Source organism: Ornithorhynchus anatinus, chromosome 1, assembly GCF_004115215.2.
Source record: "Ornithorhynchus anatinus isolate Pmale09 chromosome 1, mOrnAna1.pri.v4, whole genome shotgun sequence".
NCBI lineage: Eukaryota > Metazoa > Chordata > Mammalia > Monotremata > Ornithorhynchidae > Ornithorhynchus > Ornithorhynchus anatinus.
This window is the reverse complement of record NC_041728.1, coordinates 118195105-118339283: the sequence shown is the minus strand read 5'-3', so window position 1 is coordinate 118339283 and position 144179 is coordinate 118195105. Positions and strand designations below refer to the sequence as shown.

General features: G+C 43.8%; 2 protein-coding genes and 1 non-coding gene across 5 annotated transcripts; 2 read left to right on the top strand and 1 right to left on the bottom strand.

The window, feature by feature from the left end:
* Window positions 1-15548: 15548 nt before the first annotated feature.
* LOC114817001 lies at window positions 15549-15687 on the top strand. Its single transcript, XR_003764836.1, has one exon. It is a non-coding gene; the product is annotated as a small nucleolar RNA SNORA7 (small nucleolar RNA).
* Window positions 15688-79563: 63876 nt separating this feature from the next.
* On the top strand, window positions 79564-93980 carry MRPS22 (mitochondrial ribosomal protein S22). Its single transcript, XM_001505297.5, has 8 exons — window positions 79564-79635; window positions 82157-82320; window positions 83989-84153; window positions 87167-87310; window positions 88512-88595; window positions 89505-89650; window positions 92507-92615; window positions 93761-93980. Exons 1-8 carry the CDS (start codon window positions 79620-79622, stop codon window positions 93854-93856), a joined length of 924 nt encoding a protein of 307 aa, XP_001505347.2. The 5' UTR covers window positions 79564-79619; the 3' UTR covers window positions 93857-93980.
* A 632-nt stretch (window positions 93981-94612) lies between these two features.
* Window positions 94613-128423, bottom strand: COPB2 (COPI coat complex subunit beta 2). 3 transcript variants are annotated; one of them, XM_029061513.1, is made up of 23 exons: window positions 128294-128423; window positions 115859-115996; window positions 114595-114681; window positions 112288-112414; window positions 110605-110753; window positions 109420-109566; window positions 108128-108227; window positions 106685-106827; window positions 105212-105411; window positions 103987-104097; window positions 102958-103046; window positions 102761-102867; window positions 102282-102425; window positions 101292-101422; window positions 100113-100320; window positions 99190-99300; window positions 97904-98118; window positions 96441-96533; window positions 96172-96352; window positions 95914-95982; window positions 95523-95621; window positions 95031-95131; window positions 94780-94870 (listed from the first exon to the last, which is right to left on the bottom strand). In XM_029061513.1, the coding sequence occupies exons 1-22, from the start codon at window positions 128294-128296 to the stop codon at window positions 95048-95050; spliced, it is 2736 nt and encodes a 911-aa protein (XP_028917346.1). In that variant the 5' UTR covers window positions 128297-128423; the 3' UTR covers window positions 94780-94870; window positions 95031-95047. The 3 variants fall into 3 exon arrangements, with proteins under 3 accessions (XP_028917260.1, XP_028917420.1, XP_028917346.1); XM_029061427.2 differs by lacking the exon at window positions 95031-95131 and having other exon boundaries at window positions 94613-94870; XM_029061587.2 differs by lacking the exons at window positions 95031-95131; window positions 95523-95621 and having other exon boundaries at window positions 94613-94870.
* Window positions 128424-144179: the final 15756 nt, after the last annotated feature.

Below are 144179 nucleotides of genomic sequence, written 5' to 3'. Positions count from 1 at the left end.
GACCTGCCTCTTTCAGTAGCTCTTCTTCTATCTCCCACACAGTAATTTTGGATGACCTCCAAGCTCAGTTCTGGGACCACTTCTTGTCACAATCTACAGTCACTCCCTTGAGGAGCAGCTTAACTATCACCTCCACTTGGATGATTCTCTAATCTACTTACCTCCAACCTCCAACCTCTCTCTTCAGTAATCACACATTTCATCCTGGCTCTGGAACATCACCTCATGGATGTCTTGCTGGATCAACATTACCACAATGGAATTCCTCATCTTTCCTCTCAAATCCTCTTCTCCACCTAACTTCTCTCTAACAGTTTGACACCATTTTCTCTGTGAATGAAATCTGGAACTTTGGCATTATTCTTGACTCCTCACTTTCAACTCCCCATATATATCTTATAGCCAAATCCTAACAGTTTTTCCTCTCTAACATTTCCAGGGTGTTCCCTTTCCTGTCCATCCACGTGGCAACTCCAGTGGTCCAGACATTTAAAATAACTTTTAAAAAATGGCACTTAATAGCTTACTCTGTGCCAGGCACTGTTCTAAACACTGAAGTAGATATGAGATGATTAGGTTGGACGCACTCCCTGTCTCTCATGGAGCTCACAATCTAAACCGGAGGGAGAGAGATTTAATCCCCATTTTACAGATAAATTTAGTGAGAAACAGAGAAGTGCCTTGTCCAAGGTCACATGGCAGAGAAGTGACAGAACCGGGATTAGAACTCAGGTCTTGATTCCCAGGCCCATGCTCTTTCCACTAGGACATGCTGCTTCCCTGCTTGACTCCTGCATTAGCCCCTCACTGATCCCATGAATGGTTTCTTCCCTCTTTAGTCCACACTTTACTCTGCTTCCCATATCATTCTTCTAAAATATCATCCTGTAGATATCACCCAATTTATCCAAAACCTCCAGCGGTTATCCATTCCTCTCGACAAGCAGAAACTTCTGAAACTGTGGCCTAATGGAAAAAGCATGGTCTGGGAAGTCAGAGGATCTGGGTTCTAAAGTCACTTACTATCTCTCTGCCTCAGTTTCCTCATCCATAAAATGAGGAATAAATATTTGTTCAAACTCCTACTTAGACTCTGAACTCAGTAAGAGACAGGGACTATGTCCGAACTGATTTACTTGTATCTCCCCTAGTGCTTAGTAAGTAGTATTTGACACATAATAAGCACTTAAGAAATACCACCCTTATTATTATTGTCACTAATATTCTTCTTCTTATAATTATTATTGGCTTTAAAGAACTGAATCATCTCTCTCTCCCTCGTTCTCTTCCCTCACTACACCCTAACTCATACTCTTCATTCTTCTAAAGCTAACCTACTCTCTGTGACTCACTCTCATCTCTCTGACCTCTGACCACTCGCTGGCATCTTTTCCCCCCCAGTATAGAACTCTCTTCTTTTACAAATACACCAGACTACACCATTCCCCTTCTTCACAGCCCTTCTGAAATCACATTTCTTCCAGCAAGACCCTCACGATTAATTTATATTCCCTGACAACTTCCAACTTCACCACACCACACCAACTAAGCTTTTACGTAATAATGGCCCTATTCATAATTCTTCTATACATCTCTTGCATACCTTATTACTTAAACCCTAGCTGACACACATATTCCATATCCCCTTTTCCTTCTCTCTCCTAACAGTAAATTATGATAGTGTCTGTCTCCCTGCTTGATTGCAGCTCCTTGAGTGCAGGAATCATGTACACCTGCTCTATTATACTCTCAAACGTGCACAGTACAGTACTCTGCAAATGTAAGTGATCAACAAATGCCATTTATTGCTATTGACAGGTGTACTGAGAAGCCCAAGGGATAAGGACAGTATCTAATTACTACCTGTGTATTCCTTTCCAGGGCTTACTACAGTGCCCTGTGCCCAATAAGTGCATAATGAATATTATTACCACTACTTGTAGCCGCTTGAGGAGAACTGACTCATCAATCCCTGTCCATAGTAAGGGTCATATACCTGAAGGAAGGGGGTCAGTTCACTGGAAACAGGGAAGAGAAAAAGGTACAGTGTTTGTGAGTGTTTGAAGAAGGGGTCTTCAAGAAGGATGAGTGTGGCAGGATAATAACAATAATAATAATAATAATTATGGTGTATGTTAAATGCTTACTATATCCCAGGCACTGAACTATGCGCTGGGGTAGATACAAGCAAATCTGGTTGGACACAGTCCCTATCCCAAATGGGACTCACAGTCTCAATCCCCATGTTACAGATGAGGTAGCTGAGGCCCAGAGAAGTTAAGTGATTTGCCCAAGGTCACAGAGCAGACAAGGGACACAGCCAGATTATTCATTCAATCATATTTATTGAGAGCTTACTATGTGCAGAGCACTGTACTAAGCGCTTGGAATGTACAATTCGGCAACAGAGACAATCCCTGCCCAACAATGGGTTCACAGTCTAAATGGATTAGAACCCATGACCTTCCGACTCCCAGGCCAGTGCTCTATCCACCTGTCCAAGCTGCTTGCCAGTGTTACTCCTTGTTGACCCCACTAATCAATGCTAAAGTTGTACGGAAGGAATGTGGAAAATTATTTCTCTTCCCTTCTTGCCCCCTCCCCAGACCCCGATCAGTTCTCTTGTAACACCGAGGCTACTTTCTTGCAAAACTTCCTCTCCCACAAGGGGTTCACAGTCTCAACCCTCATTTTATAGACAAAAATGTAAGTGCTTACCATGTTCCAGGCACTGTATTAAGCGTTAGGGTGGATACAAGCAAATCGGTTTGGACACCGTCCTTGTCCCACAAGGTGCTCACAGTCTCATCCCCCATTTTACAGATGAAAGTGTAAATGGAGAGAGTGGTGATCTAGTGTAGATGGAAAGAAAGGAATTTCAGGAAAGAGGGAGGTGAGATAGGGATGGAGAAAGAGGGTGGCAGTGAGATAGTTGAGATCGGGGCATAGTGAGCAAGTGGCATTTATTGAGCACTAACTGGATACAGAGCACTGTACTGAGTGCCTGGGAAAGTATTCATTCAATAGTATTTATTGAGCGCTTACTATGTGCAGAGCACTGTACTGAGCGCTTGGGATGAACAAGTCGGCAACAGATAGAGACAGTCCCTGCCATTTGACGGGCTTACAGTCTAATCGGGGGAGACGGACAGACAAGAACGATGGCACTAAACAGCGTCAAGGGGAAGAACATCTCGTAAAAACAATGGCAACTAAATAGAATCAAGGCGATGTACAATTCATTAACAAAATAAATAGGGTAACGAAAATATATACAGTTGAGCGGACGAGTACAGTGCTGTGGGGATGGGAAGGGAGAGGTGGAGGAGCAGAGGGAAAAGGGAAAAATGAGGCTTTAGCTGCAGAGAGGTAAAGGGGGGATGGCAGAGGGAGTAGAGGGGGAAGAGGAGCTCAGTCTGGGAACGCCTCTTGGAGGAGGTGATTTTTAAGTAAGGTTTTGAAGAGGGAAAGAGAATCAGTTTGGCGGAGGTGAGGAGGGAGGGCGTTCCAGGACCGCGGGAGGACGTGACCCAGGGGTCGACGGCGGGATAGGTGAGACCGAGGGACGGCGAGGAGGTGGGCGGCAGAGGAGCGGAGCGTGCGGGGTGGGCGGTAGAAAGAGAGAAGGGAGGAGAGGTAGGAAGGGGCAAGGTGATGGAGAGCCTTGAAGCCTAGAGTGAGGAGTTTTTGTTTGGAGCGGAGGTCGATAGGCAACCACTGGAGTTGTTTAAGAAGGGGAGTGACATGCCCAGATCGTTTCTGCAGGAAGATGAGCCAGGCAGCGGAGTGAAGAATAGACCGGAGCGGGGCGAGAGAGGAGAAAGGGAGGTCAGAGAGAAGGCTGACACAGTAGTCTAGCCGGGATATAACGAGAGCCCGTAATAGTAAGGTAGCCGTTTGGGTGGAGAGGAAAGGGCGGATCTTGGCGATATTGTAGAGGTGAAACCGGCAGGTCTTGGTAACGGATAGGATGTGTGGGGTGAACGAGAGGGACGAGTCAAGGATGACACCGAGATTGCGGGCCTGCGGGACGGGAAGGATGGTCGTGCCATCCATGGTGATAGAGAAGTCTGGGAGCGGACCGAGTTTGGGAGGGAAGATGAGGAGCTCAGTCTTGCTCATGTTGAGTTTTAGGTGGCGGGCCGACATCCAGGTGGAGACGTCCCGGAGGCAGGAGGAGATGCGAGCCTGAAGGGAGGGGGAGAGGACAGGGGCGGAGATGTAGATCTGTGTGTCATCTGCGTAGAGATGGTAGTCAAAGCCGTGAGAGCGGATGAGTTCACCGAGGGAGTGAGTGTAAATGGAGAACAGAAGAGGGCCAAGAACTGACCCTTGAGGAACTCCAACAGTTAAAGGATGGGAGGGGGAGGAGGCTCCAGCGTAGGAGACCGAGAATGATCGGCCAGAGAGGTAAGAGGAGAACCAGGAGAGGACAGAGTCCGTGAAGCCAAGGTGAGATAAGGTATGGAGGAGGAGGGGATGGTCGACAGTGTCAAAGGCAGCAGAGAGGTCAAGGAGGATCAGAATGGAGTAGGAGCCATTGGATTTGGCAAGAAGGAGGTCATGGGTGACCTTAGAGAGAGCAGTCTCGGTAGAGTGGAGGGGACGGAAGCCAGATTGGAGGGGGTCTAGGAGAGAATGGGAGTTAAGGAAGTATATAGAGCACTGTACTGCGTGCCTTGTAAAGTACAACAGAGTTGGTCTACGAGGAGCTGATAGTCCAAAGGGAAACTAAGACATTGAAATAGACTAGGGATAATCCCTCTCTTCCCTCTCCCCCTTCTAGACTGTGAGCCCATAGTTGGGCAGGGAATGTCTTTATCTGTTGCCTTATTGTACTTTCCAAGTGCTTAGTACAGTGCCCTGCACACAGTAAGTGCTCAATAAATAACATTGAATGAATGAATGATTGTATAAAGGAAATGAAGTATGAGAATATTAACATACATAGTGTGGGGCTGAGATGAGTATCAAAGTACTTAAGGGGCACCCAGACAAATGCATTGTCAACACAGAGGGGAAGGTGGGTCGTAGGAATTTGGGAGTGAAAGAGTGTTAACCATTTGGTCTGGACCTACCTCCTTCATGTGATTATTGAAGAGCCTGGCTGATAATAATACTAAATGTGGCATTTGTTAAGCATTTACCATGTGCCAGACACTGTATTAAGCACTGGGGTGGGTACAAGCAATTCAGGTTCCACATAATCCCTGTCTCATAAGGGGCTCTCAGTCTCAATCCCCATTTTATAGATGAGGTAAAATCACCTCTTCCAAGAGGTCTTCCCAGAATAATCCCCCTCTTTTCCTCTGCTCCTCTTCCTGTCCCCATCGCCCTGACTCCCTCCCTCTGCTCTACCCCCTTCCATGCCCCACAGCACTTGTGTACATATTTATTTTTCTATTTATTTTATTTATGATGTGCACATATCTCCACAATTCTACTTATTTCTATTGATGCTACTGATGCCTGTTCACTTGTTTTGTTGTCTGTCTCCCCCATCCTAGACTGTGAACCTGTTGTTGGGTAGGGGTCGCCTCTATTTGTTGTTGAATTATACTTTCCAAGTGCTTAGTACAGTGTTCTGCACTCAGTAAGTGCTCAATAAATACAATTGAATGAATGAATGAAACCACTTGCCCAGGGTCACACAGCGGACAAGTGGCAGAGGTGGCATTAGAACCCACAACCTTCTGACTTCCAGATCCGTGCTCTATTCACCACGCAGTGCTACATCCCAAGGATTCACCACACAGTGCTACATCCCAAGGGATATGCCACGTTTAAGACCGGCATCATGCTTGGAACACTGGAATTACTGAATCATGGAAGGCTGAGGGGAGGCGCAAAGAGTGGGAAGGAGAGGCTGAAAAAGTTTTTTGGTTTTTTTTCACTTTGTCATAAATCCACAACAGGGGATGAATGTCTTTTGAGTAGTGAGACCTCTAGTGGGTTCACAGCTGGGCCTTGTTCCGATCCTTACACAAGTCTGTTAGGACAGAGGTCTGTTCTGAAGATTAGATCCGCAGAATATGGCATAGAATGTTCCTGTCAGGGGAGGTTGTGAGAGCCGTGAAGACCGTTTACAATAAGCACTTCCAGTAAGGCGGAAATATCTGGTGGCTAAAATCACAGAAGGGAAAAGAGACTTTACTTCTATGACTGCTGTTTCTTGTATGACCCTGCATGTTATTTCAATCAGAGTAATTCTTAGTTCTTTAGTTTAGTGATCAAACTGATGTGGTTCCAATAGGGAATGATGTTATTATTCAGGAATCTTCTCAGATATAATTATTGTCTTGTCATTTGTGTATCACTGAAAACCAGATTTAGTTCCAACATGTGGTTTAGGCAGTTTAAGGGTCCAGCAGTTTTACCTAATTTTTTCTAGGCTATGAAGAACACCAGCCGCTCAAAGGACATGCCCGTAGTTGAAGCTGTAAAGAAGATTCTGAATGCAACAAGATATGGACCATATTTGTCAAGCAACATTCTCCTTTGCTCTTTCAGGGCCAAATTCAGAACTGTTCAAGTGGACAGTCTGGGATTCAAAATTCCAAACTAGCTTTCCATCAAAGGTGACCTTTTGATATAGACAAAAAGCAGGGTTTCTAATGTCGGTCTTCAGTCGTGAGTCTTCAATTCTGCTCCCGAATGTTTGCTTTTAATGAATGTACTGAGCCTTATTAGAATCTCATCTACTCCAAGAGGCCTTTCTCAACCAAGACCTCATTTCCCCTAATACCTCTCCCTTTGGTATCACCTATATATTTAGATCTGCATCCTTTAAGAACTCGATGGCCTAGTGTCAAGAGCACGGGCTTGGGAGTCAGAGGTCGTGAGTTCTAATCCCGGCTCTGCCACTTGTCTGCTGTGTGACCTTAGGCAAGTTACTTAACTTCTCTGTGCCTCAATTACCTCATCTGTAAAATGGGGATTGTCACTGTGAGCCCCACATGGGACAATTTGATTACCTTGTGTTTACCCCAATGCTTAGAACAGTGCTTGTCATACAGTAAGCACTTAACACATACTATAATTATTACTATTAACCTTGCCCCCCACCACCTATCAGCACTGTAGCATGTATGTACACACCCATAATGTATTGTAATGTCTGTCTAACTCTCTAGACTCTAAAGTGGTTGGATCAGTGTAGTAGCAGTTTGGATGGAGAGGAAAGGGTCGATTCTAGAGATGTTGTGAAGTTGAACCTACAGGATTTTGTAGCAGATTGATTAGTAGGTGTAAGGAGAAACCCAAGTCAAGGATAATGCCAAGGTTACTGGCTTGTTCATTCAATTGTATTTATTGAATGCTTACTGTGTGCAGAGTGCTGTACTAAGAACTAGCTTATGAGATAGAGAAGATAGTGGTGTTGTCTACAGTGATGGGAAAGACAAGGGAAGGACAGGGTTTAGGTGGAGATGAGAAGTTTTTTAGGGAGACATATTAAATTTGATGTGTCAGCAGAACATCCAAATAGAGGTGTCCTGAAAGCAGATCGGAAATGTGAGACCAGAAAGGAGGAGGGAGTCCAGAGGAAGAAAGGTAGACTTTGGAAGAGGTCGTGACGGAGGTGTGATTTGCATAGGAGGCATTTATTGGGATTATGAATGTGTCTGGACATCCAACATGATGCCAGCTGTCCTAGAATTGACATCTGTCAGTCACATGATGCAATCTGCTGCTGGCTTGGCACCTGTCCACCCCCAACCAAGCACATTCCCAGCAGAAAGCAGCATGGCATAGTGGATAGAGCCCGGGCCTGGGAGTCAGAAGGTGATGGGTTATAATTCCGGCTCCACCACTGGCCTGCAATCCTTGTCCTACATGGGCCTCAAAGCTTAAGTAGGAGGGAGAAGATATTAAATCCCTATTTGCAGTTGAGGAAACTGAGGTCCAAACAAGTAAAGTGACTTGCCCAAGGTCACACAACAGGCAAGTGACGGAGCCAGGATTAGAACCCAGGTCCTCTGGCTCCCAGGCCTGTGCTCTATCCACTAGGCCATGCCACTTCTCTATTATTATGTTATACACACTCCTGGGTGTCAAATCAAAAAATCAGATTCCAACTGGCAGACACTTAGTTGATGTGGCTGGTTTTGTGTAACATAAAATGTTGCTCCACTATTTATTTACAGAATCCCACTGCAGACTCCTAAAATGAAAGAAAAAATGTAAACGACATGAGTTGGGAGATAGAAATGCAGCTCAAGGAAAAACAAGATGCCATTATCTGGATTTGATAACATGAAGGTCTGTCCTTAATCTTATAAAAAAAACTGCTTTTAAACTGAAATTTCTTTTAAATTCTCTCTAATTGAAAAAAAAAAGCATTGTACAGATTTTTAAAATAAACAAAGACCAAGGTGTAGGGCAACAGAAATTGTAGAAAAGACAGATGCCTGCCCAAGTAACCTTCTTTCTTGTCTATGCTTCCCTCTCTCCTAGCTAGAACTGCACTGTGTGATAGCTGCACTCTGAGTCAGTATTATAGTTCACAAGGTAAAAATGAGGAGGAATATGTCACATTAGCATCCTAGGAACATCAGAATGTGTTGACAAATCATTCCCTTCCTTTGGTTCACTATTTTAGGCTCTAATCTGCCAAGGATATTAAGGGGATATATTTGGGAAATAGCTAAAAAGGTGAAAGCCATTCCAGACAATTCTTATGAAGTTCTAAAATTAGGGCATGTAGCAGCCTTCAAGGTGTATGTGTGTGTGTGTGTTTTGACACACACAGTGTTATAATAATTTCAGAGTTCAGAATTCTAAAGCAGATAACAAATTCCAAATTCTGCATATATATGTATACAAAAACAGTCAGCTCCAGACACATGTTAATAAGGCTGCTTTCTAGAGAAGCAGCGTGTCTTAGTGGAAAGAGCCCGGGCTTGGGAGTCAGAGGATTTGGGTTCTAATCCCGACTCTGCCACTTGTCTGCACCATGACCTTGGGCAAGTTACTTAACTTCTCTGTGCTTCAGTTATCTCATCTGTAAAATGGGGATTAAAAGTGTGAATCCCACATAGGGCAACCTGATTACCTTGCATCTACCCCAGCACTTAGAAGAGTGCTTGGCACATACTATGTGCTTAATAAATACTGTAATTATTATTCTTATTTTGAAGCAACAGGTATTGGCTACTGCTTTAGAAGCCTAGCCAGCAGGATCAGTGATCTGATGTCTTTTACTTTCAAAATGTTATTTTGGCAAACTGAACAGAAGACTTTATTGTGTTCTGAGTGGTAATAGCTTGGAGAATTCTCACTCTATTTTTCTTCTCAGAGTCCTAGGTGCTAAATACTTTATTGCAATCTAATTTTCCCTAACTGTAATAAAAATAATAATAATATAAGGGATTTGTTAAGCACTTAGTATATGGCAAAAGCTTACAATGTGCCAGGCACTCTACTAAGTGCTGGGGCAGATACAAGATAATCAGGTCCTACAGTCTCAAGTTCTTTTCCTCTAATTCTCTCCTTGACCCATTCCTATCTGGCTTCTGTCCCTTTCATTCCCCAGAAACTGCCCTCTCAAAGGTCACCAATGATTTCCATCTTGCCAAATCCAACAGCCTCTGCTCCATCCTAATCCTCCTCGACCTCTCAGCTGCCTTCAACACTATCAACCAACCCCTTCACTTGGAAACATTATCTAACCTCGGCTTCACTGACACTGTCCTCTCCTGGTTCTCCTCCTATCTCTCTGGCCACTCTTTCTCAGTCTCTTTCACGGGCTCCTCCTCTGACTCCTACCCCCTAACTGCGGGGGTCCCTCAAGTTTCCGTTCTGGATCCCCTTCTGTTCTCCGTCTACACCCACTTCCTTGAAGTAATTATTTGCTCCTATGCCTTCAACTACCAACTCTATGCGGATGATAGCCAAGTCAACATATCGAGCCCTGATCTCTCTCCTTCTCTGAAGTCTCACATTTCCTCCTTCCTTCAAAACATCTCTACTTGGATGTCCTCCCCACTCCTTAAACTTAATTTGTCTAAAACAGAACTTCTTATTATTGCCACCCAAACTCTATCCCCCTGGTAACTTTCCCAGCACTGTAGATGGGAACAAGCCTCTAACCTTAGTGTTACCCTTGACGACTCATTCTCTGTCAATCAACATATACGATCCATCACTAAATCCTGTCGGTTCGATCATCACAACATCACTCAGCTCTTCCTTTTCCTCTCCATCCAAACTACCACATAAATCCAATCACTTATCCTAACCTGCCTTGATTACTATATCAGCCTACTTACATACCTCCCAGCCTCCTATCTTTTCCCATTCCAGTTCACACTTCACTCTACTGCCCAAATCATATTTATACAAAAATGTTCAAGCCATGTTTCCCCTCTTCTCAAGAAACCCCAGGGGTTGCCCATCTACCCCCACATCAAACAGAAACTCCTCATCGTTGGCTTTAAATCAATCGCCTTGCCCGCTCCTACCTTACCACGCTACTCTCCTACTGCAACCTAACCCACACACTTCACTCCTTTAATCCTAACCTAGTCTCCCTTATCTTGCCACTGAGCTTTCGCCTATGCCCTGCCTCTATTCTGGAACACCCGCCCTCCTCAAATCTGACAGATAATGACTCTCCCTCCCTTCAAAACCTTACTGAAGGCACATCTCCTCCAAGAGGTCTTCCCTAAGCCTTCCTTTCCTCTTCTCCCACTCCCTTCTGCATCTCCCTGAGCCCCACAGTGCTTTTGTACCTATCTGTAATTTCTTTATTTATATTATTGTATGCCTCCCTATCTAGACTGTAATCTCATTGTGGGCAGGGAATATGTCTGTTTATTGCATTGTACTCTCCCAAGCACTTAGTACAGTGCTGTGCACACAGTAAGTGCTCAATAAATTTGATTGACTGACTAACATGGGGCCACATATGAAGTAGGAGGGAGCATAGGTACTGAATCCTCATATGTGGATGAGGGAACTGAGGCACAGAGAAGTTAAGTGATTTTCCTAAGTTCTCATAGTGGGCAAATGGCAGATCCAAGATTAGAACCTAGGTCCTCTGACTTCCAGGTCCTTGCTCTTTCCACTAGGCCATGCTGCTTCCCATATTTATTTCTATATCTATCTCCCTCTCTTGACTATGAATTCCTTGTGGGCAGGGATCATGTCTACCAACTCAATAGTACTGGTCTCCCAACTGCTTAGTGCAGTGTTCTGCACAGAGTCAGTGTTCAGTACATATCTTGATTAAAGAAAGCCCCCAAAATAAACTTCGTTCGGTTTGTCTCATAATAAATGATTTAAATCAGCTGCATCACGCCAATTCCATTAGGCGCTCATCTTAATAGTGTGGTTCTGAGAATTTTAAAATCCATGTTCTTGCTTAGCGAGTGTCTGTGAGCAAAGGGCACATGTGAAGAGTGCACAACAACAAGATGGTCAAGCAGTTGCTCTAGTGGCAAGTGGCAGAGCCAGGATTAGAACCCAAATCCTCTGACTGCTAGGCCTGTGCTCTTTCCACTAGGCCACAGTGCTTCCCCGTGCATGCCACGCCCCTCCTCCCCTCTCCACTCTAAATCCATAGCCAGAGCCCTTGCCTCACTGGCCTCTGCCCCACATTTGCTCCCTTTAGTCTCTGCTGGACTCCTGCCACTACCGGGAAGAGGGAAGGAGGCATCCAGGAAGGTCTCCCACCTGACTGCCTTTCCTCCAAGAAGCCTTCCCCCATTAAGCCCTCTTTTCCCCAGCTCTCTCTCCCTTCTGCATCACCTATGTACTTCAATCTTTGACCTTTGGACACTTGATTTTCTTCCCGCAGCTTTTATGTACATATTTTTAAATTATATACTATAAATTACTTAATTTTTTCATACTAACATTTGTCTCCCCCTCTAGCCTATAAGCTCGTTATGGGCAAGGAATGTGGCTACTAATTTTGTTGTCTTGTGTTCTCCCAAGAGCTTAGTACAGTGCTCTGCACATAGTAAGTGCTCAATAGATACCATTGAATGAATGATTGATTGCCTCCCCCTTTCTCACCAGAGAGGCAATTTTCCTCCTCCACAGTGTAGCACAGAGCTCTTCACCCCCATCTTGGCCTGCCTCACCAGTCTGTGGAGCAGACTGAACCCAACTCCTTCCAAATTTCAGGGCCACTCAGGCCTCAAACACAACTAGGCATCTGGGGCCAGGCAACCTTCATAATCTCAGCTCTGCCACTTGTGAGCTGTGTGACTGTGGGCAAGTCACTTAACTTCTCTGTGCCTCAGTTACCTCATCTGTAAAAGGGGATTAAGACCGTGAGCCTCTCGTGGGACAACCTGATTACCCTGTATGTACCCCAGCGCTTAGAACAGTGCTCTGCACATAGTAAGCGCTTAACAAATACCAACATCATTATTATTATTTATAACCATAATAATAATAATAATTGTGGTGTTACTATGTGTCAGGACTGTATTTAACGCTAGGGTGGATACAAGCAAATTGGGTTGGACACAGTCCCTGTCCCACAATGGGGCTCCCAAACTCCATCCCCATTTTACAGAGGAGGTAACTGAGGCCCAGAGAAGGGGACTGACTTGCCCAAGGTCACATAGACAAGTGACCAAGCCAGGATTAAAACCCACATCCTTCTGCCTCCCGGGTCCGTGTTCTAAGCCACGCTGCTGTGGTCTGGCTGAACAGTGCAGGAACTGAGAGAAGTCTGGCACTCTCAAGGTGAAGGAGGATGCTTGGGCACCAGGAGTCCTATGTAGACCTGATGTTGGCCAGCTCTGCAGAGATATCACTGACCCACACTGCTTGTCCTCACTGTGTCATCGGACCTTGCTCCGACCCTGGCCATGGAGTGGGGACGGAGAGCGAACGAGTATACAAATGTAAGAATGAAGTGCATAAATATCAGGTAGTGATCCCACTGGCCAAAGTTAAGATGGCAGCACCTGCTCCCATGCTCCTCTATCCAATCTGCAGTATGCAACTGAGCAGAAACTCCTCTGGTCTCTCCATGACTTTTTCTCAACTGACATGACTAGGACCCAGGTTGGAGAGGGGAGGGAGACATCCAGGATCATCTCAAGGCACACCCAAATTAATGTGCCAGGAGCAACAGGGGCAGCAGCGACAGGGGCAGCAACATGGCCTAGTGGGTAGAGCACTGAGAGTCAGAAGACCTGAGTTCTAATCCTGGCTCCTCTACTTCTCCGCTGGGTGACCTTGGGCAAGTCACTAAACTTCTCTGTGCCTCAGATATCTCACCTGTAAAAGGTGAAGTAAGGCTATGAACTCTATGTGGGACAGAGACTGTTTCCACTCTGATTAACTTATATATATCTACCCCAGCACTTAGGACAGTGCCTGGTATATAGTAAGCGCATTACAAATACCATTAAAAAAATACGAGAGGCAGGCGACATCAGGGTAACCCAAGATTGCCAAGCAGCCCCTGAGCCCTGAACATCTGGCTTCTCTGTCTCCCCAGACACCTCTTCCTCAGCCTCTCTCTCTTTCAAGGAGTGGAAAAAGTGAAGCTGGCTGTCACATCTGTGCAATATCAGAGGAAGGGTCAACCAGTGAGAACTGAAAAGCAGGTCCCCAGAAAGCTCTGCACACAGTAAGCACTCAATAAATATGATTGAATGAAAAGATCCATTCATTCACTCATTCAATCGTATTTATTGAGTGCTAACTGTGTGCAGAGCATTGTACTAAGCACTTGGAATATACGATTTGGCAACAGATAGGTCCAGCTCCCCTCTGCCCCTTCTAATGCTGCACATGAGTGGCAAGACATATTCGATTTCCCCATCTTGGGAAGGTTGGGCTTGAGTACTATCTTAACATTTTTTGACAAGGTTAGGAGGCACGTGAATATTATCTTATAATAATAATAATAATAATAATGGTATTTGTTAAGCACTGACTATGTGCCAAGCACTGTTCTAAGCACTGGGATAGATACAAGGTTATCAGATTATCCTATGTGGGGCTCACAGTCTTAATCCCCATTTTACAGATGAGGTATTTGAACCACAGAGAAGTTAAGTGACTTGCGCACAGTCACACAACTGACAAGTGGCAGAGCCGGAATTAGACCCCATGCCTTCTGAGTCCTAAGCCCGGGCTTTTGCCATCGAGTCACGCTGCTTCTCTAAGCCACACTGCTTCTGATGCAGTGGTCAGTCAGTCAGTCAATTATATGTATTGAACGCTCACTGTGTGCAGAGCACTGTACTAACAATTGGGAGAGTAAAATATAAAAGACACAGTCCCTGCCCACAGCAAGCTTACAGTGGTAGCTCATGTTAAGCATTTCTGGGTGGTAATTAGGGTCTCCTCTCTGCCCCTCCTCCAACCCATGGATTTAGCCTGGAGCTACATCACCTAAAGTCTTTAATAATAATAATAACAGTAATCATAATAATTATGGCATTTGTTAAGCACTTACTATGTGCCAGACACTGTATTAAGCACTGAGGTGGTTGCTAACAAATTGGTTTGGACACCTGTCCCTGTCCCATATAGAGCTCCCAATCTCAATCCCCATTTTAAGGATGAGATAACTGTGGCACAGAGAAGTGAAGTGACTTTCTAAGGTCACCTAGCAGATAAGTGGTAGAGCTGGGATTAGAACCCATGACCTTCTAACATCCAGGCCCATACTCTATCCACTACACCATGCTGCTTCTCACCACAGACACACAAGACCACAATGCTTATCACATTATGGACCACCAGTGGTTGTGTCTGCAAGAGGCAAAACCTGTTCTCATTAGCCAAAAAAAGCCTGAACTTTGGTATACACAAGTAAAGGGGTGTTTTTCAACAACAGCAAGGGACTGGAAAGTAACAACATTTGTCATAATATTTTAGGATAGGAAATGATTTAAAGCCCCAATTTTAAGTCTTTACAGATGAAGATCTTTGTCCGTGACATTTCATCCCTGTTTGCTTCTCCTGCTTTGCATAGTAATCCACCCTTTTAATAGTTGGTGCTCTGCGTCTGTACTGCTCTCCTCATTGTCCTGAAATTCTAGCTGGATTCTGAGAGCTTCCAATGAAGCCTCACAGGCAATAGCAAGATCAGGAGACCAGGATACGGTGCAGGAAAAGTCCAAAATGTTACCTGTCAATTCCACAGGCATTCTCACGTCAGGGCAGCCAGGGTTCTGGGAAAGATCTAATGGAATAGACTTCCAGAAGCAATCACTTTCCCCACATGAACTCATCCCCCAGGCTCTAGAGGTAAGGATTTTCCCAGGAAGATTCTGGTGATGAGGATATTCCACTGTAAAAATCATCTCGACAATATGCTTTACCCTGCCCCGACTCACCAGTCTTGTGGCTACAGCTTGGAAATGTTCAGCTTTTAGATATTTTTTTTAGGCTGATAGAGTTCCATTAATAAATCATTGCTTCAAAACATGAAACGTTACCCTTAAGCTCTGGAAATGTAAAAGGTGTTTCAAAAGGTAACAGGAGCACCTGGGCGATTCCTCAGTCCTAACAGGAGCACCTGGGTGATTCTTCAGTCCTCGTTGAGAAAAGCATCAGGGGAACTGTCACCTCACCTCTCAGGGTCATACCTGGAAAGTTTCCAGTACTCTACCAGTCTCGACTATGGGAGGGAGAGTCAAGCAGAGTTATACCCATTCCATTCCTAGCTTGGGGCAGTGGCTAGTGAATGGAAGGCAATCTGCTACAAGTCAAAACTCACCTGTTCTGGGCAGCAGCGGCATGGGAGAGATTCAAGGATGAAGACTCAAGTTTACTGAGTGGAAGAAGGCAATGGTAAATCATTTCCAGTTTTTTTAACCAAGAAAACTCAATGGACCACTACCAGAATGATTGCAAATGGAGGTGGGGAGTTCTGTGAGAGATACTTCCATGGAGTCACTATGGGTCAGAGATGACTCGTCAGCATAAGACTACTACAACTTACCTTTCCTCCCACCTGCTAGGGTTCCTGCTCCCGGCATGCTCCGAGCCCTCTGGGTAGGGGATGAAAGATGCTCCTGCACACTCTCGGACCCTTCCGTCACTACAGAGACTTTGAGCCTATTTTGTGTATTTGTCTGTGTCGTGTTTCAGTACCACATCACTCCTGATGCGTTTGTCTCCAAACCCTTCTTCCTAATTGTGAGCCCCTGGAGAGTCAAAGATCATATCTAATTCCCAAGTATGTATTGTCTCCCAGAACTGTGTATTCTCTCAGTTCTCGGCCAATGGAAACAGGATTAATTAGAAGAATGTGACCCTGATAGTGTATGAAATGAGAAAGACGGAGTCGCACAACCTAAAAATGGGAAGGGAAAACAGAATATATTTTGAAACCCTATTCTACATGAAAGAGTCACAGTGAGTTTGGGGGTCTTGGCCTGCTATCCCTAATACAAAACATCCCAATACAAAATAAAAGATCGACTCCTTTGTACAGAGGAAACAGGGCCCAATTTTCTTTAAAAAGCTGGTTACCTTGCCCGTAATGATTTTCAAAGGTCCCAGTGATAGCTTTGAACAAAAAACCTAGCTAGCTAACTTTGAAACGCTTTGGCCTTAAGAGGTCCACCTTCCAAAATAATCTTTGTGTATAAACTAATGAAATGTTTTTCCATCATCAAAACATGTGGGCACTCCCTTTATCCCAAAACTCTTTCTTTTTCCCAGATCCTAGAGAATCTGCTCTGCTCGTAAGGAGCAGATTGGAAAACAAAAAGGTAGGTTGAAATTCCATAGCTATCATGCATTAGGTATGCCGTCAAGACTGGCTGCAGATTGCTGGTCCTGCTTCAGTTGGAATTTGTTCAAGTAATGTTATCTAAAAGAGAAACATATGAGGGCAAATTGAGCTGCACAGAATGAAAACTATTAAAGCTGAACCTAGAGGCAAAGGACCTTAAAAAGACCAGCCATGTATCGAAATATCTGAACGTCAGACTATCAAAATTCTTTATTAGCAAACCCTATTTGCCTGGTTTTGATCGAACAAAGCATAATCAGGCCACGTCTACACCAGCCAAGTAAAATGGTTAGTGGAGGCATTCATCTGGATAATTTTGAGGCGGGGAATCTGCAACTGAAGAAAATAGTTGTTTTGGCTTGAATTACTCCGACTGGCTTGTCTACCTCGATCAATTTCACAGAGGATTATTCGGTGCTACAGTTCAGTTTTTCTGAATAGCCATTGCCTAAGTGCCCATAAAATAGTATTTTCTTTATTTTTCTGTGGAAGATGAGATAACACTTCCCTTGCTTTTATATCTCAGTGTACCCCTTCTCCCCTCCTGACGCCACAGGGCGCAACATTATGGATTCTGGAACTAGGGAAAGGAGAGAATGTGCCATCTCCCCACTCTTTGATTTTCCACTCTGGTTCAAGCGGCGAATCACTGGCTAGCAGCCCCTGGTTAAGCAACTCTGTTCTCTGTCTAAAGGACAACAGAATAAATATACCCATGTAGAGATGGCCACCCCACCCCAGACCTGACCCCTAACAGTGCAAAACCCAGTCTACTATCTATGCTCATTATGTAATAATAATGATAATAATTATGGCATTTGTTAAGCACTTACTTTGTGCCAGGTGCTGTACTCAGCACTGAGGGGAATACAAATAAATTGATTTGGACACAGTCCCCGGTCCCACATGGGGCTCACAGTCTCAATCCCCATTTTACAGATGAGGTAACTGAGGCATAGAGAAGTGAAATGACTTGCCCAAGGTCATATAGCAGACAAGTAGTAGAGCTGGGAGGAGAACCAATGACCTTCTGACTCCCAGCCCCTTGCTCTATCCACTAGGTAGGAAGCAGTAGAATGTTCCCATGCACTGCTGTAAAGGAGAGGCATCATACTATCAGTGCAGAAATCCATGTCTTTATTATATGTGTCCCTGTGGCATTACTATCCTTTAATCTCCCCTTTGCTTGGTGAATAGTTAATGACTGTCATACTTGTTCAGTACTTACTATGTCTCCACTCTACAGATAAGGAAACTGAGGTACAGAAAAGTTAACGACTTGTCTAAGGTAACACAGAGCAGGGGCAGAGCTAGGATTAGAACCCAGCTCTCCTGACTCCCAGGCACATATTCTTTCCACTAAGCCTTGTTGTTCATTATTACTCAGTGGGCCAGGTCCTGTCCAAGACTAAATTACTGTTGAGTATAAGTCAATCACTGTGTGCAGAGTGTCATTCTTTTAGAACATTGGGATGACAGCAGAAAAAGTCCTGAGGCATAATTTTGTTTTTATAGTATTTGTTAAGCACTTACGATGTGCCAAGCACTGGACTAAGCTCTGGGGTAGATAGAAGCTAATCAGGTTGGACACAGTCCCTGTCCCACATGGGCCTCACCGTCTTAATCCCCATTTTACAGAGAAGATAACTGAGGAACAGAGAAGTGAAGTGACTTGCCCAAGGTTACATAGCAGACAAACGGTAGAGCCGGGATTAAAACCCCTCCAAGGCCCGTGTTTATCCATTAGGCCACACTGCTTCTTGTATTAAATGGAACCTCAGTGATCTCCAAGACTGAGACTTACCCCGGGGGAGTTTCTTACTTATAGGCATAACCTGGCCAACTGTGTTGAAAGAGGACTTTCTGAGCAGGGAATGTGTCTGCTTATTATTATTATATTTTACTCTCCCAAGAACTTAATACAGTGCTCTGTACACAGTAAGTGCTCAGTAAATAATATTAGTTATCATTATGGTATTTGTTAAGTGCTTACTATATGCCAAACACTGTTTTAAGTGCTGGGATAGATACAAGGTAATCAGGTTGTCCCACGTGGGGCTCACAGTCTCAATCCCCATTTTACAGACAAGGTAACTGAGGCACAGAAAAGTTAACTGAATTGTCCAAAGTCACACACCTGATAATTGGCCGAGCCAGGATTAGAACCCATGACCTCTGACTCCCAAGCTCGAGCTCTTTCCGCTAAGCCATGCTGCTTCTCCAAATACTATTGAAGAATACCATTCTTAAATACCACTGACTGACTGCTGGCTGAGAACATTCCTTTGATGAGAATGGCTACAAACTGTTGTACACGATATAGACCATCTTTCCTATATACTCAGGCCATGGAAGAGTTAATCTATTATTTCAGTATATCCAATAAATAAACCAATCCATACCAAACTTCTCCACATTGTGTTGTTTAGATTAGACAAACTGTGAGGGATTGGGAAATTGGCAGAGCACAAGGCGGGGAATTATCTGTGGTTCCAAACTATCCATGGTAAATTCAAAATATCTGCTTTGACTGAATACTATATTTGTTCAAAGCATGACGAGTTTGGGTATCTGATGATGCTTAGTAGCATATGTCTTGAATGATACGATAAGGAGTTTAGGATGGGAATGACGTGGACTACAGTATGCGGATCTGCCAGGAAAGAAAACATGGTAAACCCAATGTTTGTCCCCTGCTGGAGAGAGAGCAGGGTGGAATAAATGTGTGTCGGGTGGAGGAGAGCTGCCTCTTACATGCTTGAGCTGCAAAGACCAACAATAGAGTTACATAAATCTTTGTGTGCCTGGTCTGTAGTGTGGAACAGCTGGGGCTGAGATTCTCCAAGATCTATCTCTGGCTGTCTCCCCTCAATAAATGAACAAATAAGCAAAACACTACTGCTGTTCAGCCTCATGAGGATTCGTTCATTCATTCAACCTTATTTATTGAGCACTACTTGTACGCAGAGCACTGTATTAAGCACTTGGGAGAGTAAGGTATAAGTATAAACAGACACATTCTATGCCCACAATGAGCTCACCCAATCTCTAGGATGATCACAGTATTTTTCACTGACCAAGACGTCTCCCATTCGGCTCTCCTCTCCACAGAGCCGCTGGAGCTGGCTGGGCCATATTGCAGAACGGGGAAAGAGAAAATTTTCATCAAAGTAATGTTAAAGAGGGGAAAATGAGGCTCTGTTCTCTTTCCCTTTCCCAGAGCAAGCATTTCAAGGTGCCAGGGGAAGACTTGAGTCAGTCAGTCAGTAAGTGCTATTTATTGAGCACATATTGTGATGATGATAGCATTTGTTAAGCGCTCACTATGTGCAAAGCACTGTTCTAAGCGCTGGGGGGAATTCAAGGTGACCAGGTTGTCCCACGTGAGGCACAGAGAAGTTAAGTGACTTTCCCAAAGTCACACAGCTGACAAACGGCAGAGCTGGGATTAGAACCCATGACCTCTGACTCCCAAGCCCGTGTTCTTTTCACTGAGCCACACTGCTTCCCTTGTACTGTGTGCAGAGCACTGTAGTAAGCACTTGAGACAGTTCAACAATATAACAGACACATTCCCTTCACACAACGATCTTACAGCCCATTTTCTTTCTCAACCATGAAATTTCAAAAGAAACCTCAGGCCCCTTCCTATGGAGAATGACTGCAGCTTTCTAGAATTGCAAAATTGCATAAACCCCTTAAGGGTAGGGATCGTGTCTATCCACTCCGTTGTACTCTGCACAGAGTCAGCATTCAATGAATACCATTGCTTTATCATATGCTTCTTATTTTTAGGAATAATAATAATAATAATCATGGTATTTGCTAAACACTTACTATGAAGGATGCATTGTCCTAAGCATCGGGGTTGAAATTAATCTGATCGGACGTAGCCCCTTTCTGATGGTGTCTATTAAGTACTATTATGTTCCAAGGTGGGGGGGTAGATACAAGACAGTCCCTGTCCCACACTGGTCTCACAACCTAAGAGGCAGGAGATCAGTCACAATCCGCATTTTGCAGCTGTAAAAACTGAGGACTGGACAGGTTAAATAATAATGATGGTATGTGTTAAGCGCTTAATATGTGCCAAGCACTATTCTTAGCGCTGGGGTGGATGTAAAATAATCAGATTGCACCACGTGGAGCTCACAATCTTAATCCCCATTTTACAGATGAGGTAACTGAGGCCCTGAGAAGTGAAGTGACTTGCCCAAAGTCATACACCTGACAAGTGGCAGAACCAGGAATAGAACCCATGCCCTCTGACTCTCAAGCCCGGGCTCTTTCCACTAAGCCATGCTGCTCCCAAGTGTGCAGAAACACAAGTGGCAGAGCCAGGACTAGAATTGGTCTCCTCTTCTAATAATAATAATAATAATAATGTTGGTATTTGTTAAGCGCTTACTATGTGCCAAGCACTGTTCTAAGCGCTGGGGTAGACACAGGGGAATTAGGTTGTCCCACATGGGGCTCACAGTCTTAATCCCCATTTTACAGATGAGGGAACTGAGGCACAGAGAAGTTAAGTGACTTGCCCACAGTCACACAGCCGACAAGTGGCAGAGCTGGGATTCGAACTCATGAGCCCTGACTCCAAAGCCCATGCTCTTTCCACTGAGCCACGTGCTCTTCTCTTTCCACTACGCCAACCTGTCTCTTCCTGTAGAGGGTGTATAACTCGATTAACTAAAGGAACTTTAGAAAGGGTCTAGTTAAGGTATAATAGTTCCAATATGCTTCAGTAACTGCAAGTCTGCCTCACAATGGTGTTTTCCAGTCAGAGGATTGGAGTTCCCGTAGAGACTTTGGAGAGACAGATATTTGGAGCCAGATTCATCTATTCTCAAGGATTCATGTTCATACAATTCCATGGCACCTTTCACTGAAATGAATCCAGGAGAATTTTAAAGATACTACAAACCATATAGCTTGAATAAATGAATCACCGGATTTGATCTCCAACCAGAAGGGCCAAAGATTTGATTACATTTGGAAAGAATCTTGATTTTTTTTTCAGTTTTGAATTACTGTATATAAATACCTAACCTAAGTAGCGATTAAAGAGCTCAAGGTTCTGAATTGTCACCATAGAATAATGTCTGCTAATTCCAGGGTGCTACCGGGACTAGGTATGCTCAGACCTGGTTTGGTCTTGACAAAATAGGAATGAATTCCATCCAATTTTTCTTATTTCAGATTCTTATTTTTCTTTCTTTGATAAACTATCACCATGCACTATGCATCCACTGACTGCTAACAAGTAAAGTGCAAAGGAATTGGTTTGTAGTGAATCCCTAAGGCTCCCAGGAAGCATAATCTGCCTTCTTTAGACTCTAAACTCAATGTGGTCAGGAAATGTGTCTACCAACTTTGGTTTAGTGTTTTCTCCCAAGCACTTAGTACAGTGCTCTGCACACAGTAAGTGCTCAATAAATACAGATGTGGGTTCCAATCCTGACTCAGCCGCTTGTCTGCTGTGTGAACCTGGACAAGTAATTTAATAATAATCATAATAATAATAATGATGGTGTGTGCTAAGCACTACTATGTGGCAAGCACTGTTCTAAGTGCTGAACTTAACTTCTCTGTGCCTCAGTTACCTCATATGTAAAATGGAGATGAAGACTGTGAGCCTCAAATGGGGCAACCTGATTACCTTATCTCTACCCCAGTGCTTAAAACAGCGCTTGGCAAAGCGTAAGCATTTAACAAATACCATCATCATTATTATTATAATTATTAAATACAATTGATTGACTTGTGGATTGATTCTCACATACTTGATTTACTCATTCATTCATTCAATTCAATCATATTTATTGAGTGCTTACTGTGTGCAGAGCACTGTACTAAGCGCTTGGAATGTACAATTCAGCAACAGATAGAGATAATCCCTGCCCAACAACGGGTCACAGTCTAAACGGGGAAGACAGACAGCAAAGCAAAACAAGTAGTCAGGAATCAATACCATCAAAATAGATAAACAGAATCATAGATATGTACGCATTGATAAAATACAGTAATAAATAGTATATACAAATATATACAAGTACTGTGGGGAGGGGAAGGGGGTAGATCAGAGGGAGGGAGGAGGGAGAATGGGGAAAGGAGGAGGAGCAGAGGAAAAAGGAGGGCTCAGTCTGGGAAGGCCTCCTGGAGGTGGTGAGTTCTCAGTAGGGATTTGAAGAGGGAAAGAGAATCAACTTGGTGGATTTGAGGAAGGAGGGCATTCCAGGACAGGGGTAGGACATTAGCTAGGGGTCGACGGCGGTACAGGCATGAACGAGGGACGGTGAGAAGGTGAGCAGCAGAGGAGCAGAGTGTGTGGGGTGGGCAGTAGAAAGAGAGAAGTGAGGTGAGGTGGGAGGGGGCAAGGTGATGGAGACCTTTGAAGCTAAGAGTGAGGAGCTTTTGTTTCATGTGAAGGTTGATAGGCAACCACAGGAGGTTTTTGCAGAGGGGAGTGACATGCCCAGAGAGTTTCTGCAGAAAGATAATCAGGCAGTAGAGTGAAGTATAGACTGAAGCGGGGAGAGACAGGAGGATGGGAGATCAGAGAGGAGACTGATGCAATAATCCAGTTAGGATATGAAAAGAGATTGTACCAGCAAGGTAGCAGTTTGGGTGGAGAGGAAAGAGCAGAACTTGGCGATATTGTGAAGGTGAGACTGGCAGGTTTTGGTGATGTTGTGCAGGGTGAATGAGAGAGCAGAGTCAAGGATGACAACAAGGATGCGGGACTATGGGACTGGAATTATGATAGTGCTGTCCACAGTGATGGGAAAGTCAACGAGAGGACAGGGTTTGGGAGCGTTTACCACAAAGATTCCCTGGGTATTCTCAGTGCCACAGTTAGCACTGTTCAGATTTTCGAGAACTGATGGATGACAGTTGTTGATTTGGGAACAGGAAACCAAGATTATATTGCTGAAAGGGGAACAGGAAATAAAAAGTCCTTCCGGAATAAATTGACTAATAGAAATCATTTTTAGGACTAAATTAACACCAGAGCCCAAATTAAAAAAAAAAAAGAATATAGGCAGTGGCATTACTGGATCAGATCAATGGTCTAATTGAGGAGCACTGATAATAATGGCATTTGAAATGTCCAATAGATGCAGTGTTATGTACTAGGCACTTAGGTAGCAGCATGGTATAGTGGATAGAGCATGGGCCTGGAGTTACAAGGTCATGGGTTCTAATCTCAGCTCTGCCACTTGCCTGCTGTGTGGCCTTTAGTAAGTCATTTAACTTCTCTGTGCCTCAGTTCCCTCAGCTGTAAAATCTGGAATGAGACTGTGATCCCCACGTGAGACAGGGACTGCGTCCAACATGATTTGCTTGTTTCCCTGCAAGAGCTTAGCACAGTGCCTGGCACACACTAAGCACTTAACAAATACCACAATGACACAGGAAGCATGAGACATGGTGCCTGCCCAGAAAGAGCAGTCATACTAAGCAAGAAAATTTTCAACAGTGACAACAGGATACTTGAAAGAATTGTAAAATGATTGTCCACCTTATCATTCATCATAGTGTTTAAGGATTAACTATTGAATTTACCTGATGTTTCCCACTATTATCACAAAGAAATTCCAAAATTAGAAGGGGGTGTCATCCATTCCTAATCCAACCTAAAACTGGAGAGTCAACAATTCAAAGGATATACGATTCTGAAATTTGAGAGTGTAGGTTTTTTTTATGGTATCTGTTAAGTGCTGTACAAGGTGCTGAGGTAGATAAAAGCTAATCAGATTGGACACAGTCTATGTCCCATTTGGGGCTCACAGTCTTAATCCCCATTTTACAGAGGAAGTAACTGAGGCACAGAAAAGGGAAGTGATTTGCCCAGGGTCACACAGCAGATAAGAGGTAGAGCAGGAATTAGAACCCAGGTCCTTCTGACTCCCAGACCTGAACTCTAGCCACTAGGCCACAATGCTTGGACTTGGACTAACAGTAATAATAATAATAGTATTTGTTAAGCACTTACTATGTGCCAAGCACTGTTCTAAGCTCTGGGGTAGATACAAGGTAATCAGTTTGTCCCATGTGGGGCTCACAGTCTTAATCTCCATTTTACAGATGAGGTAACTGAGGCCCAGAGAAGTGAAGTGGCTTGCCCAAGGTCACACAGCAGACGAGTGGCAGGGCTGGGATTAGAACCCATGTCCTCTGACTCCCAAGCCCACGCTATTTCCACTATGCCACGCTGTATACTCTTGAGATGTCTTCAGTCCCCCAGTTGTCTAGTGCCCAGATTGCACAACCCCTAATCGGACACCCACCGTTTAGCTGGCCTCAACTCCTTCGCTGAAGGAAAACAAAAATCATCATTTCCAGGCTGTCGCTGGGGTAGGCTGCATCTGCAACCAACTTTCCTGAAATACTTGTTGAGTTAGTTGAAAGAAAAATTGCAGTGGAGAGCTTCAATCCAGCCAACCAACCATGTCATTAAATTAGGCTAATCTAAATCCTCAGAGCCTAATTTAACAACCTCTAAAGCAAGCTGAAGTCTTCACCCCACATGGCTTTCAGGAGCTCCTAATTGGTACATTACAAGAGCGGGTTTTCCAGGGGAAGAATGCAATCAAAAACTAATTTGACTGAAGAGGTGTATTTAAACTGTTAGTGGAACACCTGTTAAATCTAAGAAAACACAACTGTGAAGATAAAAACAACACTGTACATTCTCAATATTGGAGTCTTTAACCTTCTCCAACTGAAGTCAATTAGACTCAGAGGAGCAGCTCAATAAGGAGTAACTCATGCTGCACACGCTGAAAATAAGAGCTCCATACTGGCCATGGAAACCTATGCAACTTTGCATGAACACATCATGCTCCCACATCCACATTGATCCCCCCACAGTTATATCTGTTCTTTAGGTTCAAAGATGAGGCTAATGAAGGGAGATTTTATTCTTGTCTGTGGGCGAGACTGGAGAGGTAATCCTCCCCACCCTGTGCACACTTAAAATAATCTGTTTACTTGTTTTGACATCAGTCTCCCCTCTTCTAGACTGTAAACCTGTTGCGGGTAGTAATTGTCTCTCTTCATCACTGAATTGTACTTTCTAAGTGTTTAGTACAGTGTTCTGCACATAGTTAGCGCTCAATAAATAGGACTGAATGAATGAATAATCTTTTGCTGGCCTATAGCATAAACGCTTTACAATACTGGTCCTTGTTATTTACTTGCAGTTCTTCCTTGTTTTCAATTAATTGGTGGTATTTATTGAGCACTTACTGTGTTTGGAGCACTGTACTAAGTGTTTGGGAGAGTACGGTACAAAAGAGTAGGTGTAGACTATCCCTGTGAACTCTTTAAGGGCAAGGAACAGGTCTCAACCTTCTGTGGGATTTTCCCAAGCCCTTGCAAGGCTCTGCTTCCAGTTGACACCCCATATACACCATTTCTACCATTCTGTAGCCTTTGCTAGTTATATAATCAATGAAAAGTATTTACTGAGTGCTTACTATGAGCAGAGCATTGTACTATACAATGCCACACTGTTTGGCATGCAGCTGCTGTCTGAGCAATCCACTGGTCTCCCCCTCAGAGTTCCTTATTTGATTTTTCAAACTTTTTTTCTCACCTCATAATAAAACTACAGTTTGAGTATCTGGCTATCATAATTCCTTTCACATGTTTTGGGTGAAGTTGTGTCCTCTAGACTGTGAGCTCATTTTGGGCAGGGAATGTATCTCCCAACTCTGTCATATTATACTCTCCAAGTGCATGATACAGTGTTTTGCACACAGCAAGCACCCAATAAGTACCATAGATTGCTTGATTGTGTTCCACTGAATATTGCTTCAGTACTGTCTGACAGCATTTCCGGACCTTATCATTGATGATCCTGTTGTTAAGTAATTTTTTGTGTGTTGTATTTGTTAAGTGCTTACCATGTGCCAGGTACTGTGCTAAGCGCTGGGGTGGACATAAACAAATCGAGTTGGACACAACCCTGTCCCAACCTGGGCTCACAGTCTCAATCCCCACTTTACAGATGAGGGAACTGAGGCCCAGACAAGTGAAGTGATTTGTCCAAGGTCACATAACAGACAAAAGATGGAGGAGGAATTAGAACCCATGACCTTCTGACTCCCAGGCTTGTGCACTGTTCACTATGTCCGGTGATGCCGATGAAACCACTGCAGCATGTAAATTATGGAGGTCCCTCTCTAGGAAAGGTTTTGCTCTTCCCCACCTGACTTCCACACCACTTCAGCCAATTGATCAATAGATTTATTGAGCACCTACAGTGTACAAGAGTATTGTGTGCTGTTGTATCGAGAGAATACAATAGAATTAGTAGATACGATCCCTGGTCCAGCAGGGGAAATTGACCCTTGAATAATTTACACAAAGGGTGAAGAAGGGAAAGGGTATATGAATGTGAGTCTGGCTTAAGTAAAAGGGTTTACACTTACACTTTTGTGGGAGAAGAGATTGAGTAGCAGTATGGCCGAGTGGAAAGACCACGGGCCAGGGAGTCAGAGGACGTGGATTCTAATTCCGGTTCCACCACTTGCTTGCTGTGTGACCTTAGCCAGGCACTTAACTTCTCTGGTCCCCAGTTCTACCGCTCTCCCTCCTACTTAGACTGTGAGACCCTTGTGGGACAGGGACTGTGTCCAACCTAATTCACTTTATCTAACCTAGGGCCTAGAACAGTGTTTGACACATAGTAAATGCTTAACAAATACCGTTACAAAACTATACCTTATTCCAATCAGTGTTTAGAACCCAAACAAGGATTAACCGTGCATTTGTTGAGTAAGTCTTGAAATTTAGATCATGGATAATTTGTCTGCTATCTGAATTTGTCTTTTTTGTCTCTGCCCTCTTTTTCTTCCCCACAGCTCATGCCTCTTCTTCTCCCCACCTCTATTCTCTCCTGCAGCTCTTCCTCCCCGCATTTTACTCTAGGCATCTCTCCTTGGCGAGTTAGACCGTATTTATAGATTGTTGGCTTAAAATTCCTCATAAAGTGTCTTGAGCTCTTTAAACGAAAGGCTCTAAATAAATAATAACCGAATAAATTGCAATATCTAGGCACAATAAACAGCATCCCCACCCCCTTTGATCAAAAACATCCAAAACCTCGACGTCACATTTTGTATTCCTCTATTAATCAAAAATGTCTTTACAGATGTAAGCAATTTGTCCGTGGAAAGAATTGGAGGCAGAAGGACAGTGTATAGGGCCTGGTTTTAGTACAATCCGATTGGAAAATACTGAGATGGTAAAGCTTGAAAAGAAGCTCTCGTAAAGACAGGCCAAGGTTAGGGATAAAAATGCAGGATGATTTGCATAGCAAAAACATGTTATAAGGGGAAGAATTTTCATTTCCAAATGTTTTTATTGATGCAACCCACCCATCACAAATGATGTTGGTATATTCTAAGGCATATGATTTAATCACACAATAAGGACTCCAGGTTCCCACAGCAACTGAAACACTGCTCAGTTTTTCTCCAGAAATAGCTTTTCCAGCTCTCAGAGAGTGCAAAATGCAAAATGGCCCAGTTATCTCTTAGCATTAAGCATTTAGCATTAAGGAAGAGGCACACTTATTTAAGTGTTAGAGCAACTAATGATTTGATTCTGGTTGATTATTATGACCTTATTCTGGTTGAGACGCTTGGAGATGCTTGGAAAATACGCTTATCTATAAAACATCTTGGGTTTTGCAACCGATTGATAGCCAGTTTTTTAACAATTCTCTCCAACGACAACCAAATGCCCCAAGGAAAGCTTTTTGTTCTTGAGATTTACAAATCTGTGATGTGCCGAAGTGAGTTGGGGAACATGAAAAGATGTCTTTATGGAAAAATATGCACGGAAGGATGGAAAAGGTCAGAGCTTTTGCCAAGCAGGACACACTCCCACAGACTTTTCTAATAAACAAGTTTTCATGGTACCCTTTGATTTCTTTTTTTAGGGGAGCTTACTTAGCATACACATTATTTTCATGAGCCATCTCAAATAGGGACTGTTTAGGACTTAATCTTCTGAAAAGGCTTTTAATTGGCAATCACAATCTTTCTGGCTGTTTTGGCATGCTAGAAACACAATTTTCAAACCCCATTTGCCAACTTGCACGTGCAAATGTTCTTTTTCGGTGCGGAAAGAAGATATATTGATACAAATGCTCCGTCGGAAAAAATTGCGTTTTCACCTGACAAGAACCACAGAAAGCAGAGCCCTGAAGGGAAAAGCTATAATCCCTTTTAGCATTTCTCCACAGAACAGCTCTATGTTTTCCTTCCAAAAAGGAAATAAAATTCTTCATTCTTTAGAAGAATGTGAACTAGAATATATTCATAGATTGATCCTACTTTTTGGAGTGCTACTCAGGGCCAAAAATTGTTTCAGTCCCATTTGCTTCTATCTTTCCTTCACTGGACTCTTTCTCTTCCTCTGAGCAGTCTTTGTCTGTCTGGGCCCTCGATTCTCCTCCCACCTCTTTCCTTACAAATTATGGACCAAAAAGCTGAGAGAGGGTAGGAAATAGACCCTATGTAAGAGACCTGCCAATACCTAATAACTCCCCTCAAAAATTTAAAGAATAAGAGGAAATATAAGAATAAATATAATGATCATGTGAGAAGAAATACTGAGGTTTTGAATAACTTCATTAGCAAGATGGCTCTGAGAAACAACTTACTTTTAGGTAGCATCTTCCATCTGAAAGCTCTAATGAATTTAGGATGTAAAGGTTGGGTGTGAGTCAGCTAAAGCATTCCTACAATCCTGCAAAGCAAATTCTACCATTCTGTGCTTTTCTTCAATGTCCAAGGATGGAATGGGTTTCAGTTATTTCCCATTTACAACTATCCAAAGTAGTATGTGTAGACTGCCTCACATTGGGAAATATTTTCTGATGAAAGTGTGTTGATTATGGGGAAATGTACAGGTTCTGTTGCTTGCAGGGTAGATGGTCCAACCAATTAGGTAAATGAGAACCTTCAATCTTTCTTCAGCATAACTGATGGAGTTATGTCACCACCTTGGATTGGAAGGTGTCTCATTTCTAGTCATTCATTAACATTTTAATATTTTATATGTCAATTAATTAAATTAAATAAATGTCTTGTCAAAAGACATACAAATTAGTGGCCAACCTAGAATGTAAACCTCATAAATGACATCACTTTAAGTCTCCCAGCCTTCAACAAAAGTGCATTTGAGAAAGGGAGAGTTCTTTGCCTTCGATTCCAGACACATACTAACGTAAGCAAATCAGCCAGGAACAAATTCCCCCAAAGTCGCCCCTCACCCCAACAAATAAATAATAAATAAATTAAAGAAAGCATTTTTCTACTTAAAAAGTGAAAATGAAGAATATTTTCTGTCCTGGGGAAGTTACTCCTGGCCTGTGTTTTCCATTCAATCTACTCACATGAGTTTCCTAAATTGTTCTTTGGAGAAATGCTGGGTCTCATTAGCAGGAGACTGTCAGATTATTTCAACATTAGGATAGTTTTCACTCCAATAAGCCTTGACATATAGTAGGCACATATGTTGGTGAATGACCCAGTGTTCAAACTCTTTTTCACTACTGCCTAACCATAAAAAGGGGGGTTTAGCATTAATCTCTTGCTTTTCTTCAGCACTTTATTCATAAATAGATGAAACATGAGGAAATTCCTCATAATCAGAGCTGACTTATGGGAAAATGAAATGCAGACGGACATGACAGCCCAATGAAATCTCACCGAGGTCACTGCCCCAGAGCCCAGGGGTCCATCCAAAACTAAGAGCCAAGCTAAGACAGAGGTGCTGACCCCAGTGGCTTTGCTTGAAGAGATGTGAACTGGAGGGTGACAGCTGAATTTAGAAGATAACATGGTTGTATCAACCAGAACAAGATGAGTGATGAAAAAAGTCAAATCACTATGTTTGTAATCTTCTCAATTTTCCCCAATTTTCATAGCTGCTAATAATTCAGTTTCTAAAGGTACCAAATTCAAATTCTGGTAACGTTTCCCCATCAGTACAATTACACATTATTCAATCCCTGATAGCCTAAAAGAAAATAAAAATCTCATTTAGAAACACTCTACATTTCAAAATCCATGAAGAAGAAAAGTTCAGCCATATAATGTGTGATAACTTCTGAAATAGGAGCCACAGAAGGTGGCGGTTTCAATGAACTGAATTATGAACATGTAAGGCTAATTCAGTTTCTTCGTATCAATTCCAAATTCACACCTCTGTGTAAGAGAAATCCCAGAGAAATCATTCCATAGATTTAAAAGTTTAACTTTGAGAAGTGTATGTTTCTGGGGCATAATTATTTCTGATTAAAATGTTAATAGCTCAATTTTCACGAGTGTTCCTTTAAACAATATCTTCCTATAAAAAACATTTTCAACTGTATCTTTTAAACATAAGCTCCATTTTGCTTAACAAAATATTTCACAAAATTCATTTCAAATGAACTGTTGACTTTTTTCAGCATCTGATAAAACAAATTTAAGGCGGCAATAGTAGTGGTTGATTTTTCATGGATCTTTATCAGAGTGAAACCCATAAATGACAGGTATTATAATAATAATAATAATAATAGGTATTTGTTGAGCACTTACTATGTGCCAGACACTGTACTAAGCACTGGGATTGATACAAGCAAATCCGGTTGGACACTGTCCCTGTCCCACGTGGGGCATATAGTCTCAATCTCCATTTTACAAATGAGGTAACTGAGGCCCAGAGAAGTGAAGCAACTTGCCCAAGGTTACACAGCAGACAAGAGGCAGAGTGGAAATTAGAACCCATGACCTTCTGACTCCCAGGCCGGTGCTCTGTCTACTATCTATCCTAGTTTATCTATTCTCAGTATCATTTTTAAAAATATCGAAATCATTTTTCAAATCAAGTCCTTTATTCAAACATATTTATTGCCCTTCCATGTTATTTCACTTCCCTGTTTGCACTGACTTAGAATTCTTGGCTCATGCTGAGAAGACAGCATTAATTTGGGGAAGTCTTCATTCATTCATTCATTCATTCATTCATTCATTCATTCATTCAATAGTATTTTATTGAGCACCTCCTATGTGCAGAGCACTGTACTAAGCGCTTGGAATGTACAATTTGGCAACAGATAGAGATAATCCCTGCCCACTGATGGGCTTCAAGTCTTAGGTTGCTTCCCCACATCTGGGCTCAATGTTTTGACGAAACCTCCTGTGAAATACTGGTTAGGAAAAAATAAATTTTCTTCACCTAGCAGCTTCAATTTTCAAGAGTGTTCCTTTAAACAATATCATCCTATAAAAAACATTTTTCAACCATATCTTTTCAACATAAGCTCGATTTTGCTTAACAAAATACCGTAATTATTATTCCTTACTCACAGAATCATCAGAAAGTATGAGTGTGGATCTCCACTAGGGCATCTTGTCTGCAACCTTGGTGTCATCCTTGACTCAGCTCTCTCATTCACCCCACACATCCAATCCATCACCAAAGCCTGCCGGTCTCACCTTTATAATATCTCCAAGATCCGCCCTTTCCTCTCCACCCAAATGGCTATCTTTCTGTTACAGGCTCTCATAACCCCAGCTGGATTATTGTGTCAGCCTTCTCTCTGATCTCCCTTCCTCCTGTCTCTCCCCGCTCCAGTCTATTCTTCATTCCGCTGCCCGGCTCATCTTCCTGCAGAAACGCTCTGGGCATGTCACTCCTCTTCTTAAAAACCTCCAGTGGTTGCCTATCAACCTCCGCACGAAACAAAACTTCTCACTCTAGGCTTCAAGGCTCTCCATCACCTTGCCCCCTCCTACCTCTCCTCCCTTCTCTCTTTCTACTGCCCACCCCGCACGCTCCGCTCCTCTGCCGCCCACCTCCTCACCGTCCCCCGTTCTCGCCTATCCTGCCATCGACCCCTGGCCCACATCCTCCCGTGGTCCTGGAATGCCCTCCCTCCTCACCTCCACCAAACTAATTCTCTTCCCCTCTTCAAAACCCTACTTAAAACTCACCTCCTCCAAGAGGCCTTCCCAGACTGAGCTTCCCCATTTCCCTCTGCTCCCTCTGCTGCCTCTCTGCCCCCCCTTCACCTCCCCTCAGCTAAGCCCCCTTTCCCCGCCTTTCCCTCTGCACCTCCCCATCTCCCTTCCCCTCTCCTCAGCAATGTGCTCATCTGCTCATTTGCATATATTTTGTTACCCTATTTATTTTGTTAATGAGACATACATCCCCTTGATTCTATTTATTGCTATTGTTTTTGTCTGTCTGTCTCCCCCGATTAGACTATAAGCCCATCAGTGGGCAGGGAATGTCTCTATCTGTTGCCGAAATGTACATTCCAAGCACTTAGAACAGTGCTCTGCACATAGTAAGCGCTCAATAATTACTATTGAATGAATGAATGAATTAGTTAAAAATGAAGAGATTCATTAACTCATGGAAAAGTGTGTTTTTCAGGACTCAGCACTCAATGACATCTAGCATATCCTGATGCTGGTTATTCTCAGGACTAGCTGTAACACCTTGGACATGCATCTCATTCTGTCTTTTGAGCGGTTTTGCCCCCTTTCTCTCAAATAAAGAAAATAATAAACCTTCATCAGCCAAATAACATTACCTAGCACCATCTACTTTCAAATTAATGGATCTACAATTATAGCAAGTTACTATACTATGTTATAGTACTTACTCAACAATTATGTACTGAGCCCTATGTTAAGCAATGTAGTGAATACAAATAAATTCAGATATGGATACAATAATGATTAGGATGATATATTCAATGCAATAGCACTATTAGATAATCAGAAGAATAATACTAACTGGCTCAAATCATCCCATATACAGATAAGCGCTTAGTACAGTACTCTGCACACAGTAAGCGCTCAATAAGTACAATTGAATGAATGAATGAATCTATGACCCAAAGCCAACCCCAACTCCCCAAACTAATCACTCATATCTGAGGCCACCTTTATTATTTTCTAGTAGATATAATTTAATAATGTAATAATGTTGGTATTTGTTAAGCGCTTACTTTGTGCCAAGCACTGTTCTAAGCACTGGGGTAGACATAGGGGAATCAGGTTGTCCCACGTGGGGCTCACAGTCTTAATCCCCATTTTACAGATGAGGGAACTGAGGCACAGAGAAGTTAAGTGACTTGCCCACAGTCACACAGCCGACAAGTGGCAGAGCTGGGATTCGAACTCATGAGCCCTGGCTCCAAAGCCCGTGCTCTTTCCACTGAGCCACGCTGTAGCTTCTAGGTGCTAAAATGAAAGTTTCTAAGGTAGATTCAGCTGTATCCAACACTCTCTGTATGTGGCTCATGAAATTTTTCAACCACACACAGGACAAAAAAGGGAAATACCCCTTTACAAAGCAGGTAGATAGGAAAACAGTGCAAATCTTAAAGCAAAATGCGGAGTCAAATGAATAGCTTAGTAGTATTTATTTTCAAGTTGCGTTGAAAGAAGTATGACCCAATGGAAAGTGCTTGGGCCTGGGAGTCAGAGAACCTGGGTTCTTATCCTGACTCTACCATGAACCTGCTGTGACCTTGGACAAGTTACTTAAGTTCTCTGTGCCTCAGTTCCCTCAACTGCAAAATAAGGGTTCAATACCTACTCTCCCTCCTACTTAGACAGTGAGCCCCATATGGGACCTCATCATCTTGTACCTGCCCCAGTGCTTAGTACAGTGTTTATCTCATAGTAAGTGCTTAACAGATATTATTATCATTATTGTCACTATCATTATCATTAATATCATCATTATCATAGTTACTATATTGTGGTTTTTAGTATTGTTTCTGTTTTATAATCTATAGAGGGAATTTACTATCATGAAACTAGGTGATCACCATAAATTGCATTGTAATCTATGAATGCTTGAAGTCAGCTATGATGAATTTTCTCTCCTTTCCTCATCTCTCATCTTCAGCAACTCTGTACAGGTCTGCAAAATTTTGTATCTGTTCCTACCTTATACTCCACTGCATCTAATTGCATATCCAGGTGTTATGCTTGCTTGCGTCCCCTATTACATCTTATATTCTAGGACAGATACCCCATTAGAGAAGCAGCGTGGCTCAGTGGAAAGAGCTCAGGCTTGGGAGTCAACGGTCATGGGTTCGAATCCCAGCTCTGCCACTTGTCAGCTATATGACTGTGGGCAAGTCACTTAACTTCTCTGGGCCTCACTTACCTCATCTGTAAAATGGGGATTAACTGTGAGCCTCACGTGGAACAACCTGATTACCCTGTATCTACCCCAGCGCTTAGAACAGTGCTTTGCACATAGTAAGCGCTTAACAAATGCCAACGTTATTATATTTATCTCTTGTAAATTTCCTTAGGGTCAAGGACAGTGTTCTGAACATAGAAAATACCCAATAAATAGTTTTTGGATGATGACAATGTTAAAGAAAAAAGCACTTCTGATATCTTTCGACTTAATTAAAAGAATAATCTTATGTAACGTGAGGTTACTAACTAGGTATTATTACTGTATTCTTTAACTTCAAGAAGTAGAGGGAAAATGTGGATGACATACCTACAGACTAAATGAACTGATACAAGGGCTAAGTCTATTTAAAAGCTAAAAACACACAGAGAAACAACTGAAATCCATCCACAAATGTAGAAGAAATGAAAGCTAAAGCTCTTAAGATGTGTAATACAACTGCTGAATGTGAAAGCATTTTCTCATAATAAGCAACAAAAACGTTGTGTAATAAACCTTGCCAAAGTAAATATATTCATAGTGATTGAGGTGAAGCACCTAGTAAAAACTGAAATATCTCAAAAGTATGAAAATAAGGCCAGCCTGGATATATGGATATTTTGAAGAATAGAATTTTTTATCACTTTCCAATAAGACTATTAGATTCAAAATTAAAGGACTACTATAGTCAGTTTTTTATGGTATTTGTTAAGCACTTACTGTATGCCAGGCATTGTTCTAAGCACTGGGGTTGATACAAGGTAATAAGGTTGGCCACAGTCCCACATGGGGCTCACAGTCTTAATCCCCATTTTACAGATGAGGCCCAGAGAAGTGAAGTGACTTGTTCAAGGTCACACAGCAGGTAAGTGGCAGAACTGGGATTAGAACCCAGGTCCTTCTGACTCCCAGGCCCGTGCTCTATCCACCAGGCCACACTGCTTCCTGACTTGTCAAGAACTGAATTTTGAGGTCCAGCTCAATGGGACCATCCCAAATCCCTTTCTATGTCTGGCCCAGAAACGGTCTCAGAAGTAGTAGAAATAGTAATAACAGCTAAATGCCCATTCAATGCAGTGTACTGTTAACACTTTTTTATGGTATTTGCTAAGCGTTTACTATGTGCCAACCACTGTTCTAAGTGCTGGGGGGAGTACAAGGTAATCAGATTGTCCCATGGGGGGCTCAGCCTTAATCCCCATTTTACAGATGAGGGAACTGAGTCCCAGAGAAGTGAAGTGACTTTCCTAAAGTCACACAGCTGACAAGTGGCGGAATGGGGATTACAACCCATGACCTCTGATTTCCAAGCCCATGCTCTTTCCACTGAGCAATTCTGCTTGCTGCTTCTCTGTATATGGGAAGTATAAAATAAAGAAGTGAAATATCCTCTTGCCATAAGGAGCTAATACTATCTCTGCTGAAGCCAGACACAGCCATGGAGAGGCAGTAGATTTATCTCAAGTTGTATCAGGAAGGGAAACAGAGCACATTATCTTCCCACCCTACAAACCCTGCCCTCCCCTGACTTTCCCATCACTGTAGAGGGCACCACCATCCTTCCTGTCTCACAAGCCAATAACCTTGGCGTTATCCTTGACTCCTCTCTCTCATTCAACCCTCATATTCAAACCATCGCTAAATCCTGTCGGCCTCACCTTCACAACATCGCTAAAACCCACCCTTTTCTCTCTATCCAAACTGCTATCACATTGATACGATCACTCACCCTAACACACGTGGACTACTGCATCAGCCTCCCTGCGGACCTCCCAGTCTCCTGTTTCCCCCTAAACTCCAGTCCATACTCCAGTCCAGTCCATTCTGCTGTGACCTTGTGTAAGGTCACATTTCATTAAACATTTCACACATTTATCCTGCACACAAACTCCATCCACCTCTGCATCAAACAAAAACTTCTCACCATTGGTTTTAAAGCAGTCCACCACCTTGCCCCCTCTTACCCCAACTGGCTTCTCTCCTTCTACACACCCCAGCACACACACTTCGCTCCTCTAGTGCTAACCTTCTCACTGTGCCTCAATCTCATTTGTCTTGCTGCTGACCCCTAGCCCACATCCTGGCTCTAGCCTGGAACGTCCTCCCTCCTCAAATCCGACAGACAATTACTTTCCTCTCCTTCAAAGCTCTATTGAGGGCACATCTCCTCCAAGAGGCCTTCCCAGACTACACCCCATCTTTCCTCATCTCCAACTCCTTTCTGCATCACCCTGACTTGTTCTCTTTGCTCTCTCCCCCTCCCAGCCCACAGTACTATTGTACATATCTGTAATTTTAGTTATTTGTATTCATGTCTCTCTCCCCCTCTCTAGACTGTAAGCTCATTGTGAACAGGCAATGTGTCTGTTTATTGTTGTATTCTACTCTCCCAAGAGCTTAGTACAGTGCTGTACACACAGTAAGCACTCAATAAATCTGATTGAATCAATGAATGAATGAAATGTGAGAATAATCAATAAGTCAATACTATTTATTGAGTGCTTACTGTGTGTCCAGCACTGAACCAAATGCGTGGGAGAATACCATAATTTAGAGCAGTGCTTGACACATCATTCATAAAAGCAAATCTCGTTGGACACAGGGACACAGTGAGTCCCATGTGGGGCTCACTCTCTTAATCCCCATTTTACGGATGAGGAAACTGAGGACCAGAGAAGTGAAATAACTTGCCCAAGGTCACACAGCAGACAAGCAGCAGAGCCTGGACTAGAATCCAGGTCCTCTGACTCCTAGGTCTGGGATCTTTCCACTAGGCCATGCTACTTCTCAGTAGTCAGGAGTAAGGTTCCCTGGCCTTAGCTTATAATTTAGCAGGGTGACAGACATTAAATCAATTATAGATAGAAGAAAAATGGGTGCTTTATTAGTAGGTTATGTATAGCAGTATGTACAGAAATGCAACAGGTGGGAGTGCATTCCATCTACATTCATTCCCTTGGAGAACTCATTTGCTCCCATGGCTTCAGCTACCATCTCTATTTGGATGATACACAAATCTACATCTCCAACCTTGATCTCTCTCCCTCTCTGCAGTCTCACATCTCCTCCTGCTTTCAAGACATCTCCACTTGGATGTCCTCCCATCACCTTATCCTTAATATGTCCTAAACACAGATCCTTATCTTCCCACCCAAACACTGTCCTCTCCTGGACTTTCCCATCACTGTAGATGGCACCACCATCCTTCCCATTTCACAAGCCCGTAAACTTGGCATCATCCTTGGTTCCCTCTCTCATTCAACCCATATATCCAATCCGTCACCAAATCCTGTCGGTCTCATCTTCACAACATCGCTAAAATCCACCCTTTCCTTTCCATCCAAACTGCCGCCACTCATCCTATGCTGCCTAGATTACTGCATCAACCTCCTCTCTGACCTCCCAACCTCCTCCCTCTCCTCACTCTGTCCAAACTTCACTCCTCTGCCCGGATTATTTTTCTGCAGAAACGTTCAGGGTATGTCAACTCCCCTCCTAAAAATTTTCTAATGGTTGCCTATCCACCTCTGTAATAAATAAAAATTCTTCATCTTTGTCTTTAAAGCTCTCCATCACCTTGCCCCTCCTACCTCACTTCCCTTCTTCTCTCCTTCTACAACCCAGACGGCACACTTCTCTATGCTGGTACTAATCTTCTCACTCTGCCTTGTTTTCACCTGTCTCGCCGCCAACCCCTGGTTCAAGTCCTCCCTCTGGCCTGTAATGCCTTCCCACCTCAAATCTGCCAGACAATTATTTTTCCCCATTTCAAAGCCTTACTGAAGGCACATCTCCTTCAAGAGGCCTTCCCAGATTAAGACCCCTTTTTCTCATCTGCCACTCTGTTCCACACCACCCTGACTTGCTCCCTTTGCTCTTCCCCCCTATCTCCCTGCCCCACAGCACTTGTATATATATCTGCAGTTTTATTTATTTATACTATCTGTCTACTTTTATTGATGTCTGACTCCCCCCTCTAGATTGCGAGCTCATTGTGAGCAGAGATTGTCTCTCTTTATTGCTGCCTTGTACTTTCCCAAGTGCTTAGTACAGTTCTCTGCACACAGTAAGCACTCAATAAATATGATTGATCAATTGACTGATTGATTAATATGTGTGGTAATTACTAAGCTCTTACTACATGTCAAGCTCTGGGGTAGATAAAATATAATAGATAAGTACTTGTCTTAGATGGGGCTTTTTAGTCTCATGGGGAGGGATAATGGTGTTAGCATATCCTTATTTTTCAGTTGAGGAAACTGAGGCCCAGAGAAGTTACTGCTCAAAGACATAACACAAGTGGAGCCGGGATTAGAACCCAGTCTTCTAACACTCCGTCTTTCGCTCTTTCCATTAGGGCAACCAGGCACAGGAATGCTAAAGTGGAACTTGAGGAATGTGACCTATAGTAGATTGCAATAAACTCTTCTCTCCTTGACCCATCTTTTCTCCCATCTCCATCACTGCTGTTGCCATTCTCCCTATCCCTGAAGCCTGCAAACTTTATGTCATCCAATTCTTCCTCCAAAATGTCTTCCGGATCCACCCTGACACTCCACCCAAAAAGCCACCTCTGTCAATCAATCGGTGGTATTTATTGAACACTTACTGGTTTTTTTTAATGATATTCATAAAGTGCTATGTATCAAGCATTGTGTTAGATACAGGTTAATCATGCCAGATACAGTCCCTGTCCCACATAGGGCTCACATTCTCAGTAGGAGGGAGAACAGGAATTGAATCTCCATTTTGCAGTTTTAGAAACTGGGGCACAGAGAAGTTAAGTGACTCGCCCAAGGTCACACACCAAGGAAGTGGCAGAGCTGGGATTAGCACTCAGGTCCTCTGGATCCCAGATCCAGGCTTCATCCACTAGGCCAAACTGCTTCTAGGGAACTGTACTAAGTGTCTGAGAAAGTATAGTACAACAGAGTTGATAGATGTGAAACATGCCCACAGTGAGCAATGAGTCTACCATGGGGCACAGAAATTAAAATGGATGATGGATTAAGGAAATAGTAGAGTATAAAAATATTTATCTAAGGCTGAGATGGGTGTCAAAGTGCCTCAGCTGTACATAGACAACATAGAGAGGAGGTTGGTTAGGGAAAATCTGGGGCTTAGTTGGGAAAGCCTCTTCGAGGAGATGTGGTTTTAGAAAGGCTTTATAGGTATGAGAGGACTTACTATGTGCCAGACACTGTACTAAACTCTGGGTTGGATACTAATAAATCAGGCTGGTCACAGTCCCGGTCCCACAGTCTCAATCCTCATTTTACAGATGAGGTACCAGAAGCCTAGAGGAGTGAAGTGACTTGCCCAAGGTCACACAGGAGACAAGTGGCAGAACGGGGATTAGAATTCATGAGCTGCTGACTCACAGGCCTGTTCTCTATACACTACACTATGCTGCTTCAACTACTACCATGATACAGGAAGAATCAAACACAACAGCAACAAAGCAACAGCATAAAGGATAGACTTTACATGGTATCTAATAATAATAATAAAAAAATAATAGTTAAGCACTTATTATGGGCCAAGCACTGGGATAGATACAATCAATCATATCTATTGAGTGCTTCGTGGGTGCGGAGCATTGTACTGGTACAAGATACCAGTATAGTGCTCTGCACATAGTAAGTGTTCAATAAATACTATCGAATGAATGAAAGATACAAGATAATCAGGCCCCCATGGAGATCTCAGTCTAAGAGGCAGAACAGCTATTAAACCTCCCTTTTGCAGATGAGGGAACTGAGGCACAGAGAAGTGAAGTGACTTGCCCAAGGTCACACAGCAAAGTGGAGGAGCTGGGATTAGAACCCAGGTCTTTCTGAATACCTGGCCCACGTTATTCCCACTAGGCCACTCTGCCTATGTGGAATTTTCTCAATTTCTCCATTTTCTCAAGTCATCGTGCCTCATTTATTCTCCACACTCAAGATACCTACCCTTGACAACCAAACTGAGTCACTCAACACCTCCCACTCTACTGACCTCAATTTACTCACTCCCCTCTCCACTAACCCACAGCCCTGGAACACCTCTGCAGTCCTCTACCTTCACTCTTGTGCATGAACTGAAAAGTGCAGCTCGTGAAAATCCAGATATCAGGATGATCTTGTGCATCTCAAGTTCATCCTTGCCAGCTTTAGCTCTGTCCTTTCCTCTGCCTGGCAACATTCTTTCTCCATCCTTATTTACTCCTTTGCCCACTGCCCCAGTGGTTGGATATGATTAACTCCCTCCTTAAATCCCCTGACCCTCCCACAATCTCTTGTCCCTAAGGATCTGACCACATATTTTATTGAGAAAACTGAAACCCCCAGTTGTGATCTCCCTAAAATGTCCCTACCTCTCACCAGGCCTTCCCTCCACCTGCCCTTTCTTTGATCCTCTCATCTTTGCCAGTGTTATCTCAAGAAGAGATTTCCTACCTCCTCTCAAAATCCATGCACTCCAGCTACACCTTCAACCCCACCCTTTCTCACTTCATCAAAATGCCTGCTCCCTCAATCAATCAATCAATCAAACAATAGTATTTATTGAGCACTTACTACATGGAGAACACTGTACTAAGTGCCTGGGAATGTACAATACAACAGAATTTCCTGACATATTCCCTGCCCATAATGAGCCTTCTTCCTTTCCTCACCATCATCCTCAACTGTTCACTCTTCAGTGGCTTCTTCCCTGCTGCTTTCAAACATACAAATACATTCCTTATCCTAAAAAAAGTCTCCAGGTATTACCCCATCTCCTAATAATAATAATGTTGGTATTTGTTAAGCGCTTACTATGTGCCGAGCACTGTTCTAAGCGCTGGGGTAGACATAGGGGAATCAGGTTGTCCCACGTGGGGCTCACAGTCTTAATCCCCATTTTACAGATGAGGGAACTGAGGCACAGAGAAGTTAAGTGACTTGCCCACAGTCACACAGCCGACAAGTGGCAGAGCTGGGATTCGAACTCATGAGCCCTAACTCCAAAGCCCATGCTCTTTCCACTGAGCCACGCTGCTTCTCCTCCTACCATTCCTCTCCAAACTCCTTGAGCAAGTTTTCTACAGCCACCAACTCAAGTTCCTCTCCAATCTTCTCCTTGACCCTCTCCAATCTGGCCTCCTCCCCCTTCACTCTACAGAAGCCACCCTCTCAAAGGGCATCAGTGATCTCCTTCTTACCAAATCCAGTGGCTTCTATTCCATCCTAATCTTCCTCCATCTCTCAGCTGCCTTCAACCCTATGGATCACCCCCTTCTCCTGGGAACATTAACCAACCTTGACTTCACTGACACTGTCCTCTCCTGGTTCTCCTCCTATCACTCTGGCCATTCATTCTCAGTCTCTTTCAAGGGCTCCTCCTCAGGCTCCTACCCCCTATCAGTGCCTCTCAAGGTTCATTTCTTGGTCCTTTTTCATTCTGCCTCTACATCCACTCCCTTGGAGAACGTATTCACTCACATGGCTTCAACTACCACTTCTATGCAGATGATACCCCAAATTTATATTCCAAGCCTTGATCTCTCTTCCTTTCCTCAGTCTCACATTTCCTCCTGCCTACAAGGCATCTCTAGTTGGATGTCCTCCCATCACCTCAAACTTACTATGTCTAAAACAGAACATCTTATCTTCCCACATAAACCCTCCCCTCCCCGCTACTTTCCCATCACTGTAGACAGCACCACAGTCTTTCCTGTTTCCTGTTTCTATAGTCTTGGTGATATCCTTGACTTCCTCACTCTCATTCAACCCACATATTCATTCCATCACTAAATCCTGTTGGCTTCACCTTCACAATGTTATTAAAATCCACCCTTTCCTCTCCATCCAAACTCCTACCACACTAATCCAATTACTTATCCTATGCCACCTTAATTATTATATCAACCTCATTGCTGACCTCCCTGCCTCCTGTCTTTTCCCACTCCAGTCAACACTTTACTCTGCTGCCCAGATCATTTTTTACAAAAAAGTTCAAGCCATGTTTCCCCTTGCCTCAAGAAACTCCAGTGGTTGCCCATCCACCTCCGCATCAAATAAAAACTTCTCACCAGTGGCTTTAAAGCACTCAATCACTTGCCCCCTCCTATTCATTCATTCATTCAATAGTATTTATTGAGCGCTTACTAGGTGCAGAGCACTGTACTAAGCGCTTGGGATGAACAAGTCGGCAACAGATAGAGACAGTCCCTGCCGTTTGACGGGCTTACAGTCTAATCGGGGGAGACGGACAGACAAGAACAATGGCACTAAACAGCGTCAAGGGGAAGAACATCTCGTAAAAACAATGGCAACTAAATAGAATCAAGGCGATGTACAATTCATTAACAAAATAAATAGGGTAACGAAAATATATACAGTTGAGCGGACGGGTACAGTGCTGTGGGGATGGGAAGGGAGAGGTGGAGGAGCAGAGGGAAAAGGGGAAAATGAGGCTTTAGCTGCGGAGAGGTAAAGGGGGGATGGCAGAGGGAGTAGAGGGGGAAGAGGAGCTCAGTCTGGGAAGGCCTCTTGGAGGAGGTGATTTTTAAGTAAGGTTTTGAAGAGGGAAAGAGAATCAGTTTGGCGGAGGTGAGGAGGGAGGGCGTTCCAGGACCGCGGGAGGACGTGACCCAGGGGTCGACGGCGGGATAGGCGAGACCGAGGGACGGCGAGGAGGTGGGCGGCAGAGGAGCGGAGCGTGCGGGGTGGGCGGTAGAAAGAGAGAAGGGAGGAGAGGTAGGAAGGGGCAAGGTGATGGAGAGCCTCGAAGCCTAGAGTGAGGAGTTTTTGTTTGGAGCGGAGGTCGATAGGCAACCACTGGAGTTGTTTAAGAAGGGGAGTGACATGCCCAGATCGTTTCTGCAGGAAGATGAGCCGGGCAGCGGAGTGAAGAATAGACCGGAGCGGGGCGAGAGAGGAGGAAGGGAGGTCAGAGAGAAGGCTGACACAGTAGTCTAGCCGGGATATAACGAGAGCCCGTAATAGTAAGGTAGCCGTTTGGGTGGAGAGGAAAGGGCGGATCTTGGCGATATTGTAGAGGTGAAACCGGCAGGTCTTGGTAACGGATAGGATGTGTGGGGTGAACGAGAGGGACGAGTCAACGAGGAACGAGAGGGACTCCTACCTCACCTCACTACTCTTCTACTACAACCCAACCCGCACACTTCACTCTTCTAATGCGAACCTTCTCACTATGCCTCTATCTTGTCTACTTAGCCACCAACCTCTCTGCCAAGTCTTGCCTCTACCCTGGAATGTCCTTCTCCTTCATATCTGGCAGAAAATTACTCTTCCCCCCTTCAAAGCCTTATTGAAGGCACATCTCCTCCTAGAGGCCTTCCCTAACAAAACCCTCCTTCCCTCTTCTCCCACTCTCTTCTGCATCACCCTAACTTGCTCCGTTTATCCATCCCCCCTCCCAGCCTTACAGCACTGAAGTATATTTGCCTAATTTATTTATATTAATGTCTGTCTCCCCCTCTAAACTGTAAGGTCACTGTGGGCAGAGAATGTGTCTGATTATTGTTATACTGCACTCTCCCAAGTGCTTAGGAGGGTATTCTGCACACAGTAAGTGCCCAATAAATATGATTGCATGAAACGAAGGAATTCAATCACTCAATCTTATTTATTGAGCACATACTGTGTGCAGAGCATTGTACAAGTGCTTGGGAGAGGACAATATAACAGAGTTGGTAGACTCACTCCCTGCACACAACAAGCTTACAGTCTAGTCTTCTGTAGAGTAGACTGTGGTCTAGCTTCATAATATCAAACCAAATGTACCCTTAGAAAAATCATTCCAAGGTGAACCACTCTTTCTATGTTGTCTTTCAATACTCATCGACATACAGTACTCACTGGCATGTATCATGACTGAGTTTTCTGTTTTAACTGCCGTGTGTGTGTGTGTGTGTGTGTGTGTGTGTGTGTGTGTATGTCTTCCTGGAAACATTATCCAACCTTGACTTCATTAACATTGCACTCTCCTGGTTCTCCTATCTCTCTGGCCATTCATTCTCAGTCTCTTTCACAGGCTCCTCCTCTGCCTCCCATCCCCTCCCTGAGGCAGTCCCTCGAGGCTCAGTTCTGGGTCTCCTTCCAGTTTCTACCTACACCACTCTCTGGGAGAACTCATTCACTTCCATGGCTTCCATTACCCTCTCTATGAGGTAATTCCCAAATCTACTTCTCCAGCCCTGATCTCTCTCCTTCTCTGCAATCTCCTATTTCCTTCTGCCATCAGGACATCTCTGCTTGTATGTATTGTCGGCATCTCAAATTTAACATGTCCAAAACAGAACTCCTTACATTTCTACCCAAACTCTGTCTTCTCTGACTTTTCCTTTACTGTAGACAGCACCACCATCCTCCCTGTCTCACAAGCCCATAAACTCTCACAAGCCCATAATGCCATGTTTACCTCTCTCATTCATATATTCTGTCACCAAACCCTGCCAACTCAAACTCCTCTCTTTCCTCTCAATCCATATTGCTACCATGTTAATACAAGCACTTATTCTATCTTGCCTTGATTACTGCATCAGCCTCCTTGCTGATCTCTTTGCCTCCTGTCTCTCCCCATTCCAGTCCATAATTCACTCTTCTGCTGAGATCTTTTTTCTTCAAATCATACAGGCCGTGTTTCCCTACTCCTCAAGAACCTCCAGTGGTTGACCAGCCACTTCCACATCCAACAGAAACTCCTTACCTTTGGTTTCAAAGCACTTAATCACCTTCCCTCCTCTATCTTATTTCCCTGATTTCCTACTGGAGCCCAGCTCACACATTTTACTCCTCTAATGCCAGTCTTCTCACTATACCTCAATTTCTTCTGTCTCGCTGCCAACTGACAATCACTCTCTCTACCTTCAAAGCCTTATTAAAAGCACATCTCCTCCAAGAGGCCTTCCTTGACTACATCCTCATTTGGTCTTCTCCCACTCCCTTATGTTTCACCTTGACAATTGGATTTGCACCCTTTATTCTCCTCTCCCCCAGCCCAACAGCAGTTATGTAAATATCCATAATATTAATTTATATTAATGTCCATCTTTTCCTCTAGATTGTAAGCTTGTCATAGACAGGGAATGAGTCTGCCAACTCTGTTGTATTGTATTTTACGAAGTGCTGTGCACACAGTATGAGAAGCAACTTGGCTCAGTGGAAAGAGCTCGGGCTTGAGAGTCAGAGGACAGATTCTAATCCCAGCTCCACCACTTGACAGCTGTGTGACCTTGGGAAAATCACTTAACTTCTCTGTGCCTCAGTTACCTCATCTGTAAAATGTAGATGAAGACTGTGAGCCCTACACGGGGCAACCTGATTAACTTGTATCTACCCCAGCACTTAGAACAGTGCTTGGCACATAGTAAGCACTTTACAAATACCAATAAGCTCTCAAATATGATTGATTGATAGGGAAAGATTGTTCATCATATCAGTCTTTTCAGCCAAAGCCTACACACATGGATGAAAATCACCATAAGCGGAACCATCTTTGAAGCCCCAAGGTAACTATATAAACAGAAAATATCACACTCAGACATGTCCAGAAGCCACAAACATCCTGGGATCAGGAATCACAGCAAATCTCTTTTTATGGTCTATACCTCATGTCCATGGCAAAAAGTAAACAGGATCAGTGAGAAACCTCCCCTTTCATAGAGAGAAAGGCACATTTCCCCAAAATGCCTCAGTAGTGTGTTTTATGGTCGGTGTGTATCCATCAGACATTTTGGTCAATGGGCTGAGTAGTATTCTGGAGGCTATAGACTCGACTTGATTCACTTCCTAGATGTTGGCAGAATCTGTCTGTGACAACGTACTTGTTTCCAACAGAGGTGGAACTTAAGCCAAAGAACTGAAGGGCAAGTAGGAAATCTATTCTTTCAAAAGCTGCTACCTGAGATCCATCTTTCCAATGAGCTGCATACCTACTTTTCCCAAAACCATCTGGAAATAAGATCTAATCAAAAAGTTGGCAGTTTTTAAAGTCTATTCCCCCTAACAGGCTAAGCTGTTTTTGAATGTATCTGAAGAAGTTTGTATATTTTTAACAATTTGCATGGAAATCAAAGTCTATCTGTAGCAAGGAATTTAGATATTTGATCTGATTTCTGTTCCTATGCATAAAACTATATTTCTGTGTCTACCTTCTGGGTGTTTGGGAAATGTTTGGCGGTAGCATGAACTTTTCTCAGGTTTCTCCCCAGTAATCTTGACTGACCTGCTCTCAGAAAATGTCACAGAGATAGTAAATTCAGCCCAGGAGATCGGAATCATGATCCGAGACTTTTAAAGAACTCAGAGTCCAGTAATAATTAACCTTGAAAAGTTGCTTGATTTTCATCTCCCCATCTATAGAGGGGTTGATAATCAAGAGAGCCACAATCAGACCCTTGATTCTTAAGGAAGATTAGATCTCATGTACTAAATCACCTATACAGATCAATCCTGTCTCATGAGTTCTTAAGCCTAAAAGATGATAGCATCTCCCATCAAGATTGGCTGAGACTCGAGGCAATCATGAAGACTTCAGGACCAAAAATCTGAGCAGAAGAATTGATTACAGTGAAAGAGATCATAGGATGGTCAAATACAAAAATTATTTCAAGTCAAAACTATAAATCAATTCACTAATGTTGTATTGCTTTAGACAAAGGATGAACATTTACATCAGATACATCATCACTGGGCCAACCATCCGTATCTTTTCGCAGGGTTAGCAAAATGTTGGGACCGCAAAATTTGGGGTGGAACAAAGGATTTAAAAAGCTCACTTTAGAACACTGAATTTTGAATTTAATTATTGCTGAGATGAAAATCTCAAAGAAAATCTGTTTGCAGTCCAGGTGAATATTCATTCATTCATTCAATCATGTTTATTGAGGTCTTACTATGTGCAAAGCACCATACCTGGGAGTCAGAAATTTTGACAACTAATACTTGTTCTGCTATGTTAATTCGTGCCCTTCCCAACCCTGAAGAAATGTGAGAATAAATGAGGCCTAAGATATAAAAGTTTTTCGGACTCTTAAAGAAAAATACTACGGAGATTTTAATTCAAGGTGATATTACAGAATACCTCACATTACGCTGAATACCATATGCCAAAGAATCTTTGGAATTGACCTGTAGCTGTACCACGTAACATATGTAATATGTGCTATGTAGAATAATGTGGAAATCAAAGAAAACACAAAAACTACATCATCAAAATTTTTGCTGTGTGTTTTGACCCACTTTTCATTTAACTTAGCTGAGTAGCTACTGCCAATTTAATAAGACTTTTCAAATCATAAATTGAGCATGGGCAAACTATTCTAGTGCAATTTTTCTAAATAATTTTGGGTCTATCTGTGCCCAATTGATCCAATGTATCCTTTGCTCCTAAACTGAGAAATTTATGACATCTAAGGTTTCTGAAGGCTATCAGTCAAATCAATACCATACACATAAACACTGTGCCCCAATATTTAATTCTCCCACCCATGACACCTGTCATTTGGAAGAACTTAATTATTTTTGGCTTGGTCTTGACTTAATAGTAATAATAATGTTGGTATTTGTTAAGCACTTACTATGTGCAGAGCACTGTTCTAAGCGCTGGGGTAGACACAGGGGAATCAGGTTGTCCCACGTGGGGCTCACAGTCTTCATCCCCATTTTACAGATGAGGTAACTGAGGCACAGAGAAGTGAAGTGACTTGCCCACAGGCACACAGCTGACAAGTGGCAGAGCTGGGATTCGAACCCATGACCTCTGACTCCAAAGCCCGTGCTCTTTCAACTGAGCCACACTGCTTCTCTAATATCAAACCCAGTCTGAGTTTAATTAAAGCAAACCCTTCTATCCTGGACAGGTAAAATGATACAACTCCCACACTCATTATTATTATTATGGTATTTGTTAATCACTTACTATATGCCAGGCACTGTAATAAGTGCTGGGGTGGATACCAGCAAATCTGGTGGGACCCAGTCCCTGTCCCATGTGGGCTCACAGTCTCAATCCCCATTTTACAAATGAGGTAACTGTGGCACAGAAAAGTGAAGCGACTTGCCCAAGGTCACACAGCAGACAAGTGGCAGAAATGGGATTAGAACCTATGACCTTCTGACTCCCAGGCACGTGCTCTACCCACTAAGCCACACCTCTTCCTGTTTGGAAGACCTTATTGCTTTGGCTTGATCTTGACTTAAAATACCAAATCTAGTCTGAGTTTAAGTAAATGAATCCCTCTACCCTGGGCAGGTAAATGGATACAACGCCCATATTCTTAATAATAGCAACAGTAATAAAAATAAATAGTAGTAATGGTATTTGTTAAGCACTTACTATGTGCTAGGCACTATACTAAGTACTGGGGTAGATAAAAGCAAATCTGAATGGACAAAGTCCCTGTTCCATGTTGGACTTACAGTCTCAATTCCCATTTTACAGATGAGGCAATTCATTCAGTTGTATTTACTGAGTGCTTACTGTGTGCAGAGAAAGTACTTGGGAAAGTACAGTACAACAGTAAACAGACACATTCCCTGCCCACAATGAGCTTACAGTCTGGGTGGTGGGGAGACAGACATCAGTACAAATAAATGACAGATATGTACATAAGTGTTGTGGGTCTGGGAAGGGGTGAGAACAAGGGGAGCAAATCAATGCAGAAGGGAGTGGGAGAAGGGGAAAGAAGGGCTTAGTCAGAGAAGACCTCTTGGAGGAGATGTGCCTTCAATAAGGCTTTGAAAATTAAAGCTTCAAAGATGGGCACAGGTGTGGGTTGAATACAAGCCTTGCTTGGCAGATGCCCTGTCAACAAAATTCCACATGCCAAGAAAAGCAAAAACAAACATGGCATGGTTTGTGCTGTCTTCATAAACATTATTTATTTACATTAATGTTTTGTCTCCTCCTAAAAACTGTAAGCTTCTTTTTGGCAGGGAATGTGACTACCAACTCTCTTGTATTGTACCCTCCCAAACGCTTAGTACAGTGTTCTGAACATATTAAATGCTCCATAAATAGCATTAATGATTATGATGATGATACAATGCAGAGCTAAATCATTTTCCATCAGCTATTTCTTTCTTCAACGCCCCCAACAAGGTTCACCATTCAATCCTCGCTATTCACACAAGATGTAAATATTTCAAACCAGCCAAATCCACTCCACACCACCTAGCAAAAATCTGACAGGTTGACAGTGTCCCTAAACCTCAAAAACCTTAACTTACCACGACAGGACATTCATTACCAAGTCATAAGCATACTAAAGAGCATGGCTAATGTGATGCATAATGAAGTTCCCTTTCCCTGGCACCTCTTTAAAAGAAGAGAACCTCATTTTCCAAAATGCTTCAACTTCTAAAACAATCACCATGGAAACAAGAAGACTATCTGAGTAAATAAAGAGCTGGACCAGACACATATGGATGAGTGCGACTGGAAAGGAAGAAGCAGAAAAGTGAGGGACATTTCAAGATAACGGAAAATAAAAAAGGAAAAAAGGCCAGGGGGCAAAAGGACAGCCCCAAAATGGCTAAACAGCATCGAATCTGCTTTCACACTGGGAAGGTAAAACCTTAAGGTTTTTGGACAAGTGGATCAAAAACTGCATTTTGGAGGATCTGCTTCACTCCTTTCCTCAGGTCCTAATCCCCTCTGTGAGAGAAGCAGCATGACCTAGTGGATAGATCATGGGCTTGGGAGTCAGAGGGAACTGGATTCTACAGCAGGTCTGCTACTTGCCTGCTGTGTGACCTTGGGTAAGTCACTTAACCTCTGTGTGCCTCAGTTTCCACATATGTAAAATGAGAATTAAGACTTTGAGCCCACATAGGGGTTAGGGGGATAGGGACTGTGTCCAACCCTGCTTACTTCTATAGGGGAAACAGCATGGCTCAGTGGAAAGGGCCCGGGCTTGGGAGTCAGAGGTCATGGGTTCGAATCCCAACTCTGTCACTTGTCAGCTGTGTGACTGTGGACAAGTCACTTAACTTCTCTGTGCCTCAGTTCCCTCATCTTTAAAATGGGGATTAATAATAATGTTGGTATTTTTTTAAGCGCTTACTATGTACAGAGCACTGTTCTAAGCACTGGGGTAGATACAGGGTAATCAGTTTGTCCCACATGAGGCTCAGAGTCTTCATCCCCATTTTTACAGATGAGGTAACTGAGGCACAGAGAAGTTAAGCGACTTGCCCACAGTCACACAGCTGACAAGTGGCAGAGCCAGGAATCGAACCCATGACCTATGACTCCCAAGCCCGGGCTCTTTCCACTGAGCATCGCTGCTTCTCTAAGACTGTGAGCCTCACGTGGGAAATCTGATTACCCTGTGTCTACCCCAGGGCTTAGAACAGTGCTCTGCACATTGTAAGCGCTTAACAAATACCAGCATTATTATTATTATCTACCTTAGCGTTTAGTACAGTGTCTGACACACAGTAAATGCTTAACAAATATCACTGTTATTATTATCATAATTATTGTAATTATTATTATTGTTGTTGTTATTATTCAGAGAAAGTAAAGATTGGGGAACCATACTTCTGCCCCAGGGAACCTATTCATGGCCTTCTTCCCAGCCCATCTTCTTCCTTGGATGACAGGATCACTGGGACAGTGCTGGGAAGGCTTATGTCAGCAGGGCGGTTTCCCAGAGTCCTCACAACTTACCTGTTGCATCCTAGATGCTCTGAACCTCATTCCTGTTGCTCTGAACCTCATCCTTGGTTCTCTCCACTTCCTGTTCTTTGACTACAGTTCCACTTGGGAGCAGCCAAGAAGTCACGCTGGCTCTTTCTGTTAACTTTTGGGTTGAGTGTGAAGCACTGTGAGCTAAGTGTGAGCTTCTCCCTCCGTTCTAGTCCACGTCCTGAAAACTTATGAAGGTGGCATTGGGGAAGAACCAAGGACTCGAATTTTCCCACTTCTACATCATGAGTATAAAGGATGGATTTTTTTCTCTCCTCATTTAGCTTTAGCAGAAAGAAGTTTTTCAAACATTAATCTCTCTCCACAGTTAAAGCATATTTATTAATTGCTTATTTGGTTTCTATTCATTCATTCAATAGTATTTATTGAGTGCTTACTATGTGCAGAGCACTGTACTAAGTGCTTGGAATATACAATTTGGCAATAGATAGAGACAATGCCTGCCCAGTGATGGGCTTACAGTCTAATCGGGCTAACAGCTTACAGATGGGTTTACAGTCTAATTTCTACCTGTTGCATCTATGCTTTCTCTCTTGTTTCCATTTTAAATTTAGAATTTGTGCCTGCAGGGACCCTGTCTTCTATTATTGCGTGCTCCCAAGTATTTATCAAAGTGCTCAGCACACAGTAGACACTAAATAAATGCTAATGATTTTATTTATCAACCTCTTCTTCAAACATTCACTTAAAAAGCACAAGCTGCAATCATTGGTAATCTCACTCAGTGCTTACTGTCTTCTGGTTTTTACATTTATAAGCCTTGAATATCTCAATATTCTCTTAGACTGTGAGCCTGTTGTTGAGCAGGGATTGTCTCTATCTGTTGCTGAATTGTACATTCCAAGAGCTTAGTACAGTGCTCTGCACACAGTAAGCCCTCAATAAATACTATTGAATGAATGAATAGTGAGGAAGTGTTGATGTGGCAGTTGAGGGATATAAAGTGTGTAGATGAGAGACTCACTGGGGAAGGTCTCCTGAAGCCAGCGTGATCTCAGAAGAGCTCTGAGGTGAGGGAAAACTGTGGTCTGTCAACTGTGAGGAGGAGAGAGCTTCAGGCAGTGGGTAGGATGTGAAGGCAGGAGCCTTCCTTTAATGGACTAACTAAAGGTTAGGAGAATTCTTCCATTCCAGTGTAGGAATTGGAGAGCAAGGCCATATCAGGAGAGCTTTCTACACTAAGGTAATATCGGCTGGGAGTCAGAGTTGGGATGGTGAGCAGACACTACCAGCAATTCTACCATAAACACGAGCACTATTGTTTCCACTCTGATTCCCCACCATCAATTCCCCATGGAATTAGAGTGAAATAAAAAGATGATAGCAGGAATAAGGTCACCAGATATCAGGCTCCCTAAGGTGGGATGGGAATGAGACCTTGACTGTAGCCAGGATAGGGAAGGAGTCAAGAGAGAAGGAGAGACAGTGAGAGATAGAGAGAGGGAGTGGTAATCAAGCTTCCAGAGCTGTCTTCTTCCCCCATTTCGGCCAATACCAGAGCTGTTGTCACCCAGGCTGAAGCTATAGAGATCAGGAGGAAAGAGGAGTAGAGGAGAGGTTTCTCCACCTCCTTTATCCTGTGAATCCAAGAGCAAAGGTGACCCAGAAAGGAGTGGGAAAAGAAGAAATGAGGGCTTTGTTTGGGAAAGACCTTTTGGAGGAGATGTGCTTTAAATCAGTCTTTGAAGGTGGGGAGAGAGAGGTGGTCTGTTATCTATGAAGAGGGAAGACATTCCAGCCCAGAGGCAGATTGTGGGTGAGAAATCAGTGATGAGATTGATGAGATCGAGGTACAGTAAGTAAGTTGGCATTAGAGGAGTAAAGTGAGTGGGCTGGGTTGTAGTAGGAAATCAGATGTAAGAGAGAAAGGGGTAAGATGATTGAATGCTGCGGTAAGGAGTTTTTGTTGGATGCAGAAGTGTTTGGGCAACCTTGGAGGTTCTTGAGGAGGGGGCAGACATGTAGGAAGAGGGCAGTTGGTCCACTGTTTCTCCTCTACAGCTCAAAAAGGTACAGCATCATGTCCCTGTTGCAACAGCATAAAATTCGCCCTCATGCCTGGGTTTGGGAGGTGGAAACCAGGACTAGGACTTCAGAGTGTCCTTCCCTGACTGAACTTCAACTGAGCAGCTACCATGTCTTATATGGCATTAGCTTGGAACTGAGCTAATCAGAGGGAAAGACTAAGGTGAGGTGGGGGCGGGTAGTTGGGGAGGAATAACCTAACCCAATTTGGAATAGGGAGAAAGTTCTTTCTCTATTCTTGCCTTATGCTGTTAAATCATCTCTGACACATCGTGATGCCATGGACACATCCCTCCCAGAACGTCCCACCTCCATGTGCAATCGTTTTGGTAGTGGATCCAGAGAGTTCTCTTGGTAAAAATCCAGAAGTGGTTTACCATTGCCTCCTTCCAGGCGGTAAATGTGAGTCTCCGCCCTTGACTCTCTCTCATGCCGCCACTGCCCAGCACAAGGGAATTTTGGCTTGTAGCAGATTGCCTTCCACTTGCTAGACAATGCCCAAGTTAGGAATGGAATGGGTGGGCCCTGCTTGACTCTCCCTCCGGTAGTCGAGACTGCTGGAGTACTGGAAACTCTCCAGATGTGACCCTTAAGAGGGGTCTTTCTCTATTAGCTGCCTTTTTAAAAAATGGTATTTTTCAAGTGCTTACTATTTACAAGCACTATTCTCAGCACCAATGTAGACACAAGTTAATCAGGCTGAATATAGTCCATGTCCCACTTGGGCCTCACAGTCTTAATCCCCGTTTTATAGATGAGGTAACTGTGGCACTGAGCAGTTAAATGACTTGTCTAAGTCACATAGCAGACAAGTGGCAGAGTTAGTTTTCTGATGCTCAGGCCTGGGCTCTGTCCATTAAACCACACTACTTCTCTGTAGCCGAGCCTTGGAGGGAGATGGTAGACTAGTCTACAAATAATCATGATGCCCTGTACTAGTAACTCATGGCCCTGGATTACTTCTACAGTCTGCCTTCTTTACGCTTGTGCCCGAGCTGCAGAGTGCTGCTGGAGGAAATCTAGATATCAGGCAGACCTCATCCACTTCAAATTTATCCTTACATGCTTTAACTCTGGCCTCCCCTCTACCCGGCATAACTACTTCTCCAACGTTTTTGACACCCATGCCCAGTGCCCCACCACCCCCATCTCAGACTCAGGCGTCTCCCTAAAGGCAATCAATCAATCAATCAGTCAATCAATCATATTTATTGAGTGCTTACTGTGTGCAGAGCACTGTACTAAAAGCTTGAGAGAGGACAGTATAACAATACAATATAATCATACAACATAATATGTTAGATTATAATAATATAATACAATATAATAAGAGAACAATATAATAGAGGCATTCCCTGCCTACAACAAATTTTTGGTCGAGAGGGGAAGATAGACATTAATATAAATAAATTACAGATATGTATATAAATGCTGGGGGCTGAGAGCAGGGCAGGAAGGGGGGATGGATAAAGGGAGCAAGCCAAGGTGACACCGAAGGAAGTGGGAGAAAAGGAAAGGAAAGCATAGTCAGAGAAGGCCTCTTGGGAGAATTGTGCCTTTAATAACTCAATCGAATTAACGAATGCTCACTACGTTCAGAAGCACTTGGAAGAGTACAAAATAACAATATGGCTTTGAAGGTGGGGAGAGTAATGGAATGTCAGATATAAAGAGGGAGGGCATTCTAGGCCAGATGCAGGCAGTAAGTGAGAGGTCAGTGGAGAAATAAGCTAAATAGAGGTACAGTGACTAGGTTGGCATTAGAGGAACAAGTTGTGTGAGATGAGTTGTAGTAAGAGAGCAGTGAGGTGAGGTAGGAGGGGGCAAGGTGATTACGTGCTTTAAAACCAGTGGTGAGTTTCTGCTTGATGTGGAGGTGGATGGGCAACCTCTGAAGATTCTCGAGAAGTGGGGAAACATGGACCAAATGTTTCTGTAGAGAAATGACCCGGGCAGCAGAGTCAAGTATGGACTGGAGTGGGGAGAGACAGGAGGCAGGGAGGTCAACAAGGAGGCCGATACGGTAATCCAGGTGGGACAGGATGAGTGCTTGGATTAACATGGTAGCAGTTTGAATGGAGAGGAAAGGGCGAATCTTAGCAATGTTGGGAAGGTTGAACCAACAGGATTTAGTGATAGATTGAATAGGTGGGTTGAATGGGAGAGAGGACTCAAAGATAACGCCAAGACTGCGGGCTTGAGAAGTCAAGGCAATTCAAAAGTAGCAGGGGGTAAGGGGGTGACTATTTCAGCAGTGACTGAGTGCTGAAAACCACTGGTAACACCCCTTCCCCCTCCTCCCTCTGCCCCCACAACCCCAACCCAAACATCATGATCTCTGGGGAATAAGCCCCATTCTACTGATCCCAGGAGCTGAAAACATCCCGCTCTCTGCATATTTATCAATAAGGAGGTCTTTGAAGGAACAAAAGAGGAAAATATTTGGAACAAACTCCAGTTTGAGAACTCCTATCAATCACTCTGACAGAACAAGAATGCAGTAGGACTTTGAGAACAAGAAAAATAGAACATTTGCAATATATTAGTTGACCCGACCTGAAAGACTCCAAGTATTTTGGGAAGATGGATATTTTTCCATGCAGGAAGCTATTGCAGTTCTGGTCCCGGATGCAAGTCAGACAGTGCCATCTACTGTTTTACATGACAAATAAGTAATTTTAACAAGCAAATCTAAGAATTCCACTGATTTTAAGGAATGAGGGAGGAAATGTGGTAAACTGATTGATTACAATACACAAAAGACCAGATATGTTTTAGCCTCAGCGGTAATGCTACTTATAATAATTATGACTAACTCATGTAAACTATTTTCCAAAATCACCATCAATCAAAAATATTTATTGAGCACTTACTGTGTGCAGAGTACTGTACTGTTTGGGAAAGTACAATATAACACAGTTGGTAGTTAGGACCCCTGCCCAAAAGGAACTTACAGTCTAGAAGGGGAGACTGACCTTAAAATAAGTTACAGTTAGGGGAAATTGCATAGTATAAAGATCAATTTATCAATCAGTAGTATTACTGGGCTCTTACTATGGGCAGAAATCTGACTGTACTAAGCACTTAACACTGTACTCTTTGAAATTCTAGTTAGCTAATGAAATATTTATTAGTGTCACCTAAATTAACCAATGCCATTTTCTCTCCCATGTCATTAGATTAAGAGTAGAATACAAGCATTTGTCTCCAGCAATCCCTTTCAGAATCCTCCCCCAAAATCATAGTCCCATGAAAACCAATACAAAAGAGAATAGAAAGAAGAGAAGATGGAGAATATTAAATTCTACTTTAGGCCAATACTCATTAAGCCTATCCTGATTTCTTTTAGGAGTTGAGCATGGGGCCAAGTAAGTTTTTTCAGAGTTATCACTAATATTACTTGATGACTACAAATCTGGAAAATGTAGTTATTTGCTGAAGATAATTTAAATGCTCTTAGTAAAATTCTCACAAATGAAATTCAAAGAATAATGTTCTAGGTTTTAAATTTTTTTTTAAAAAAGGTACTCAGACTATGGAAAAGTGTTATTTTGCTAATTAAAGGCCAAATACTCAATCTTAGCTTTCTAGGTAATTTGGCTGTATTACTGGAAGGTTATATGTCAACAGCATTGATTAAAATAAGGTCCACATCTCCAATTCAAGAGACACCTTCCTTCTGATTCTATTCCTGGACCTACTGTGGTCTTTAAAGCTGTACCATCTTGTTATTTCAACGAGTTGAGAAAATATCAAAAAGGTTGGACTTCTTTTTTTTGGAATAGTTATCCTGGTAAATCCTCTGCAATCTCTCTATAGTTTCTCCCTCTAGATCATCTCTCCCCACGAAAAGCTTCTGTACTTAAAAATAAAAAAGTGGAGCACTCTTCTGAAATGGAATATAACATAATTCATTGAACAGATTCAGGTTCAATCTATTCTACATTGTCATGGTAGATGAAAAGGCAACAGATATAGGAGGTAGAATATGCTTTCTTTGCTCTGGAAATTTTATTTCATGATGTTTGTTAAGTACTTACTACGTGCCAGGCACTGTACTAAACGCTGAGGGAGATCTAAGATAATCAAGAAGGACTTGGTCAACATCCCACTTAGGGCCCACAGTTTTAATACCCATTTTAAAGATGAAATAACTGAGGCACGGAGAAGTGAAGTGACTTACCCAAGGTCACACAGCAGACAAGTGGTGAAACTAAGATTAGAACCCAGGTCCCTCCGACTCCCAGGCCATTGCTCTATCCATTAGGCCACCGTGCTTCTCTTGACATGTTACAGACTTCCACCATCATTTGAAGTCCTTCAGACAATTCTTGAAGAATTGCTATATGCAGAAAAGTTTACCAGAGGGGAATAAAGCCAGGAAAACACGTAAAGGATTATAAAAGCATTTCACTGAATTATTTATTGTCGTATTTATTAAGCACTTACTGTGTGCACTACACTGTAATAAGCTCTTGATAAAGGACAATATGCAATAAACAGACATGTTCCCTACCCATAACAAGTTGACAGTCTAGAGGAATTAGCCAGCCATTTATGGGTTGGTGATAAATCTAAAGAAAACTGAGGTAATGTAACAGCCTAAATCAGGGAAACCATTTACAGAAACAAAAATCTGAATTGACAATATAATCAGTCAATAGTATATACAATCAATCAATGGTATTTATTAAATGTTTTCCGTGTGCAGGACACTATATTAATCTCTTGGGAGATTACAATTCAATTCTAGACTATGAGCTTGTTGTAGGCAGGAATGTGTCTGAGTTCATTCATGCAATAGTATTTATTGAGCGCTTACTATGTGCAGAGCACTGTACTAAGTGCTTGGACTATACAATTTGGCAACAGATAGAGAAAATCCCTGCCCAGTGACGGGCTCACAGTCCAACTCTCCCAAGCAATTAGTACAGTGCTTTGCATGGAGTAAGCACTCAATAAATACAATTGAATGAATGAATGAACAGAGTTGGTAGCCATGTTCCCTGCCTATCAAGAACTTACAGTCTGGGGGGGGACAGACATTAAAATAAATTATGGATATGTACATAAGGGCTGTGGTGTGAATATCAAGTGCTTAAAAGGTATAGATCCAAGTCCATAGGCAATGTAAATAATAATAATAATGGCATTTGGTAAGCGCTTGCTATGTGCAGAGCACTGTTCTAAGCACTGGGGGGATACAAGGTGATGAGGTTGTCCCATGTGGGGCTCACAGTCTTAATACCCATTTTACAGATGAGGTAACTGAGGCATAGAGAAGTGAAATGACTTGCCCAAAGTCACCCAACTGATAAGCGGCGGAGTCGGCATTAGAACCCATGACCTGGGACTCCCAAGCCCGGGATCTTTCCACTGAGCCACGCACCGCAAAGGGAGAGGGGGTAGGGAAAATGAGGGCTTAATCAGGGAAAGCCTGTTGGAAGAGATATGATTTTAGTAGTCACATTAATTTTTTTACAGTAATTCTGTGGGGAGAGTGGTGATATGTCATATATGAAAGGGCCGGGAATTCCAGGCCAGAGGGAGGATGGCGACAAGGCGTCAGCGGGAGGTAGACAGGATTGAGGTACAGCGAGTAGATTGCCTTTGGAGGAGCGAAGATTGTGGGCTGGACTGTAGCAGGAGATCACCGAGGTAAGGTAAGAGGGGGTAGGCTGATTATGTACTTTAAGGAGTTTCCGTTTGATATGGAGGTGGATTATCAACCACTGGAAGATTCTGAGGAGTGGGCAGGTGTGTCCTAAAGAGAAGATGAGGGAACTGAGGCACAGAAAAGTGAAGTGACTTGCCCAAGGTCACCCAGCAGACAGGTTATGGAGCTGGATATGTACATATTCATTATCCTATTCATTTTATTAATGATGTTTATACATCTATACTTCTATTTATTTATATTGATGCCATTGATGTCTGTCTACTTGTTTGTTTTGTTGTCTGTCTCCCCCCTTCTAGACTGTGAGCCCGTTGTTGGGTAGGGTTGCCTCTATTTGTTGCCAAATTGTACTCTCCAAGCGCTTAGTACAATGCTCTGCACACAGTAAGCGCCCAGTAAATACTGTTGAGTGAATGAATGAATATGAACTGAATTTTTTTTTTTCCAGATAAATGACCCAGGAGGCAGAATGAGGCTGCAAGACCTTTTCAAACTCTTCTACTCCTGTTCTTATTTCCCAGTGCACTGTGCCTTTTCCTATCCTTTGTACTTGTTTCTTGACTATTCAGTGGCAGGTTACACTGCTCCAGAGTCAGTTTGATAATAACGTTGGTATTTGTTAAGCGCTTACTATGTGCAGAGCACTGTTCTAAGCGCTGGGGTAGACACAGGGGAATCAGATACTTCATTCACTCATTCATTCAATAGTATTCATTGAGCGCTTACTGTATGCACAGCACTGTACTAAGCGCTTGGAATGTACAATTTGGCAACAGGTAGAGACGATCCCTGCCCAACAACGGGCTCACACTCTAAATTGGGAGACAGACAACAGAACAAAACAGAACAAGTAGTCTGGAGTCAATATCATCAAGATAAATAGAATCATAGATATATACACGTCCTTAACAAAATAAACAGAGCAATAAATAATATATACAATTATGGGGAAGCACTCTAGGTACTACCCATACACAAGTAAATTCGTCATAACAACTTTGTTATTGGAGAGTCCCCCGTGGTAACCAGGCCACACTCATTTCAGGGTAGGTGTGGCTGTCAGTTTATATAGAGGAATAATATTAATAATTATGGTATTTGTTAAGTGCATTGTTAAGTACTATGTGTTAAGCACTGTTCTAAGCCCTGAGCTAGATACAAAGTAATCAGGTTGGATAAAGTCCCTGTCTCATATGGGGCTCACAGTCCTAATCCCCATTTTACTGATGAGGTAACAGAGGCCCAGAGAAGTTAAGTGACTTGCTCAAGGTCACACTGCAGACAAGTGGCAGAGGTGGTATAAGAAGCCACATCCTCTGATATGCCACATCCTCTGACCCTGCAAGCCCGGGCTCTTGCCACTGCTTCCCTAAGGAAGAGAAATAGTGCCATGCAAACAGAAAGGATTTCAGCCCATCCTAAACTTTTCCAGGTCTATGTGGACATTGGTCTGCAGGTTATTCTCTAGTTTTTGTCCAGTTAAATTTCAAATTTCTCAAGGGAGAGCATTCCCACCACTTTCCTTTCTAGTATTATTCTATATGTATTAGATAATATGTATTAGATAATTAGCAACTATAATATTTGTTAGGGGCTTACTGTGTGTCTAGCACTATACTAAGCACTGACGTAGATGCACGCTGAGAAGCAGTTTGGCTCAGTGGAAAGAGCACGGGCTTGAGAGTCAGAGGTCAAAGGGTTCTAATCCCAGCTCCGCCGCTTGTCAGCTGTGTGACTTTGGGTGAGTCACTTAAGTTCTTTGTGCCTCAGTTACCTCATCTGTAAAATGGGGATTAAGACTGTGAGCCCCACATGGGACAACCAGATCACCTTGCATACCCCCCCATTGCTTAGAAAAGTGCTTTGCACATAGTAAGTGCTTAACAAATGCCATCATTATTATTATTATTATTATTACCTCTGTACCTCAGTTCCCTCATCTGTCAAATGGAGACTAAGACTGTGAGCCCCACGTGGGACAACCTGATCACCTTGTACCTACCCCAGCTCTTAGAATAGTGCTTGGCAGATAGTAAGCACTTAACAAATACCATTATTACTATTATTATTATTACAAGAGAATCAGTTTGGACACAGTCCCTGGCCCACATGGGGCTCACAGTCTAAATAGGCGGGAGAACACGGTAGTAAGTGTTTGGAAGAGTACAATACAATGGAATTGGCAGACACATTCCCTGCCCAAAAGGAGCTTACAGTCCAGAGGGAAGGCAGACATAAAAGTAGATTACAGCTATTAGTTTAGTATTTAATTTACATCCATTTGGGGAGCAGGGATTGGAGGCCAATGAAATGAGGCGAGCTACTGAACCAAGGAACCATTCTGCCTGCCTCACCCTTAAGATGCTACCATCTGGGTTGCTAGAAGTGGTATTGGTGTAATAGATAGAGCATGGGCTGGGAAGTCAGAAGGTCATGAGTTCTGAACCCAGCTCTTCCACTTGCCTGCTGTATGACCTTGGGAAAGTCATTTCACTTCTCCATGCATCAGTTAACTCCTCTGTAAAATGGGGATTTTCATAAGCCCCTCACGAAACAAAGACTGTGTCCAAACCGATTTGCTTGTATTCATCCCAGCGCTTAGTACGCTGTCTGGCACATAGTAGGTGCTTAACAAAAACCACAATTATTATCATTATTATTACTCCAGCTTCCCTGCCCTTTTCTCCCCCATCTCAAGGCACTTAACTTTCCACCTCTCTCCCTGCCTGCTTCCAATTCACTCCAACAACAGGGGCACATTGAGAGGATGTTGAGAGGCACAATGATCCCAAAGAGTGAGTGGTCCCCAAACTCTAAATCACACGGGAAGATGAGAAGTTTGGGTTGGGAGATGTTGAATCTGAGCTGGCGGAAGGACATTCAAGAAGAAGTGTCCTGGATGCAGGGAGAATTCTGATAACCGTCTGTTCTGGGGAAGAGCATTTCCTACCACGGCTTCTGTCTCAACAAACATAGAGCTAGTAGAGTAAAAATTGCATCTTGCCTTCTTACATGATTATGATGGTGTGGGGAGTGAAGGTTTGTTTTTTATTTGTTTCCTGTTTGTACAGGAAAGCACAGCTGTTTTCATTTTTCTGGCAGCACCCAAACTCCTTCTAGCTTGCCAACTTAAATACGTGAAATAAAACAATATTGGTCCTGGTTCTCCTAGAAAGTCCTGGGTGGCCAAAGTCTGCACCATTCCCTCAGAAACTTACAGAGGGGGAGGAGGAATCCATTCCGCCCTCCCTGCCTACGCCACACACTTGAACATTGTGCAGGTCCTCTGGTTAGGGAAATCCCCCAGTAATAAATAGGGCCAACACAGAGCTTGCTGCACAGTAAACACTCATCAAATACGATTGACTGATCGACAGCAAACTTCCCTGCTGGATGAACCCCAGCGAGACCCTCAGGAACAAAATTCTACCAAGTCCCCAAACTCATGGCTCCTGGGAACAAGAGATCTGGTATCATGCTTTTATGTTTGTCTCTCCCTGTTAAACAGGGACCATGTCTCTTCATTATTCTGTACTTCCCTAGTGCCTAGCTCAGTGCATCAAAACAAGATGACACTCCACAAACACTATGATGATGCCTTGGGTCACAGAGCTGCTTCTTAGGGTCGACTCCTGAGCCTGCTGTATACCACAGGTGCTCTTGACAGGATTCAGGATAGTTTTTGGGTCAGAGACAACCCCTCCAACCATCCCCATGTGGGACGGGTGCGGTGTAGTGGACCTGGGGACTGCTCTGGGTGAGATTCCCCAAGGGGGATCTGAAGGCCTTTCAAAATATTGGAAGCATGTGGTAGGTCAAGAGGCACCGGACTGGGGATGCCAGCCCGCTCTTCATTAAAGTGACCATGCACCTGATGTGGAAGCAGACATAAAACTAATTGAACTGGAAGATCAGGGGAGAGTTTGGCGGGAGCCTGCTCTCCCATCTGTGGCAACTAGGCAGGCATTGCTGCAGACTCCAAAGTACTCTTCAAAGATAAACAGCATGGCTTAGTGGAAAGAGCACGGGCTTTGGAGTCAGAGATCATGGATTCTAATCCCGGCTCTGCCACCTGTCTGCGGTGTGACCTGGGGCAAGCCACTTAACTTCTCTGTGCCTAAATTCCCTAATCTGTCAAATGAGGATTAAGACTGTGAGCCCCATGTGGAACAACCTGATTACCTTATATCTACCCCAGCGCTTAGAATGGTGCTCAGTACATAGTAAGCGCTTAACAAATACCATCATTATTATTATTATTATTAGTCCCTCTCTCTGCTGTCCCCCAACTCCCTCAAATAACAGGGGCACAATGAGAGGGTGTCAAAGGGCATAGACCCATCACCACCACTCTCTTTCTTACAGCTTAGCACAATAACCTCAAAGAATAAGTGATTCCTGAATTGCATGGGAGGATGAGGAGTTTGGGTTTGGAGATGTTAAGCTTGAGCTGTCAGTGGGATATGGGCAACCCACAGTAAGAGTTCAATAAATATGATTGAATGAAATGCCCTAAATAAAATAAAAATAAATGATGACATTCGTTAAGTGCTTACTATGTGCAAAGCACTGTTCTAAGTGCTGGGGAGGATACAAGGTGATCAGATTGTCCCATATGGGGCTCACAGTCTTAATCCCCACTTTACAGATGAGGTAACTGAGGCACAGAAAAGTTAAGTGACTTGCCCAAAGTCAAATAGCTGACAAGCGGCTGAGCCAGGATTACAACCCATGACCTCAGACTCCCAAGCCCGGGCTCTTTCCACTGAGCCAAGCTGCTTCACGCTGCTAAAGGCAGGGAGAATCCTGATAACTGTGTTCTGGGGAATAGCGTTTCCTACTACTGTCACTGTAATAATAATAATGATTATAACAGTATTTGTTAAGCACTTACTGTGTGCCAAGCATTGTTCAAAGCACTGGGGCAGATACAGGATAATCAGGTTGTTCCATGTGGGGCTCACAGTCTTAATCCCCATTTTGAGGATGAGGTAACTGAGGCCTAGAGAAGTTAAGTGACTTGCCCAAAGTCACATAGCTGACAAGTGACAGACCCAGGATTACAACCCACACCCTCTGACTCCCAACCCCCTGTTCTTTCCACTGAGCCACGCCGCTTCTCTAAGCCATGCTGCTTTACAGTCAGATGTAAGGCAAGGAGGGTAACAGTCTCAGAGCCTGGCATAGTGGCAGAGTGAGAAGAGTGGCAGAGATGGTTAGAGATTTGTAAACAGCCAGCCTGAGTTGGAAGCAGATCCTCAGTTCCTGGGAGGGGAACTCAGTGGCCCTCAATTATCCTTGACTCATCTCTCTCATTCAACTACACATTTGGTTTGTCATGAGTCATTTCTACCTTCATAAAATCTAGAGAATCTCTTTTCTTCTCCCTCCAGACTACACTGCTGATCCAAGTCCTCATCATTTCCCTCCTTGACTAGCGCAAGAGCCTTCTCGCTGATCTCCCAGCCTCTTGACCCCCTCCCACGCCAGTCCATGCTTCACTCTGCTGCCCGGATCATGTTTCTGAAAACCGTTCAAGTCCGTCTCTTCCCACTCCACAAAAACCTCCAGGGGTTGGCCATCCACATTAAGTAGAAACTTTTTACCATTGATTTTAAGGCAGTCAATCAGCTCTCTCCCTCCTACTTACCTCCCTAAACTCCTACTACAACCAAACCCTCATCCTCCTCTCCATTAGCACCAACCTGCTCTCTAAACCACATTCTTGTATCTCCTGCCACTGAGTCCTTTCCCATATTCTCCTTTGGGCTTGGAAATCCCTCCCTTTCCATAGCTGACACGACACTCCCCTTCTTCAAAGCCCTCTTAAAATCACATCTCCTCCAAAAGGCCTTCCCTCACTAAGCCTCACCCCAGCCCCGTAATGCTGATGCAAATATTCTTATACTACACCATTTCCCCTCTCCCCAATCAATTGCAATGGCTGTCTTCCCCAGTAAGCTCTAAATTCCTTGTGGGCAGAGATCGCATCTACCAATTCTATTGCATTGTACCCTCCCAAGTTGTAGTCCAGTGCCCTGCACACAGTAAGCACTTGATAAATACCATTGATTGATCTACAATAATTTGGGGAGGGCAGAGGCACACCCAGAAGAAAAAAAAGTCTAGATTTTCAAGGTGGGGAGGAAGGCACTAACCAGTTTCCACTTGACATGATTACACTGAACTGTGGGTTTTCTTCTTCTTTGCCAAATACCATCACATTTTTTCCAATCCCTAGCGACTCCATGGACACACCTATTCCACCTTCTGCCATAATGTCCTTCTGGTATATGCATCCATAGAGTTTGTTTGGTAAAGATACAAAAGTGGTTTACCACTGCCTTCTTCCACACAGTAATAATCTCAGCTCCTCCTCTTGTCAACTGTGTGACTTTGGGCAAGTCATTTCTCTGTGCCTCATTTACCTCATCACTGAAATGGGGATGAATACTGTGAGCCATATGTGGGACAACCTGATTACCTCGTATCTAACCCAGCGCTTAGAACAGTGTTTGACACATAGTAAGTGCTTAATAAATGTCAACATTATTATTATTATTATCATCAATTTTTTCATCACTTGTCTTTGACTCTTTCCCATGCCACTGCACAGCACAGGTGAATCCACTTTATCTGATGTTTCAGCTTACACCTTTTCATTATAGGTACTCTAATCTGTAAAATGGGGATTGAGCTTGTGAGCCCCACTTGGGGCATAGACTGTGTCCAACCCGATTTGCTTATATCTACCCACACTGTCCGGCACATAGAAAGAGCTTAACAAATGCCATAATTATTATTATTAAAAGAGGAGATTTTAGGAGGTAACAAGTTGCTCACCTAATGCATGCCTGCAGAAAATTTCTTTCCTATGCATTCAACACTGGTTCCAGCCCTTCCTACACTTACTGGTTTTAGCCTAACAAAGCACAGCACTACTTCAAGAATCATATTTTTCAGTTTGCATTCATTCATTCAATTGTATTTTATTAAGCACTTACTGTGTGCAGAGCACTGTACTAAGCACTTGGAAAACACAATTTGGCAACAAAGAGAGACAATCCCTGCCTAAAATGGGCTCACAAACCTTCAATTTCCCCATCTAGATTTCCTTCAGACCTGTTGGCTTGGGCTCATTTGCAGGGTTGCACAATGCTTATAAAATCAGCGTTTCATGGATTAAAGAAACCTGGCCTCAGGAGCTGTGGAAAGCCAAGGGTCGTGAAATCTTTTGGGGTTAATGTCTGGGCTGGTGAGGAAAAGCCTACTTAGAGAGCCAGGGCTGGATAAATGTGGACCCATCCACCATTATCGGTCAGTCAATCAGTCAGTCACTGCCATCTGCCTGCACAGCTTCCTCTAACACCTCATGCTGTTGGACTGAATTAGTAGAGTTGGAAGAAGACAAGGGGAGAGATTTATGATTAGCACAGTTGGGCCAGCTTTCTAGTGCTTCTTTTTTTGGAATCTAATTGGCCTAACACTGACGTGTGGCTTCTTTTTTGAAAAGGACGAGAGTGGCTAATTGCCTCTACAGTTATTATTATTAACAGTAACAATAATAATGGTATTTTTAAGCACTTACTCTATGCCAAACACTGTTCTAAGCACTGGGATAAATACAAGGTAATCAGGTTGCCCCACGTGGGGCTCATAATCTTAATCCCCATTTTACAGATGAGGTAATTGAGGCACAGAGAAGTTAAGTGGTTTGCCCAAGGTCACATAGCAGACAAATGGCAGTGCCGGGATTAGAACCCAAGTCTTCTGACTCCCAGGCCCATTCTCTTTTTTGTTTTATTCCAGAGCCCTCTCACACAAGGCAGAGGAAACTACTACCTTGATGCTAAATCAATCAATCAGTCAATCAATGGTATTTATTGAGCCCTTATTATGTGCAGAACACTGCACTAAGCACTTGGGAGAGTACAATACAACAGAATTAGCAGACATGTTCCCTGCCCAAAATGACCTGAAGTGACTGCATCTCTTCTGGATGCCCACCAACTCTCAGGTAGATATTGAAAATGAACATATATGAAATCACTGTGGCTTCAAACTCACACACTTGTCAATAAAGGAAAATCTACTGAAATGTCTTTGAAAAATGTATCCCTTAGTTTCCATGTAGTTTGGCACTCCTCTGGGATTTGAGTTCATCTGAAAGACCTTCACTAAGTCAACTGCCAGGAGACTCAAAGGCTGGTTGGACCACAACAGGATTGAAACTAATACTCAGATATATTTGCAAGTGTCCTGCCGCTTCTAAAGTTCGACGTCTTAAGTGAAATCATGTTCGGCATCAAATCATGAGGCTGAATGGAAGTCACAGGCAAGGAGATGCCTTGGTTTATTACAAAGGTTTATTAACCTTTGTAAATACCATCTCTAAAGTTGGGTGATTTCCTGCCTCTATATTTTAGGGAGAAATAACTTTTCATCAGATCTCCATGTCCAGATCTGTTGGAAATAACTTTCAACCCAGGCCAGAATGTCCCTCAGAAAAAAATGTTCCACATACCTAATCTGATGGATTACTTCTCTGGAGCATAAGAAGATATGTTATTTTTCAAAGGCTAAGTCATCAACTACTGATAAAGGACATTTTGTCTGGGTAGGATGTCATTTCTAAGAACAGCTACAATAATAACTTTGCAGCCAAAATCTGTTCAAGATATTCCATATTCTTATAAAACTGCATATTAGTTATTGGAGATTATCAGGTGGCAATTCCCAAGGAGTGATATTGGATGTATAGGAAGTTATTTCAGTAGATGCTGATTTTAGCGATAAACAAAGCATCATTACAAATTTGCAACGAATTCCTGAATGTTCAGAATAGGGGATAACTTCCATATCTTTTCTCATGTTTACATTAGCACTTTTTCTCATGGCAGCACCAAGATAGAAAACTATGCCAAGCAAATAGTGACCACCACCACCCAGAAAATGAAAGATGTAGGGGAGATGGCCACTGACCAAGAGTCTTTTCAGACACCTGAGCCCACACTGATCAAATCTGGTAGTGCAAACTTCAAATTTGAAGAGAGAGAGTATTGTACACAGGGCTCTACCAGTGTCGTCTTATTTCACCAGTCCAACCAAAATAGATTCTTCAGAATTTTTCTGCCTCTGCCTGCATATGCCGTCTTTGTCTTATCTATTTCTTTGATGTCCTCTCTCAAGGCTGCTGCTTATCAACCCAAATTTTTCATTTGTCATGGACTAGTAGACTATTCAGGTGTTCCAAGGCAGCCTTCCCTTTCTTCTGAAGCAATGAAAAATGCTGCTACTTCAAGCAGAACATTTGATTTAATGATTCAACGATCAGATGCAGATCACTGAGAAGCAATATGGCCTAGTGGAAAGAGCTCGAGCCTGGGGGCCAGGTGACGTGGGCTTCAGTCCTGGTTCTTCCACTTGCCTGCTGGGGACTTTAGGCAAATCACTTGATTTCTCTACACCTCAGTTTCTTCATTCTATAAATTGGGGGGGGGTGAAATGTCCTCCTACCCCTCAGTCCTAAAACTGTGAGCCCCATTTGGGTAGGGACCAAGTACGATCCACCTATATCTACTCCAGAGCTTAGTTTAGAGGTTGGCACAGAGGAAGCACTGAAGTACTATTATTAAGTATGGAAAGTTCTAGACTCCTAATAATAAAGCACGTCTTAGCCACACTAGAATCTATGGGCTGAATTTTGCTCTCAAAAAAATCCCTTTATATGAAGTGGAGCTGATTTCTGTAAATGTGTCTGACAGGTTCGAAAATGAGTTATTCCATCCAACACTGTCTTCAGAATTATTTTCCACAAACGTAGAGAAGTAAGCAGTTGTTAAGTGACCCTCCATCCTCTTTCGTGTTTTCCTTTATTCTAAACAACTGACAGAAAAAGCTGCTCAAGCCGCAGAACTGAAGCATTTCATTTTACAAATGGCATGAGCTGCTCGCTGTATTTCCAACCATGGTGAAGTTGGCTCTTTATCCCGCTGGACAAAAGGCTAATCCTGGCAGCAGCTGTTCCTACTCTGATACCGAATGAATGTGAATTTAACCTCCCATGGACGGAGACTAATAAATTCTTCTGCTTTCTTAAGCACTCCTGTGAATTAGAGTGAACACTGGGTTGCCATCCAAATGCAATACCAGGTCTGGAGTGTTCTTCAGGCACTCAGCCAAATAACTTTTCAATTCCCTAATAGGGTGTAGCCCTCACTCCAAAGATGTTCCTAGAGGAGAGTGGAAACTAATACCGTTTCCTTTCCCCCGCAATTACTCTTTGAAACAATTTCTTAACATTCAAATACAATTAAAGGCAAAAGAAACATTAAGAAACATCATTAAAGGGCTTTATTGCTGAGATAAAGGTCTGGAGTTTCTAAATTACTGTTTAACTCGAGAAATTATTTCCCATGATTGCAGTGACATGTGATCACTACAAGGCAGCCAGGAGGAACCACATAGTGTGTGAGTGTGTATCGGGGGGTGGGAGGAGCACGGAGAAGAGAACTTCTTGAGACAAAAGGCCGAAGGATAAATTCTCCCTCTCCTCTATACCGGTGGTCTGCACACTACTCCGTTTGGAGACATGATTATCGTGACTTTTTAAAAAAGTCACAGAAGCTTGAAAGAGAGACAAGGAGACATTCTCCCTTTTGAGCCAAGTTATTCGCAGACAAGCTGTTCCTAAATAAAACATTTTAATGGACAATTCCTTAACAGGCTGAATGACTCAGTATATTGAGTCTCCCAGAAACATCTTCATTACTAAACCAATCTGAAATGAAACTGAGACTTGTGACTGTAGCCCAAGTTTTATTTTGGACTATTAAGGTCTTTTGAAAAAGCTCCTCTCAATTTTTCAGCAGTAAGAACTGGAGTAAATAAAAAGATCAAACTAAACCAGCCATAAAATAGAGAATAATAATAATGTTGGTATTTGTTAAGCGCTTACTTTGTGCCGAGCACTGTTCTAAGTGCTGGGGGTGATACAGGGTAATCAGGTTGTCCCACGTGAGGCTCACAGTTAATCCCCATTTTACAGATGAGGTAACTGAGGCACAGAGAAGTTAAGTGACTTGACCAAGGTCACACAGCTGACAAGTGGCAGAGCTGGGAACGCATAACCTCTGACTCCGAAGCCCAGGCTCTTTCCACTGATCCACACTGCTTCCCCTAGAGAACATTGTTTAGACTCTCTCGTAACACTTCTGTCGGGTTTTGTGGTGCCTGTACCCCGTTCCTCACTTCCAAATCCCCAAGGAAAGGGAGTAAGATAGTACCAAGAAGCAGCGTGGCTTAATGGCAAGAGCACTGTCTTGGGGATCAGTGGTCATGTGTTCTAATCCCTGATCCGCCACTCATCTGCAGTGTGACCTCGGGCAAGTCACTTAACTTCTCTGTGCCTCAATTCCCTCATCTGTAAAACGGGGATTAAAACTGTGAGCCCCACATGGGACAACCTGATTACCTTGTAACAACCGCAGTGCTTAGAACAGTGCTTGGCACATAGTAAGAGATTAACAAATACCATCATTACTATTATTATTACATTGAAAATCCCAACTTCCTGGGACCACAACAAAAACCACCATCCCAGCTACCATTCCTTCACAAAACCTCCACACTCCGACCCTTCCTCTCCGCCCAAAAATGTCATCAGGTTGGTCCAAGCACTTGTCACATCCGGACTCAATCAATCAATCAACCAGTGGTACTGGTATTTATCGAGTAGTTACTGTGTGCAGAACACTGTACTCAGTGCTAGGGAGAGTACAGTGTAAGAGAGCTGGTAGACATGCTCCCTGCCCACAGTAAGAAGCAGCGTGGCTCAGTGGAAAGAGCCTGGGATTGGGAGTCAGAGATCATGGGTTCTAATCCCAGCTCCGCCACTTGCCAGCTGTGTGACTTTGGGCAAGTCACTTCACTTCTCTGTGTCTCAGTTACCTCATCTGTAAAATGGGGATTAAAACTATGAGCCCCACGTGGGACAACCTGATCACCTTGTATCCCCCCAGTGCTTAGAACAGTGCTTTGCACATAGTACACGCTTAAAAACCACCATTATTATTATTATTATTATTATGAGTTTATGGTCTAGAGGGGGAGACTCAGCCGCTGAATCATCCTCACTGACCTCCCTGCTTCTCTCCGCTGCAGCCCAAACTTCACTCTCCTTCATGAATCATTTTTCTCTCCCTCTTAAGTTCAGTGTGGGCAGGGAATGTGTCTGTTTGATATACTGTACTCTCCCAAGAGCTTAATAAAGTGCTCTGCACACCATAGGTGCTCAATAAACATGACTGAATGAATAGAACATTGTTTTCTGTCCATCTCCCCTATCTCCAAAAACCTGCAATGGTTGACCATTCTTCTTGCCAACAAGCAGAAACTACTGACCCTTGGTTTTAAGACAGTCTTCAGCTTTCTCTCTTCCATTTGTCCTTGCTTCCCTCTCACGATACTTTAGCTAGCATCCTTCGTTCCTCTGTAGACCAACTACTCGCTAGGCCTCATTCTCATCTTTCCATCAACCTCTTGCTTGTACCCGCATCAGCCCTGAAGCTCCCTCTCACTTCATACCTACCTGGAAGACACTGTTCTCCCCATCCTCGACGCCTTTCTGAAACCACATCTCCTCCATGAGGCCTTTTCTGATTAATCTCTCATTTTCCCACCTATTTCCTCCCCCAAATGCTGCTTCATCATTTCCATTTTCCTGGGAGCAGTGGACCTGGGAATTGATGAGGGAGGAGAAGCAACATCGCCGAGAGGAAGTTAGGGCAGATTTACAGCAACAAAGGATGAATTTGAAGTGGCCAAATTTGGCCTGCTGTCTGGTTTCTGTCAAAAACATTCCAAGGCACAAGAAGAGAAGCAGCATGGCCAAGGAGAGAGAGCATGGGGCCGGGAGTAAGAAGGATCTGTGTGACCTTGGGCAAATCAGTAAGGAGGTCAGCAAGGAGACTGTTACAGTAATCAAGGCAGGATAGAGGAAGTGCCTGGACAAGTGCAGAGAAGCAGCAAAGTCTGATGGATAGAGCACAGGGCTGAGAGTCAGATGGACCTGGGTTCTAATTCTGGCTCCATCAGAGGACCTGGCTTCTAATTCTAGCTCTACCACTTGTCTGCTGTGTGACCTTGGGCAAGGCACTTCACTTTTCTGTGCTTCAGTTCCATCATCCATAAAATGCAGATTAAGACTGTGAGCCCTATGTGGTACAGGGACTGTGTCCGACCTGTTTGCCTTGTACCTACCCCAGTGTTTAGAACAGTGCCTGGCACATAGTAAGTGCTTGATGGCATTTTTGGATGGAGAGGAAGGGGCAGATTGTGGAGGCTTTGTAAAGGAATTGTAGCTGGGATGGTGGTTTTTGTTGTTGTTGCAGCAAGTTGGGATTTTCAATGTAATAATAATAGTAATGATGGTATTTGTTAAGCGCTTACTATGTGCCAAGCACTGTTCTAATCATTGTAACATGATTATTATTATTGGACTAAGGTGGTAGCTGTTTGGATGGAGAGGACAGGGCAGGTTTTAGCGATGTTGTGAATGTTGAACCCTCAGAATTTAGTGGCAGTATGACTATGTGGGCTGAATGAGAGAGATGGGTCAAGGATTACCTCTAGGTTACAGGCTTCTGAGACAGGGAGGATGGTGGTGCTGTCTACACTGACAGGAAGTCATGGGGAGAACAGGATACGGTTAGGAAGATAAGGAGTTCTGTCCAACCTGATTAGCTTGTATCTACCCTAGTGCTTAGTACAGTGCCTGGTACTTTTATTATTATTATAAAGTGCCGCCAAATCGTTTCCGATTCACAGTGACTCTATGGATATACTTTCTCCAGAATGTCCTGTCCTCTGCCATAACCCGCAACCTTTCTAATGGTTCTTCCATTATCGTTGTTATGGTCTCTATCCATCTAGCAGCTGGTCTGCCTCTCCCATGCTTTCCCTGGACTTTTCCTAGCATTAGTGTCTTCTCCAGAGAATTAGCCCTCCTGATTATGTGGCCTGGTACATAGAAAGTGCTTAATCAATAACATAAAAAAAAATTAGAAGTGTTCTGTGGAGGTAATCCAAGGCTAGGGGTTGGTGATGCAAGATGGACAGAGGTTCAAGAGAGAGAGGGAGTTGAGTTTGATGGAGAAGACAGGGTGGAGGGCATGGATTACTTTATCAATAAAAGGGTGAGATTGGGTAGGGAGATCAAATGGTACAGGATGACCTAAGTGGAGGGGTCTCTTTGAGAGGAGAGGATTGTTTTAGGTTAGGGGAAAGTGTGGGAGAGAAGATAGGTGAGGAGGTTCTGGTCATAAAGTGGGATTCAATAATAATAATGGTATATATTCAATAGTATTTATTGAGCACTTTCTATGTGCAGAGCACTGTACTAAGCGCTTGGAATGTACAATTAGGCCACAGATAGAGACAATCCCTGCTCATTGACGGGCTTACAGTCTAATCGGGGGAGACGGACAAAAAACAAGACAACTTAATCATGATAAATAGAATCAAGGGGATGTACACCTCATTAACAAAATAAATAGGGTAATAAAATATATACAAATGAGCACAGTGTTGAGGGGAGGGGAAGGGAAAGGGGGAGGAGCAGAGGGAAGGGGGAAAGGGGGCTTAGCTGAGGGGAGGTGAAGGGGGAGCAGGGAGGGAGCAGAAGGAGCAGAGGGAAAAGGGGAACCTCAGTCTGGGAAGGCCTCTGGGAGGAGGTGAGCTCTCAGTAGGGCTGAGCTCTCAGTATATGCTAATAGCTTCCGATGCGCCAAGCACTGTTCTAAGAACTGGGGTGGGTACAAGGTAATCAGGTCGGGCACAGTCTCTTTCCCACATGGGGCTCTCGGCCTAAATCTCCATTTTACAGATGAGGGAACAGAGAAGTGAAGTGTTTCGCCCAAGGTCACACAGTAGACAAGTGGCGGAGCTGAGATTAGAACCCAGCTCCTCTGACTTCCAGGCCTGTTCAGAGTTGGTGAAGTTAGAAATCAGTCAGGGACTTGGGATAAGGAGATCCAGTTGTCCAAGTGTCAGTGGGTGAGGTAGGATGGAGCAGGAGGATCTGCGGATCAGAGGATCGAGAGGAAGAGGACAGCTGGGGGATAATAATAATAATAGTAATAATAATGTTGGTATTTGTTAAGCGCTTACTATGTGCCAAGCACTATTCTAAGCACTGGGGTAGATACAAGGCAATCAGGTTGTTCCACATAGGGCTCACAGTCTTCATCCCCATTTTAATAATAATGTTGGTATTTGTTAAGCGCTTATTATGTGCAGAGCACTGTTCTAAGCGCTGGGGTAGATACAGGGTAATCAGATTGTCCCACGTGAGGATCACAGTTAATCCCCATTTTACAGATGAGGTAACTGAGGCACAGAGAAGTTAAGTGACTTGCCCACAGTCACACAGTTGACAAGTGGCAGATTTGGGGTTCGAACCCATGACCTCTGACTCCCAAGCCCGGGCTCTTTCCACTGAGCCACGCTGCTTTCCAGATGAGGTAACTGAAGCACAGAGAAGTTAAGTGACTTGCCCAAGTTCACACAGCTGACCAGCATCCGAGTGGGATTAGAACCCATGACTTGTGACTCCCAAGCCCGGGCTCTTTCCATTAAGCCCCGAATCAGGAAGATGATCCTACATGAATGCTGAAATCTCTGAGGATCAGTGTGGCTGAAGTCAGAAAAACCTGGGTTCCAATGCCGCCTCTGCCACTTGTCTACTCCGTGACGTCAGGCAAGTCACTTAACTTCTCTGTGCTTCGGTTACCTCATCTGTAAAATGAGGATGAATGCTCGTTATTATTATTGTTTTTCCATTTTTTCCAAGCATCCTCTTGCTAACATCAGTTACCTCATCTGTAAAATGGGGATTAAGCCTGTGAGCCTCAAGTGGAACAACCTGATTACCCTGTAAACCTCCCCCAGCGCTTAGAACAGTGCTCTGCACATAGTAAGCGCTTAACAAATACCAACATTATTATCAGAGATCCTGGTCTAAGCGGTAATAGTAGTGCTGGTTTTCACAAATACCTCTGTCAGTGAACACAGCGTGTCTGTCTTCAAGACCTCCTTTCTCCACCCTATCCTATCCTGTTTCCATGGGGTTCAACAGGGGATTCTGAGGAGGGGAAGGGGCATGGACACTGTTTTCCGACATGCTCATGTCTCCCTTAGCCTAAAAAGAAACCTTCCCTTGACCCCACCGTTCCCTCCAACGATTGACCCACATGCCTCCAACCATTCTTTTCTAAACTCCTTGAGCGAGTTGTCTACACTCACTGGCTCCACTTAATCACCTCCAATCCTCTCTTTGACTCCCTCCAATCCGGCTTCCATCCCCTCCTCTCCACAGAAACATTCCTCTCGGGGGTCACCAGTGATCTCCTTCTAATCAAATCCAACGGCCTCTTGTCCATCTTAATCCTTCTCCACCTCTCAGTTACCTTCATCAATGTCGACCACCCGCTTCTCCTGGAAACATCCAACCTCGGCTTCACTGACACTGTCCTCCCTTGGTTCTCCTATCTCTCAGGCCGCTTTTCCTTTGCTTCCCACCTCCTAACTGTGAGTGTCCCTCAAGTTTCCATTCTGGGTCCATCCCCCCTGCCCCAAGTTTCCACTCGGTACATAGTAAGCGCTTAACAAATACCATCATCACCTAAGCCCTCTTTTCCTCTTCTCCCTCTCCCTCTGCATCACCCTGAATTGTTCCCTTAATTCACCCCCCTCCCAGCCCCACAGTACTTTCATTCATTCATTCAATAATATTTATTGAGCACTTACTATGTGCAGAGCACTGGACTAAGCGCTTGGAATGTACAATTCGGCAACAGATAGAGACAATCCCTGCCCAGTGATGGGCTCACAGTCTAATCGGGGGAGACAGACAGACAAAAACAATAACATAAATAGAATTAAGGGGATGTACACCTCATTAACAAAATAAATAGGGCAATAAAAATATATACAAATGAGCAGAGTGCTGAGGGGAGAGGAAGGGGGAGGGGGAGGAGCAGAGGGAAAGGGGGGAAAGGGAGCTTAGCTGAGGGGAGGTGAAGGGGGGGGCAGAGAGGGAGCAGAGGGAAAAGGGGAAGCTCAGTCTGGGAAGGCCTCTTGGAGGAGGTGAGCTCTCAATAGGGCTTTGAAGAGGGGAAGAGAGTTAGTAAATATCTGTAATTTATTTATATTGACATCTGTCTCCCCTTCATTGTGGGCAGGGAATATCAGTCAGTCAGTCAGTCAGTCAATCTTGTTTATTGAGCGCTTACTGTGTGCAGAACACTGTACTAAGGCCTGGGGAGAATATAATATAACAATGTAGCAGACACAGTCCCTGCACACATTGAGCTTACAGTCTAGAAGGGAAGATAGACATTAATATAAATAGGTAAAATCACAGATGTGTACATATTAAGAACCATTGTTATTAATTGTATTTATTGAGCTTTTACTGTGTGCAAAGCACTACACAAAGTGCTTGGGAGAGCGCACTATCACATCAGGCACATTCCCTGCCCCCAGTGAGCTCACAGTCTAAATGTGCATTTATTGTTTTATTGTACTTTCCCAAGTGCTTAGAACAGTGCTCTGCACACAATAAGAGCTTTATAATATGATTGACTGACTGAAGTGGCAGAGTCGGAATTAGAATTCAGGTCTTTTGACACCCAAGCCTATGCTCTTTTCATGAGGCTACTCTGCTTCTCACCAAACTCAGCAGTAGTTGGGCCCTGCACAGTGTGGATGTGACTGCCAATCAATCAATCAATCAATCAATCAATTAATCAATCCCCCTGATTGGTAGATGGCTTCAGCCGCACCCCCTTCAGACCAAGACCATGCTGCTCTTGTGGCTGGAGCCCGGGGCCTGGGAGTCAGAAGGTCATGGGTTCTAATCCCGACTCCGCCACTTGTCTGCCGTGTGACCTTGGGTAAGGCACTTCACTTCTCTGGGCCTCAGTTCCCTAATCTGTAAAATGGGGATGATGACTATGAGCCATCATAGTGGGGAAAACATGATGACCTTGCATCTACCCCAGCGCTTAGAAGAGTGCTTGGCACATAGTAAGTGTTCAGAACAGTGCTTGGCACATAGTAAGCCCTTAACAAATACCATCATCAGTATTATTATTATAATTAGCAAATACCATCATTATTATTATTAACAAATACCATCATTATTATTTGTATTGAAGTATGATGGTATTGACACCTAAATACTTGTTTTGCTGTCTGTCTCCCGCATTTAGACTGTGAGCACATTGTTGGGCAGGGATTGTCTCTATCTGTTGCCCAATTATGCATTCGAAGCACTTAGTACAGTGCTCTGCACATAGTAAATTCTCAATAAATACTATTGAATGAATGGATGAATGAATGAATGTCCCCTACCCCCACCCCCCAGACTATGAGCTGGTTGTGGGCCGGGATTGTCTCCCTTTATTTGCTGTATGGTAATAATAATAATAATGATAATAATAATAATGTTGGTATTTGTTAAGTGCTTACTATGTGCAGAGCACTGTTCTAAGCACTGGGGTAGATACAGGGTAATCAGGTTGTTCCATGTGATGCTCACAGTCTTCATCCCCATTTTACAGATGAGGTCACTGAGGCACAGAAAAGTGAAGTGACTTGCCCACAGTCACCCAGCTGACAAGTGGCAGAGCTGGGATGTACTTTCCAAGTGCTCAGTTCAGTGCTCTGCCCAGAGTTGGTGCTGAATCACCGTAGCTCAGTAGCAAGAGCCCGGGCTTGGGGGTCAGAGATTATGGGTTCTAATCCCGGCTCCACTTGTCTGCTGTGTGACCTTGGGCAAGTCACTTAAATTCTCTGGGCCTAAATTCCCTCATCTGTAAAACGGGGATGAAGACTTTGAGCCCCATGTGGGACAATCTGATTACTTTGTATCTACTCCAGAGCTTAGAACAGTGCTCGGTACATAGTAAGTGCTTAACACATACCAACATTATTATTATAATAATTACGATTGAATGAATTAATGAATGATGAGGATGGTGATGTTTAATGATGGTATTTGTTAAGCGCTTACTTTGTGCAAAGCACTGTTCTAAGTGCTGGGGGGCTACAAGGTGATCAGGTTGTCCCACGTGGGGCTCACAGTCTTAATCCCCATTTTACAGATGAGGGAACTGGGACCCAGAGAAGTGAAGTGACTTGCTCAAGGTCACACAGCTGACAAATGGCGGAGTTGGGATTTGAACCCAAGACATGTTTAGTCTATGAGCCCTTCATTGTCTCTATCTGCTGCCGAATTGTAGATTCCAAGCGCTTGGTACAGTGCTCTGCATATAGTAAGCGATCAATTAATACAATTGAATGAATGAATGAGTGGGCAGGGATTGTCTCTGTAGCCGAATTGTACATTCCAAGCGTTTAATACAGTAGTCTGCACACAGTAAGGGCTCAATGAATATGAATGAATGAATGGATGGATGGATGAATGAATAAATGAATGAGGGAATGAATGGATGGATGGATGAGTGAATGAATGAGTGAATGAATGAATAAATGAGTGGATGGATGGATGGATGGATGGATGGATGGATGGATGGATGGATGGATGGATGGATGGATGGATGGATGAGTGAATGAATGAATGAGTGGATGGATGGATGAATGGATGGATGGATGAATGGATGGATGAATGGATGAATGGATGAGTGAATTAATGAATGAGTGGATGGATGGACGGACGGATGGATGGATGGATGGATGGATGGATGGATGGATGGATGGATGGATGGATGGATGGATGGATGAATGAGTGGATGGATGGATGGATGGATGGATGGATGGATGGATGGATGGATGGATGGATGGATGGATGGATGGATGGATGGATGGATGGATGGATAGGTGAGTGAGTGAGTGAGTGAGTGAGTGAGTGAGTGAGTGAGTGAGTGAGTGAGTGAGGTGAATGAATGAATGAGTGAATGAATGAATGAATGAATGAATGAATGAATGAATGAATGAGAGCAACAGCGGCCTCGCCCCCCCCGGGGGGGCTTCTGTCTCGGGAAAACTACATTTCCCAGAATGCCCGGGGGCCGCCGTGCCGAGACCGGAAGCGGTGCGGGACGACTTCCGGCGCGGCGCGGCGGGCGGGCGGCCATGGCGGCGGGCGGAGCGGCGGTCTGGCGGGGCTGGTGGCGGGGCTGGGGGCGGCGGGGCCCGGTGGGGCCGTGGGCGTCCCGGAGGGCCGGGCCGGGCCGGAGCGGGGACTGCCGCTCGATGGCCTCCGGCGCCAGTAAGTGTCCTCCGCCCCGCGTATACTGGAATAGACCTGCCTCCCCTCGTCTGTGTGCCTGTGTGTGCGCGCCTCGATAGCTGAGGACCGGCACCGTAGATATTGTAATAGACTATGTCTGCGGTTGTCTGTGACTGAGGCCCCGGCCCGTATATATTATAATAGACTGGCGTGTGTGCGCCTGTGTGCGCCTAACTAAGGCCCAGGACCGTATATATTGTAATAAGCGTGTGTGTGTCTATAGCTGAGGCCCGGGCCCGTATATATTATAGTAGACGGGTGTGTGTGTCTATAACTTAAACCCAGGACCGTATATATTGTAAGAGACGGGTGTGTGTGTGTCGCTCTAGCTGAGGCCCAGGACCGTATATATTGCAAGAGACGGGTGTGTGTGTGTCTATAGCTGAGGCCCAGGCCCGTATTTATTCTAATAGACCGGTGTGTCTATAGCTGAGGCCCGGGCCCATATATACTATAATAGACGTGTATTTGTGTGTGTCTATAACTGAGGCCCAGGACCATATATAGGAATAGACGTGTGTGTGTGTGTGTGTGTGTCTATAACTGAGGCCCAGGCCCGTATGTGTTGTAATAGACGTGTTGTGTGTATAACTGAGGCCCAGGCCCGCTTGTAATAGACGTGTGTGTGTGTGTCTATAACTGAGGTCCAGGCCCGCTTGTATTGTAATAGACTTGTGTCTGTATGTGTTTGTCTATATCTGAGGCCCAGGCCCGCATGTATTTTAATAGACGTGTGTGTGTGTGTGTATAACTGAGGCCCAGGTCGATATGTATTGTAATAGACTTGTGTGTGTATGTCTACATCTGAGACCCAGGCCCGTATGTATTATAAAAGACCATGTGTGTATAGCTGAGGCCCAGGCCCGCATGTATTATAATAGACTTGTGTGTGTGTGTGCCTATAGCTGAGGCCCAGGCCTATATATATTATACTATATATGCATGTGTGTGTGTATAGCTGAGGCCCAGATCCATGTATAATATACATGTGTGGGTGAATATAGCTGTGGCCCAGGCTCATATATATTATAATAGACGTGTGTGTGTATATATATATATTCCATTATAATTATAATCATTCGGAGAAGCAGTGTGACTTAGTGGCAAGAGCCAGGGCTTGGGGAGTCAGAGGTCATGTGTTCTAATGATGCCTCCACCATGTGTCAGCCATTTGACCTTGGCCAAATCACTTCATTTCTCTGGGCCTCATTTACTTCACCTGTAAAATGAGGATTAAGAGTGAGTCCCATGTGGGACAACCTGATGACCTTGTATCTACACTAGCACTTAGAACAGTGCTTGGCACTTAGTAAGCGCCTAACTAATACCATCATTCATTCATTCAATCATATTTATCGAGCGCTTATTGTGTGCAGAGCACCGTACTAAGCACCTATTATTATTCTCTGTGCTTCAATTTTTTGGTCAGTGGGATTGATTGATTGATTGATTGATTGATGGGCAGCCACACTGTGCAGGGTCCTGGTACTGCTGAGTTTGGTGAAAAGCAGAATGGCCTAATGAAAAAAGCATAGGCTTGGGTGTCACAGATTCTGGATTCTAATTCTGTCTTCGACACTTCAGTCAGTTAATCCTAATTATTAAGTGCTTACTGTGCAGAATGGGGATTAAGACTGTGCTCTATGTGGGACTGGGCCTTTGTCCAACCTGACTACCTCGTATCTACCCCAGCGCTTAGAACAGCAATTTGCACATAGTAACTGCTTAACGAGTACCATAATAATTATTATTCTCTGGGCCTCAGTTTCCTGGGAAGCAGCATGGAGCATTGGATAGAGTACGGGCCTGGGAGTCAGAAGGTCATGGGTTCTAATCTTGGTTCTGCCACTTGTCTGCTGTGCGACCTTGGGTGAGCCACTTCACTTCTTTGGTCCTCAGTTACCTCATCTGTAAAATGGGGATTGAGACTGTGAGCCCCTTGTGGGACAACCTGACGACCATGTATCTACCCTAGCGCTTAGAAGAGTGCTTGGCACATAGTAAGCGTTCAACAAATACCGTAATTATGATTATTTCCTCATCTGCAAAATGGGGATTAAGATGGTGAGCCCCTTGTGGGACATGGGCCATGTTCACACCTTACATCTATCCCAATACTTATTACAGTGCTTGGCGCAGAGTTAGGGCTTAACAAATGCCTTAAAGAAAAAAAAGAGGCCCTGTACAGTGTTCTGGAAGACAGGGGTTTCTCCCTGAGTCTGAGTCCTGCCTGGCCTTTCTGCCCTTTCCGCCCTGGCCTTTCTGCCCTTTCCGCTGTGCAACTCAGCTGGTTAGACTAGCAGTCAACCCATCAGTGGTATTTATTGAGCGCTTACAATTTGCAAATCCTTGTATTAAGCCTTTGTGATAATCACTAGAGTAAGTCTTGCAAGGATTTTGAGGCCGCTTATTTTTAAACTTTTGGTTTGCTCATTCAGGCTTTGTTTTGCCCAACTAAATAATTTTCTTCTTTATTACTAATTCACATCTGTTTTGACAGAGTCCAACGGCCCCGAGGTGAAGAAGCCAGACTTTATGGATGAAGAGGTTCAAAGTATTCTCTCCAAGATGACCGGATTGGATTTGCAAAAAGTTTTTAAACCAGCCAAACAGGAGCTTAAACCACCAACCTACAAATTTATGACAGATTTGCAGTTGCAGGAGGTATCATTTAAAGTGTTTTAAAGGTCATTGAGAAGATTAACCTGATTTTATTGTGCTATTTTTGATGTCTGTAACCCATAGTCTGCCAGTATGAATGGTGGTAAAATACAGATGAACTAGTTATCTAGATATATTGTATATGTGGATATACACATATATAAATGCACATACATACACAATGTTTGTATATAGGTATATATATATATACACACATAATGTGTATCCTAGAATTAGGAAGGCTACTTCATTTTTATCCTTTTAAGGTTATTTGCCACAGGTCAAAATGTGGCTAATCTTGGCATGAGTCGCAAGGGCTTGGGGAAAAAAAACACTTCAAATAATTGGTTGGCCAAAATTAATCACATAATGTTTGAGGCATGTATTTTACCTGTACATTTCTTTTAAGTATAGCCAGGTGTTTGGGAGTTATCAACACTGAACTAGCCAAACTAGCAGTAATCATTTGGGTATAGCCTATCACTTCAATACATTTTATATTTTGCATATGTGTCCTGCTGTACTTTGAAAGAAAGGGCAAGGGGCTAAAATAAGAGTAGTAAGAAGGGCAGCAGGAAATCTCTCTAAAGGGCGCTGCGATGGCAGCCTTAGGGACATTCATAGGGAGTTGAATTAGGACTAGTGGAAGGACACAGAAGTGGGAATTTCGATCCGATTTGAGTCAGAGTGGGCAAATCCTTTAACTTCTCAACACCCCAGTCTCCTCGTCTGTAAAATATAGATAAATTAGTCGGCCCCATATAATAGACAGAGACTCATATCTACCCCAGCACTTAGCATGTATAAAGTGCTTCATAAAGCATTAGTAGTAGTAACGATTTTTGAGCTTGAAAATCGGTAGGACTATTCTTGCTGTCTGCTTGATTTGCGCTGAGGAAGACTCTTCAAAAGTGATTTTTTAACGATGTTCTCTCTTCCTTATACCATGTGACTAAGTGTTTTCTCTAAAAAGGAGTGAGTGGAAGAGCAGAACATACCGGACAGAGCTGCAGAAGATGAAAAGAGAGACCTCTTAAAACCCCTTGAATAGAGTTACTGTAGCATTCACTTCTTTCCCCTCAAACCTGGCTGAGATGCGTACTCATCACCCACAAATCTCCTCGAGAAAATGGTCTAGAGCTCTGTGAATCAGATGCTCCATATCCTAGAGAAGTCTTGAGGCCAAAAAATCCAGTCATTTAGTCAGTAGTATTTGTTGAGCAAGTACTTTGTGCAGAATTAAATATTTTTAAAGAGGATTCTTTGAAATGTGTCCTTCAGACATGAGGGTTGTAGCAAAAGTTTGGAGAGCAGCAACAAAAAGCCAACTTTTTCTCAACCCAAGCCACCTTCATCTTCTGGTCCTTGATCCAGGGTGCCCGTTACTTAAAATGTAGTCTGTTTTAACCACAAGCAAACTGGAATTATGGAAACTATGATTATCCTGTTTCGAAAGGGAATGTGGGACATGAATGCAAAATCAAAAATTACATTTCATCTTACTCTTGCCTTGCATAAAATCCAGTGGCTGCCTGGGAATTTTAAATTTCTGGAAAAGTTGCAATTCACTGTATAAGGAGCTAAAAGATGGCTTATTTAGATCACCCAATATCAATGTCCATTTCCCTTAGCGTGACCACTTTCTTCAGGGAACAAATTTTTCTTTTTTAGGCCACAGAAAAGGCTATCGAAGTTGCTAAACAACGCTTAAAAATGCCTCCGGTACTGAAGGAACGAGAACCAATAAATGATATTTTAGCAGAGGATAAGATCCTTGAAGGAACTGAGACCGCCAAATATGTCTTTACCGACTTAACATTCAGCACGCCACACCGTGTGAGTACATCCCCGCACAGATCCTGACAGACTCAGCTTTACTTGGCCAGAGCCACAGGGAGCTTGCTTGGTTTTTAAACTGTGATGTTGTTTGTTAGATTCCACAAAAAGACTTGAGACAAAAGGGAAATTTAAACTTAGCCCCCAACAATGTAGCAGGTAAAGTGTGTTCAGGGATGGATGAATTCCTAGCCATTGGGGAATTATATTCTGGGGCTCTCTGGTGCAGGTTATGATTGCCAGCATTCGGGAACCTTATCTTTATGGTGAAGTGGGAAATTTTTTAAAAAGTATCTATGTTGGGTTCTAAGGACGTTGCTAAAATAACCAAAATCTTTTTGAGGGCATTCGAACCATTTTTTTTCCCCCATTTTATTGGTTGACATGGGCTTCTGAAACTGCAAATGTGTCTTTCTTAAAGCCTTAAAAAAGATGAAAAGCTTGTCTGCTGCTAAATTAGCACTTGCTCAGAATTTGTTTTAGGCTCTGCATTGAAAAGTAGAATTCTCCTACAAGTCCTCTATAATATTCCTTCAGCTTGGACAGCATGTAATTTACAAACAAGGATCTATTGCTGACTCCGCCATTTGTCTGCCTTGTGATCTTGAGCAAGTCACCTAAGCTCTCTGTGCCTCAGTTATGTCATCTGTAAAATGGTGATTAAGACTGGGAGCCCCATGTGGGACCTGGACTGTGCTTGTATCTACCCCAGAACGAATCCCAGCTCTGCCACTTGTCAGCTGTGTGACTGTGGGCAAGTCACTTCACTTCTCTGGGCCTCAGTTCCCTCATCTGTAAAATGGGGATGAAGACTGTGAGCCCCACGTGGGACATCCTGATTCCCCTGTGTCTACCCCAGCGCTTAGAACAGTGCTCGGCACATAGCGCTTAACAAATACCAACATTATTATTACTGTGCCCGATAAAGAGTACAGCACTTAAATACCATTTTTGAAAAAAAGACCAAGGATGAGTGAAGTAAAATAATTGTAAGTTGTCTTGAAGCTCTTTAAACACGTTGGTGTACATTCTAGAGCCACGTGTTCTGCTGTCATTTTTGTTAGGTGAACCTCCAGCAAAATCTCATATTTAATTTCCTTAATGTTTTTGTTAAATTGTTAAATTTTACTGTTGCTAATATCCTGCATCCCATGTTGAACGGGGACTGAGTGTCCAACTGGACTATCTTGCATTTGTCACGGTGCTTGGCATTTAATGGATGCTTAACCAGATACCGGTTATTTTTACTATCGTTATTCAAGGACAAAAAATAGTTTTTGGTTTTCCTGACTCAGGGTTACTTTGAATGGTTCTGAGAGCAAGAACAAAGGACTTGCTGTGAAAGCTGCCATCCACAGCAGCAGTTTCTTCTAGATCTCTAAGCTGTTCCTTGCGCCTGCTTGGCTTGGTGGCTCCCAGGCCCCAACTTGTTAAATGTCACTACAGACTGTAAGCTGGATGTGAACAGGGAATATGCCTACCAGCTCAACTGCTTAGCGCAGTGCCCTGCACACAGTAGGAACTCAGTAAATGCCACCGATATATAGGGATTCCACCTGGTAGGGCATTCTGCTTTTTTTTGCAATACCACTAGTGAATGTTAATGCCGACAATTTTTATAATGTTTTCTGCCTGGAGCGTTATACCCCAGTTTTGCAGCTCGGGCAGAGTTTTTCTCGGTTTAGTTCTGTCTCTTCTTCCCCTTCCCTCCAATCTGATGTCTCCTCAGGTCTCCTGAAACGGAGGGGTTACGTTCCTGACAGATCCCACATTATAAATGTCACATTATTGTACATCCAGCCTGATCTGCTTGTATCTACCCCAGCGCTTAGTAGAGTGCCTGGCACATATTAGGTGCTTAACAAATAGCACAGTTATTATTGAGCGCTTTTCCTGTGTGCCGAGTGCTGTACTAAGCACTTGGGAGATTTACAACGCAACAGAGTTGGTAGACAGGTTCTCTGCCCCAAATGAGTCGAGAGGGGACAGCCATTTCTTCCAATATCACATCTCCAGTCCAGATAAATGTAAAGACCAGTTCCGGTTCCCTAACGTCGATCTCTCCAAAACACACATTTCGGTAATGTCGATCTCTCCAAAACACACATTTTGGTAAAAACCTCTTATTGTACTCTGACATGAGAAGAGAAATTGAAAGGTAGTTTTAATGGTTCTATTCTGCACTTGGCAGTAAATAAAAATGTGAGATCTCCAGTCTCTTATAAATTATCTTTTTGCTGAATTGGATGTGAAAGATCTGGTGCTTAGAACAGTGTTTGGCACATAATAAGCACTTAACAAATACCATCATTATTATTATAATAGTTTACCTTAATGTACATTTTAAATCTAATAATTTAATCACTTAGTTTGGGCACATAATTACCTGTTGTGGAGTAGAATTTTTTTTACCCCTGTAAATATTTTATTTTCAAAGCGTTATCTTTGCTGTTTGATTATGCAACAAGACTTGCATTTTATCACTTTTAATATTTTTATTGCTTTACTCCTTTTTTATCTTGAATATGTTAATGTGATTTACATGCTTTCACATGGGAAGGCACTTCATTTGGCACTCCTGACAACCAATATTTCCAATTAAAAGCACTATCTGGAGTGAATCAGTTCAGTAAGTTTTATGTTAACGGGAAATTATTTTCTATTTCTGTAAATCAGTGACAGCGGTAATCACAAAAACCTTTCTCTCTTTCCCACAGTCTTAATTTCACTCCTTGTGATCCCACTTGCCAGAAGTGTTTAAAAAGAACTTTTACTCCATTTCCAAAAGTCAGTTATCCATAGGCTTCCATGCATCACAGTATTAGTTCCAGAAGAAAAATGAAATCATGCCATGTCTTTATAACACAGTAGTGTTTTTTTTTTAAAAAAAAATGTATTAATTTAAAATATATACTTTACTGGTAACAAAGTGCTTTAGAAATGGAATCTAATGTGACAGTAGAACTAAAAATAATCCACAGTATTAATTCGTGATTATGTGGCTCTGTTGCAGGAGCGGTTCATCGTAGTGAGGGAACCAAGTGGGACATTACGCAAAGCCACCTGGGAAGAACGGGATAGGATGATACAGATCTATTTTCCAAAAGAAGGGCGTAAAGTTTTTCCACCAGTACTATTCAAAGAAGAAAACCTTAGGGTAAGAAAACTTTGGGATTTCTGTCAATACACTTGTCACTGATCACAATCTGATTGTCTTGCATCACACGTTGGAGTTTAGGAGGGGTTTCAGTGTGTGTATCCAAACCTTTTGACCTGCCGATTAGAAGGAATTTAGGCGACGTTCAGATTACAGAGAAATCAAAACTGTCAGAAAGTGTCCGTGCATCGTTAGCGCCCACCGTTGTGACTTCAGCCCTCCCCCAAGAAAAGGGCAAAGATTTGAGAATTTGAAGAGTGGTCTAGTAGAAAGAACACAGACCCAGGTTTCGGGGTTCTTGTTCTAATGTCAACTCCACCGCTAGCCTGCTGTGTGGCCTAGGGCAAGTCCCTTGTATGTTCATTGTGGGCAGGGAATGTGTCTGTTACCCTCTTATACTGTACTCTCCCAGGCGGTTAGTACGGTGTTCTGCGCAGCGTTTAATAAATACGATTGACTTCTCTGTGCCTCCTTTTCCTCATCAGTGAAACAGGGGTTCAGTACCGGTTTTTCCTCCCCATTAGACGGTGAGCTTCATGAAGCACAAGGTCTGTGTCTGATATACACACAGTGCTACAGTGCTTAGCACACAGTAGATGCTTATTAGCACAACTCTAACTGTACGCAGAGCACCAAGCGAGGTGCTCAGGAGAGTACGTGGTAAGATCGGCATAGGAAAGGAGCATCTCAGAGCTAGAACCCTTTCTCTTCTAAGCTCGGCTAGCTGAGCTTCTCTCCCGAGAGCTAGGGGTGGCTGAGACCCGGACTCCAAGAGCCAGCAACAGTCAAGGTGAGAAAAATCATCTTCACCAGCCAGATACCAGCTCTAATGCGAACACCCAGGGTACTTCCATTTTCTCCAGCTTATTTCTCCGAGTTCCCGTAATTCTCTCTCAGAACCTCCCAGCCTCTCTCCTCGGCCAGAAAGGCCAGACTTCAGAAGATTGGGAAGACACAGTCCCTTCAGCTGTTGCCGCTGTTTTCCCCCAACTTTCCACGAGGCACCTCACACGGGTAGTACAGGGAGGGGCGGAGAGTGCAGCAGAGGGAGAGATTGGCAGGCCCAAACTCGCGGGAAGGCCCGGGCAGACTTGCCATCGGTTCCGGAGCATGGGGGTGTCCACGCGGGTCTGTTGGCCGACTTCTTGATTCTAAACGTTGAAGTCGGGTCTTGGGTGACTCTGTATCCATTGTGTTTCAGGTAGTGTTTAGTCAAGACCGTCATGAAGATGTCCTTAATCTCTGCATCGCCCAATTTGAACCAGATTCGGCTGATTACATTAAAGTGAGTCTTTAAACCGTTTCAGAAAGGTCTGAAATGAGGGCTTCCGAGATGGGCTTTAAAGGCGATTATAGGACTCCAAGCGAGTTGACTTAATTAGCTTTAACTCTAAATCAGTGTCTTATAAATCATGGCTGTTGGAAAAGACAATGTGAACTGCAAGATTTCCCAAGTACTAAAGTTAAGAATTTTTAAAAAAGGATGTAAGTAAATTTGGGTTCTTTTGGGTAACTTTTGAGGTGGAGAATAAAATGTTGGCATCCTCCAGTGCCATTACGCATGCATGCCTCCATAGTTTTACAAATTCAGTTCAGTATTCCTGTAATAGGCTCTGAGTATTCCCCATGACTAAAATGTTTTCCTTCTGGCTTGAAGGGCCCTTGTCCCATGTAAGCTTCATTTTGGAGGAAAGCCCTATGGCTGACGAAGCTTTGAAACTAGCCATATCTTACTGTGATCCTCAGGTCTACATGTTATGGGTTCTAATCCCAGCTCTGCCACTTGTCTGCTGGGTGACCCTGGGCTAGTCACTTTACTTTTTTGTGCCTCAGTTACCTCATCTGGAAAATGGGGATTCAGACTGTGAACTCCAGTTGGGATAGGGACTGTGTCCAACCTGATTTGCCTGTATCCACCCGTGTTTAGTATAGTGCCTGACGCATAGTTAAGTGCTTAACAAATGTCATTATTATTAGAGGACTTAATTCCTATCAATTAATAGTGCTTGAATGTTCACCATGTGCACATTGCTAAACCGGGAGGTTTAATGGGTTGGGGATGTGCCTTCTTTTCCAGGGTCTCAGTGGTAAAAATCAGTAGAAAAATACATTTTATCCAGATATTTCTCAAGTATCATTTTCTTTGATTCTGGCTCCATTGTTCATCTAACTCTTTTTTTTTTATCATGGGTAGGTGCATCATCAGACATATGAAGATATTGAAAAACGGAGTAAATATGACCTCTTACGTTCCACGAGACACTTTGGTGGGATGGTATGGTATCTGGTAAATAAGAAGATGATAGACGGTTTGCTCATTGACCAGATTCAAAGAGATTTGTAAGTATTTGTTTTAGTGAGTGCTCTTATATATATGTTTGAGTGATTTTATATATTTGTTGATCCAAATTTTAAGCTATCTTTTTAACTTAAGGACGTCAGTGAATTTTTAGTGGGATTAGAAAACAATTTCATTGAACTTTCAAGTGTGTGCAAAGGAGTCTGAATGTCATCTGTATTTGAATGAACCAACCTGTAGAAGCCAGGTCGACTCTTTGGAAGTTGCCTAGCGTGCAGTGACTGAAATGAACCTGAAGCACATATAAGTCTTTATAAGCACGTGTGTGTAGTTCTCGACGCAGGTGGTCTTGTAGAAGCGTTCAATTGCTAGATGCTTCTGAGAGTGAAAATTCATCCAAGGTGCATTTTCATGTTCCTTTTCTCGTCTCTTCCCATGTGGGCAAGCATTGCAGAGGCACCAGGGGGGAAGATGGGTTGGCCCGTGAGAGCTCAGCACTTGTGGGTGCCAGGCAAGGTGATGTAGCAGGCTGTATTTTGAAAGAATCAGGTGTGCCTGCGACTTTGTCTTTCCTTGGACCCATCAACAGCCAAGAGTAGCCTAGGTCCTGCAATTTTCAAGTTTTTTATACCGGAATAATCGACACCAACCCTTAACCTTTGCAAAGGCAAACAACTTGGCTGCATAAAAACTCAGCTAGTGAGAATGAATGACTTCTGGTTAAGCAACTGGGGAAAGTTATTCATTCAGTCCTATTTATTGAGCGCTTACTGTGTGCAGAGCACTGTACTGAGTGCTTGGGAGAGTGTGATAGAATGAAGTGGGTGGGCACGTTCCCCGCCCACAAGGAGCTCAGAGTCTAGAGAACCTAGGAAATGCCCCGAATCTGAGCCGAAAGGGACTTTCTGGATCCGTGTCCTGGTGGGCAGCTGCCTCATGGTTCCTGCAAGTATCCCGGGCCTAGAGGGACCCCGGCTCTTTTCCCAGCAGTGGTATTCCCTGGAAGTATGAGAAGGCCAAAATACAGCCTTTTGACTGTGGAAGTGACTTACTCAAGTCCACCCCAATTAGTTAGGACCAAACCACCCCATTCCACAGACGGAAAAGAAAGGAGAGATTTTTAGAAGGCTTTTAAATATTGCAAAAATGTTACTGTAGATTTCTTAGACTGCTCAGAAGACCGTGAGAGGCGAATACTGGCTTAAAATAATGCTCCATCTGTTAGTCTGAGCATTCTGTTACCTTTGTCAGAGACAGAATGCTGGGCTGGAAAGACTGGTGGTAAACCGAGTCACCATCCACAGGTTGGCCCATGCCTTCCACAACCCGACAGGCCCCACGAACACAGGTCGAGGGCTTCGCCATCACTAGGCTGAAGGGAACCACTCCTGAGGGGAAGCGTGGAGGTTATTGAAGTTTTAGAGTCCAGAAATACTTTTCTTTACATTCCAACTTGTTTTACTTCATGAGTGCTTCCCATTCAAGTCACTCCTATTGCCTAAATTGGAAAGAACAACCTCTACTTGTTCTTGGGCCAAGCGGGAGAAAACGAGCCCAGGGTCCCAGTGGCTCCCCGCTGCCTGCAGGAAACAGCATAGCACCTCTTAGGTCCTGGACTATGCTCTCGATAGTCCCTGAGTAGGCACATGTCTGGTTGCCAGTCAGGGGCACTAACTGGCACTGATAATAGTTGTATCTGTCAAACACCCGCCATGTACCAAGCACTATATTAAGCGCTGGAGCAGATCCGAGTTCGTCGGGTCAGACACACTGCCCATTTCACACAAGGGCCACAGTCTGAGTAGAACAGGTACTTAATTCAAGTGAGGAAACTGAGGTACAGAGAAGTCAAGTGACTTTTCCAAGGTCACACAGCAGGCAAGCAGCAGAGCTCATGTCACAGTCGATGACTGTGGGCCGTCATTTAATAATACTTGTGGTATTTGTTAAGCGTTCACTATGTGCCAGGCACTGTACTAAGCACTGGGGTGGATGCAAAAAAATCGAGTTGGACACAGTCCCCATCCCATGTGGGGCTCACCATCTCAATCCCCAGTTTACAGATGAGGTAACTGAGGCGGAGAGAAGTAAAGTGACGTGCCCAAGGTCACACAGCAGACCAGTGGCGGAACTGGAATTAGACCCCGTGACCTTGATTCCCAGGCCTGTGCTCTATCCGCTAGGCTGTGCTGCTTCTCCATGTACTTATAACTGGCTATCACTTACATGTAGACACTCACTAGATAGCATTGATATTTGAGCTGAGGTTTTGTTGGTGTTTTTTTCCCCTACCTGGGCCATTTACCATTCCTTGGTTACCAGGGGGAGAATGCTTTTGTCAGAGCTTTAATTCTGATCCAAAGAGACTCCTTAAACACTGATAGTGTGCCTAGCAAAATTCTTCCCGAGTTCTTTAAGATGAGCAGTCCGCTCTCCCCGCTACCCATGGCTGATCGTCTCCCTAGGATGCCTGGCTTCCCTTTTAAATGGGCAGAACCCTTACATAAATGTGCAGATGGCTTTGGCATTAGAGGTTCTTTGCAATTGAGGCGATGTATATTAGGAAACAAGTTGCAATGTAAAGTACTTCTGGAATCTTCAGCGTCATTAACCTCCGCTGCCCGTTTATTTTATCTTTTTAGAATGCTTTGATGGGGGAAACAGGAAGGCAACACTGGGTTAGCCTCTCCATACTGTAAGCGGTAGGAGTTGACAGGGAGAAGAAGGTGTGGGTGAGACTAGCGACAACTCTGCCTGCAGTTGAATGGTTTTGCAGGCCAAGCGGGGCCAGCTCTGCCTTTCCATTCCCGATCCTTTTGGGTCTGAACCTTGGTTGCACGTAAACTCATTTTTCGGGTAAAGCTATTTTCTAACATCAACCTTGTATTTTGTTTCAGAGTGGATGATGCTTCGAGTTTAGTTAAACTCTATCACATGCTTCATCCAGATGGTCAATCGGCTAAAGAGGCTAAAGAACAAGAAGCCCAGGGGCTAAATTTAATTAAGGTTGGATCCTTTGCCTAGTCTTTATTTCCCGATGGTAATTGGTATTGTGTCAATAGTTTGCATAGACAACTACAAAATCAGAAGACTCATTTTTGAGCTCCTTTTAGTCACATAAGTAGGTACAAGTTTTTCTTGGTTTTTGTTGAAAAACAGTCACTGAGGCTTTAATTATAGAATATTAAAAATAATAATTATGGTATGTGTTAAGCGCTTATGTGCTAAGCACTGTTCTAAGCACTGGGGTTGATACAAGATAATCAGGTTGTCCCGGGGGGGCTCACCATCTTAATCCCTATTTTACAGATGAGGAAAGGCACAGAGAAGTTAAATGACTTGCCCAAAGTCACACAGCTGACAAGTGGCAGAGGGGGGATTAGAACTCATGACCTCTGACTCCCAAGCCTGGGCTCTTTCCATTAAGCCACGCTGCTTCTCATAGAACCGTCCCACCAATTCTTTTTCAACCTGCTCAAGGATCCTTTAGCACAGTACTGCATTTTATAATAGTAATAATTGTGGTTTTGAAGTGCTTATTATGTGCCAAGCACAGTACTAAGCACTGGGGTAGATACAAGACAATCAGGTCCTCTGCCTCCCGGGCCTCTGCTCTTTCTATACCACTACGCTGCTTTATCTGCACGTTCCCTGCTCTGGTGGATTGGACTACACAATTCACAAGTTGTCTGAAAATTTGACGCTTCCTTTCAAGTCCCCAATTTGCTGCCCGTGAGTAACATTAAAGAGGGGCAATTGAGCTAATCTGTCTTAATGTCCTAAACTCTTCCCTGTGGTCCACTTGTCCTGAGTAGCACCTGGATTTCTTCATGATAAATTTAGTAGGGAAGTAGTCGGTCGAGGAATTTCATCTTACAGCCCGTAACAACAACGTGGTGATGAAGCAACTGGGGGAGCCATAGCAGGGTTGTGGCCTTTCTCTAGTTTTAGTAAATCAGTGTCTACATTTGTGGTCTTCTAGGGAAGGCTGAGAGCCTGGCTGTGCTGGCTAAACAGAGGATGGGAAGAGCAGCTGCTTGGGAGCACAGTATCCTTCCTGGAATTTTATTTAGTATATAGAATAGAATGAAGTACCCAGAACAACAAAAACTGGAAGCACTGTTTTCATTTACAATCTCTCTTTCTGATAGGTATTTGCAAAAACCGAAGCCCAAAAAGGAGGATACATAGAACTGACACTACAGGCTTACCAAGAAGCATTCAGTAGTCACGCTGCAGCTTCCTGAGATGTCATCCCCAAAATAACTACAGTGCTTCTTTTCAATATATTGTTAAAACTGTTGTGACATTTCAGGTGTAAAGAAAATTAATCCAAATGTCTGCTAAAAAAAAATCAATTATTTTTTTCTAGCATCATGTCATCATTGATTTGAAAATGTATAGAAATATCTAGTTGATGGGATTATAAACTGGGAAATGTTTTATTGGGCACCACAAATTTACAGATTAACAGAGGAGGAGAAGAAACTTGGCTGCTCTAGGCCATTTACTGTAGATGAACGCATCTAAAAATGGAAACCGGCAACTCCGGTGACAGTAGAACACGGCAGTAAGAGTTGGTTGGAGGGGAGGATCAGAGCTGGTATGTGCCTTTGTTCTTTCACCTCCTTATGACTTGAAAAAGTGAGCCTCAAAATGCAATGCTCTAATCAATCAATCAATGGTATTTATTGAGCACTTACTCTGTGCAAAGCACTGTATTAAATGTTTGGGAGAGTACAGTCCAACAGAAGTAGCAGGCATGTTCCCTGCCCCTAATGAGCTTACAGTCTAGAGCAGACATACATCCCTCCCCCAAAAAAGGACAACACCAACCCACTTTACTTTTTATATAAACTGAATTTTCAAAATGATCCATAGCAATAATTCCATAAAATATTCTCAACTAGTTACAATGTTCATGAGGAACAGGTGACATGCATAAAGCAACTCATACTATTACACTCTTGCCGAGAAGAGAGACGAAAGAAATTGAGGCGTTCTCATTTAGTTGGAAAGATTTTATAAGGGTCCGTGCAGCTTTGCAGCATGAAAAAGATCAGTTAAGAAAATTCACCAGTAATACATAATGATTTAACAATGGGCTGAAATTATGTCGGATTTTTCTTCTACATATAAAATCACCTAGTCCATAGCAGTGTAGTTCAGTCATCCAAGATATCTTCATCCAGATTAATGTCGGTTGTGTCAATATCTTCGAGATCCAAGTTATCTAAATCTTCATCCAACTCAAGTAAATTCTGGAAAAGGAAGAGAGATGAGCTAGGATTTGCCCGTCCGCGTTACGAATAAAGCTTACAGGCCATGTTGGCTAGGAAGCAGAGAATTTTCCCTGTTAAAAAGGATGTCATTACCGTTTAGTTCTCACAAGAGCCCCCAAAGAAACAGCCCTCCACTTACCTGTCACAAGCCTAACATTACCAGCAAGGGGGGAAGGTTAGCAGCCAGCCCTGACTCCAGGAAGAAAGTCCAGCGGATTGACAGGGGCTAGGTAAAGCCACCTGGAACCAGTTGAGAACAGAAGCAAAGAGCAGCAAAGTCAGAACCTAGAGAAGGACCCACTTCACTGGCCCCAGGGAAATTTCCCCTCCACTTGTAAGCAGCGAGTAGAGGGGGGAACGTCTTATTTTCCAACAGCCAAATTGTTGGAAGCGACAGCAGCGGCAGGCAGATTCAACTGAACCACCGCGTAGAGGATGGGTTCCAAGACACGCACACAAAGCATGGAAAAGCTGAGCGATAGGTTATTTTGACAAGTTTTTTTTTTTACAAGCCGCGCAGAAGAGAGCCAAGACGAGCAACAGCAGTTTCCTAAAGAGACTCAATTATGCGTCTGCACTGATTTCCAATGCAGTTGACATTAAAGTGTAGCCACATATTGCAAATGTTTACTTTTTCATCTTTTACAGCTGGAAGTGGTTCTGACTTAGCTGGAACTGCAGGTATTAAAACTGTAGTAGGAAGTAAAACTGGTTCCTCTTCATCAAACTCCTTAAAACAAAAGGAGGAATACTAGTTAATGAATAAGGAATGATTCATGTCAATTAACAGAATCAGTCGTACCCACACTGGAAGGGCAGCCAAGATTTGGGAGACAGGTAGGGGAGAGCTTCACAATCGATGAAAAACCTTGTTAAGCCCTTTAGGGGCAATGATGAAGTCCTGAAACTGTCCTCGGGCAGGATACACCCAAGGGAGAGTTGCAGGTTCAATCATCTCATCGTACTAACTACAGACAGATATTCCGCTGAAACTTTTCACCAGAAGTATTGATACAACTCACCTGCTGTGCAACGATTCCTGATGGTTGAAAACCTTTAGCTTCTTCCATTACATTTCGTTCTTCATTTGGCTACCATGGAATAAGAATGAGAATAGAGTGTAACTAGATCATTCAACCTAAGAACAACAGTCTGAAGAGGAGAGAAATCTTAATTTTATTTCCACTGGTCTTAAAATAATTGGATAAACATACAAAGGACTACCTCAAAAAAAACACCACCTTCATTCTGATGATATTTTAAAACTGAAAACCACTTACAGTGACAAGTGGGTATTCCTTGGCTGGTCGTAAATCAGTATGGGTTTCTTTTACAAACTCTTCCACAACGAACGCCTCTTTTAATCCAGGGAAAAGATTTTCATACTCTGTGGGATCAGCAAGAGACTCGGCTGCTTTCTGATTGACTTTACCAAGGCTCTCTCGCCACAGTTTGACAACCCTGAAGACAAAAGTGATGAAAGAGTGCTTATGAGCAGCGTTTGGCATATCTAATAACAAAATTTTCAAATAACATAAGGAGACGGTACCTTGAAACCTGGCTTGGCAAATATGTGCGAGCTAGAAAGGCAGCTTCTGGTAAGCGTCCAGTTCTAATCAAGAGTTCAAGGCAAGAGTCGAGCCTAAACGATAAATTTCAAAGTTTAATCAAGAGAATGATAAAGTGTCCGGTTTTTCAACCTAACACACTCTTCAGTTTGATTAATAACCTATTAGCACGGAGTATTTAAGTGGTGAAGCCCTAGGGTTGATAATCTTCCTTGTGCCAGGTATCAGATCGATATTTACTAACAATACCAACACAGCTGAAAAACAAGCAAAGGTTTGTCTTCGATGGGTTTTGGAAGCATATACCATAATCTCCACTGCTTTCAATATGACAGTAATTCTTCTCATCTAACTGTTGAAAACAAAAATATATCGACATTAAACCCAATGTCAAAAACACACTCCATAGGTCATTTTCCAACTAATTTTCCAATAGTAATTTCCCAATCGTATTTTAGTGCTTATGCTGTGCAGAGGGCAGCACTAAGTACTTCGGAGAGTACAATATGAAGAACCTGCCCTGCCCACAATGAGCTTACAGGCTAGAGAAGACTTAAGACTTCCCACTAATATGATTTAAAAAACTGGAGTCATTTTCAGCAATGGGTGCCGCTCTGCAGACTCGCTCTGGTCCGACCCCCTAAACTGCCCCAAATTCTGGATGGCCTGAGCTGATCGGTCCCCCTGAGCTCTTTGGTTCGGATGGGCACCTTTGGTGGCCAATGGCCCCTAGCCTCCTTGCAGTTTTGCTTGCCAATTCCTAACCCAGGAGGTCCCTCAGCTTCTGGTCTCCGTAGGCCAGTGGGCAGCTCCAGGACCAACTTCTCCCCACTCCCAGCCTCCTTCCCTTCAGTTCCACCCAGGTTATATTCCCAGCCCAACCTGGTAATGATGTTAATTGCCCCGGGCTGGTTACTGACTGGCAGCCCTCCAGGGCAATCCTAATCTGTCAGGCCATCCCCGTGCACCTGACTCCCCCTCTCCCTCTCCACCAAGCCTTCTCTGAGCTCAGCCTAAGTGAAGACCCAATGAAACCCCCCTTTTCTGTTGGGAGCGGGGTAGTAGGAGAGGGGTGAGGGGGTGATGGCTCCCGCTCTGCAGGCCGCTCGTTTCCTCTGCCCTTTTCTGCCCAAGGAACCCATCCCGTCTGCCAGCTCCGTTCCTTACCAGCCAGGCCACAAGGCTGTCCTGATGCTTTTTGTGAGGGCTGCAAGTGGGTGATGGCAACCAGAGCAGAAAAAGGTCCACATTGCTTCTGCAGTGTGAATCTCTGGACTCATCCAGGCACCCACTGCTTTACATGAGGAGGCAGCCTGCCTCTGGCGGGGCCAATAATGCCCCCGCGGACTCCTGCCACTCACTACCCTGGTGGGGAGGCTAACCCCATTCGTGGACTTCTAAAATATCCGTTCACATCACAAAGACTTAACTCCAGGCCACTTACTTTCCCTGCAGAAAGTAGCTCAAAAATGCCACGTTGTTCTTGCCGTCCTTCTCCGCTCCTTCAGCTAGCTTGTTCACCATGCTGGCATTTCCCGAAGCGGTAGCCAAAAGCAACAGACCCCCATAATCCTGGGCATGGTGCAAACACTCCTGGGCCAAGCCGAACTGGCATTTGCTGATGGCCAGCTCTGCAAGTTGCTTCCACTTCTGTTCTGACTAGAAAGGCAAACTTGGCACGTTACTTATTCCTTTCCAATACAAATATGAACTTTATATTGGAAAAAACAATAACTCTTTCAGGCTAAATTTGAACTTTTTTATGGTATTTGTTAAGCATTTACTATGTGCCAAGCACTGTTCTAAGCGCTGGGGTAGATACAAGTTAATCACTCCCAACCCACATGGGGCTTACAGTCTATCATTAGGTGAGGAACCTATGCAGATCTGAATTGTGCTTGTTAAAGACTTACACATTAGCTCGAAATAAGTGAAAAATTAATTGCACTTCTTGAAACAAGAAGATCATTCCGTTATTCAAATATACGATCCATTTCTGATACTGCAAGCTTTCAGCAATAACAATCTCTTATATTTTTATTTAAGTACCCATCAGGTAAAACTAAATCAGTAACCGAGTTTTCCTTATCAGACACCTATAGTTTTAATTGCTGGTATTTAATGTATTTTGTTTTAGACAAAGACAAAATGGTCTTGACATTGATGAGTGAAATACATTTAAAAGCCTGTCAATTTTTCCTGCGATCAAATAAAATTGTCCCAAAGAAAGACTGAGTTTTGAAATGCATTTCTACCACAAAGTAAACTATTTTCTTTATGCAAACTATAATAGAAATCTCTTGTGTTTTTTAGAAAACAAATAAATTAGCAACGAGTACCTAGGGGAAAGAGGATGGGCCTCAGAGACCCTGGGTGCTGGTCCCAGCTACACCATTTGTCTGCTGGGTGACCTTGGGCAAGTCACAACTTCTCTGGCCCTCAGAGTTTCCTCATTTGTAAAATGGGGATTCAAATCCCCTTTCTCCCTCCTTCTTAGGACTGTGAGCCCCATATGGAGCAGGGACTGTGCCTGACATGATTACCTTGTATCTATCTACCTCAGCGCTTAGAATGGTGCTTGACAAATAGTAAACTCTTAGTAAATACCACAATCACTGCTATTATTTCACTTGGCCACAGGACAAGCACAGGAAAGTTTCTCTAAATGACAAACTAAATTTCCACCTCACAGTGTAAGCTAAAAATAAAAGTAGTGTATTTTGGATTTACCTCTGCTTCCACTGCCAGCTGGTACGCAATCTTTAGCTCTCCAAGCTGAAGAGCCAGTTCAAAGCGATGTTCGGGATCTGTGGATACCGCAAGAGCTTGTTGTTTGAAGCCCTGAAGAAAAGAAAGGTTAGTCAAATTTGAAATCACTGACATTTCTAGAAGCACACACTCCCTGCCATTAGTTACATCACTAACTAGTTATCCTAGTACATACGTTAGAGAATGTACGAGATGTGTGACAAGGTAATTTTTGTGGTAGTACCAACAACTGAGTGGCACAGAGCTCACAAGAGATTAGGAGTGCTCAGCCCCAGAAATTGGCACTGAGGAGGCCCCCGAGATTTCTTGGCATGGTGGGTGGCCTCTATCTTTTGGAGAAGGTGGAGGATGATGACCATCGCTGCTGCCACTTGCCAGGGACTCCTAGATTCTAAGCTTGTTGTGGGCAGGGAATGTGATTATTTATTGTTGCATTGTACTCTCCCAAGTGCTTAGTACAGTGCTCTGCACACGGTAAGCGCTCAGTAAATACGATTGAATGAATAGTTGCCAGGTTCGGGCCTAGTTGGCTCTTCCACCCCACATCCCTGGGGTCTCAAGGGAGTGGGGGGAAGCAGAGGGCAGCCACGCATCTCGCCGGGTCTGCCGGAGCGGCCCAGGACTTCTGTTCTGCTGGGGCTGGGGCAGAAGTTGGCATTCCAAAGCCACGGCACAGGTCCGTCCCCGATCCCCGGACACATAGGGGCCACCGGTTCCTCGGGCAGAATTACCAGCTGCAGCTGGCCAACCCAACTGAAAGGGAGCCCAGAAAAAGCAGGACTTGTGAGGCCGTGTGGGTGACCACGCCAAAGCTCCCCCAGAGTGACAATCCCCATCTCAACCCAAGAGGAATAGGGTGGAGAGAACTTACACCCTCATTTTACCTGCTTTTCCAGGAAATGTGCAACTCTAGTCCTTTGTTCTTTTGGAATGGTAGGGAGGACTTTGTCAGCCATGCTAAAGTCTCTCCTCATCACTGCAGTCTGATATTCCAGCACCGATACCAACAAGGAGTAACTAACTATGTTTAACTCCTTATCACCCAGGTAAAGTCTGTTGTCCTTGGGGATATAGCCCAACAAATACATTGTCCTAAAATAGAAGCATAAAAGAATTCACATTTAAAGAGCCAACAGTAATTGCTTCTTTCAATGCTGGTTTATGCAATGTTATATAAATAGCAAATGGCGTCAATAAAAATGATTTTATAGATTAGATTTTTAAATTGTTTTGTTGAGGTGCTTTTCTTTCAAAAAAAAAAAAGTTTTTTCAAGGAAGTCCAAGTATAACATGAAAAAAGCATTTCTAATTATAAGAAACATGATGTTTTTAGACAAGTTAAAAATGGGCTAATGATGGTGGCCTGAGTGTCTAATCTTAAAGACAGACTCAGAGCAACTCTGAGATTCCTGGGGCTCCTTGGCAGAATAAATGGGACTCCGTGTCTTCTGGAAAATCTCATTTAGGATCTCTAGGATGCTTGGTTTCAGGGAATTTGCTTCTCCAGAGATACAACTGGCCCAATTAAGTCCTAAAAAAGCCTTGTGTGTCTCTTGTCAGTTAACATCCACTGATAAAACCCTTTCCTCGCTCTAAAAGTGCAAACTGGACTAGCGGAAAAAACCTGGGACTGATCCTAATCCCTGTTCTGCTGTGTGACCTCGGCAAGATACTTTAGACTCTCTCTGCCTCCAGGTGCCCGTTTGTAAAACGGGGATACATTATCTGCTCTCCCTAAACATAGGCCTAATATGATTTGGAGAATCTGCCTGATCTGATCATCATGACTCTATCCTAACTCTTCCATGGTGTTTGGCAAAAGAAACTGCTTAAAAAATACCATTACTAGAAATATTCAAGATGTTCAACACAAAACGAGGACTGGCAAGTTCTGGCCCAGGTCCACAACACCCAGTCACTGGGATGATGACAGCATCTATCACTGACCAATACTTCCCCAATTCTGCTCTCCTCACTACCCAGCCGGGCCATTTTGTATCTGTGTGTATGTGTGTGTGGGGGGGGGGTTTCATCAGAGTAATGTTAACCGACAGCATCGTTACCTGTCCAAGTGGGCAATGGTGACTATTTCTCCTCCGACGTAATAATTTAGTCTGTTCACAGAACTGGTGTAGATAAAGCAATCTCCCACCCACAAACCCGTTTTAACAATCTCTTGAATCTCGCCAAGAACCTGAAGTAGAGAAAATGAAATTAAATCAAACAGCCAAGTCTAACATTAAAATAACACCCCTTATCAAAAACCTGAACACTGAAAACATAAGCTATATAGTACATATATGAACTGTAAACATGTTCTTTCATAAGCATATCAAAAAATTAATTCATATAAAAATGAGATGTTTCTGGATCTATCTTCACCCTCTTCAACAACTAGTTCTATCAAAGCTGTCAAACTTACATCAAGTGTACAAGGTCAAGACATATTCTCAGGTCTGAGAATACTGACCCTGTAGTAAAGGTAGTTAAACCAGACTCACGCTCAATAAATACTACTGAATGAGTGAATGAACTCCTATAATATTTACAAAAGAACACTTCAATTTTTTTTAAGAAAAAAAAATATTTCACTGCATCTCCATGGCAAAGCAGGAGCTTCATAATTTTAATTAAAAAATTCATAATAGTGTCATTACTCTACCTATATTTCCTTCTAAGACAAAATACTTTCAAGTGTTAAAATGTAATATGTAATATGTAAAGATAAAAAATTGATCTTAACTCAAAGTATACTACTCAAAGCTCATTTCATAACCATACAGAATGTACCAAAAATATTTACTGATAAAAGATTTCCTTTAAAAATGTATTTCAGAGCCAAGGCCCCAAATTTGTTTCATGATTTCGTTTCTGTACCTCAGAATACATACACAAACATACATGTTCGTATAAATATAGACACACATATATATATGTATAGAAAATATTGAAAGCATTTTGAGTGGTTTTGCTATATTACAACGAACAAAACATTAAAAAAAATGGAGGTTCTACTCTTGCAACAGCTTCACTCCATTTTTAACTACATCTACCTCAAAAGCATCTTCAATGCCATCTTCAGTAACTCCCTCGTGGGTTTCCTGGGCGGCTAAAACTTTTTCAGACAGATACTTAAGGATGAAGAATGATTCTTCAGTGGCAATACAGACCAGCTCTCCTGAATCAGACCAGAAAATCTACACAGTAGGAAATAAAAATTATTATTTGTGGGTAGAAATGGGAAATTTCATACATTTCATTCTCCAACGACTGCCCCCTCACTCAGATTTCGCGTCGCCGAACGTTCCCTGCGTTTGATACTTTTGTAAACTGGCTTCTTCAAGCAAGTTCTTATTTTTCAAATAGAAAAAAGGATCACCGTTATAATCAGTTTTCGGGGTAATCCCAAGTACAAAGCCCCTTGGAAGGAAGGTTTAACTGAACATGAAGAAGACTGAGTCCCAGGCATCAAGGAGCTTCCACATGAATTTCTCATCTACATCCTAAAAAAAGAAATCTGGGCAAAACTCACATGTTTGGGTTGGATTTCAATTCTGCGTATCAGCTCTGTATTTTCCCAGTCATAGAAAGCTAGACCATTTACAGATCTGACTCCCAGTAAGAAACCTCCATAGATACCTGTAGGGAATAAAAATGTTTTTTGATGAGACCCTGAGAAGATAGTACAGAAGATGGGAAACAAGTGCAGCCTATATAATCTACACCCACCCTCAGCTCCAAAATCCGGTTTAAACGATTTCTTCTCTTTGAAGTTCTTAAATATCTTCACAACACTGTTGCTCTCTCTTATTGCATACCTAAAAAATAAAAACAGTATATTAAGAATATAACAAAAACGTTTAGAGCATCAAAAAAATCTTCTCAGTCACCATTAGCTTCAAGGCTCTCTGCCAACTTGTCCCACCTTACTTCTCTGCTCTCTCTCTCAGCTCTCTCTCTCTCTCTCTTCCTCTCAAGCCAACCGTGTAGCTGGTTCTCAACAATCCGGGCCTCCATTTTTGTACTCATGCAGCTTCCCTGCCCTGGAACTTTCTTTGTCCCCAAATCCAACTAACCAAATCCCTCAAAAAGGTCAAAATCCCCCCAAAACATCCCAACTCCTTCCTCTTCCACCAAGTCTTCCCCAATTAATTCTCAGATCTTCAAATCATAGTAAATCTATCATCCTTGGCACTTCCAAGCAAGTTCATGTGTTCAACTGTACATTCGATTATTTACTTTGACTACTCATAAAATATTTTAACACATATTTTCATCTATGTTAGTGCATGCATTCTTTCTGAGGAACAGAAATTCAATAGGGAAACACATTTTAGACATTGGCTCTGCAATACATTTTTAAAGGAAATACTTTGACAGTTAAATATGTTTTTGTTACATTCTGTAGGGTTATGAAATGAACTTTGGAAGTATGCTTTAAGTTAATATTTATTTTTCATCTTTTACATGGGAAAGCACGTCACTTCTTTGCTTTGTATTTCCCAAGTGCTTAGTACAGTCACTGCACCATGTAGGCATTCAGTTCTTTTCTTATTCAACAGAAAGAGTAAAAGCAGTAGCATACGGTAGAAGAAAGGATGTGTCAGTCATATGTTACATTATTCATCACTAGGGCTTGAGATTTTGTATAGAAACTAATCATTAGTCAAGTATCTTATTAAGCAGCTAGGTGAAATGGAGTAGTTGTTTTTCAACAACCTGCCACAATTTTCTAGATATTTCGATCACAGTACTTACTCTGATGAATCATGGGCCCAGGCAAACTCTTGAGCAGAACCAAAACTCTTGTTTCTCAAAGCCATCGCCGTATAGATGATATATTCACCATCACCACACACCACGACAAATCTAAGAATTGACAAGAAGTCTGAGTTCACACAAAGCCTCTAGAGTGTTCTAAAAATCACTCACTTTAAACTAAAAACTGCACGATTAGTAATCTTTTACTGTTCTGATCCCTGCCTTTTCCACATGGCTATTACTACAAGCATAATTCATCGTAAAAATTTCCCCTCACATTATCACAACTCAAATGGTTTTAAGCTACTTGAAAGCAGGGATCATTTGTAGTCTCCCAAGTGCTTACTAAAGAGCTCTGCACTCACACACTAGATGCTCAATAAATGCTTCTGAGGATAAAGTTTCACAAACTACTGAAATCACCATCTATTCCAATAATCTATTTTAAAAGCCTGATGTCACAGGGATCCAAAATTTCTAGATCCAAAACTAGAGTAAAGCCTATTCTGCCTTGGAATATCTAAAATGTAAACAACTAATGAAAACATGTATTTCATTCTTCAATTGCCAGACTAAGGCCCCCTTTTACTCTGCTCCTCCTCCCCTTTCCAATGCCCTGACTCCCTCCCTCTTCTCTACCCCTCATCCCCACCAAACTTGTGTAGCATATTTATTATTTTATTTATTTTATAATATGTATATATATCTATAATTCCATTTATTGATATTGATGCTATTGATGCCTGCTTACTTGTTTTGATGTCCATCTCCCCGCTTCTAGACTGTGAGCCCATTGTTGGGTAGGGATTGTCTCTGTTTGTGAATTGTACTTTCCAAGAGCTTAGTACAGTGCTCTGCACACAGTAAGCACTCAATAAATACGACTGAATAATGAATAAGTGAATGAATTCCTTCACAATGCCTAATTCTGCTACATTTGCAGTATTTTATGTAGCTCAACATACACCCAGTTTGAATAGCAACGAACTAACAGTAGATTTTTCTTTTCATTCATTCATTCAATCGTATTTATTGAGCGCTTTCTGTGTGCCGAGCACTGTACTAAGCGCTTGGAAAATACAATCCCCACCCAACAACGGGCTCACAGTCTAGAAGGGGGAGACAGACAACAAAACAAGTAGACAGGCACTCTAAGTTCTTATTTCTAAGGATACGATTTTCCATTTTTTCTTTTTTAAATACTGTCGCAAAAATATTTTACCGTCCATTAGGATTGTGTTGAATGGTCTGAGGATAGATTTCACAACTACCCATATCCTTCACAGCAAGTGGCAATCTTTCTCCATCTTTAATTTCAGCATCACCCATTGCTTTCAAATTAGCCTGCTGAACTTCTGAATGCTTAGCCCAAATAATCTTTCCATTCGCATCCATGGACATTGCAGGCTCCTCCCGGCCAAGCTAAGTAATAAAACAAATTAATTTTATCAGGGGGAATATATGATAGCCACTTGCTTATTCAGCTTAGACTGCTGTCCTTTCTTTACTTCATGTTCAAATAGGTCATACAGAAACTATGCCGAAGAAAAGTGGTGACGTAAAATTAATTTATTTTGTTAAAATGCTAGGAGGATACCATATTTAAATGCAAAATTGTCGCCACCTCATTAAATCCCCCATTCCAAATTTTGAGGAGGAAAGAAGACATTCATTATTTTCTTAAGCAGTGATTGCAGCACACCCTGGGGTAGGATGGAATGCATCAGAAAATGTCAACGTTGTAGAAAGAGGTTCACAGTGGGGAGGGATTTTCTTCTTTGAATTATAATAACGGTAATAATACTAAACCTACTACTACCAATAATAAAAAACTGTGCTATTTCCCTAATGGTGCTATCTCCCTCTAACCTCTAATTCCTTATTAGCAGGGAACATGTCGGCTAATTCTGTTGCATTGTACTTTCCCAAGTGCTTAGTACAATGCTGTGCACACATAGTAAGCACTCGACAAATCCGATTGATATTTGTTAAGCGATTACTATGTGCCAAGCACTGAACTAAGCCCTGGGGTAGATACAAGTTAATCAGGTCCCACATGGGGCTCACAATCTAAGTAAGAGGGAGAGCAGGTATTGAATCGTCATTCCACAGATGAGAGAACTGAAGCACAAAGATGCTAAGTGACTTGCCCAAGGACACCCAGTAGGTAAGTGGCATTAGAACCCAGGTCCTCTGATTTCCAGGCCCGTGCTCTCTGCACTAGGCTACAATATTTCTCAGAAATACACAAGAATGCCGCTTCTCATGATCCACTGCATCGTGTGTACATTGGAGTAGGAAGAAGTGGGCCGGGGGTGTTAACACGGCAGGTAAGAAGGAAATTGCCTCACGAGACTTGAGAAGTCAGGCAAAAGGAGAGGGAAAGGGAGGGAAGTTAATTCACTATCTGTTAGACACTGCTCTTGGGAGACTGCAATAGAAGGGATGCAATCTCAAGTGCCCCCTTACCTTTCTCATCCTTCTCCCTTCTCATTCTTTCTCCTGCTGCCCTTATTGTTTGACTTATTTCTTGTATGATCCCCACACACACAATAATCTCTCCACTGTTTCGGCTTTGCAAAGATGATGCAAAAGAGCGGTACAATTATACAAGTAAAAACCATATTTTTCATTTAAGTTTCCACATCTTTGTATAAAGAAAGACATATTATATGAGATGCAATTATTGGAATACCTTTACAATAATACTGCCTTCATCATATCCCAAGGCAACATTATTGGACCCCCTCAGACTGGCCACGCACCACACTCTCTCCATTCCATAGTTTAAAGTACTTTCAAGGCGGTAAGTGCTTGAATGCCAAATACGCACAGTGCCTGGGAATTAAAAAAAAAAAAAACAACAAAAAACACAATAGTTCAAATTTCTATTTTCATAACTGCAACAGAGAAATATACCCAAATGAATTACTTCCTAGTATCTTTGGTTCTTAATTAAACTGTCCTTTAAAATCCCATTACAGGTGAAACCTTGATTAAACAAAGAAGTAGGGCATGGAACAATAACACAGTTGAACAACAAAGGCCCTAATAAAAGAGCTGCCTCACGAAAAAAGTAGGAGAGCTACTTAATTTACAATCTTATAAGGTTGCCTAGTTTTCTCCATTAATTAACTGAAAATGAGCCAATCCTGGGGGAAAAAAAGGTGATTTGTAATGTCAATTAACCTTCAAAGAAGGGCAGGATGCCACTTATCCTGTTCCCCTTTAGGCCTGCTGACTGTTGACCAAAAAGGCAAAGTATTTAAATTACAACTTTACTAATTCTTAGATAAGGGTAGAGGAATTAGCCTGTGTTTGGAATTCATATCTATAATTTATGTCCTTATATTAATGTCCGACTGCCCCTCTAGATGTAAGCTCATTGTGGGCAGGAAATGTGTCCGCTTATTGTTGCTTTGTACTCTCCCAAGTGCTTAGTACAGTGCTCTGCACATGGTACAGTGCTCTGCACATGGTAAATGCTCAATAAACACTACTGAATGAGAAAACCCTATGGAGTACTTTGGTTGAAGCTCTTAATACCACAACACATATTCTTATCTTTAAATTATATATTTTGAATTATTTATATTGATGTCTGTCTCCCCCTCTGGCCTGAAAACACATTTTAGGCAGGGAACGTGTCTGCTAATTCTGTTGTACTGTGCTCTCCCAAACACTTAGTACAGTGCTCTTCACATAGGAAGTACTCAATAAATATCATTAATACCCAGATTTAACAGGTGTATAACAAGTAGAAATATCAAGAAAACATTACAGTAAGCATACTTTGCTACAATAAGCATACAGTCATTTTGATATGTTGGTTTCATCCAGAGAAACTATGAAAAATTACAGATACTATATTCAAGGGTATAATTTTAAAGCCTGTAATTCTATTACTAACATTTCCGTTTCTCTAATCTTCTAATAATTTTCTTGTCAACTGTTTCACAAAATAATGCAGTATCAGCTACGCAAACTTTACGATATGTACTACATGCAACTTATCTACATGAATATTTCCTACTAAGACATTACAACCTGTGAAATACACTCTTCTAAATACAGGAATACTTTCCGGTTTCCTAATCGGGATTAAAACAACAACAGCAACAACAACAAAAAAATATACCATCTTCTGAACCGGTGATGATGATAGGCAGTTCGGGGTGAAAACTGGCACAAGACACATTCTGTGCATGACCTTCTAATGTTTGCACACAAGTTTTATTCTGTAACAAACAGGAGAGAGAAATAAGGTTGGTGTGCTAGGGATGGAATCAAATATATATTTAGTTGAATAGTGTTAAAGAGATACCCTGAGGTCCTTATTCTACAGTCCTAATAATCATATGTCACGGCAAAAGGAGGTACTGTCGGTATAAAAATACATGAAAACTGGAAATTTTGTTTTCCTTTTAATGTTGTTGCCCTTAATTCCTACTGTAATAGATTTTCATTTTATACATACTAACTTGACTCTTGCCAGACGCCCGGAGAGCGCAGTGTAGTGGGTTTTACTATTTTTGACTTCAGTTTAAATTTTGCAATTATGAATGTGACTCTGCTCAGAAAAGAAAGCCAGTTTCCTAGGCTTCAAGTCAGTCCCTGGTGGACATTTTTCATATGACTTGAAAACTGGAAGCCTACATAGGATTACAAAAACAAAGGAAACACGCAACTGAGTGGGCTGGAAAAGCGAAATATTAGGCTATTATACCACATCTGTCTGTACTGAATTACTTCTGGGATTTGCCATTTCTCACTTTCAAATCCAAGCTTATTTAAGATTACGGATGTCTGAGGAAAATTGAGTGTTCCTATTCATTCTACTACATAATTAAAATGTAAATATAAACTCCTATGGCTATCAACTTCTTTCTACATCAAACAGAAACTCTTGACCACTGACTTCAAGGCTCCCCCCCAGCAATCTACTTCTTACATATTTTCTCTCTTCACCTGCCAAACCCCAATTTATAGTCTTTCCTCTCAACCTAGGCTTCTAATTATGCCTCCCTCTCAACTCCTCACAACACTTCAAAAAGGCTTCTTCCAAGATAAAGTTTGCAGTGCTATTTCAACCTGAGAGGGCACTGTAGCCAATGGGTGCTATCCCCCCCAAAACACAAAAGAGTGCATTAGAATAGGGATGACAAGAATTCAATTTACTTATTCCATTTAAATTATTTATGTATTTTTTATTCCAACTTTTCATATTTCCAATTAGATCTATATGCTTTTCCTACTCCCTACATTGAATATATAGATACAGTGTACATCAGCCGGTCTTCATTAAACAGTAAACTCCTCCAGGGCATGCACTGGATCTTTGACTTTTATTTTCTCTCTCAAGAGCCTAACAGAGTTTCTTTGGTACAGGAGGCTCTCGATAAATGCGAATGAATGTTGAGTTTCAAATACCTGGTAGTCCCATATTTTAACAAGGCGATCATCTGCTCCTGAAATGAGATACGGTTTGTCACCTCCACTATAGTAATCAATGCAGTTCACTCCCTTCTCGTGTCCCTCTAAAGTGAAGTTTGGTGAAGAAGAGCCAAGCTGCCAAACCTTCAAAGAATATAATTAGTGAGAAATTAATGCCTCCATTTTTTCAGAAGTAGCGTATCAGACATGAAAATGAGTTACGATGGGTCCAGTAACTCCATCCCTTCACCTTTTTTTGTGTTCTTTCTTTTTTACTTTTCTTTTGTTCTCCCTCTCTCCTTAAGAAATGGAAATACTTTTGTGGAAGACTTTTGGTGGGCCTATGGAAATTTTTTTTGAAAGGTACTGAAAGGATGTTGATTTATTATTACCTAAGAAAGGGACAGACAGAATGGAAAAAGTAAACACAGATCAGAGTGATAAGTCAGGCAAGCCAAGTCAGAGAACACAGAGTAGGAAACAAAAGGTATGTGGCAAAGATCACGGAGAAGTCCCTTAAAAACAAAAAATTGAAATCTGTGCCAGACAAGAACAATGAGAGGGTGTAGATTAGGGAGTCATGCACTCAACAAAATGCACAATGAATCAGCCTTTAGAACACTCTGAAGAGAGCCATATGAAACGGGGAGACTAAGAAGGAGGCTAATGAAAACAATTATTATAAACCTGAATTTTACTAATTAAAGATAGAAGAATGGTAAAACATTTCAAGTAAATTAAGGAGAGAAATAAGCTCATGTGGATACTGCTCATACATGAACGTAGTTCATGCGGGAAGTGATTATGATGACAGTGAGATGAAATAAAGAGGAAGAAGTCAATCACACTATTATCCAGCACATCTGTAAAAGGCTTTGCTATTGGAATTTTTAAAAAAACAACGAGAGATTGATGGGATTGTGATCATTTTCATTAATTTTTCTCTGCGCCAACTGGAAGCCCGCACTTCCGGGACCTGATATACTTAATCAGAAACTGAGCTTAAACAGATTTTTACGAGATCTCAAACTCCAAAATAGAGAATACACATTAACTGTCAAAGTAACATTTGCTTCTATATTAATTTTTTTCCCAGAAGCATCTCAAATACTAATTAACCTTCATGGGGCCCACACACCATCTCGAAATGTACTTATAACGACACAAATGTGAATAGTATACCTTGATTGTTCTGTCCAAAGAAGCGCTGGCAAACTGATTATTATCCTTGGGGTTTATGACAATTTGCATCACATAGTGGGTGTGCCCTTCAAACACCTGAGAGCAAGACCATTTTTTATCCCAGTCCCACAGTTTAATGAGCATGTCATCTGAGGAAAAGAAAAGTTTTAAAATTAGTTGTACTGCCAATACTCTTCAAATTGTGTACTTATGGTCTTACTGACACATTCTAAAAATCACAAATCTCTTCTGCCTGTCCTTTAGAAGGCTCAAAGTCTCCATGTAGTTCTTACTATTTTAGAAAGGATTGTAACTCTATTGGTAGGTTCAACAGGAACCTTTGGTAATCGCGGGAGGAAAGACTAGCAGGTATGGATAGTTAATGTTATTTGTTAAGCGCTTACTATGTGCAGAGCACTGTTCTAAGCGCTGGGGTAGATACAGGGGAATCAGGTTATCCCACATGAGGCTCACAGTTAATCCCCATTTTACAGATGAGGGAACTGAGGCACAGAGAAGTTAAGTGACTTGCCCACAGTCACACAGCTGACAAGTGGAAGAGGTGGATTCGAACTCATGACCTCTGACTCCCAAGCCTGGGCTCTTTCCACTGAGCCATGCTGCTTATAATGCCAAACTCTCAAAGGCTGGGACTGATAATGCAAACTAAACTTGAACAACTCACCTAAACCCAGACTGCCACTATGAGTAAAAGGATGAAACCAATGACTCAAACAATAAGCTTGTGTCTGTCAAACTCTGTTGTATAGGTACTCTCTCGAGCGCTTAGTACAGTGCTCTGCACATAGTAAGTGCTCAATAAATGCCAATGATGATGATGATGACTCTTCAAATTCCACGCAGGACAGATAGGTCCTAAATAGAGCTGTCTAGAAAATTATCTCTTAGAATTTCATTTTCAGTATATAGCATAATATTTTACAGTTACATAATATATTCTTTAAATCCTTCATACTTTTAAAGGGAGAAAGGTCACTGGCTCCTAGTCACACCTGTATAGAGAAGTCAGAACTAAAAGGTTAGTAGCATTCACCCGTTTCTCTTAGGGAAAATGGTCATTTGTACCATTTTGAAAGAATCAACAGTAGCTAAAAAAAAACAACTATGAAATGATTGACGAATCTAACACAGGATAACCCAAAGGTGTGGATATCCAATCTGACCAGAGATGGAATATAATGAATAAAATGAAAACCTTTTTTCAAATGTAATCTTAATTTTATCTAACCCCACAAAAATGTGGGATAGTTCATTTTTTTCAGAACCACAAAAAAATAGTCTTCAAAATGTTCCTATAAAACTTTTAGCAAGATACGCATTTACGTGAAATCTTCTGAAACTAGCTTGAATACAAATGTAAAAATTGTCTGTGCTCTGGCAGTGGGCCCAACTTTAACTCATCAACATGGAAATGGGCTTTCCCTTTGGCGGATGTTTTAATAACCATATGCTGAGGTCTTCTTTGACAGGAATCTGAGCTATTACATTTCCAATCATAAGTACGGTGGATATTTCATTAAAAAACACATGCGCTACTTGGCGTTAGCATTTCAAATGCAGCAACATTTCGATCAGGATTTCTCCGTGAATGGAAACTGAAGGATCTGAAGGGCTTTCGACTCTTAAACGGAGAGCCGACTGCACTTGCATATATTCTCTTACCGCTGCTGGTTAGGATGAATGGCTGTGTCGGATGAACAGCGATACAACGGATGTAGTCTGAGTGTGCTTCAAACATATGAACTCTCTCCAAAGTGTTGTAGTTAAACACTCTAATTTGCATGTCATCCTAGAGAAAGGAAAAACAAACATTGCCAAAGTGGGCCTCCAGTGGTTACTTCCCCACTCTCATCGGTGTTGAGGCCGCAGAGAAATGTCGCTCCGTCCCTCCTCCCCCCCGCCACGTCTCTCTCCAACACCACTGGGGGGGTCCTGGGAGGTGGAAGCTGGAGAAGAGGCTCCTTTTGAACACTCAGGATGCTTGGGAATCTGGATTATGAGGGGACAGATCGCCTGGCTAGAGCAGTGAGAGGCTTGAAAACGACTTCTAGAGACAATGACACACAGTAGGCACCTAAATATACTAATGATGCCTTGCTTTTATCATATGTATTGTTGTCCTTGTTTTCTTTTTCTTATGGCATTTGTTTAGCACTCACTTAACTTGCTCGGACACAGTCCCCATCCCGCATGGGGCTCACGGTCTAAGTAGGAGGGAGAACAGGTAATCCCCATTTTACAGTTGAGGAAACAGAGGCACACAAGTCATTATTAGTAGTAATATTATAATGATATTTGTTAAGCGCTTACTAATCATTCATTCGATAGTATTTATTGAGCCCTTACTATGTGCAGAGCACTGTACTAAGTGTTTGGAATGTACAATTCGGCAACAGATAGAGACAATCCCTGCCCACTGACGGGCTTAGGTAGATACGAGCTAATTGGGTTGAACCAAGTCCCTCTTCCATATGGGGCTCACGGACTTAATCCCCACTGCACAGATGAGATAACTGAGGCACAGAGAAGTTAAGTGACTTGTCCAAGGTCACACAGCTAAGCAAGTGGCAGAGCCGGGATTCTCATATTGCTCTGCGGATTATTATTTCAAACTTCCCTTCTCTGCTGGGGAATCTCTCTTCCCCATTTTAAGACGGTAGGACACGGACAACAATTATTCATTCAGTCATATTTATTGAGAGCTTATTGTGTGCAGAGCATTATCATTACAACATCTTTCTCTACTGCCTAGTACAGCACTCGGTCCACAGTAGATACTGCAGCTAAAACTATACACTCTCAAGGGCTGAAGACCAGACTTCAAAGCCCCTCAAATCCATTTTGAAAGCGAACATAACTGAGGTACGTATTTAATAATAATAATTATGGTATTTGTTAAGCGCTTACTATGTGCAGAGCACTGTTCTAAGTGCTGGGGTAGATAAAGGATAATCAGATTGTCCCACGTGGGGCTCACATTTTGTAATCCCCATTTTTACAGATGAGGTAACTGAAGCCCAGACAAGTTCATTCAATAGTATTTATTGAGCGCTTACTATGTGCAGAGCACTGTACTAAGCGCTTGGAATGAACAAGTCGGCAACAGATAAAGACAGTCCCTGCCGTTTGACGGGCTTACAGTCTAGTTAAAGTGAGATGCCCAAGGTCATAAAGCAGACAAGTGGCGGAGCAGGGATTAGAACCCACGACCTCTGACTCCCAAGCCCGTGCTCTTTCCACTAAGCCAAACTGCTTCTCTAATAATAATGGCATTTGTTAAGCGCTTACTATGTGCAAAGCACTGTTCTAAGCGCTGGGGTAGATACAGGGTAATCAGGTTGTCCCACGTGAGGCTCACAGTTCATCCCCATTTTACAGATGAGGTAACTGAGGCACAGAGAAGTTAAGTGACTTGCCCACAGTCACACAGCTGACAAGTGGCAGAGCTGGGAGTAGAACTCATGACCTCTGATTCCGAAGTCCAAGCTCTTTTCCACTGAGCCACGCTGCTTCCCAATGACTCACCCAGTCACACAGCTGGCAAGAGGCTGAGCCGGGATTTGAACCCACGGTCACTGACTCTCAAACCCGGTCTCTTTCCACTGAGCCACGCTTATTGCAGTATTTATCAAGCACTCTACGTCAGGCAGTGTACTGGGGTAGATATAAGTTAATCAGGATGGACACAGTCTCTGTCCAAATGGGGCTCAATCTGAGTAGGAGGAAGAACAGGTAATTTAATCCCCATTTTTCAGATGGGAAACTGAGGTCAGAGAAGCAAAGTGCCTTGCCCAAGGTCACAGAGCAGGCAAGTGGCAGAGCCGGAATTAGAATCCAAGTCCTCTAACTCCCAAGCCTGTACTCTCTCCTCTAGATCATGCTGTTTCCAACATAAAGCTTTAGGAATTTTTCAACCACAGTATAGAAAAATGGGCAAAGGAAAAAGAAAAGAGATTTACTGATACTCACCGCTCCTGTCACAACCCAGTTCTTTCTCGCTACGAATTTTGCAGCTCTAACAGGAAGATCACACACTTCAAATGTCTTCACCAGTGTCTTAAAATTGAATCCAACAAAAAGTGATGTTAGAAAACAATTACTTCAAAGTCTATTGAAATATACAGTACACCTAGTTTAGAAATGATCCGATGCTAACAAGAAATCTCTTATCAATAGGAAAAGTACTGAAATTCAACCAACCATCCTTTTTCCTCTGACATGCCAAAGGGCTCCGTATTTGAATACCTTATTCAGATTTTCTATAAAAATGATTTGAACCTGCAGAGGTTCTTTCAAATGGCAAAAACACATTTTAAAATCACATCTATACAATTCATTTAAATATTACAATTAGAGTCAGTGTTCCTTTAACTTGTGCTGCCGCTGCATATTTTAAATAAAGCACTGCACAGGAATTGGGGAGCCGTCCCTTTTCAATGTACTTCTGTCTGGCTAAAATGTAATGCAGGGTCAAAAGAAACAGTTGTGTGCACAGACAGTTTTACCGACTAAGGAGATACATTTTGGGGGATCAGGTTACACTCTGATAACGGATGGAGGAGATAAAAATTATGTCAAAATAGCTAACCCTCCATATATTTTTTAAAAAAACTCTGTAATTGATTGACTGTTATTAAATGTCATTATTAAATATTATTTTTCTTAAATAGCGGCACTTAAAGTCCTATACCGCAAAGTCTTATAATTTCCAAAATGGTATCTCTAATTTATTTTTTTAATCCAGAGGAAAGGACAGGGACTAGTTTTTGTTTGTTGGTGCCAAATGGCGTTGGAGTTCAACAAGCAACATCTAAATTACTCCACACACTAAGATCAGTCTTTTGCAGAATATCCTTTACAGAGAAGGCACAAAAAAATCCACAGGTTCTTCACACAGTGCACCACTGCATCACAGCGTTAGAGATTTGGATTTCTTTTAAAAACTGACTCAAGGTTGATTTTCATTGATACAACCTTTTCTTAAATAGGTTTTAGAAAGGTAACTTGTCATGGTAATTCCTACCGTAGGGCCTTGGCTTCTGTAACCATATATTAACTCTAACTAGATTCAAAAAGAAGTACACAAATATTTGCTGATTATGACTGTGGTAAAAGCTGCATGTTTTCAAATCCACAAAATTCCTAGGAATTGCATGCCAATTACATGCCTTCATTTATCTACCCACTAGATTCTTTTATTTCCCTACTGGCAAGTGTCCTAAAAATGTTTTACCTGGGTTTCATGATTCCAAACACAGACGCTGCCATTGTAGAGGCTAGCCAACATCCATGGCTCGGTAGGATGCAAGTCAACACTCTTCACTCGGTCAGACCGAGCAGTTAGTTTTCTCTTGATATCAAGTCGCAGGGGCTAAAAATGTAAAACGGCAAAAAAATGTTAAAATGGTAAAAATAAGTGGCCTGAAATATCTTTACCACACATTCACCACTTTATTACAAACCCTAACCCTACTATACACATGGACCTAAAAAGCCTTCAGATGCTTCCACGTACCCAATTTCAAGGCTTTTTAAGCTTCCATTATACCCCTTTCATTCATTCAGTAGTATTTGAGCGCTTACTATGTGCAGAGCACTGTACTAAGCGCTTGGAATGTACAATTTTATGAGATGACCACATACCCTCAACATTCACATCTTCAAATACCCCTAGACCTCGACTGACATGGGCTCTTGAAGTAAATATACACACTTAAAGACATTATTTGCCACTGCTTGGCAACTTCAACACATCAACTTTGAGACAAAACAGTTTGAGTCTGAAAATCCCAGTTATTTATAGAGTGCTTGTTAAGGATCCAGACAATTTCCTATCCGGGGAAGGGAATTCTGAACGTTAACATTTCTGGAAAAGAAATAAGTCGGGATAGGGCTTCAGAGTTCCAGGAAGTTTTAGTTTGGTTAAAGTGCTTCTCGGCGATTTTCCTCTAGAATTCTTCCCAGGTCAGCAGGACCAAAAAGAAAACGCCTGGAGAAGCAACCTAAACTATCCACCCAAGGATTACAGCCTCCTCCAGGTTCCCTAACCTCACGGCCTCGGTCAGGGATTCTGACCAACAGATCCCACTTAAAGCAGCATGGCTCAGTGGAAAGAGCCCCGGCTTGGGAGTCAGAGGTCATGGGTTCGAATCCCAGCTCTGCCACTTGTCAGCTGTGTGACCGTGGGCAAGTCACTTAACTTCTCTGTGCCTCAACTACCTCATCTGTAAAATGGGGATGAAGACTGTGAGCCTCACGTGGGACAACCTGATGACCCTGTATCTACCCCAGCGCTTAGAACAGTGGTCTGCACATAGTAAGCGCTTAACAAATACCAACATTATCATTACATAGGTATTTAAATGTACTTCTTCAGTCTAAAATGGCTTTATAATCTAAGATGATAGATGAGCAAAGACTGTTCCTAAATTCGAAGCCAATTTAAAGGGTGAAAAGGACTGCATGCTTTATAAATTTTATTGGAGCTCCTCAAGGGTGTGGATTGCACCTTTTATTTCTGAGGTATATTCCCAAGAGTCTAGTAAAGTACTGTATAAAGCAGGCAATCGATATACGCCGTTGAAGGCACAGAGAACGGGAGGGTTGGTATGTTGTGAGATGTGAAGTCTACGGAATATAGGACGTGACAGATAAAACTGGTTCTAATAAAGAACTCGGGCAACGTATATCATACCGAGAACATAAAAATGACTTGAGACTAAACATCCAATAGTTACTCATTCACCTCCACATCCGGCAGAAACTAACCACCGCTTTTATGGCACTCACTCAGCTCTCTCCTTCTCTACGTATCCTCACTACTTTCCTAATTATAATCGTAACAATCATAATAACTGTGGACTTTGTAAAGTGTTTACTAGGTGCCAAGCACTGTACTAAGCACCAGGGAAGAATGCCCTCCCTCCTCACCTCCGCCAAACTAATACTCTTCCCCTCTTCAAATCCCTACTTAAAGCTCACCTCCTCCAAGAGGCCTTCCCAGACTGACCTTCCCCTTTTCCCTCTGCTCCCCCTTCACCTCTCCACAACTAAACCCTCTTCTCCCCCCTTTCCCTCTGCTCCTCCCCCTCTCCCATCCCATCCCCTCAGCACTGTACTCATCCAGCTCAACTGTATATCTCTTCATTACCCTATTTATTTTGTTAATGAGATGTACATCACCCTGTTTCTATTTATTTGCTATTGTTTTAATGAGCAACTCTTCCCCTAGATTCTATTTATTGCCATTGTTCTTGTCTGTCTCCCCTGATTAGACTGTAAGCCTGTCAAAGGGCAGGGACTGTCTCTGTGACCGATTTGTCCATTCCAAGCACTTAGTACAGTGCTCTGCACATAGTAAGCGCTCAATAAATACTACTGAATGAATGAATGAATATGAAACAATCAGGTTGGAACAGAGGGAGAAGAGAGAGAATAAAGCCGGATCATTTCTCTACAAAACCGTGTAGTTCACGTTTCCTCACTCCTCAAAAACCGCCACTGCTTGTCCATCTACAATCACATCAAACAGAAATTCCCTACCATTGGCTTTAAAGCACTCGATTACCTAGCCCCCTTCTGCTTTACCTTGCTGATTTCCTTCCAAAACCCGGTACACACTTCACTCCTCTAATGCTAATCAACTCACTGTACCTCCATTTTTTAATGGTATGTTTTATGGCACTGTACTTAAGCGCTGGGGTAGATACCAGCTAATCAGGTTGGACACAGTCCACGTCCCACATGGGGCTCGCAATCTCAATCCCCATTTTTTTTTTTTTTAACAGATGTGGTAACAGAGTAGTGCCGTGACTTGGCCGAGGTCACAGAGCAGACAAGTGGCAGAGCCAGGATTAGAACCCAGGTCCTGCTGCCTCCCAGGCCCCTGCTCTATCCTGCCTCTGATCTGGAACCACCTCCCACTTGATATCCAACAGGCGGTCGCTCTCCCACCTTCAACACCGTCCTAAAATCACATTTCCTCCAAGAGACCTTCCCGACTGAGCCCTCATTTTCCCGAGTCAATCAATCATCTTTATTGATCACTCTGTGTGTGCAGGACATGGTGCTGAGCACTTGAAAGTGCACTTGCATCTGTACCCTTTATTTTCTCCCTCCCAGCACTCACATCCTTATCCATAATTTATATTAACGTCTGCTTCCCTGTCCAGACTGTAAACTCCTCGTGGGCAGGGAACACGTCGACCAAATCGGTTACACTGTACTCTCCCAAATGCTTAGTACGGTACTCAGCACCCAATAAGCATTCCATAAATACGACTGATTTGACTGGTATTGAATCCCCATTTTATAGATGAGGAAACCAAGGCACATAACACAAGTGACTTTCTTGAGGTCTCACTCCAGGCCAGGGGAACTGGCAGAATTAGAATCCAGGTCTCCCGGCACTCCCAGGCCCACGCTCTTTCCCGTCGACGACGCTGACTTTGCTACTCTAACCCCGATCGACTCCCTCTGCCCCTCTGGTTTCTCTCCCCTTGATCCTGCATCTTCCTCCCGGCCTGGGACTCCCTCCCACTTCACTTCTGACCGTGAACTCACTGAGGGCAGGGAATGAGCCTGCTAATTCTCTTGTATTTTTTATCTCCCAAGCACTTAGAACAGTGCTCTGCACACAGTAAGTGCACAATAAATACAAATGACTAATCTGACAGATCACCACTCTTCCCCATCTTCAAAGCCCTAAAATCACATCTCTTCCAGGAAGCCTTCCTTGACAAATCCCTCATCACCCGAGCCAATTTTCCTTCCCTCCGCATCATCTCTGCCCTTGGGTCCATTCCCCCTAAGTGCTCAAACCACCCCCTACCCACCCCGCCGCCAAATGCGCTTAAATTCATGTCCTCGTACTCGGTTATCTCCCCGACCTATAATTTATTTAAAAAAAAAAATAAATTCAGAGAAGCAGCGTGGCTCAGTGGAAAGAGCCCGGGCTGGGGAGTCAGAGATCATGGGTTCGAATTCCGGCTCTGCCACCTGTCAGCTGTGTGACTGTGGGCAAGTCACTTCACTTCTCTGGGCCTCAGTTCCCTCATCTGTAAAATGGGGGTGAAGACTGTGAGCCTCACCAGGAACCACCTGATTACCCTGCATCTACCCCAGCGCTTAGAACAGTGCTCTGCACATAGTAAGCGCTTAACAAAAACCAACAATATTATTATTATTTTTATTTCTCTCTGCATCGCTAGGTTTTAAGTTCCTTGGAGGGCAAGGATCATGTTTATCATACTCTCACAGGAGCTTAGTAGAGGGCTGTGCACACAGTAAGCACTCAGATACTGAAATGTGGAAAATAAATGATTCGAATGTATTTGCCAAATGTTTACTGTGTGCAGAGCACGGTATTAAGCACTTGGAGAATAGAGTCGGCAGACATTATCTCTGCCACAGAAATAATAATGATAACAATAATGATGGTATTTTTAAACACTTACTATGTGCCATGCACTGAACTAAGCGCTGGGGTGGATACAAGCAAATCGGGTTGGACACGGTCCCTGTCCCATGAGGGGCTCACCGTCTCAATCCCCATTTTACCGATGAGGGACCTGAGGCCCGGTGAAGTGACTTGCCCAAGGTCACACAGCAGACAAGTGGCGGAACCAGGATTAGAACCCATGACCTTCTGACTCCGAGGCCCGTCTCTATCCATGATACCATAACCACCCACTCTTGACTGTCTACATCTGAAGCGTAACTGTGTAAGAATGAGAAGCAGCACGGCAGCGTAGTAGATAGAAACCGGGCCCAAGAGTCGGAAGGCCATGAGTTCTAATCCTGTCTCCTCGTCTGCTGTGTGACCTGGGACAAGTCGCTTCACTTCTCTGTGCCGCAGTTCCTTCATCCGTTAAAAGGGGCTTGAGACTGTGATCCCCATGTGGGAAAGGGACTGTGTCCAACTCCATGTGCTCATACCCACCGCTTAGTACAGTGTCTCGCATATCGTAAGCGCTGAACAGATACCATAATAAATAATTGCTATTTATTTCATTTTCCAACTGTACATTCTAATAAGGTCACCATGGTGCTGCCCGGCTCTCTGTCCTCCATGGTAGAAGCCCCCTGACAACACAGTCTTGGAAGGAATTGACTTCCACACCAAAATTCCATGTCCACACTCGGTCTTCCAGCTGCTCCGTTTCCCGGAATAAGCCCCCCTCCACCTCAGCTTCCCCTTCCTTCCACGTCGCCCCGACTCGCTCCCTTTACCCCCCCCTCCCCACCCCACAACATTTATGTATATTTGTATATTCCTACAATTCTAGTTATTTACATTAATGCCTATTTACTTGTTTTGATGTCTGTCTCCCCCCAACAATAATAATGTTGGTATTTTTTAAGCGCTTACTACGTGCCGAGCACTGTTCTAAACGCTGGGGTAGACACAGGGGAATCGGGTTGTCCCACGTGGGGCTCACGGTCTTCATCCCCATTTTACAGATGAGGTAACTGAGGCACCGAGAAGTTAAGTGACTTGCCCAAAGTCACCAAGCTGACAAGTGGCCGAGCTGGGATTCAAACTCATGACCTCTGACTCCCAAGCCCGGGCTCTTTCCACTGAGCCACACTGCTTCTCTTACTTGTTCTGATGTCTGTCTCCCCCCTAATAATAATAATAATAATGTTAGTATTTGTTAAGCGCTTACTATATGCACAGCACTGTTCTAAGCCCTGGGGCAGACACAGGGGAATCAGGTTGTCCCACGTGGGGCTCTCGGTCTTAATCCCCATTTTACAGATGAGGTAACTGAGGCACAGAGGAGCTAAGTGACTTGCCCACAGTCACACAGCTGACAAGTGGCAGGCTGTAAACCCGGTGTGGGCGGGGATTGTCTCTCTTTATTGTTCATTCATTCAATCGTATTTATTGAGCGCTCACCGTGTGCAGGGCATTGTATTAAGCATTCATTCAAGCGTATTCATGGAGCGCTTACCGTGTGCAGAGCACTGTACTAAGCGCTTGGAATGTACAATTTGGCCACAGATAGAGGCAATCCCTGCCCAACAACGGGCTGAGGGTCTAAAAGGGGGAGAGGGACAACAGAACAAAACAAGTAGTCAGGCACCGCTACCATCAAGATAAATAGAATCATAAATGCATTATTAATGAAATAGAGTAATAAATACATACAAATATGCACAGTGCTGAGAGGAGGAGAAGGGGGAAGAGCAGAGGGCGGGAGAAGGGGGGAATGGGGAGGGGAGGAGGGGCAGAGGGAAAGGGAGGGCTCAGTCTGGGAAGGCCTCCTGGAGGAGGTGAGCTCTCAGTAGGGCTTTGAAGAGGGGAAGAGAGTTAGTTTGGTGGAGGTGAGGAGGGAGGGTGTTCCAGGACAGCGGGAGGATGTGGGCCAGGGATCGACGGCGGGACAGGCGAGAATGAGGCACCGTGAGTGCTTAGTACAGTGCTCTACACACCGTAAGCGCTCGATAAATACGACTGAATTGAGAGAATGAATATCTGGCTTTCAAACTCCCACATGGGGGGTTTTTGGCAGGGCCAAGAAAGCCAGAATGGGAACCGGGCGACTTGGGCCCAGAGAAGCCGGGATGGCGGGAAAAAGCCGAGCTGAGACCCAAGGAAGGGGGACGGATGGGGTCGCGAGCTACGGCCATCTAACGGCGGGATGGCCGCCCGGGTCTGCCAGAGGTTGGAAAGGGGAGACAGGACGGGTTAATGGGCTTTACGTGTACTTGTATTTTCCCTTAGGTACACTGCTAATTCAGCCCCATCCACTGGTATTTTCACGTCCCACTAGATTTTACGTTCCTGACAGGCACGGATCACGCCTTCTCTGCCAAGAGCTTCGGTTAGTGTTCTGCACACAGTAGGTGCTCAATAAATAACATGGACGGAGTGCTTCTATATGGAGAAGCAGCGTGGCTCAGTGGAAAGAGCCCGGGGCTTGGAAGTCAGAGGTCACGGGTTCAAATCCCAGCTCTGCCCCTTGTCAGCTGTGTGACTGTGGGCGAGTCACTTCACTTCTCTGTGCCTCAGGTCCCTCATCTGTCAAATGGGGATGAAGACTGTGAGCCTCACGTGGGACAACCTGATGACCCTGTGTCTACCCCAGCGCTTAGAACAGTGCTCTGCACATAGTAACTGCTTAAGAAATACCAACATTATTATTATTTATTATTAATATAATACCAATACCAATATTATTATTATACTTCCTCCACCAGGTCCCTCTCTTTATGAATTTGTGTCTGTGTCCTCCATTGATTATAACACCTGGAGGGCACAGACTGTAGGTCTTGCTTTTTGCTTCTGGACTTCAGCCCTCATTTCTTTTCTTCCTCCTCCCTCCTCTATCACCTATGCACATGGTTCTGTACCGCTTAAGTACTCGATATTCACCAAATCCCCAGCTCCATGGCAATTCCGTACATATCCTTAAACTTTCCCTTTTCTTCTATCTGAAATTTATTTTTGTATCTCCCTCCCCCTCTCTACCCCACAGCCCTTATGTATATATCCTTAAACATTCCCTTTTCCTCTATCTGAAATTTTGGTATCTCCTTCCCCCTCCATACCCCACAGAACTTATGTACACAACCTTAAACTTTCCCTTTTCCTCTCTCTGAAATTTCTTTTAGCATCTCTCTCCCCTTCTATTCGATAACAATTCACTCTAACAACCCTCTCGTATAATAATAATGTTGGTATTTGTTAAGCGCTTACTACGTGCCCAGCACTGTTCTAAGCGCTGGGGTAGATACAGGGGAATGAGGTTGTCCCACGTGAGGCTCACGGTCTCCATCCCCATTTTACAGATGAGGGACCTGACAGCGAGAAGTGAAGTGACTTGCCCACAGTCACACAGCTGACAGGGGGCGGAGCGCGGGATTAGAACCCATGACCCCGACTCCTAAAACCGTGCTCTTTCCACGGAGCCACGCTGCTTCTCCCAAACCCTCAGGACAGCGCTCTGCACACGGAAAGCACTCGACAGATACCAATCACTAACGGCAGGCTCCCCAACAAGTAGGAGCGTGCTTCATCTTTAGAGGGTGCTCAATAAATACCCATTACGATGATGATGGTAGCGGATCAGGTGGGAGAAAGGAGAACCTGCTGAAAGGTAAAGAGGACGAAGCATATCCGTGGGAGGAGGAGAGAAGAAGAAGAAACAGAGAGGAGAGGAAGAAGGGCTGGAAGAAGGGAGATGCAGCGTGGTCTAGGGGAAAGATTACGGGCCCGGGAGTCCAAGGAGCTGGGTTCTAATCCCCGCCCCACTACTTGTCTGCTCTGTTACTATGGGCGAGTCACAACTTTTCCGTGCCTCAGTCCCCTCATCTGCAAAACGGGGATTAAGACTGCGGTACCGGGGCTGTGTCCAACCCAATTTTCTTGTATCGTCCCCAGTGGTTAGTGCAGTGCCTGGCATAGAGCAAGTGCTTAAATGCCATAAAAAAAGAGAAGGGCCAAGAAACTAAAGCCTCTGACTTGTTTGAAGTTTTAAGAATAATAATAACCATGTTGGTATTTGTTAAGCACTTACTATGTGCAGAGCACTGTTCTAAGCACTGGGGGAGAGACAGGGTCATCAGATTGTCCCACGTGAGGCTCACAGTTAATCCCCATTTGACAGATGAGGTCACTGAGGCACAGAGAAGTGAAGTGATTTGCCCAGTCACCCAGCTGACAAGTGGCAGAGCCGGGATTCGAACCCATGACCTCTGACTCCCAAGCCCGAACTCTTTCCACTGAGCCCCAATATGCTTTTAGTCCTAGGAGACAGGGACTGGATTTTCCCCATGCCAAAGATACGCCCCAAGCGCAATGAGGGAATTGAGAAGCAACAAAATCCCGGGCATCTTAAAGGCGTCTAAACTAGCGTAAGAAAATTCCGAACGTTTAGCACCGGGTTCGGATCAGGTACTTGGGAAAGAGATTGGGCAGAGTTCCGGCCCAACGTTGGACCAACTGACTACCAAGTGGACCGATCAGTGGCCAGGTCCATCCAAAGTACTGAACGCTTACTATGTACAGGGCACCCTATTAAGCGCTCTCGGAAGAGTAATAATAATAATAATGTTGGGATTGGTTAAGCGCTTACTATGTGCAGAGCACTGTTCTAAGTGCTGGGGTAGACACAGGGGAATCAGGTTGTCCCACGTGGGGCTCACAGTCTTCATCCCCATTTTACAGATGAGGTAACTGAGGCCCAGAGAAGTGACTTGCCCACAGTCACACAGCTGACAAGTGGCCGAGCTGGGATTCGAACTCATGACCTCTGGCTCCAAAGCCCGGGCTCTTTCCACTGAGCCACGCTGCTTCCAAGAATCCAAGAGAGTTGGTAGACACTTTCCCTGCCCACAATGAGCTCACAGTCGTGGCTCAGTGGCAAGAGCCCGGGCTTCAGCGTGGCTCGGGGGAAAGAGCCCGGGCTTGGGAGTCAGAGGTCATGGGTTCGAATCCCGGCTCTGCCACTTGTCAGCTGTGTGACTGTGGGCAAGTCACTTCACTTCTCTGGGCCTCAGTGACCTCAATTGTAAAATGGGGATTAACTGTGAGCCTCACGTGGGACAACCTGATTACCCTGTATCCACCCCAGCGCTTAGAACAGTGCTCAGCACAAAGTAAGCGCTTAACAAATACCAACATTGTTATTATTATTATTATTCAGAGTCAGAGGTCATGGGTTCGACTCCCAGCTCTGCCACTTGTCAGCTGTGGGACTGTGGGTGAGTCACTTCACTTCTCTGTGCCTCAGTTCCCTCATCTGTCAAATGGGGATTAACTGTGAGCCTCACGAGGGACAACCTGATTACCCTGTATCTCCCCCAGCGCTTAGACCAGTGCTCTGCACATAGTAAGCACTCAACAAATACCAACATTATTATTATTAGAGAAACCAGCTTGGCTCAGGGGAAAGAGCCCGGGCTTGGGAGTCAGAGGTCGTGGGTTCTAATCCCAGCTCTGCCGCTTGATGATGACGATGATGGCGGCATTTGTGAAGCGCTTACTGTGTGCAAAGCGCTGTTCTAAGCGCTGGGGGGATACAAGGTGATCAGGTTGTCCCACATGGGGCTCACAGTTTTAATCCCCATTTTACAGATGAGGTAACAGGCACAGAGAAGTGAAGTGACTTGCCCCAAGCCACACAGCTGACAAGTGGCGGAGCTGGGATTAGAACCCATGACCTCTGACTCCCAAGCCCGGGCTCTTTCCACTGAGCCACGCTGCTTCTGTGTGAGCTTGGGCAAGTCGCTTCACTTCTCTGGGCCTCAGTGACTTCATCTGGAAAATGGGGATGAAGACTGGGAGCCCCAGGTGGGACAACCATGATCATCTTGTATCCCCCCAGCGCTTAGAACAGTGCTTGGCACATAGTAAGCGCCTAACAAATGGCACAATTCTTAAGTCGCTTCACTGGTCTGGGCCTCAGTTCCCTCCTCTGAAAAATGGGGATTGAGACTATGAGCCGTTTGGTTTTGTTGTCCGTCTCTCCCGATCAGACTTTGAGCCCGTTATTGGGCAGGGACTGGCTCGATCTGTTGCCGAACTGTCCGTTCCAAGTGCTTAGTACAGTGCTCTGCACACAGTGAGCGCTCAATAAATACGATTGAATGAATGAATGAATGAATGAATGAATGAGTGGGCAGGGATTGTCTCTGTTGCCGAATTGTCCATTCGAAGCGTTTAGTCCAGTGCTCCGCACACAGGAAGCGCTCAATAAATCCAACAATGAATGGATGACAGGGACTGGGTCCGACCCCATTGCCTGTCTCCACCCCAGCGCTTAGTACAGTGCCTGACGCATAGTAAGCGCTTAGGAAGTACCATTACGCTGATTATGTCTGGGGGATGCTATCATCGCCATTGTGATGAGGATTACGTCTGGGGGATGCTACTGTTGTCATTATTATTGTGGTGTCTCAGTGGAAAGAGCCCGAACTTGGGAGGCGGAGGGTCCGGGTTCTAATCCCAGCTCTGCCGCCTGTCAGCTGTGTAACCTTGGGCAAGTAAAAATAATAATGGCATTTGTTAAGGGCTTTACGATGTGCCAGGCACTGTACTAAGCACTGGGGTGGATAGAAGAGCAGATTAGGTTGGACACAGTCCCTGTCCCACGTGGGACTCACCGTCTCAATCCCCGTTTTACAGATGAGGGAACTGAGGCCCAGAACAGCCAAGTGACTTGCCCAAAGTCACAGAGCTGACGAGTGGCGGAGTCGGGATTAGAACCCATGACCCCTGATTTCCAAACCCGGGCTCTTACTACTGAGCCACGCTGGGCAAGTCACTTCACTTCTCTGGGCCTCAGTTCCCTCACCTGTGAAATGAGAATGAAGACTGTGAGCCCCACGTGGGACAACCTAGTCAGCTTGTATTTGTCCCAGCGCTTAGAACAGTGCTCTGCACCTAGTAAGCGCTTAATCAACACCATCATCATTATTATTGTCACCTGATGACCCTGCATCGGCCCCAGTGCTCAGAACAGTGCTTGGCACCTAGTGAGTGCTTAGCAAATACCGTCATTATTATCATTATGTAGAGAAGCAGCGTGGCTCAGTGGAAAGAGCATGGGCTTTGGAGGCAGAGGTCCTGAGTTCGAATCCCAGCTCTGCCACTTGTCAGCTGTGTGACCGTGGGCAAGTCACTTAACTTCTCTGTGCCTCAGTTCCCTCATCTGTAAAATGGGGATTAAGACTGTGAGCCCCACGTGGGACATCCTGATACCCCTGTGTCTACCCCAGTGCTTAGAACAGTGCTCGGCACATAGTAAGCACTTAACAAATACCAACATTATTATTATTATTACAACCTGATTCATTCAACCGTATTTATTGAGCGCTTCCTATACTAAGCGCTTGGGATGTACAAATCGGCAACAGATAGAGACAGTCCCTGCTGTGTGACGGGCTTACAGTCTAGTCGGGGGAGACGGACAGACAAGAACAGTGGCAATAAATAGAGTCAAGGGGAAGAACATCTCGTAAAAACAATGGCAAATAAACAGAATCAGGGTGATGTACATTTCTTTAAACAAACAAAATAAATAGGGTGATGATGATATATACAGTGGATGACCTCCTGTCTGCCCCAATGCTTAGAACAGTGTTCGGCACCTAGTAAGTCCTTAACCAACACCATCATCATCATCATCATTATTATTATCGCCACCTGATGACCTCCTATCCGCCCCAGCGCTTACAGCAGTGTTTGGCACCTAGTAAGCGCTTAGCAAATAACCATCATCATCATTATTATTGCCACCTGATGACCTTCCATCCGCCCCAGCGCCCAGAGCAGTGCTCGGCACCTAGTAAGCGCTTAACTGGTACCGACATTATGGAGAAGGGGCGTGGTTCGGTGGCAAGGGCCCGCTGGGGAGTCAGGGGTCGTGGGTTCGAATCCCGCCTCTGCCCCTTGTCAGCTGGGGGACTGTGGGCGAGTCACTTCTCTGGGCCTCAGTGCCCGCATCTGTCAAATGGGGATGAAGACTGGGAGCCTCACGAGGGACCACCTGAGGCCCCCGGGTCTCCCCCCGCGCTTAGAACAGTGCTCGGCACAGAGGAAGCGCTTCACAAATACCACCATGATGATGCCGAGGAGATGGGGCGGAGGCGCCCCACCCCCCTCCTCCCCCCCTCCCCCCGCGGCCCCTGAGGAGGAAGAAGAAGAAATATTCTAACTCACCATGGCTGCGGCTGCCCTCCCGGCCCGCTCCCGCTGCCGCTGCCGCTGGATCCCGTTGGATGCCGCCGGATCCCGCTTCCGGCCGGTCCTCTCCCGTCCCGCACCGTCTGACGTGGCCCTTCCGCCCCCCGCCCCCCGCCCCCCCAGGTCTCGCGAGAAGGCGCGGCTCCAGCCTCGCGAGACTTTCCCCGCCGGACGCCGGCGGCCCGTTGGTGGGGTTTTTTTTTTTTTCAAATTCCCCGTCGGCCCAGGAACTACGTTTCCCAGGATGCCCCGGGCGTCTCGGCCCCGCCCCTTCCGGCTCCTCCCCCTTCGCCTCCTTCTCCCCCCTCCCTCCCTCCCCCCCCCCCCCCGAGGCGGGGCCGCCGCGGAGCCTCCCCTGGGCTGCGATTTAGGCAGCGCTGACTATGTGCGGAGCGTTGTGCTCAGCGCTTGGAAGGGACAGTTCGGCAAAGGATAGAGACCGTCCCTGCCAGCCATTCACCCATTCATTTATTTATTCAGCCATTCATTTATTCATTCAGCCATTCATTTACTCATTCATTTATTCATTCATTCAGCCGTTCATTCATTCATTCAGCCATTCATTCATTCTGCCATTCATTCATTCATTCAGCCATTCATTTATTCATTCATTTATTCAGCCATTCATTTATTCATTTATTCATTCAGCCATTCAGTCATTCATTCATTCAGCCATTCATTCATTCAGCCATTCATTCATTCATTCCTTACTTCCACCATTCAGCCATGTATTCATCCATTCATTCAGCCATTTAGCCAGCTATTTATTCATTCATTCAACAATTGATTCATTCAACCATTCATTCACTCATTCCACCATACAGCCATTCATTTATTCAACCATTCAGCCATTCATTCCTCCCTACAGCCATTCATTCATTCACTCATTCAAACATTCAGCCATTCAGCAATTCATTCATTCAGCCATTCATTCAAACATTCAGCCATTCAGCCATTCATTCATTCAGCCATTCATTCAAACATTCAGCCATTCAGCCATTCATTCATTAATTCAACCATTCAGCCATTCAGCCATTCATTCACTCTAATTGTTAATTAATTATTAATGATAGTATTTGTTGAGCACTTACTTTGTGCCAAGCACTGTTCTAAGCAGTGAGGCAGGTACAAGGTCATCAGGTCATAATAATAATGATTGTGATGGTACTTGTTAAGCACTTACTATGTGCCAAGCACTGTTCTAAGCACTGGGGCAGTTGCAAGATCATCAGTTTGTAATAATAATTATGGTATCTGTTAAGTGCTTACTATGTGCCAAGCACTGGTTTAAGCTCTGGAGCAGATACAAAGTAACCAGGTCGTAAAAATAATATTAATGGTATTTGTTAAGTGCTTACTCTGTTTCAAACACTGTTTTAAGTGCTGGGGCACATAATGATAATAATGGTACTTCTTAAGCACTTACCATGTGCCAAGCACTGTTCCAAGCGCTGGGACAGATACAAGGTAATCAGGTTGTAATAATAATGATAATAATAATAATAGTATTTGTTAAGCACTTACTACAAGCCAAGACTGTTCTAAGCACTGGGGCAGATACAAGGCAATCAGGTTGTCCCACGTGGGGCTCACAGTCTCAATCCCCATTCAACAGATGAGGTCACTGAGGCACAGAGAAGCAAAGTGGCTTGCCCAAAGTCACACAGCAGATAAGTGGCGGAGCCAGAATTAGAACCCATGACCTCTGATTCCCAAGCCCAGGCTCTTTCCATTAAGCCGAGCTGCAATCGATGGTTTTTATTGAGTGCTTACTCTGTGCAGAGCACTGTACTGAGTGCTGGGAGAGGACAACAGAATTACCAGATACATTCCCTGCCCTTTCCAAGCCTACAGTCTAAAGGGGGAGACAGATATTCTTATAAATGACTAATTTACTTGAATAGTTCAGAAACAGTCCCTGTCCCCTGTAAGGCTCACTGACTAAATAGGAGAGAGAACAGTCGATCCATCGTTAATAATAATAATAATAATAATAATAATGTTGGTATTTGTCAAGTGCTTACTATGTGCAGAGCACTGTTCTAAGCGCTGGGGTAGATACAGGGTAATCAGGTTGTCCCCATCTTACAGGTGAGGTAACTGAGGTACAGAGAAGTGAAGTGACTCGCCCACAGTCACACAGCTGACAAGTGGCAGAGCCGGGAGTCGAACCCATGACGTCTGACTCCGAAGCCCAGGCTCTTTCCACTGAGCTACGCTGCTTCTCGCAAAACACTGTTCTAAGTGCGGGGGGGGAGGGGCCGGTACAAGGTCATCAGGCTGTCCCACGTGGGGCTCACCGTCTTAATCCCCATTCTTACAGATGAGGTAACTGAGGCACAGAGAAGTTAAGGGACTTGCCCAAAGTCACACAGCAGACAAGTAAGTGGCAGTTCCACGATTAGAACCCGTGACCTCTGACTCCCAAGAAGAGGTATTGAATGTCCATTTTACAGATGAGGACACTGAGGCTGGGAGAAGCAGCTTGGCCTAGTGGTTAGAACACTGACCTGGGAGTCAAAACGACCTGGGTTCTAATGCCGTCTCCCCCACTTGTCTACTGTGCGATCTTGGACAATTCTCTGTCCCTCAGTTACCTCCCTCTGTAAAATGGAGATTAAAACTGTGAGCCCCAGGTGGGCCAGGGATTATGTCATACCTGATTAGCTTGTATCTATCCTTGCGTTTAGTACAGTGACTGGCACATAGTAAGCACTGAAATACCCTAAGAAAGCTAAGTGACTTGCCCAAGGTCACCCAACAGGCAAGTGCCAGAGGCAGAATTAGAACCCATATCCTCTGACTCCTATCCATTCAATAGTATCTATTGAGCGCTTACTTTGTGCAGAGCACTGTACTAAGCGCTTGGAATGTACAAATCGGTAACAGATGGGGACAGTCCCTGCCCTTTGACGGGCTTACAGTCCTAGACCTGTGCTCTTTTCGCTAGGCCTTCCTGCTTCTCCGCTGTACTGAATGCTGGAACCAAAGTTCACAGATGAGAGAGAGACGATTGGTGACCCCCGCCCCAACACTTAGAATGTAAAAACAAAGAAGAACTGTGAGAGTTGGCAACTCGCATATGGAAAGGTGAAATAAAAATCTAAAAGACAATGCCGATGATCCAATAAAATGTTCTCCCAGGGCCTTTTATTTCTTTTACGGTATTTGTTAAGCACTTACTAGGTGTCAAAAACACTGTTCTAAGTACTGGGTTAATAGATACAGGCTAAGCAGTTTGGACACAGTCCCTGTCCTGCACGGGGCTCACAGTCTGAGTAGGAGGGGAAAAAAGCAATTTAATCCTCAATTTACAGTTGAGGAAACTGAGGCACACAGAAGCGTAGTGACTTGCCCAAGGTCACATAGCAAGCAATTGGCAGATCCGGGACTAGAATCCAGGTCCTCTGACTCCTGAACCAGTGCCCTTTCCACTGGGCCTTCTGAATATGTCTCTCACCTTCTGCAAAACAGTTGTTCTGCATTGCCAGGACAAGCTGTAGTGAACAGTTAGACCTCTCCAAACTTCCTTTTATTTTCACTAACTTTAAATAAAAGCAACAACTTTTGGAGTCAGTCAATCAATACATTTATCGAGTGCTTGGGTGCTAAACACCATACTAAATGTTGGGGGAGTCAGAGAGAAGCAAGACAAGTTTTCTTACTACAAGGGGCTTATAATCTGATGGAAAGGACAAACCAAAACATTTACAAATGGTGGGAGCAAGAGGGAAAACAAAAGTGTAGCAGCAAGTAACACCAACCATATCTGGTTGAAAGAGCTGAATAATCGAATTGCGAATAAATAAAAGTATAGATCTACCCGTAGGTGCCGAGGATAGGAGAGGAATAAAATATATCGGCGCTAAGGGTGGATGTTGGGTCAACTGGGGAGTTGTCAATTAACTAGGGAAGACTTCCTGAAGGAGGTGAAATTTTTAGGAGAACTTTGAAGATGCAGAGAGGTGGGAAGGGCAAGGAGAGTTTCAGATTGAGGGATGATGGTGTGAACAAAAGGCCCGTGGCAGGAAGGGGAGAGCGTGAATTGAGAGAGGGGAAGGGAGGGGAGTTTGGGAGGAGTGAAGAGAGAGTTGAGGAGAAGTGGGTGAGAGAGCCATTGTTGAATTCTTTCCATCGGTGATGACAGATTAGCCTTGGCCATGAGATAGGAGAGCTGGGGAAGAGCCTTTAAGTTAGTGGGAGGGAGTTTCTATCTGTGGCGGATGGAGATCTATAAATCAATCAATCGTATTGGAGTGCTTACTCTGTCCAGAACACCGTACGAAGCCCTCGGGAGAATACAATATAACAGAGTTGACAGACACGTTCCCTGCCCACAACAAGCAGGCAGTCTAGATGTGGAGACGGATATTAATATAAATAAATTAATCACGGACATGTACGTAAGTGCTACGGGGCTGAGGGAGGGGTGAAAAGAGCGTGGGAATCCAAGTGCCAGTCCAAGAGATGACTAGCCATTGGTGGTTAAGGAAGAATGCAGAGAACTCTGGTTCAAGAAGATGGGTCTGACGGCACAGAGGATGGACCAAATCGGGGAGAGACTGGTAAGTGGGAGTGGCGAGGTACGTTAGAGGTGGAGCATCGTCTGAAAATTAGGAGATCTCTCGGGGGTCCTTATTGATGTGAGACAACACGGTGAAGTAAGAGGTCAGCAGAATTATCATTATTATTACTAACAATAATAATATGCTGTATTTGCTGTGCATTTATTTCGCATAACAAGCCATAGCTAAGTGCTGGGGTAGATACAGAGTAATCAGGTTAATCAAAGTCCCATTCCAGGCGGGGCTCACAGTCTGAGGAGAAGGGAGAACAGAAGCTGAATCCTCATTTTATACATGAGGAAACAGGCCCACCCAAAGAAGTTGAGCGACAAGCGGTGGAGCAGGTCCTAGCCCATGCTCTCTCCTTTAGGTCACACTTCTTCTTGAAAACTGAAAAGAAGCAGATAGCAAGAGGTGGGGTCCGAGGCTTCAGGGCTGAGGTCGCCCAGAATCAGGATGGAAGAAGAGAGTGAGAATAGGGAGAAGGGATAAGTTGTTGCAGAGGTAGAAAGGGGGAGTGGAAAATAGCAGCGACCAGTAGCCGTAGAGGGTGGTGGAGATGGGTGTCGTGGGATTCACCTATATGGTGCCACTGGGTTGTTGAGACGCCATCTCCCAGTAACCCGGGGAGCATCTTCAGAAGTGTATTAGCTTCCCCCTGTTGTAGGTCTGACTGATCTCTACTGGGCTCATTTAGGTTTTCAGCTAGAATCAGTATCGGCCCAGCCTGAAATTGGGCTGCGTATCTGTCAGCAGGGGGGCCACGGTTACACTCATTAAGAAGTTCAGAAGAATAGTTTCAGAACCAGAGTCGGGAGGCATAGCGTAGCCGTGGTGCAGGCTATGAGAAGGTGGGTCTTTTCCCTTTAAGGCTCTCGCCGATTCAGTCTGACCTATTAATTACATCTTCTCCAGCGTCGCGGAGAAAGGCTTCTTTGAGAAAGGCTTCTGTTTTGCCCACTAAACTCGCCAAGCCACAGAGCGTAAATGCAGCAGAAGGCAGCCGGGAGCTAACGTCCCAAATTCAGTAGCTGCTAAGCCAGATGGTAATGCAAGTGAGAGAGATGAGACGACGACAACGCCGTAGCTGGTTAACGGATGGCCGCTTTAAACTACGGGCGTCAGCGGCAAGAGAATCCGTCTGATGAAGCAGGCAAACGCTGACCCGCAGCCCGGTAGAGACGGGGCTACCCAGGTGAGCTACTGCGGCCCTGTAAGGGGGAAACTTCATTAGGAGACGCAGTCATTAAGAAATAAAGAATTATGGAGAAAATACATTAGGCATTGAACGGAAACATGCCTCAGCAACCCCGAAATGTGTCTGAGCTGCAGTCTTACTAACAGCTGTGGCTGAAAATAGCACATTCCGAATGGTATTTTTAGACAGCTACACAAGTCAACTATTTTCCCATCATTTCTCCCCTCCAGACTGTAAATAATAATAATAATGATGATGTTGGTATTTGTTAATTTATTATGTGCCGAGCACTGTTCTAAGCGCTGGGGTAGACACAAGGGAATCAGGTTGTCCCGCGTGGGGCTCACAGTCTTAATCCCCATTTTACAGATGAGGTAACTGAGGCACCGAGAAGTGAAGTGACTTGCCCAAAGTCACACAGCTGACAAGTGGCCGAGGCAGGATTCGAACCCAAGACCTCTGACTCCAAAGCCCGTGCTCTTTCCACTGAGCCACGCTGCTTCCTTGTGGGCAGCAATACGTCTACCTACTCTGTAGGTATTGCATTCTCCCACGCGCTTAGTGCGGCACTCAATAAACATGACTGATGGATCTCTCCTCACCTTTAAAAACCGACGAGAGGCAAAGGGATACCATTTTTAATGGAATTTTGTGAAGCGCTTCTGTGCCAGACACCATACTCAACATGGGGGTAGATACACGTTAATCATGCATTCGTTCATTCATTCATCATATTTATTGAGCGCTTACTGTGTGCAAAGCACTGTACTAAGCACTTGGGAGAGTACAGCACAACAACAGTGTGGCTCAGTGGAAAGAGCACGGACTTGGGTGTCAGAGGTCATGGGTTTGAATCCCGGCTCTGCCACTTGTCAGCTGGGTGACTGTGGGCAAGTCACTTCACTTCTCTGTGCCTCAGTTCCCTCATCTGGAAAATGGGGATGAAGACTGTGAGCCTCATGTGGGACAGCCTGATTCCCCTATGTCTGCCCCAGCGCTTAGAACAGTGCTCTGCACATAGTAAATGCTTAACAAATACCAACATTATTATTATTATTTTTAACAACAGACACATTCCCTGCCCACAACAAGCTCACAGGTCGGACACGGTCTCTGCCTCACATAGGGCTCAGTGTCTTCACTGCTATTTTTTCAGGTAAGGTAACTGAGGCAGAGAGAAGTTAAGTGACTTGTCCAAGATCACAGCAGTTAAGTGGCAGAGACACAGTGAGAAGTCGGGTCTTTCTGACCCCTAGGCCTGGGCTCTAGGCCCTAGGCCATGATCTTTCTTACTCATCTAGCTTTCAATTTACAGACAGTGCCTCTGACAGAAAGACCTCACCCCTCTATAAAGAAAGTCTCCTGTTCACAGCACATGTCTCATGACAAAGATAGTAGGGAATTTTTCCTCATCTCTTACCCCTTCCCTCTACACGGCAGCTGAGCAAATCCATCGGTAGTAATAATAATAATGGTCTATGTTAATAATAATAATACTAATAATAATAATTATGGTATTTGTAAAGCTCTTATGATGTGCAGAGCACTGCTCTAAGTGCTGGGGTAGACACAGGGTAATCAGATTGTCCCACGAGGGGCTCGCAATTTTTAAAATCCCTATTTTTATAGATGAGGTAACTGAGGCACAGAGAAGTTAAGTGAATTGGCCAAGGTCACACAGCCAACAAGTGGCAGACCCGGGATAATAATAATAATAATAATGTTGGTATTTGTTAAGCGCTTACTATGTGCCGAGCACTGTTCTAAGCACTGGGGTAGACACAGGGGAATCAGGATGTCCCTCGTGGGGCTCACAGTCTTAATCCCCATTTTACAGATGAGGTAACTGAGGCACAGAGAAGTTAAGTGACTTGCCCACAGTCACACAGCTGACAAGTGGCAGAGCCGGGATTCAAACTCATGACCTCTGACTCCAAAGCCCGTGCTCTTTCCACTGAGCCACACTGCTTCTCTCTAAGCATGGGACTAGAACCCATGACCTCTGACTCCCAAGCCCGGGCTCTTTCCACTAAGCCACGCTGCTAAGCACTTACTATGTGCCAAGCACTGTTCTAAGCACTGGGGTAGATACAAGGTAATGAGGTTGGCCCACGTGGGGCTCACAGTCTTAATCCTCATTTTACAGATGAGGTTCCTGAGGCACAGAGAAGTTAAGCGATTTGCCCCAAGTCACACGGCTAAGTGGTCGAGTCGGGATTAGAACCCACGACTTCTGACTCCCAAGCCCGTGCTTTTTCCACTAAAGCCACACTGCTTCTCATACTACATAGGATCCTGGCTCATGTACTCTGGGCACGTTGACTGAAGCATGGCAGCAGTGATGCCTAGTGGAAAGAGCCCGGGCCTGGGAGTCAGAGAACCTGGAATCTAATGCCGCCTCCTCCTCCACTGGTCTTCGGGGTGACCTTTGGCAAGTCCTTTCACTTCTCTGTGCCTCCGTTTCCTCGTCTGTACAGTGGGGAATAAAACTGTGAGCCCCGTGTGGGACAGGGACTGTGTCCAACCCAATTCTCTTACATGTACTTCAGAGCTTAGTGCAGTACCTGGCACATAATACGCACTTAACAAATACCCCGATTATTATTACCATTATTATCTGAGCGCCCTCAACCCCCCTCCATCACATCAGCCGAGCAAGTCCACCGGGAACCCCGCTGCCTTCCCTGGGTGTCTTTCCTCCCGCTGTCCACCGCCTCTACATTGCAGCTCTCGGCCTCTACGCCTGGCCAACCCTGTCCACCACCGCCGCTTGCGTGGACCGAAGCCACGGTCGGTCGCATCCCAAACACCTCCACCAGTCGTCAGGGTGTCTCCCGGGACCCCCGCCGCCCCGAATCGTGGCTCTCATGCTCCTCTGCACCCTCCTCTACAGGATCACCCTGCCACCTCTCCAGGATCCCACCCCGGCTGTCCTCCCCGACGTTGAGGAACGTCCATCCTCACCTGCCCCGCGCCACCGTGGCGGGACAGAGAAGAGCAGCTGCTCTCTGGTGTTGCTTCCATAAAACCCATGAAGACTGGGGTAGTTGCTTCAGCCATCACTGTGGCCACGTGGGGACTAGATTCTGAGCCGTGACGAACTGGAAATGTTGCTCCTCTAGCCACAGTGCCCTATTGAGCTTTGTTTTTTATCACTGTGTTGTCAGTAGGTTTTTTTTTTTACCTTTCCATATGTGTCTGCCCCTAGGCCCTTCTCCCATTTTTTATTTTTAGATTGGGAGCCCCTTTCCGGGAATAGGACCATGTCTCATTCCCAACCACTGAATTATTTCCCAGACTTAGTACACTTAATTCTTTACTATTTAGTACACAGCACCTAACCAATACTACTAGGAGGTTTTCATAAATAAAGTCTGCTTAAGCAGCAAGATTACATGCCTCTTCAGCAGCAGAGAGACCAACATAGGTCTGTCTCTATTAAGCCTTTAGAGATGAGAGGGAAGGAAGAAAAAGAAAGTAGCATCTTGCTAACATCAGGAGGACACGCACTTGATTTGTTTGCCTAGTAGCAGCAACGAGTAGTGCTGTGCCAGCCTTATTTTGACCCTGTTCCTAACTTGCTAAATTCATACAGTTGCAGGACGCTGTCAGAGGTAATGCGTGCAGATTCCGATCACTGAATGCAAAATATCTGCCAGCGGAAGACAGCGACAGATCCGTTCCATAAGCCGTCGCTCAATGCAACACGCTTGGAAATTGTACTGAAGGATGGGAAATTCGTTGGTCATTAGAACCAATATCATTCAGAATTAAAAAAGAATATTAGATGAGTGCTTAGTGCCACAGAAATGAAAGGAACTGTTCCACTAACTCTGTTATCCTATACTTTCCCAAGCACTTAGTATTAGTGCCCTGCGCACAATAAGCACTCAATAAATATCACTGGGTGTTCTACTGGAAATAAATTTGTATCGAATATTTTCTGGCTCAGTGGAAAGATCCCGGGTTTGGGAGTCAGAGGTCATGGGTTTGAATCCCAGCTCTGCCACTTGTCAGCTGTGTGACTGTGGGCAAGTCATTTAACTTCTCTGTGTCTCAGTTACCTCATCTGTAAAATGGGGATTAACTGTGAGCCTCATGTGGGACAACCAGATTACCCTATATCTACCCCAGTGCTTAGAACAGTACTCTGCACATAGTAAGCTTAACAAATACCAACATCATTATTAAAGCTAAGAAACGGACGGAAAAATGAGTAGAGTATTGAAAAAGAAAAAAGGAGAATTTTTTTGATTTGGGAGCCCAAATCTGCAAATGGGTTTTCTTTTTTCCCCAAAATGTATAATTGAGTGGGATACACACAGGACCCCCATCTGGGCTCTCTTCCCAACTCCCTTCTCTCTTCAACAACAAGCCAAAAATCCTTCTCGGGCAGCATAATCTCTCCTAGAATTTAGAAAAGCCTAGCCCAGTCTCTCTACCCACAGGGACTAAGAAACAGCAATATCTTAAGGGTGACCTCCTGCAGGTGACGTGGAGAATTGAGCTATCACCTGGTGAATCTGAACTGTGAACTCAACTGAACAGTAAAATTCCAGTGAATCACCGCCCAGTCTCCCTTTCATTTTATGTTAGCCCTGCTGTGGCCAAGTGGATAGAGCATGCCTCTGTGATTCTGGAGATCTAATCACTCCGGTTCGGCCTGGAGCTGCCTGACCTGAATGAAGACCACAAAGTGCTTGACAATGTGCTGCTCTCCTGCCCGCCTGCTTCCTGGTTGCACCTGTGTCCCGTGAAACATTCATTTATTCATTCAACCGTATTTATTGAGCGCTTACTCTATGCAGCCCCTCTCATGGTCGCACCTGGAGAGTTTCCAGTACTTTACCAGTCTTCACTATGGGAGGGAGAGTCAAGCCCTCCCCATTCCCCCTACTCACTCCCTCTGCTCCAGCCCCTTCCCCTCCCCACAGCACTTGTGTATATTTGTATATATTTCTTATTACTGTATTTTATTAATGATGTGCATATATCTATGATTCTATTTATCTATTTTGATGGTATTGATGCCTGACTGCTTGTTTCGTTTCGCTGTCTTTCTCCCCTTTCAGACTGTGAGCCTGTTGTTGGGCAGGGATTGTCTCTATCTGTTGCCAACTTGCACATTCCAAGCTCTTAGTACAGTGCTCTGCACAGAGTAAGTGCTCAATAAATACAAATGAATGAATATCCATTCCATTCCTAGCTTGGGCAGTGGCTAGTGAGTGGCAGGCAATCTGCTACAAGTCACAACTCACCAGCAGTGGCATGGGAGTGAGTCCAGGGCAGAGATTCGAGTTCACTGCATGGAAGGAGGCAGTGGTAAACCACTTCTGTATTTTTACCAAGAAAACTCTGTGGATCCACTACCGGAACGATTGCAGCTGGAGGTGGCGCGTCCTGGGAGAGATGTGTCCATGGCGTCGCTATGGGTCGGAGACGATTAGACGGCATAAGACAGAACACGACTGACTGTATGCAGAGGACTGTACTAAGTGCTTGGGAGAGTAGAGTACCATAATTAACAGACACATTCCCTGCCCGATTTGGGACCAAAAAGAATTTCCTATACTTGTGCGTCCCCTCCCTCAGCTTCTTACAAGATTTCAATATCCTGGGCACATTGGGCAATTGATGAGTCGAACAGAACATAATCCTGACATTGAAATATCAACAAGGTGGCATATCCCAACTCCCCAACTTTTCTGTTGTAGCACCCACTGCAGTTAGAGGGTCCTCAGGGGTCAGAAGCCCCCTCCAGGGCCCCTCTTCCCTTCCCCATCACCTCCTATCAGCTCCTTGTTGAAGGATTCTGGGTTAGCCGAGTTGGTTGCAGGACCGCCAAAGGATCCAGTCTTCTCCAGCAGTTGAGAGAATTTCAGCAGTCCATGGCTGGCTTAGGCCTGGAAAGGACGCTGCTTCTGTGGACCAAACCTGAAGGGACAAGATGACTGCCCGCAGCATTGGACAAGCCACTAGCACTAAAATCGGTTCTTCTGTCTCCATTCTCGGTCCTGAATTCTCAGGATTGAGGTTCATCCCTGTCACAGGGCTGGGCATCAGCCTGAATTGAACAGGACTTTTTCTTTTTTATTGTATTTCTTAATCGTTTACTATGTTTCGGGGCCAGGCACTGCACCAAGGGCTGGGTTAAATACAAGATAATCGAGGTGAACACCGTCCCCATCTCACATAGGGTTCGTAATTTTAAACCTCCGTTTTAAAACTAATTTAGATTAGGGTTAGATGAGGAAACTGAAGCACAGAGAAGTTTGCCCCAAATCACACAGCAGACAAAGAGCAGAAACTGGATCAGAACCCAGGTCCTCTGGCTCCCAGGCCCGTGCTCTGTCCACTAGACCATACTGCTTCTCCTGGTTCGAGAAGATAAAAATCTCACAATGGGCATTGTGCTCCACCTGGTCCCACCCCCTGCCATCTTTGTTTGCCTGCAGCTGCAGCCCACTTTTTTATTCCCATGGTATTTGTAAAACACTTACTATGTGCCGGGGACTGTTCTAAGTGCTGGAATAGATAAAATGTAATCAGATAAACTCAGAATATGCCTCACAGGGGGTCTTAATCCCCTTTTACAGGTGAAGTAACTGAGGCATAGAGAAGTTAAGTGACTCACCCAAGGTCACACAGCAGACAAGTGTCAGAGGAGAGAATAAATCTCAGATCCTTCTGACTCCCAGGCTCATGTTCTATCCATTAGGCAACACTGCTTCTCCTTTCCCATTGTACTCCACCCTGACACCCTGTTAATAATTGTGTGATTTGTTAAGCACTTACTCTGTGCCAGGTACTAGACTAAGCTCTGGGGTGGATATAAACAAATCAGGTTGGACACAGTCCCTGTCCCACGTGACGCTCACAGTCTCAATCCCCATAATACAGATGAGGTAACTGAGGCATAGAGAATAATGATAATAATAATAATGGTGGTATTTATTAAGCACTTACCATTTGCCAAGCTCTGTTCTAAGCGCTGGGGTAGATACAGGGTAATCAGATTGTCCCACGTAGGGCTCACATTTTTAAATCCCCATTTTTACAGTTGAGGTAACTGAGGCACAGAGAAGTTAAGTGACTTGCCCAGGGTCACATAGCAGACAAGTAGCAAAGCTGGGATTAAAACCTGTGCCCCTCTGACTCTCAGGCTCAGGCTCCATCCACTCCACCATGCCGTTGTTCCTTCCTGGGCTCTTTTTCAGTTCCAGGCCACGTCCTCCTCTCTCCTCTCCCCTCCCTGGAAGCTCACTCACCACCAGGGAAGCTGCAAACTGGAGGACCTGCTGACATTCTGGTTAGACTTTTTTTTGACATCATTATCATTTTTGCGGGTTAGGTCAACATAATCAGTGTCTCTCAGATTAAATCATCCCACTGTCCTCACCTTGATTTAATTGCCTTGTGCCATCTGGTCCTTCATTCACGTCCTCCATCACCTCAGCCACTGCCAATACTATTTCCTCTGATCTGAATGTTTTTCCTCCATCTCCTTTCCTGTCTCTCTTCCTAACCTCTTCTTCATCAGACATAGCTCCCTTCCCAAACTCTGCTAAATGGATTCTCCTCCACCATAAAACCTTTATGGATTACCTCCCATTAACTGAGCATTCTAATAAACCCATCTCTCCCCAAACACTTATTTACTTATTCATTCATTCAATCATATTTATTGAGTACAGAGCACTGTACTAAGCACTAGGGAGAGTACATGCCATAGTGAATAGAGAATGAGCCTGGGAGTCAGAAGGTCATGGGTTCTAATCCCAGCTCTGCCACTTGTCTGCTGTGAGACCTTGGGCAAGTCACTTCACTTCTCTGTGCCTCAGTTACCTCACTGCCAAAATGGAGATTGAGACTGTGAGCCCCACGGAGGAGAACACGGCATTCAATCCACTTTGCTCATATACACCTCAGCGCTTAGTAAAGTTCTTAGGACACAGTAAGCACTTAACAGATACCATAATAATTATTATTACAATATAACAATAAACAGACACATTCCCTGCCCACAACAAGCTTACTGTCTAGATTAGTTCAAATACAAATCTTTCATTCTTTGCCCCTTCATCACTTGAGATTTCAGTCCATGAGTTTATTGTATTAGCTCTGTCTTCTCCACTAGATTGTGAGGAATATAAGGATGGGGATTGGATCTCATTTCTATTTTGGTAATTCCCCACAGTTCTGCTTCTGCATACTGCAGGTTTTCTATAAATAATTTTGAAAAAATAAGCGTGACATAATTACAAGTGACCCCTTTACATTAAAGAGACCGAAGAGTTCAATAAAGTGAACAGGTAAGCAAACACATTGCCCCCAAGACTGTAAGCCCGTCAATGGGCAGGGACTGTCTCTACCTGTTGCCGACTTGTACATTCCAAGCACTTAGTAGAGTGCCACTTGTCAGCTGTGTGACTGTGGGCAAGTCACTTCACTTCTCTGTGCCTCAGTTCCCTCATCTGTAAAATGGGGATTAAGACTGTGAGCCCCACGTGGGACACCCTGATTCCCCTGTGTTTACCCCAGCGCTTAGAACAGTGCTCTGCACATAATAAGCGCTTAACAAATACCAACATTATTATTATTATTATTAGAGTGCTCTGCACATAGTAAGCGCTCAATAAATATTATTGAATGAATAAAGTGAACAGGTAAGCAAACACATTGTCCCCATCTCCCTTAGAAAAAGCAAACACATTACCTTGGTTTACCCGAAAAGCTTGGATCAGGACTCCTGGTGAGAAGGACAGCACAACAGTGGTACGGCTGTATTAAAATCCCTTCAATAGGAGCAGATGGTCTTGTCTTATGCCGTCGAATCATCTCCGACCCATAGCGACGCCATGGACACATCTCTCCCAGAACGCCTCACCTCCATCTGCAATCGTTCTGGTAGTGGATCCAGAGAGTTTTCTTGGCAAAAATATGGAAGTGGTTTACCACTGCCTCCTTCCTTGTGGTAAACCTGAATCTCCACCCTCGACTCTCCCATTCAGCTGCTGCCCAGCACAGGTGAGTTTTGACTGGTAGCAGATTGCTTTCCACTCGCTAGCCCTACCCAAGCTAGAAATGGATAGGCCTCTGTTTGACTCTCCCTCCCATAGTCAAGAGGGGTAGAGTACTGGAAACTCTCCAGTTGCTACCCTGAGAGGAAGAGCAAGTACTAGGGATGAAAAAGAAATTATGGTATTTGTTAAGCACTTACTATGTGTGCCAGGCACTGTTCTGGGGTAGATACAAGATAGTCGGGTTGGACACAGTCTCTGTCCCACACGGGGCTCACAGTCTTAACCCCATTTTATAGATGAGGGAACTGAGGCCCAGAGGGAAAAAAAAATGTTGGTATTTGTTAAGCGCTTACTATGTGCAGAGCACTGTTCTAAGTGCTGGGGGAGATACAGGGTAATCAGGTTGTCCCATGTGAGGGTCACAGTTAATCCCCATTTTACAGATGAGGTAACTGAGCCCAGAGAAGTGAAGTGACTTGCCCAAGGTCACACAGCAGACAGATGGCAGAGCTGGGATTAGAACCCATGACCTTCCGACTCCCAGGCCCGTGCTCTATCTACTACTCCATGCTAAACTGCCATCACCTGCTAACAAAGCCCCACCTGGCCCATAGAAACCCACGGGATGGCCTACCTGTGGCTGAACTTTCCAACACCTCTCCACCATCCCAAGGCGGCCACACAAGTTGATTAGACTGTAATCCCGTCAAAGGGCAGGGACTGTGTCTATCTGTTACCGATTTGTACATGCCAAGAGCTTAGTACAGTGCTCTGCCCATAGTAAGTGCTCAATAAATAAATACTATGAATGTACATCAGTGGAGGGCCACAAGATCCAGTGAGAGGTCCCTCTAAAACAAGACCACATTGGCCTAGTGGAATATTAGAAAATGCCGGTGGGCCAGTGCCTACGTGTGGACTCCCTTGGTGACATACGGCTCCAAGTGAACACTTGGTTTGTCTTTATTTGTTGCCGAATTGTACTTTCCAATTACCGTCTGCCCCCAGTAAGCCCTCAATAAATGCGATTGATTGAATGAATGAATGTATGAACTCCCTCTGCCATTCCATATCCC

Excerpts from the sequence above, each read along its gene's own strand:
- MRPS22 (XM_001505297.5), top strand. Across the intron at positions 82,321-83,988 it reads CAGATTTGCAGTTGCAGGAG|GCCACAGAAAAGGCTATCGA; the intron begins GTATCATTTAAA and ends TTTCTTTTTTAG. Across the intron at positions 89,651-92,506 it reads GACCAGATTCAAAGAGATTT|AGTGGATGATGCTTCGAGTT; the intron begins GTAAGTATTTGT and ends ATTTTGTTTCAG.
- COPB2 (XM_029061427.2), bottom strand. Across the intron at positions 106,828-108,127 it reads CATCACCGGTTCAGAAGATG|GCACTGTGCGTATTTGGCAT; the intron begins GTATATTTTTTT and ends TTTAATTCCCAG. Across the intron at positions 101,423-102,281 it reads GCATTGAAGATGCTTTTGAG|GTTCTTGGCGAGATTCAAGA; the intron begins GTAGATGTAGTT and ends TCTCTACTTCAG.